This window comes from Salmo salar, chromosome 06 (genome assembly GCF_965601325.2).
Source record: "Salmo salar chromosome 06, fSalSal1, whole genome shotgun sequence".
In the NCBI taxonomy this organism is placed as follows: domain Eukaryota; kingdom Metazoa; phylum Chordata; class Actinopteri; order Salmoniformes; family Salmonidae; genus Salmo; species Salmo salar.
In genome coordinates, this window is record NC_138296.1 from 86,704,310 (window position 1) to 86,848,488 (window position 144,179).

Sequence of the window (144,179 nt, forward strand, 5' to 3'; positions counted from 1 at the left end):
GACATGTAACAGTCATGTGTGTAACAGTCATGTGTGTAACAGTCATTTTCTGCAATATCTTGGGGATGAATGATTAACTGGTGGAAGCAATTAAAACCACTGTTCTGAACTCATATTTATACCAAACGTTTTAGGGTCCATACCCAGATTGGCTAAATAGCTAGCGACATCCATAGGAATACAGGTATTTTTATAATCCACTACACAATAAGCAAGAAAATAGTTAGCTAGCTACGTTACTTCAACTGCATGCATGGCAAATATCAACAAGGCAAGTTTACAAAATTGTACATTTAATTTGCAGTAAATGCTTTCCTTACGAAAAATTATAGCAGTCAGAGTCCAAAATAACACACTTATTTTGAAGTGCATTTAGAGTGCAGTTTAACTGCAGTTCAACAGCAGTTTTTATTTATTTCACCTTTATTTAACCAGGTAGGCTAGTTGAGAACAAATACACTGCAGTTATTCTGAAATGCTTGTGTCCAAAATACCACCATCAACTGTAGTTACTGCACTTTTTGCTGCAGTTTAAAAACGGCAATCTTTTTTGTAAGGGTTTAGCTAGCTAGACTCTTTACAACCACTGTTTCACAAGACCACAGTCTGGTTTGCAGGTTTTGTCAGGAGTGCCGCCCCCTAGTGTACGTGGGCGGTGAGGCGATGGGCAAAAAAGCTGTCGCACCGCGCGACCACCTTGGCGGGATGCCGGCCTCCAGAGTGCCCATTGCTAATGGGGTTGTAGGCCCCTGGCGGGATGCTGGCCTCCAGAGTGCTCATTGCTAACGGGGTTGTAGGCCCCTGGCGGGATGCCGGCCTCCAGAGTGCCCATTGCTAACGGGGTTGTAGGCCCCTGGCGGGATGCCGGCCTCCAGAGTGCCCATTGCTAACGGGGTTGTAGGCCCCTGGCGGGATGCCGGCCTCCAGAGTGCCCATTGCTAACGGGGTTGTAGGCCCCTGGCGGGATGCCGGCCTCCAGAGTGCCCATTGCTAATGAGGTTTTAGGCCCCTGGCGGGATGCCGGCCTCCAGAGTGCCCATTGCTAACAGGGTTGTAGGCCCCTGGCATGATGTAGGCCTCCAGAATGCCCATTGCTTTCAGGGTTGAAGGCCCCTGGCATGATGTAGGCCTCCAGAGTGCCCATTGCTAACAGGGTTGTAGGCCAATGCAAGATGTATTGTTTTTAATTTCTCCATATTAACACATAAATCATGGTAAATAGTTTTTTGTCCGTAACTAGACAAAGTCCTTACATTTCAGAAGGATAGAAAAATGTTTTCGAAATCATGACATTTTTGATTCCTTGTCAATTTTAGGATTAATTGCGTCCTTTTTTATGGACTTTTAATGCGTACGGCAGGTGAAGTAACTATCATTCTACTAGGCACATATGATCGTGAGGTGCACACTGTACAGTTTATTCTCCCTAACTAATTCTGACCAAAGTCGTGTTTTTTTTCTTCATATTTATCCTATATATTGGCTTTGTATATACAGCTAAAATTAGTTCACTATTTGTGGAATAGGAAGTGAAGTTATCACATACTATTGAAAGACTAACACTGTCGCTCATGACCATTGATATGGTAAACAAATTGGCGCCGTGGAGTTGCCTGGGAGATGCTCAAACATCATGCGCAGTTACACTGCATTGATGCAAGCTGTCCCAACTCAGACGCGCTAAGTACGAACAACCAGCTAGACGAATAAAGACGATACGGGCTACGCTCATCTTGAACATCTTATGTGGGCAATAGAACAGGTATTTTAGAACCATTGCGTATTACGGGATTAATTCTTTTTTTTAAGACTTGGAAGCGGTGAGTAGACTTCTTAGACTGTTGAGTCCGATCCGATTGTCTAGAAACATTCATTGAATACTAAGTTCGCCAACAGTATCAGCGCACTCTTTGTGTGAGGTGTGTGTGTGTGTGTGTGTGTGTGTGTGTGTGTAATGACCATCTCGCGGTTGGTATTCTAACTTTTCTATTAAAGCAATCACATACACCAAAATCACAAGCCTACAACTGCATCAATTTAACTTATATCAAATTGTGCTGTATTTCACACGTTAAAGTTGATGTTTATCAAAATTGAAACAGTACAGGACAGATCTGCACTCCAATGTGAGCCTATATGTGTTGCAGTTCTGCTATCCATGTAAGGAGAACCTCTTGCTTCCAGTAGTAGCCCCACTATTTGAACATGTTGAATAGACATTTAATAATAGCTTTAGCCAGCAGTGAAAGCTCGGTTATCGAAGTAGCTCTAAGAATGACTTATTTTAACTATGAAAACATGGCTGTTCTTCAGTAGCCTAAATGAATTATTTAGATACATTTCTATGTATCTACATTTCAGAGGCCAAAGTTGAAACCTTTCCTTTTTCGGCACCCTTTTGACTCATGAGTCCACCTGACATTTAAAGCCATTTAAAACAGACTTAAACTATTGACTCTGGGGCATGAGTGATTAGTCACTCTGACAAGTAGCCTAGCCACCAGCTGTAAGGAACAGTATTTAATTAGCCACCAATTTGAACCTGTTTTCCCAAAGGGGCCCCTCTTATCAACGTCCTCCTCAATTAATCAGTTAACTAGGAGCTAGTGTAATTACAGCCACAGATGAGCCCTGAGCCATGCGGTCTAGTCTAGGGCCTACTGTTGGTGAACTCATTTTCTACACTTATAAATGATATGAGTGAAGATAATCAAATGTATGCCTACATTTAGTATAAAGTTACCCCCACAAAGGGTGTGGTGTGTATGCGCGCCTGTTTGTGTGCTTCCCTACATATGCATGTAAGTGGCTCTGGGGGGGGGGTGTGTGTGTGTGTGTGTGTGTGGTGTGTGTGTGTGTGTGTGTGTGTGTGTGTGTGTGTGTGTGTGTGTGTGTGTGTACGTTCAAAGAACCTATGCCAGCTCCCATGGTCTCTCCTCAGTGTCATGCTGCTGACAGAGCTGAAGCCTGGAGGACTACATTAGACCATAAGATTCTTCCTCCCCAGGCTTAACCAAACCCACAAGAGAGGAACAGATGGTGTTGGTGGCTCACTGTGGCTGTCTGTACTGTTTGTCAGCCTCGCTGTGCTCTAAACAGTGCTAAATGCCCAGATACGGGAGGGGGAGAAGAGAGCTAGGGTATTAGGGGGAGGAGGGGGAGAGAGTAGACCTGCCAGACATAATTAGCTGGTACCGGGGGTGAAGGGGTTAGGGTTGCCATGTGTGTTTGTCGTGGCTGGCTGCCTCTCTCTGACAGAAGGAACTTCAAAGGTGTCTGTCCAAGAAAAGCTGAGAACTGCCCCAAAAAATCTTGAATTATTACATTGATGACATGCTCATGTTATTTCCTGTTCAAGCCATTTTACTGAGTTTCCTTTGTCATTCATGTTAGTTCTAGACAATACTGTTTGCTTAATATTTTATGTTTTTCGGTTCCCCTGCAGCATCAGGTCTGACTGGGTCTTGATTGGGTTGGGTGGACATTTTGAGAGCCAGCTGATGTTTGTGTATTGAAACGCCCCATACACTCTCTGAGTAACATTCCTACCTTTTTGCTTCTCCATTCTACTGTCCCTAACCAGACAAAACTTCACCTTTGTGAGAACTTTTTCCTGGCATCTTGAAATGCATATAATCCTCACACAAAAAAGCGCTTGCTTCTCATCCGTTGTCTCTTTCTGAAGAAAAATAATTATACAATTTGGCCTTTTGAAAAAACTTGCAAGTTCAGTTGCCCTTGAGTATGGTATACACACCGGCTCACTTTATTTCCCTAGTGAACATCTAATAGTCATACAATCATATAGTTGGTTAATCCAGATTAATACTGGGTAACATCCTTAAAATAGATTGTAATCCACAGCAGCAATGGCAGATCAGGTTGGTTGTATACTCGTAATATACCGGTTCTGGTTGAATGGATTATTATGCACTTCCTGTCACATTTTATATCCCCATTATGGCTGTAGATTAATAAAATCAGCCTGGAGGACCCAGGGAGCAAAGATGAAAGTGGTGAGGGGATATTAGATGACAGAGAGATATTCAGGCAAGGCCAGGTGGGGACAGAGTGACAGACATAGGGGTGGATGGGCCTGCTGGACTCAAGGGATTGCAGCAGGAAAGTGAGGGCAGGCCAGGGAGGTTGCCATGTGAAGAGTTAGATTAGCTTTTCTGTTGATTGTAAACTAGGAGGGAGGATAAAATGGTGGTTAGGTATATAGTAGGTGGTTCTGGTAGTATTGTATGTACTAGGTGGTTCTGGTAGTATTGTATGTAGTAGGTGGTTCTGATAGTAATGTATATACTAGGTGGTTCTACTAGTAAGGTATATACTAGGTGCGATAGGTAATCAAAGATCAGGGTGAGGTAACCAGGTTGGTTATTACTGTCTGGACCTTTACGCATAAATATACTGGACTAAGGTACCATATGCAAAATTGAACATCAGAACACTGTATGAATAGTGTATATCAGGCGTCTCAAACTCATTTTGCCCAGGGGCCAAATTATGTGTTCACCGAGGTCCGGGGGGCTGTGGTGTGTTGCTGTGCCTTGGTTCTGGTAGTAAGGTCCGGAGGGCTGTGGTGTGTTGCTGTGCCTTGGTTCTGGTAGTAAGGTCTGGAGGGCTGTGGTGTGTTGCTGTGCCTTGGTTCTGGTAGTAAGGTCCGGAGGGCTGTGGTGTGTTGCTGTGCCTTGGTTCTGGTAGTAAGGTATGGAGGGCTGTGGTGTGTTGCTGTGCCTTGGTTCTGGTAGTAAGGTCCGGAGGGCTGTGGTGTGTTGCTGTGCCTTGGTTCTGGTAGTAAGGTGTGGAGGGCTGTGGTGTGTTGCTGTGCCTTGGTTCTGGTAGTAAGGTGTGGAGGGCTGTGGTGTGTTGCTGTGCCTTGGTTCTGGTAGTAAGGTATGAAGGGCTGTGGTGTGTTGCTGTGCCTTGGTTCTGGTAGTAAGGTATGGAGGGCTGTGGTGTGTTGCTGTGCCATGGTTCTGGTAGTAAGGTCCGGAGGGCTGTGGTGTGTTGCTGTGCCATGGTTCTGGTAGTAAGGTATGGAGGGCTGTGGTGTGTTGCTGTGCCTTGGTTCTGGTAGTAAGGTATGGAGGGCTGTGGTGTGTTGCTGTGCCATGGTTCTGGTAGTAAGGTCTGGAGGGCTGTGGTGTGTTGCTGTGCCTTGGTTCTGGTAGTAAGGTCCGGAGGGCTGTGGTGTGTTGCTGTGCCTTGGTTCTGGTAGTAAGGTATGGAGGGCTGTGGTGTGTTGCTGTGCCTTGGTTCTGGTAGTAAGGTCCGGAGGGCTGTGGTGTGTTGCTGTGCCTTGGTTCTGGTAGTAAGGTATGGAGGGCTGTGGTGTGTTGCTGTGCCATGGTTCTGGTAGTAAGGTGTGGAGGGCTGTGGTGTGTTGCTGTGCCTTGGTTCTGGTAGTAAGGTATGGAGGGCTGTGGTGTGTTGCTGTGCCATGGTTCTGGTAGTAAGGTCCGGAGGGCTGTGGTGTGTTGCTGTGCCATGGTTCTGGTAGTAAGGTATGGAGGGCTGTGGTGTGTTGCTGTGCCTTGGTTCTGGTAGTAAGGTATGGAGGGCTGTGGTGTGTTGCTGTGCCTTGGTTCTGGTAGTAAGGTCCGGAGGGCTGTGGTGTGTTGCTGTGCCATGGTTCTGGTAGTAAGGTGTGGAGGGCTGTGGTGTGTTGCTGTGCCATGGTTCTGGTAGTAAGGTATGGAGGGCTGTGGTGTGTTGCTGTGCCATGGTTCTGGTAGTAAGGTATGGAGGGCTGTGGTGTGTTGCTGTGCCATGGTTCTGGTAGTAAGGTATGGAGGGCTGTGGTGTGTTGCTGTGCCATGGTTCTGGTAGTAAGGTATGGAGGGCTGTGGTGTGTTGCTGTGCCATGGTTCTGGTAGTAAGGTCTGGAGGGCTGTGGTGTGTTGCTGTGCCTTGGTTCTGGTAGTAAGGTCCGGAGGGCTGTGGTGTGTTGCTGTGCCTTGGTTCTGGTAGTAAGGTATGAAGGGCTGTGGTGTGTTGCTGTGCCTTGGTTCTGGTAGTAAGGTATGGAGGGCTGTGGTGTGTTGCTGTGCCTTGGTTCTGGTAGTAAGGTATGGAGGGCTGTGGTGTGTTGCTGTGCCTTGGTTCTGGTAGTAACGTATGAAGGGCTGTGGTGTAACAGTTGACGATGCAGTACACAGCATTTACTATGACATCTGCGGCCCGCGACCACAGCTGTCATAGTAAATGCTGTGTACTGTATGCCACCAGTTTGAGAGCCCTGGAGTACATAACAAATATATTGTGGCTGTAATAATGAATAGTGTAAATTTGATAAGAAGGAGGTAAACGGTTGTAGTCTCTCATCAAATTTCATAAGGCTAGCTATCACAAGACTTCACATTATGGCTCACAAGACTAGAACAGTGGTAATGTTGCTGCTCCATCCTAACCCTGCTTATGCATTTCAGAACCTGCTCACCACCTGAAGACAACTGTCCCAGTTGAAGTGCTATGGCCCCTGCTGCAGTGAAGAGTCCTAGCCTCAGGCCTTCATAGTGGACATTGCCCTATCAACACACACAGGTGTAGGCCAGGGTCAGGCTCCCGGAGCAGGGATGATCACTTCTCACCAGAACGGAGGACCCGGATATGTAACAGAGGACCCAATGGGGCCTGAAAATGGCACGGAGGGTCCTGGGAGTGGAGCCAAGCTGCAGCAGAGAGAGAGGGCTGTGGATTTCCCGCCTGGGGACAGGGTGGTGGGGACTGTTAGCAGCATGGTGCAGGGTTCCCGCTGCAGCGCCCAGATGGAGAGGATGCAGCAGTACCAGGAAGAGTTGAGGAGGAAGCGGGAGGAGGACGCCAACAAAGGGAAGCATGAAATCGATCTCAACGCCTCGCTCAGGCTCAAGAAGTTGGCCCAGAACCCAGCCAAGACGGGTATTGACAACCCCACGTTCGAAGCGCCAGAGGCAGGCAAGGAGACCAAGGATGGGAGCCCCCTGCCTGGTGGGGACACGGCTGCGGGTGAGTAGAATCATGAAGGGAGGGGGAGGCGAAGGGGTAGGTGGAGGCGAGGGTGAGGGTGAGAGGGGATGGGGTAAAGAGGGGGAGGGGTACCTCTGTGAGAAGAACAATAGAGGTGTTGGGAACTCTCATAATGATTCTGTGAAACAAAGGAGTCAGAACAGTGTGCAAGCAAAGGGCTGAGCCAGGGTCATTGATGGAGTGAGGATTGGAGATTAAAAGTGAATGTCAATGGAAAGGCTCCCTCCATTTAGTCACATGGAAGTCACTCATTCCCCTCACCTCTGGTAAAGAGGATGGATCCATTTGGAGTGAAACACTTCTGTTTGGAAGTACATTTTTCAGAGGTATTCTCATTCTGGCATTGCACATGTAGGCCTGAAATATATCTGTTTCATTTGAGGGTGATTGTAAATAATATGAAGGTGGTATAAGATGGCGCCGATAGATATGGCGGCTCTGATTCTTGCTCCTAAGCAACTTTGCAGTATTTTATTTCTTTTTTTTTCTTACATTATTAGCACAGAATTGTTTTGTTCACCCGACCTAGAATACCTCACAATCAAATGCCGACCGTATTACCTCCCAAGAGAATTCTCTTCAGTTATAGTCACAGCCGTGTATATTCCCCCTCAAGCTGATAACATGACGGCCCTCAAAGAACTACACTGGACTTTATGCAAACTGGAAACCACATATACTGAGACCGCATTTATTGTAGTTGGGGATTTGAACAAAGCAAATTTGAGGAAAACGCTACCGAAGTTCTACCAACACATTGACTGTAGTACTCGCGCTGGTAAAACATTGGACCACTGCTACTCAACTTTTCAAAATACCTACTAGGCCGTCCCCCGCCCTGCCTTCAGCAAATCTGATCACGACTTCATTTTGCTCCTGCCTTCCTATAAGCAGAAACTCAAACTGGAAGTACCCGTGTTAAGGTTGACTAATCGGAACCACCTACTACATACAATACTACCAGAACCACGGACTGGGATATTTTCCAGGTAGCCTCTGAGAATAACATTGATGAATACACAGATAGGGTGACTGAATTCATCCGGAAGTGTATAGGAGATGTTGTACCCAATGTGACTATTAAAACCTACCCTAACCAGAAACTGTGGATTGATGGCAGCATTCGGATAAAACTGAAAGCGCAAACCATCGCATTTAACCATGGCAAGGTGACTGGGAATATGGCAGAATACAAACAGTGTAGTTATTCCCTCCGTAAGGCAATGAAACAGGCAAAACATCAGTATAGAGACAAAGTGGAGACGCAATTCAACGGCTCAGACACGAGACATATGTGGCAGGGTCTACAGACAATCACAGACTACAAAGGGAAAACCAGCCACGTCACAGACACCGATGTCTTACTTCCGGACAAGCTAAACACCTTCTTCACCCGCTTTAAGGATAACACAATGCCACCGATGCGGCCCGCTACCAAGTATTGTGGGTTCTCATTCTCCGTGGCTGACATGAGTAAGACATTTAAGCATGTTAATCCTCGCAAGGCTTCTGGCCCAGACAGCATCCCTAGCCGCGTCCTCAGAGCATGCACAGACCAGCTGGCTGAAGTGTTTACGGACATATTCAATCTCTCCCTATCCCTGTCTGCTGTCCTCACTTGCTTGAAGATGTCCACCATTGTTCCTGTAGCCAAGAAAGCAAAGGTACAGTGGTTCCTCCTTTAAAAATTGTGAGTTTATGCCACAGGACTTAGAGGTCATTTGTGGTTTAGTACGGTACCCTGCGTCACCACTTCATTGCTCCAGACCAGTGCAAGGGGGAGTTAGAGCACTGGTTATGCTTTTATGTCCTACTGTGTCTCTAACTGACAATGAATGGGTGACATAAACTTAAATAGAAACTGATAATTGTGCACGACTTCAGTATTACTTACTAAAACTGTTGTTACACTAAGGTTTTTATTATTTTCTTTTGTTAGGATTATTTTTTGTTGTTACAGATGCTGGTTCAATACCATGCTGTCCTCAACTGGGAGACCCATGAGATGATTGTAGGTTTTTGGTTTCTCTCCCTCTAAAAACAGAAATAAATGATTCTAAATAACAAACTGGCTTTATTTACAAATTAGTAACAATGTCTCACCCCATGTTCAAGAATGGCCTTTTTCCTCACTCATTTTACATTTCATTTTACAACAAAATCATCTCCAAAATAATTTTTTTGTACAAAGCGATTCTTCTTCTTCTTCATTATTATTTATTCAGAATTATATGAAAGCCTGGTGGATATTCTCACAGATGTATTATTAACCCTGTTATTAGCAGGACAATATATTTTCGTCATATTGTTCATGGCTCCCGAGTGGCGCACAATGGGATTGCCTTGCAGTTCTCCAGCTGTATCCACTGAAAGCGTGTGAGGTTCAAGGCACAAGGGCAGGGGGCACGGGATGGGCCGCATAGCCGCGCACAGAAGACCGACCTAGCCCATGGGGAAGGCGTGTAACGATGGTGACCGGTGTGCGCCATAACTGGCAGCCTGGTGACCTAGAGGCTGGAGAGGGAGCACACGTGACACTACCCCCTCCCCGACGTGTGGCTCCGGCCGCAGGACGCCAACCAAAATGACAATCCCGGGGATCAGGAGCGGACCGGTCACCCCTGCTGAGGCGCGTGAAACCTGTCAGTCTGGCCGAGACGCAGGAGCATGGTGACCTAGAGCGCTGGAGAGAGAGCATACATGACGGTACCTCCTCACCAGCGTGTTCGGCTCCAGCCGCAGGATGCCAACCAAAGGAACGATTCCGGGGATCAGGAGCGGACTAGTCACCCCTGCTGATAAGCGGGAACCTGTCGCCACTGGAGCGCGGGAGGCAGGGGAGCCCGGCGGTCCGGCAGAGGCAGGGGAGCCTGTAGCGACTCCCGGTCCCAACATCATTCCCACCGGAAAAAAACACACCCTGATGCTTCCCTTAGGTGAGGCATTATTCTGTAACGAGTGCGCTGAGAGTCGGGAAGCAAGTTCAGGGAGTGAGTGTTTTAATAAATAAACGTAACATAATACAAAACAAGAAAACATGAACAAAGCACAGACATGACACAGAAACAGAAACAATAACGCCTGGGGAAGGAACCAAAGGGAGTGACATATATAGGGAATGTAATCAGGGAAGTGGAGTCTGATGACGACAGGTGCGCGTAACAATGGTGACAGGTGTGCGCCATAACGACCAGCCTGGTGACCTAGAGGCCGGAGAGGGAGCACACATAACAATATGTAATTATTGGCGCAGTCACGTCATATTTTTCGATATACTGTAGGCCTTCCGTAGGCGACATGAGTCTCACTAGTGTTGAGTAAGGTGCTGTTAAAAGTGGTGTAGGTCTTATTTATTTAAAGAGCATATTGAAGTTAGAAGCAATAGCCTACAACTATTTTAGCACCGTTTCGCGCTGCTCTGAGACAAGCATGGGGACTGGTCTTGATAAATCAATGCGATTTTTATTTTCACTGACTCTCCGTTTGGGTATTGGTTAGACTAAAATTATAAAAATAGGGTGTCGAAATGTTATGCTCTTAGTGTAACCTTTTTGAACTAGGCAAGTCAATTTGGAACAAATTCTTATTTACAAGACAGCCTACTCCTTCCTCCCCGTCGGGGAATTGAACCCCGGTCTCCCGCGTACCCGCACGACACAGGGATTCTTTAGCTAAATAGCCCAGTTCTGTACTCCTGACAATCACGTTGTACAGCGTCATATTTTCCGTTCCATCCTAACGGAAACCCAGAGGGTTTTTCGTTTTTCTTGGAATAGAAACACCATAATTAAACAAGTACCGGTCAAAAGTTTGGCCACACCTACTCATTCCAGGGTTTTTCTTTATTTTTTACTATTTTCTACATTGTAGAATAATAGTGAAGACGTCACAGCTATGAAATAACACATATGGAATCAGTTAAGAACAAATTCTTATTTACAAGGACAGCCTACCCCTTCCTCACCGTCAGGGTATTGAACCCCGGTCTCCTGCGTGCCCGCATTTTCTAGTACAGCCATTATTGAAGGCTATCAAATGCTTCTCAAAAATGCCCTCTGGTGGTCAAACTAGCACTAACTAGCATTAACTGTACCAGTGGTTCACACTTAAATAACGTGCCATAGAATTCTGTGGCACCATGCAAGCTGCACCGCAGTACGCTGCAACTTTTAAAGGAGGAACCACTGTAACTGAAGTAAATGACTATCGCCCATAGCACTCACTTCTGTCATCATGAAGTGCTTTGACAAGCTAGTTAAGGATCATATCACCTCCACCTTACCTGACACCCTAGACCCACTCCAATTTGCTTACCGCCCCAATAGATCCACAGACGATGCAATCGCCATCGCACTGCACACTGCCCTATCCCATCTGGACAAGAGGAATACCTATGTAAGAATGCTGTTCATTGACTATAGCTCAGCATTCAACACCATAGTACCCTCCAAGCTCATCATTAAGCTCGGGGCCCTGGGTCTGAACCCCACCCTGTGCAACTGGGTAGGAAATAAGACCTCCAATTCACTGATCCTCACCACAGGGGCCCCACAAGGGTGCGTGCTCAGTCCACTCCTGTACTCACTGTTCACCCATTACTGCATGGCCACGCACGCCTCCAACTCAATCAAGTTTGCAGACGACACAACAGTAGTAGGCCAGATTACCAACAATGACGAGACAGCCTACAGGGAGGAGGTGAGGGCCCTGGGAGAGTGGTGCCAGGAAAGTACCTTCTCACTCAACATGAACAAAACAAAGGAGCTGATCGTGGACTTCAGGAAACAGTGGATGGAGCTCGCCCCTATCCACATCAATGTGACCGCAGTGGAGAAGGTGTAAAGTTTCAAGTTCCTCGGTGTATACATCACTGACGATCTGAAGTGGTCCACCCACACAGACAGTGTGGTGAACAAGGCGCAACAGCGCCTCTTCAACCTCAGGAGGCTGAAGAAATTTGGCTTCACCCCTAACCTTTACAGAAGCACAATTGAGAGCATTTTGTCAGGCTGTATCAACGCCTGGTATGGCAACTGCACCGCCCGCAACCGCAGGGCTCTCCAGAGGGTGGTGCAGTCTGCCCAACACGTCACTGGGGGCAAATTACCTGCCTTCCAGGACAACTACACCCCCCGATGTCACAGGAAGGCCAAAAAGATCATCAAGGACAGGAAGGCCACGGCATGTTCACCCTGCTATCATCTAGAAGGCGAGGTCAGTACAGGTGCATCAAAGCTGGGACCGAGAGACTAGGAAAACAGCTTCTATCTCAAGGCCATCAGACTGTTAAATAGCCATCACTAACTGGCTTCCACCCTGTCATGTAACCCTGCACCTTATATACATACTGGCCACTTTAATAATGGAACACTAGTCACTTTAATAATGTTTACGTACTGCTTTATTCATCTCAAATGTAAATACTGTATTCTATTCTACTGTATTTTAGTCAATGCCACTCTGACATTGCTCAATCTAATATTTATATATTTTTTAATTCCATTCTTTTATATTTGTGTGTATTGTTGTGAATCGTTTTTATATACTACTGCACTGTTGGAGCTAGGAACACAAGCATTTCACTACACCCGCAATAACATTTGCTAAATATGTGTATGTGACCAATAAAATTTCATTTGATTGGATTTTTGATTTGAAGTGAATTTAATATATTTTGTGAGGTGAAACAAAATTGTTCCTGAGAGAATTTGTTTTCATGTCAGTTGGCTAGCCTTAGAGAGACAGTAGGTTGTGGTTGTTGCTGCTGACCGGTTTTAGTGTGGGGGGGAGGGGGGGGGCATGCGCACACACACACACACACACACACACACACACACACACACACACACCCTCCCTGCTTCTTCTTATCTCAGGTAAACGCCCCTTTATGAGATCACTGTCTAGATAGCATTAATCAAGTAAGCTGTTGTAATCGGTGGTTTATATGAAATCCATGTGTTAATCCATGTACCTGGTCACTTAAACAGAACACCTGCTGGTTTAGAACAGTAGAGAGGGCCGTGTAAGCAATGCTTTAGCCTCCCTTTTACCTGGTGTCTCTGTGCTCCTCAGAGTTGCTATATGTAGGCGGTACCTTCAGGCCAAACTTGATGCAGATGCCAAATCCTGTCTGGGGTGCAGAATCCCACTGGTGCGCAACCTGAATTTACTTTGGCATGACAATATTAGCAACATGGCTTTAAAATTCCCACGCTGTCTCTGTGTGAGCAAGTGCTTGCTAGCACCAGAGAGGTTTGAAACCGAGAGACATGTGATTTTACTTTCTGAAAATTCCTTGTGGACAAATGTACCACTTTGGTCTGAATGTTAAAGGTCACAGGCATTACAGGAAGTAACAGCATGTTGAACCTCTCTCTCTGGCCCTAGTAAACAACTCCTCACACAGAGATGAATGATACTGGAAATTAGGCAGTTGAGCCTAATCTACCTCTTTTTCTAATTGTTTTATATTGTTTATTGACTTCTTTGTATTGCGCCTTTACCACTTATTGCATTATGGTGTTATTGTTGTGATTTAAATTTGGACTTCTTTTGATATTTTACTGCACTGTTGAGATGTAGTTCGCAAGTAAGCATTTCATTGCACCGTTTACACCCCGCTGTATCCTGTGAATATGACGAACACATTTTGATTTGGTCTCTTCCTTCTTTTCACTACTCAGAGCTGGAAGATCTGCTGGAGGCCCTACGACGGGTGCAGAGCTGCCTAGTGGACACCCAATCGCAGGCCGACGTGGCCCTGGTGTTGGGCATGCTGCACAAGGAGGACTTCCAGAGCGCCTTCACCATCCACAGTGCCGTGACCCAGCAGATGCAGCCGCGCGGCAGCCCGCCCTTGCCCCTCACCGCCCAGGCCCAGGGCCTCTGCCTGGAGGTAGAGTGAAATACTCCAGCACGCTAGTGATCTTGATTTGATCTAGAAATTAAATGGATCTTCTTTCACCGATGTATCGGTCAGAAGGTAGGGGGAGAAAAAATGAGGTAAGGTATTAGGAGGGAGGTGGAGGAGGGTTTGGAGAAGAGGATTTGGGGGATGAGAGAAGAATATGTGGGTTAAGGAGATATTTTGGGAAATGAAGAACAGCTGGGTAGGGAAGTTGAGAGATGGGAAGAAGGAGAATGAGGATGAGAGGATAGTGACAGAGAAACTACAAAGAAATAAGGGTAAAGGAAGCCAGGTACAAAATGGTTGATTAGAGATGCAGCCTCATATTGAGACTTGGAAATGATCCTTGGTGTGTTGGAACTAGATTCCCCCTCTCAGGTGTTGTTTCCTGCTTCCATGGCATCACCATTAAAGGGATAGTACATGCAAGCTGTCCAGTCATTGTGCTAACGCTAGCAATTGCTCTAGAAACTACCTTAAACTTCCTTTAAACTACACACAGGGACATAACAATGGTCTCTGAGAAGTGCTTGACTTGGGAAGGAGCTCACCAGAGCTGAGTACTGGCACATCAAATGTTCTACTGCTTGAGCTCCTGTTCCTCTTGTAGAATATTAGCTCAAAAGTATTGTGACGCTCATGCACCTAAATGTAAAGAAAATGAGTACCGGCACCTATTTCAGTCCAAGTCAAGCACTTTCTCTGAGTAAGTAGAAAAAAGGACTTCATCACCAAAATGTTGCACTATCCGGTTAAACACCTCACAGCATATCACAGCTGGGGGTAATGTTACTCACTGTACCAGGAGTGACAGAGTAACACAAAGTCATCACTGTGTGCATGTCTACATCTGTCTGACCATTCTCTACCTGACTCCTTCAGTGACAAAATATAAAAACACAACCAGCTGTGATTGACCTGTGGCTCCTGTGGGTCTATACATTGTCTATTCCATACATATTCATCATTCATTGGTCTGTACAGCCACATAGTCTGTCCGATAGCCTGTTATGCTGCAGTCCTGTAGATCTAGCTAAGCTCCCACCACGTACAGGTCATCAGGTCCTTAGGATTCCATATGACATGATGGAATTTATTACATGCTTGTCCAGGTAGAACAAACAGTGTGACTTCTATCAGACCGTGGTTCAAACAGTATTAGCTTTTCTTCCAAATGATTTCGCTGCACTTGACTGAGCTTGCCTGGCGCATTGGAACCAAAGTGTAAACCTCGTCCATTTGGCCCTCTGCAGCAGGCTCAATAAAATACTCAGGCATTTTAATGAAAAGAAATAGTATTTGGACCCAGGTCTGATTTCTATAGGAAAGCTGGCTGTAAAACAGTCAACATATGATAACTGACAAAGAGGCTGCTTTACAGGGTTCATTTGGACTGAGTATAGCACATCAGTACCATTGCTCTTGTGATGTGAAGATGACATTAAGGACAAGCGTGTAGGCTTCGGAGGAGGACCTCGGTCAGTGAGATACTGATCACAGACACACACAGACACACACACACACACACACACACACACACACACACACACAAACCATCTCTGTTCATACAGTAAATACATGCAGACACTCACCCAGAGCAGCTGGCACAGCGCCAGGAGATACTTAGCAAGGTGGTAATAGTTTGAGCCAGTGGACAGTGTGTCTAAACTAAGTGGCTGGTGGCGTGGGCCATCCTGATTGGCCCTCGGGGCCAGGTAATCTCCCAGCAGCTCCGGGGCCTGGAAGGCAGTGGCCGAGGATCTGATCTGCCACAGCCAGAAAAAGAAACTCCAGCAGCTTACAGGGTAGAGGGGCATGGGCTGGAGGGAGGTGGAGAGTAGAGGAGGTGGCGGGGGAAGGGGAAAGGGGGGAAGGAGGAGGGGGAAAGGGGAGGAGAAAGTGTGTCACCTCATTACATAGAACTTTGATTAGTGTAAAGGATGAGCTAAGCTAGAGCCAGGAAGTGGTAGGGAGGAGGGCTAGAGAGAGGGATAGAGGGGGAGGAGGATATAGGGAGGGGGGGATAGAGGTATAGAGGGAGGGAGACGGATAGATGAGGGGAAGGAGGGAGGGGAATGCAGGGGTGGTGGGATAGAGAGGATTGGGGATTCTCTTCTTGAAATGGGCTGGTTTTTTAATATTTTTCTATGATGATGATGACGAAGGAATTGTGGATCTGTCTGGATTGTGATAGTTCTGAGGACCATGAAGCTGTTAAAAGACAGACTGTAGAAACACTAACGTCATGACAGTAGAACCAACTCCTCATGCTTCTATTTGACCTCACATGTTGGGAGATTAATTCAGGGTCTTTCATTTCCAAGGCAACAGCCAGAAAGAAGAAGAAGAGTGTTCCAAATGGCAGTCTATTCCCTACATGCACTTCTTTTGACCAGAGGGTGCCATTTAGGGCGGAGACTAAGTCCCGTTACAGTAGAGTGACTTCCCTGTCTGGGATGGGAAACCCCACTGTGACTTATTAGAGAGCAGCCAACGTGTGTGTGTGTGTGTGTGTGTGTGTGTGTGTGTGTGTGTGTGTGTGTGTGTGTGTGTGTGTGTGTGTGTGTGTGGTGTGTGTGTGTGTGTGTGTGTGTGTGTGTGTGTGTGTGTGTGTGTGTGGTGTGTGTGTGTGTGTGTGAAGGAATCCAGTTGATCATCTCAACAACAGAATGGTATTTGACATGACCTTCACGTAAGAACAGAGTATTTACTGCTATGGTGTTCGTATTTGGACAAAATACCTCTGATAGCACATGAGAGCTCAGTCATAAAGCTGACACTGTCTTCTGCGCAATGACTTTCACGTTTTGTTTTACGGGATACGCATGGTATACATCGTCCAATGAAATGCTTACTTGCAGGTTCTCTTCAATGCAACAACAATAAGAAATTATAAAAGATAAGAATATGAACATAAAGTAAATAACTCAGTAGAATAGAATAATACATTTTAGCATCAGTATAATACAGGAAGGGACCATATAAAGTCCAATATTTACACGTGTACTGGGGAAGACAATGACAAGCATAGCAGATGTACCATCAGTGGTTTTAATAATTATGTACTGAGAAGTTGCTTCTGTGGAATGACTAAAGCCTTGGCTAGCTTGTTGACAACGTGTCGACTCATACAGTGGTCAGGAAGTTGTATAATTGAACTGTCAGGTTGAATCACACGTAGAGCCTCAAGAAGGAGTATTCAAGATGGCCGTGTGTCTACTGGTTCCTGGCTGGTGATGTTATTAAGTCATAAACACTTTGAACTGCATCACTATTCCAGATGACCAATGATGCTGATTTAGTGCTACTTATACAGTTTACCTTAATCTGACCCCTTTCTCTCTCTCTTTCTTACCATCTCTTCACCTCCTCTCTCTTTCCATCTCCTTTCCCCTCTCTCTCCCTCTCTCTGTCCAGGTGCAATACATCCTCCAGTCCAGTCAACATAAAGAGGGTGTAGAGCTCAGCAACCTACTCACCACTCCCCACCTCCAGGTAAGAGACCTGGGACGCACCAGAACTCAACCCTTAACCTTGTCAGTGTTCCTGAGCTTGCCACCTGAGAGGTACTATGGACCAAATCCCGATTTGGAATTTGTCAGTGTTACTCAGATATATGTGAATATGCTCCATATACCATAGGCTCCATATACTGTACCATAGGCTCCATATACTGTACCATAGGCTCCATATACCATAGGCTCCATATACTGTACCATAGGCTCCATAGTCCATAGGCTCCATATACTGTACCATAGGCTCCATATACTGTATCATAGGCTCCATATACCATAGTCTCCATATACCATAGGCTCCATATACTGTATCATAGGCTCCATATACCATAGGCTCTATATACTGTATCATAGGCTCCATATACCATAGGCTCCATATACCATAGGCTCCATATACTGTATCATGGGCTCCATATACCATAGGCTCCATATACTGTACCATAGGCTCCATATACTGTACCATAGGTTCTATAAACTGTACCATATGCTCCATATACCATCGGCTCCATATACCATAGGCTCCATATACTGTACCATAGGTTCCATATATTGTATCATAGGCTCCATATACCATAGGCTCCATATACTGTATCATAGGCTCCATATACCATAGGCTCCATATACCATAGGCTCCATATACTGTATCATGGGCTCCATATACCATAGGCTCCATATACTGTACCATAGGCTCCATATACTGTACCATAGGTTCTATAAACTGTACCATATGCTCCATATACCATCGGCTCCATATACCATAGGCTCCATATACTGTACCATAGGTTCCATATATTGTATCATAGGCTCCATATACCATAGGCTCCATATAGTGTACCATAGGCTCCATATAGTGTACCATAGGCTCCATATACCATAGGTTCCATATACAGTACTGTGCAAAAGATTTAGGCAGATGTGAAAAAATGCTGTAAAGTAAGAATGCTTTCAAAAATAGACATGTTAATAGATTATATTTATCAATTAACAAAATGCAAAGTGAGTGAACAGAAGAAAAATCTACATCAAATCAATATTTGGTGTGACCACCCTTATCCTTCAAAACAGCATCAATTATTGTAGGTACACTTGCACACAGTTTGAAGGAACTCGGCAGGTAGGTTGGCCCAAACATCTTGGAGAACTAACCACAGTTCTTCTGTGGATTTAGGCAGCCTCAGGTGCTTCTCTCTCTTCATGTAATCCCAGACAGACTCGATGATGTTGAGATCAGGGCTCTGTGGAGGCCATACCATCACCTCCAGGACTCATTGTTCTTCTTTACCCTGAAGATAGTTCTTAATGACTTTTGCTGTATGTTTGGTGTCGTTGTCATGCTGCAGAATAAATGTGGGGCCAATCAGCCTCCCTGATGGTATTGCATGATGGATAAGTATTTGCCTGTACTTCTCAGCATTGAGGAGACCATTAATTCTGACCAAATCCCCAACTCCATTTGCAGAAATGCAGCCCCAAACTTGCAAAGAACCTCCACCATGCTTCACTGTTGCCTGCAGACACTCATTCGTGTACCGCTCTCCAGCCCTTCGGCGAACAAACTGCCTTCTGCTACAGCCAAATATTTGACTTATCAGTCCAGAGCACCTGTTGCCATTTTTCTGCACCCCAGTTCCTGTGTTTTCATGCATAGTTGAGTCGCTTGGCCTTGTTTCCACGTCGAAGGTACGGCCTTTTGGCCGCAAGTCTTCCATGAAGGCTACTTCTGACCAGACTTCTCCAGACAGTAGATGGGTGTACCAGGGTCCCATGAAGGCCACTTCTGACCAGACTTCTCCAGACAGTAGATGGGTGTACCAGGGTCCCATGAAGGCCACTTCTGACCAGACTTCTCCAGACAGTAGATGGGTGTACCAGGGTCCCATGAAGGACACTTCTGACCAGACTTCTCCAGACAGTAGATGGGTGTACCAGGGTCCCACTGTTTTCTGACAGTTTTGAGCTGATGGCACTGCTGGACATCTTCCGATTGCGAAGGGAAGTAAGCATGATGTGTCTTTCATCTGCTGCAGGAAGTTTCCTTGGCCGACCACTGCGTCTACGGTCCTCAACGTTGCCCGTTTCTTTGTGCTTCTTCAAAAGAGCTTGGACAGCACATCTGGAAACCCCTGTCTGCCTTGAAATTTCTGCCTGGGAGAGACCTTGCTGATGCAGTATAACTACCTTGTGTCTTGTTGCTGTACTCAGTCTTGCCGTGGTGTATGCAAGTAAACTGTCTTCAGCAACCTCACCTTGTTAGCTGAGTTTGGCTGTTCCTCGCCCAGTTTTATTCCTCCTACACAGCTGTTTCTGTTTCAGTTAATGATTGTTTCAACCTACATATTGAATTGATGATCATTAGCACCTGTTTGGTGTAATTGTTTAATCATACACCTGACTATAGGCCTACAAAATCCCTGACTTGTGCAAGTGTACCTACAAGAATTGATGCTGTTTTGAAGGATAAGGGTGGTCACACCAAATATGGATTTGATGTAGATTTTTCTTCTGTTCGCTCACTTTGCATTTTGTTAATTGATAAATATAATCTATTAACATGTCTATTTTTTAAAGCATTCTTACTTTACAGCATTTTTTCACATCTGCCTAAATCTTTTGCACAGTACTGTACGTTCATGTGAAACCCTGAACCATCGTCATGTGTCGTCTGACTGTATCCAATCCTGACATCAGCCTCCTCCAGAGGAGCTCAGGGAAGTTACTGATCAGTGGGTTTTATATGACTCCGCTCTTTATGTGGCTTGACCTTTGCTCTGTGACTGAACTAAAGGGCATGGGAAACAGCCCTAACTCTATGGGTTGCCTTGTCATAGTCTTTAATAACCTCTTGTATAGGTGATATAACAGGGCATCGTGGGCTTTGGAGTTTGGATGGTTCACATGATGACAGTGTATCTAGCTTGCACACAGAAATACCTTTGTTTGTGCTTCCTGCTTGAGCATGTCATCGATTTGCGGAGTAGCCTAAGAGTTGCCTTTTGAAACTTGACCCTGTCTTGCTGGTCAGTGTCCAGCCCAACATGCATACAAACAGGTCACTCAGTATGGATGGCTTACGGCTGGCCTTTACATGAATGACCCCAGGTCCGTGTGCCAGCCTGGTGTTGACACCGCTCTCTAAGTAGCCACTCATAGTGCACTGTCATGCCGTTGAGGAAAGAGATTGGACATGTCATAGGCAGTGAGGAGGAGGGATGGGAAGATGGATGTGTGAGGATGAGGAAAGAAATAACATGCTACAGCTGGGCAACTGAGAGGCTCAACACCTACTGTGTACCACAGGTGGCTGGTGGCACCTTCATTGGGAGGAAAGGCTCATAATAATGGCTGGAACGAAATTAATGAAATGGTATCAAACACATGGTTTCCACTCACTTCATTCCAGACATTGTGAGCCATCCTCCCCTTACCAGCCTCCTGTGCTGTAGACCCTAGAGGGTGCAATCAGTAGAATATAGAGAGGATCCGGACCCTGGTCTTGCATGCTAGTCTCTCTAGACAGACGGGTTTCCTCCCACAACATACCAATGATCTGTTGCCCTAGGTCTGGGAAGTCCGAGACTAGTTGCATGCCGACACGTGACCATGACCACGTGACTGTGTGACCTGCCAACCCCACTGTTGCTCCATTGACTCCACTGGGCATCATGTCCAATTAAACACAGGCATTTGCCACACCGAAGCAACGGCAACCACACAGCAACCAACCGGGAGTGGATTATCCCTCCCTCCGGTTACGCTGCGGAACGTGACCCTTCCCACTATCTGACCCCGGTTAACGACCCTCACCCTAGCTACACACACACAGACACATACACACACACACAGGTAAACAGATCAAGAAACTCCCCTGTAAAATGGTAGTGAATAGGTAACCTGCTAGGAACACACTGCCTCCCTCTCTCTCCCTCTTCTCCATTTCCCTTCCTCCTCATCTTTCTCGAGATCGAGGTGTTTTTATGATTGATGGAGGCGAATCCGGCCTCCTAAATGCAAAACAGATTAAGAGGGATTGTTTGTACGCTGGAAGCTTAGCCAGCCCTCAGTCAGCCCTCCTTTCTGCCTTCTCAGGTCTCTCTTCTGCGAGATAAAGACACTAATTTGGCTCAACGGTTATTAATTGCGGCATACGGAGAGCCCGTCACCTTAAATGAAGTGAAGGGGAAATCTTTTTCTTGTTGGCTTAGAGGTGGAGTCTGCTGTCGGCTGGTGTTGAGGGAGGGAGGAAGAGAGAGACAGGGTGGGCTTGGGGAAAACATGCATGTTTAAGCATAAGGGATGGAAGCCGAGTTTCAGTTTCAATAACTGGTGAATATGAAAGTGTGTTGTGTGTGCACTGTGTATCAAAAAGCTCAAATTCATCCAAGTCACTACTACAACAATCAAATGGAGTAAACACCCAGTTTCCACGGCACACACACTCCTTGTCCCCCATGTACCTGTGCGTTGTGTCTCTCCCAGGCTCTGATACAGGCCCATGACAGGGTGGCGGAGCAGGAGTTGGAGCCGGACCCAGAAGAGAGTGTGATTCAGTACATGGGAGAGACCGTCAAACTGGTGCGACTGGAGAAGGCTGGTGACATGCCTCTGGTAAGCCACATACACACACTCATCTGTTTAAAACAATCAAGACTATCTGTGCAAATGGACCAATAAAGCAAATATTGTACTGTATTGTAATGTAATGATGGGGCGGCAGGTAGCCTAGTGGTTAGAGCATTGGGCCAGTAACCGGAAGGTTGCTGGATCGAATCCCCGAGTTGACAAGGTAAAAATCTGTCCTTCTGCCCCCTGAGCAAGGCAGTTTAACCCACTGTTCCCCGGTAGGCCATCATTGTAAATAAGAATTTGTTCTTAACTGACTTGCCCTTAGTTAAATAAAGGTTAACCTTAGTTAAATAAAGATTCAACTTAAAAAATATATATAATAAGAATAATGTATTTGTATTGTAAATTCCCTGATGTAGACTTGTCTTTCCAGTTGTCTTTATGTCAGGTTCATCTAGGTGGTTTGTACTGATAAGTCTATCTGACTGGTAGTGTATTTGTACTGATAAGTCTATCTGACTGGTAGTGTATTTGTACTGATAAGTCTATCTGACTGGTAGTGTATTTGTACTGATAAGTCTATCTGACTGGTAGTGTATTTGTACTGATAAGTCTATCTGACTGGTAGTGTATTTGTACTGATAAGTCTATCTGACTGGTAGTGTATTTGTACTGATAAGTCTATCTGACTGGTAGTGTATTTGTACTGATAAGTCTATCTGACTGGTAGTGTATTTGTACTGATAAGTCTATCTGACTGGTAGTGTATTTGTACTGATAAGTCTATCTGACTGGTAGTGTATTTGTACTGATAAGTCTATCTGACTGGTAGTGTATTTGTACTGATAAGTCTATCTGACTGGTAGTGTATTTGTACTGATAAGTCTATCTGACTGGTAGTGTATTTGTACTGATAAGTCTATCTGACTGGTAGTGTATTTGTACTGATAAGTCTATCTGACTGGTAGTGTATTTGTACTGATAAGTCTATCTGACTGGTAGTGTATTTGTACTGATAAGTCTATCTGACTGGTAGTGTATTTGTACTGATAAGTCTATCTGACTGGTAGTGTATTTGTACTGATAAGTCTATCTGACTGGTAGTGTATTTGTACTGATAAGTCTATCTGACTGGTAGTGTATTTGTACTGATAAGTCTATCTGACTGGTAGTGTATTTGTACTGATAAGTCTATCTGACTGGTAGTGTATTTGTACTGATAAGTCTATCTGACTGGTAGTGTATTTGTACTGATAAGTCTATCTGACTGGTAGTGTATTTGTACTGATAAGTCTATCTGACTGGTAGTGTATTTGTACTGATAAGTCTATCTGACTGGTAGTGTATTTGTACTGATAAGTCTATCTGACTGGTAGTGTATTTGTACTGATAAGTCTATCTGACTGGTAGTGTATTTGTACTGATAAGTCTATCTGACTGGTAGTGTATTTGTACTGATAAGTCTATCTGACTGGTAGTGTATTTGTACTGATAAGTCTATCTGACTGGTAGTGTATTTGTACTGATAAGTCTATCTGACTGGTAGTGTATTTGTACTGATAAGTCTATCTGACTGGTAGTGTATTTGTACTGATAAGTCTATCTGACTGGTAGTGTATTTGTACTGATAAGTCTATCTGACTGGTAGTGTATTTGTACTGATAAGTCTATCTGACTGGTAGTGTATTTGTACTGATAAGTCTATCTGACTGGTAGTGTATTTGTACTGATAAGTCTATCTGACTGGTAGTGTATTTGTACTGATAAGTCTATCTGACTGGTAGTGTATTTGTACTGATAAGTCTATCTGACTGGTAGTGTATTTGTACTGATAAGTCTATCTGACTGGTAGTGTATTTGTACTGATAAGTCTATCTGACTGGTAGTGTATTTGTACTGATAAGTCTATCTGACTGGTAGTGTATTTGTACTGATAAGTCTATCTGACTGGTAGTGTATTTGTACTGATAAGTCTATCTGACTGGTAGTGTATTTGTACTGATAAGTCTATCTGACTGGTAGTGTATTTGTACTGATAAGTCTATCTGACTGGTAGTGTATTTGTACTGATAAGTCTATCTGACTGGTAGTGTATTTGTACTGATAAGTCTATCTGACTGGTAGTGTATTTGTACTGATAAGTCTATCTGACTGGTAGTGTATTTGTACTGATAAGTCTATCTGACTGGTAGTGTATTTGTACTGATAAGTCTATCTGACTGGTAGTGTATTTGTACTGATAAGTCTATCTGACTGGTAGTGTATTTTTACTGATAAGTCTATCTGACTGGTAGTGTATTTGTACTGATAAGTCTATCTGACTGGTAGTGTATTTGTACTGATAAGTCTATCTGACTGGTAGTGTATTTGTACTGATAAGTCTATCTGACTGGTAGTGTATTTGTACTGATAAGTCTATCTGACTGGTAGTGTATTTGTACTGATAAGTCTATCTGACTGGTAGTGTATTTGTACTGATAAGTCTATCTGACTGGTAGTGTATTTGTACTGATAAGTCTATCTGACTGGTAGTGTATTTGTACTGATAAGTCTATCTGACTGGTAGTGTATTTGTACTGATAAGTCTATCTGACTGGTAGTGTATTTGTACTGATAAGTCTATCTGACTGGTAGTGTATTTGTACTGATAAGTCTATCTGACTGGTAGTGTATTTGTACTGATAAGTCTATCTGACTGGTAGTGTATTTGTACTGATAAGTCTATCTGACTGGTAGTGTATTTGCCTGTGTGTCTTGTCCCCAGGGAGCCACAGTTCGTAACGAGATGGACAGCGTGGTGGTGAGTCGCGTGGTGAAGGGCGGGACAGCCGAGCGGAGCGGACTACTGGCCGAGGGAGATGAGATCCTGCAGATCAACGGTGTGCCCGTCCGTGGGAAAAACGTCAATGAGGTCCATGACCTTCTGGTGAGGAATTGGTTATATGAGAATCGCTCACACTGGATATCACACACACCCCTGGGTCGCTTGTCTTTTCAGTTTGTTGCAGCTAGCAACTAGAACGAGCTGCAACAACCACTCAAACTGGACAGTTTTATCTTCATCTCTTCATTCAAAGACTCAATCATGGACACTCTTACTGACAGTTGTGGCTGCTTCGCGTGATGTATTGTTGTCTCTACCTTCTTGCCCTTTGTGTTGTTGTCTGTGCCCAATAATGTTTGTACCATGTTTTGTGCTGCTACCATGTGTTGTTGTCTTAGGTCTCTCTTTATGTAGTGTTGTGGTGTCCCTCTTGTCGAGATGCGTGTTTTGTCATATATCTTTTTTATTTTTAATCCTCCGTCCCCGTAAGAGGCTGTTTGCCTTTTGGTAGGTATTGCAAATAAGAATTTGTTCTTAACTGAGTTACCTAGTTAAATAAATCAAATAAAAAAACATGCACAGACACACACACACAATGTGCCCATTGACTGGTGTCAGTATGTCGCGTTGATGCCATCAAATCTAATGAATATAACATTTTATGTAGCTTCGGCTCGACCCCGTCTTTCCTCATTCTTGAAACCACAAAACATTACAGTACATGACACTACATTGTGTAATACTTAGTTCATTTGAATGAAGCTGATTCCATGTACTGTGGATTGGTCTCTCCTCAGACAGAGATGCTTAGTTAATTTGAATGAAGCTGATTCCATGTACTGTGGATTGGTCTCTCCTCAGACAGAGATGCTTAGTTAATTTGAATGAAGCTGATTCCATGTACTGTGGATTGGTCTCTCTCCTCAGACAGAGATGCTTAGTTCATTTGAATGAAGCTGATTCCATGTACTGTGGATTGGTCTCTCCTCAGACAGAGATGCTTAGTTAATTTGAATGAAGCTGATTCCATGTACTGTGGATTGGTCTCTCTCCTCAGACAGAGATGCTTAGTTCATTTGAATGAAGCTGATTCCATGTACTGTGGATTGGTCTCTCTCCTCAGACGGAGATGCATGGCACTTTGACCTTCCTTCTCATCCCCAGCTCTCAGAAGAAAACTCCCCCACACAGAGAGACGGTGGTAAGGCTCCTTCAGGGTGTGTGTGTGGTGTGTGTATGTGTGCGTGCATGCATGCACAACATGTGTGTTCAATTATTACATCATAATCAGTTACCAAACTCTTCTGAGAGATGATGATGAGGATTATGTCACCCATGTGTTCAGATGCACGTGAGGGCGTATTTTAACTACGACCCGTCTGATGACCCGTACGTGCCGTGCAGGGAGCTGGGCCTGTCCTTCCGGAAGGGAGACATCCTTCACATTATCAGCCAGGACGACCCCAACTGGTGGCAGGCCTACCGGGAGGGAGATGAGGACAACCAGCCCCTAGCCGGGCTAGTACCAGGTACCCAGCCCTAACCCCAACCCTAACAACCCCTACCCCATCATTTGTTTCCCCAAGTAAATATTTCTGTTGCCATTCCCCCTCTCCCAGGGAAGAGCTTCCAGCAGCAGAGAGAAGCTATGAAGAAAACCATTGTGGACAGGAATCCTGACAGCCCAGGTAAGGGGATTACTATATATACTGCCTGCTCAGTTACACACTCCAGGCACTATCACAAGTGTCTAAACACAAGTATGCACACACACACACACACACACACACACACACACACACACACACACACACACACACACACACACACACACACACACACACACACACACACACACACACACGATCATTATGATCTGATATGCTCTAAATCATCCGTTGATCATTTTCCACTTCTCATTTTCTCCAGGGAAGCTTTGGTGTTCAAAGAAGAACAAAAAGCAGAGGAAGAAAACCATTTACAACCCCAGCAGCAACGTTGGTAAGACTAGTTCTTTCTCCCACATCTTTTTTGTCCAATCCCAAAGTGACTGCTAGACCCCTATGTACTTGTGGATATTTGATTGGTGTGAGGAATATGGTGAAAATTTCACTTAGCCTATCAGAGGTGGAGCTACTACCATATTGCTCACACCTGTCAAGTCCTCTCCGATATCCACAACATAGGGGGGCATAGGTCATAGACACCCCATCGGTATAGGGGTCGATCTGGGACTTGGCCTCTCTCTCAATGTCTATGTACATTCTAATAGATTTTCACACAATTGTAAAGTGACTTCGGAAAGAATTCAGACCATTGACTTTTTGCACATTTAGTTACGTTACAGCCTTATTCTAAATTGGATTAAATAAATAAAAAATCCTCAGCAATCTACACACAGTACCCCATAATGACAAAGCGAAAATAGGTTTTTAAAAATGAAAAACTGAAATATTTTATTTACATAAGTATTCAGACCTTTTGCTATGAGACTCGAAATTGGGATCTGGTGCATCCTGTTTAAATGTATCATCCTTGATCTTTCTACCACCTGTTGTAAATTCAATTGATTGGACATGATTTGGAAAGGCACACACCTGTCTATATAAGGTCCCACAGTTGACAGTGCATGTCAGAGCAAAAACCAAGCCATGAGGTTGAAGGAATTGTCCGTAGAGCTCCGAGACAGGATTGTGTCGAGGCACAGATCTGTAGAAGGGTACCAAAACATTTCTGCAGCATTGAAGGTCCCCAAGGACACAGTGACTTCCATCATTCTTAAATGGAAGAAGTTTGGAACCACCAAGACTCTTCATAGAGCTGTCCGCCCGGCCAAACTGAGCAATCAGGGGAGAAGGGCCTTGGTCAGAGAGGTGACCAAGAACCCGATGGTCACTGTCAGAGCTCTAGAGTTCCTCTGTGGAGATGGGAGAACCTTCCAGAAGGACAACCATCTCTGCAGCACTCCAGCAATCATGACAGCCCACTTGGAGTTTGCCAAAAGGCACCTAAAGACTCTCATACCATGAGAAACAAGATTCTCTGGTCTGATGAAACCAAGATTGAACTCTTTGGCCTGAATGCCAAGCGTCACATCTGGAGGAAACCTGGCACCATCCCTATGGTGAAGCATGGTAGTGGCAGCATCATGCTGTGGGGATGTTTTTCAGTGGCAGGGACTGGGAGACTAGTCAGGATCGAGGCAAAGATGAACGGAGCAAAGTACAGAGAGATTCTTGATGAAAACCAGCTCCAGAGCGCTCAGAACCTCAGACTGGGGCGAAGGTTCACCTTCCAACAGCAAAAGAATCCTAAGCGCACAGCCAAGACAACGCAGGAGTGGCTTTGGGACAAGTCTCTGAATATCCTTGAGTGGACTTGAACCCGATTGAATATCTCTGGAGAGACCTGAAAATAGCTGTGCAGCGGCGCTCCCCATCCAACCTGACAGAGCTTGAGAGGATCTGCAGAGAAGTACAGGTGTACGTACCAAGCTTGTAGCGTCGTACCCAAGAAGACTCGAGGCTGTAATCGCTGCAAATGGTGCTTTAGCATATTTTTTATAAATTAGCAAAAAAAAAAAAAAAAAATGTGTCATTATGGGGTATTGTGTGTAGATTGATTAGATTAAAAAAATATATATAATTAAATCCATTTTAGAACAAGGCTGTAACCTAAACAAATGTGGTCTGAATACTTTCCGAAGGCATGTGCATGTAAAAATCGGTGCGAACTCGGTTCAGACATTACATTCAGAGGTGCTAAGTACTCTCGGCCAGCAAATGTTATTGGTGTGTATTAGAGTTAAAAGTATGAGTGTGGAATGTCCTCTCCTAGCAGGAAGTCTAAATACCTCAGTCTTGTTGGCACACAGGAGGCTGGACTCTGGGGCACATCCAGAAATAAATGGATTGGGTAGAACAGATATGCCTCTGACATGTAATCATGCCTGCTCTATTCATGAAATTTCTATCTGCCATTGTCACCCTCAGCTGAATGTTGTGGAATATTCTGATAGGTATATCTGTTCTACATAACATATTTCTATCTGGTATGTATATAGAGTAACATTTCTGTAACATTTCAATCTGCAACACCTTCAGTAAACCACAACCTCTCTACTTACCTCTGTTCCGCCCAGACTACTCCGCCGATGACATCCTGACCTATGATGAGATGGCGCTCTACCACCAGCCGGCCAATCGCAAGCGACCTATCGCCCTGATTGGTCCGCCCAACAGCGGGCAGGACGAGCTGCGGCGGAGGCTGCTGTCAATCCAGCCGGACAGATTCGCCACCGCCGTGCCACGTAAGTAGATCAATCAGAGCAGGGGATTGGGGGTTAGAGGGCGGGGCAAGACTTGAGATGGGAACAAGATCCACTTGTTCTTGTGGGAGGTTCAGTTCGTGGCCTGTTAGGTTTTTATATATTATTTAAGTGTTGTGATTATTAAACAGACTTTAAATAAAGTTTGATGGGGTTTGATAGCTTGAAGCATTGACAAATTACTACAGCAATTCAATCAGGTAGGGTAGACGTTACCAATACATACAGCTTAGCTTCTACCAAATTCTCATTTCTTTTTTGTGTTAACTGTTTATTACAATAGACCAGACAAAAACTTAATTATACATTTAATACTACATTTAATATACATTTAATATACCAAATTCTCATTTCAACAATCGTTATCACTCAGATACAACGAGAAGCCCACGGATACATGAGAAGAATGGGAGGGAGTACCACTTTGTGAACCGGCTGGCGTTTGAGACGGACGACGCCGCAGGGAAGTTCATCGAGTCTGGGGAGTATGACAGGAACTTGTACGGCACCAGCAGTGACTCGGTTCGACAGGTCATCAACTCAGGCAGGATCTGTCTGCTGTGCCTGCACACTAAGGTAGGAAACTAAATCTTCATAAGCCCTACATAGCACTTCATAAGCACTACATAGATGCTTCATAAATCATGTGTAAGTCATTCTACATAAAGGGTGATAGGTCCTTACACCTGATGCTTTGCCCTTGTGCCACACTTTATGTAGCATGCCATTTTAAGCATCTATACAGGCCTTATGAATGGTTTATAAAGACTTTTTAATCCTTAAAAGTTATGTTTAGTTTAAAGTGGGACTGTTAGCAGCTAGTTGAGAATATGTTGTGGAGGATATTTCATATCATGTTTTGAAAGCGTACTATCCATGCTGCTATTTTTCTATTCCCTTTTTTCAAATGTTCTCCCCTCCTCCTGCTGCTGTTTTCTTTGGTTCTCTCCATCAGTCACTGCGGGTGCTGTGGTCCTCCAACCTCAAGCCCTATGTGATCTTCATTGCTCCTCCCTCTCAGGAGCGATTGCGCACCCTGCTGGCCAAGGATGGCAAAAACCCAAAGGTACTTATCTCACAAAAAGCCCTTTATCAGCAAGTACCATAGATACATTAATACCCACAGTGAATGTATTACATGAATCACACTTATCATGTTGATAATATATACCTGTGAGAAGCTATAATGAACTATTTATCCTCTGCTGGTACAGTTATAGTTCCGCCTTGAGCTACATCTAGCCAGGATATCTCTAACGTCTGTCCTTCCCTCCTGTTTCCCTGCATCTTGCCAGGATATGTCTAACCCACCGTTTCCCAAACTCTGTCCTGGGGACCCCAAATGGGTGCACTTTTTGGTTTTTGCCCTAGCACTATACAGTTGATTCAAATAATCAAAGCTGTATAGTGCTACGGCAAAAAGCAAAACGTGCACCCCTTATAGTCCCCAGGACTGAGTTTGGGAAACCCTGCTCTAACCCCTATTTTTCCCTCCTGTTTCCCTACATCTAGCCAGGATCTCTAACCCCTATTTTTCCCTCCTGTTTCCCTACATCTAGCCAGGATCTCTAACCCCTATTTTTCACTCCTGTTTCCCTACATCTAGCCAGGATCTCTAACCCCTATTTTTCCCTCCTGTTTCCCTACATCTAGCCAGGATCTCTAACCCCTATTTTTCCCTCCTGTTTCCCTACATCTAGCCCGGATCTCTAACCCCTATTTTTCCCTCCTGTTTCCCTACATCTAGCCAGGATCTCTAACCCCTATTTTTCCCTCCTGTTTCCCTACATCTAGCCCGGATCTCTAACCCCTATTTTTCCCTCCTGTTTCCCTACATCTAGCCAGGATCTCTAACCCCTTTCCTTCACTCCTGTTTCCCTACATCTAGCTAGGATATCTTTAACCCCTGTTCTTCCCTCCTGTGTTTCCCTACATCTAGCCAGAGGAACTGAAGGAGCTGATGGAGAAGGCCTGGGAGATGGAGCAGGCCTATGGCCACCTGTTTGACACCGCCATCGTTAACAGCGAGCCAGAAACAGCCTTCCACGAGCTGCTGCGGCTCATTGACAAGTTGGACACGGAGCCCCAGTGGGTGCCCTCCTCCTGGTTGTGCTAGGGGTCAGGGTTCACCCTAGAGGTCCAACCCAGGGAGCCTCATGAATGAGAGTGTGGCCTGGGTCATGTTCATTAGGCACCAAACGGAAGAAAACAGATTGAAACAGGAAGGGACTACCTGGACTCGTCCAATAAGAACCACTTGTTTTCATTTTCAGAAAAAAGTAAACGTTTCACTACGGTGTACCCTAATGAACATGACCCACAGCTCTGGAGGAATGACCCTAAAAGGAAGAATGGACAATGATCGCTGAGGCCACCGTTAGACCATCGTGGACCCTCGCTGACACACAATACAGGGCCCATGCCTTCTCTGACCGAAAGGGTGACTTGTCCTTTAACTAGCCTTCTTATGGTAGGTGGACTTTACTACATTTGCAGGGATGGATACTGTCTTATATATGTGTGTTCTGTCTGTGTTTTGTCTTTGTGAATGTTCTTTTGGGTTTGTGTCAATGTCGTCAACATTCCAGTAGCCTATGCAAAGACATTTATCCGAAACTGTAGAAAACATATTTTCATTTCAATCTCAATAGTTATTTATGATTGTAAAATGTGTATTTTTAGAAGAGATGGTAAACAAATGTGGTTTACCATTACCTCAGACCCCAATGTAAGGTATACAACAAGAGCATGCAATGCACAGGAACAATATCTCTCAATTGAGGACCAATTTGCTACTATGTAACTTTCTCCTAGAAGTGAGAACCAAAGAGAAGCCGTTTGTATTGTAAATATGGTAAGGTACTTGCTGTGTATAAAGGATAGTACTATGTTGTGTTATCTTGAGTTGCTGCGCTTGTACCTCAAACAGACCTCAATCAATCATCATCGGTAAAGATCAGCTTAGTAGCTATTGTCTAGTCAGTGTATCGAGGGGCTTGATTCAGTCATTATCGCCGGAGATCTGCTCTATAGCGTGCTTGAAGGTCATTTCCCATTGAGCCGACATATGCAGTGTTTACTGGGAATCCAGTCTCCGCAAACACGGGAATGTTGCCTTTAAATTTCAATCGCACTATAGCACTGAACTTCAGCGTTACAGATTAAATCAAGCTCCTAGTTAGTCTGACCACAGACACTAACAGGTTGAATCAAGCTCCTAGTTAGTCTGACCACAGACACTAACAGGTTGAATCAAGCTCCTAGTTAGTCTGACCACAGACACTAACAGGTTGAACAATTAGGAGCTGTAGCCTACTTCAACATATCAATTCATCTGACAAACTTTTTTCATTGGTACTTTATAAGCAAAACTCAAGAAGCCATCTTCAATAAAATGAACATTTCTCTGGAGCACTGTTTCATAATGTTGGACATTAGATACTAGTTTCAGGTAAATGAATGCACTTCATAAATATTAATTGTGTATGAGTATGCTGAGTTACCAAAACATGTAAGTAAGATCGGAATTGGGCTGCATGTGGAAATGCAGCCTGATGCACAAATTGTGGCTAAAACATCAAACTCATTTGAGAAAGTGACACTTGGAAGAATATACAGAATCTTTATTTGGATGAAGTGCTCTGACAGGTGGGGTTGCCGTCAGGGTGCAACAGCAGATGGTTACAGGGGGATCAGGTACCTACATGTGAGCCATCCTCCTGTAAAGGGTCAATGCCATAGAAATAGAATGTAATTCTGCTATGTTCAATATAACCCCACTCATATGGGGCCAACATGGAAGGGACTAGCCTCCACAAAGCACACTCACACTTTGGGGAAAAAGAACGACCACCCTGTTATAACTGTACAGAATGACGGCATGCATTGACTTGAGTGTTCTGGTGAAACCGTGAACTTTACATAGCCATCTATGTCCTCACCCAATCAGATGGAATGTTCAATACAGTTCACATATGTAAACCATGTTACTTTACTTAATCTATATATTATTCGCTGCTTTAAGTATTCAAAAGATAACTAATGTCAGATTTAACATCGTCAGTGAACTGATGTGATTGCTGTCAGCAGCAAAGTTCTGACTTTAAAGTTTAAACCTCATAGTTCAATACAGGGATACATCTCCAATACTGAAAACGACAAAACATCACCGGTGTACACAAAGACGTAACTTTTTTTTTAGAACAATACAACATGAAGAAATAGGATGACTAATGGGAATGACGGCATGTCACTCGAACAGCAGGTCCTCGTCGGTTTCCTCCGTCAGCATGTTGGACGGCTCAGCGATGGGGCCCAGCTTGGCCAGACGGATGGCGATCTCCTTCTCAGTCCTCTCTCTCATCTGCTTCTTCTTCTCCTGGATCTTCTTCAGCCTGAGGAGATGGACACGCCATAGAGATAGTTTGAAGATATAACCCATTTTAGCATGGACATTGAGGGCTTCCACCATTTAAAGTAGTTAACTAGGTGGGGATTCCTATTGGTTGGGAGAAATCAGCCAATAATTAGAGCATTGTCTTTAAATAAATGGGCTATTGTTTGTAAATGGATTTAAGCTACTGTATGTCACCTTCATCTAGCAGCCACAATAAATTACAACATTTGGTTCAGGACTCCAGCACTGCAGGTGGCAGTAAATCACCAATATAGCGTGACACTTTTTTTTTTTTTCAAACAAAAGAAGAAAATTGACCAGTTTAAAATGAAAATAGGCAGCGCCATTGAGGCTATGTGGTCACAGATGCCATAATGGCACAGATACAAAGATGAGACCTCTTTCCATCTCTATGGACACACCATAGAAACTGAATTAGAACCCTTTATATATCTCTAGGAGATACAGACAGTGATACTCCGGTAAGATGGGGGTAGAGACAAGGATATGGAGTTGAGGGACACTTTTTTTTTTTAAAGGGAGATGGACAGAGGGAGTTGGTGTGGAAATATAACTTACCTGTAGAACTCTTCTCGTTCCCTCTCATCCAGCTCTGTGATGATGTAGCTGAGGGTACGCTCAATGCGGGGGATGATTACTGCGGACAGTTCAAATCACATTTTAATAATCTTGCTCTCTTCCTACAATCTCTTCTGACAGCCATTATTGATATGTGGCGCATGTTTTGTCATTGTGCGAAAGCAGGGCGGACTCACCATGCTCGATGGCATTCACACGGCGGTTGGTGATCTTGATGGCTTGATCCAGTGTGACGAAGGAAGTCTGTCGATCAAAGAAGTGAGACCATGAGACTTTGTTGTTTAGTGAGACATACATTGCATGTTTTACCACAGTCTTTACCAACAGACTTACTCCGTGGGATCATGGTCCTTAGTGCACCCACCAGAAAACGTTATCTTTTTGCAATGGGAAAACAAAAATAAGCTGTTCTTATTGGCCAAGGCCTGGAAAATCCCTTCCTGTTTCATTCTATTTTATTCCATCTGGCACCTAATGAACATTGACAGAGTGCCCCCTACCTGTAAGGAGGCCAACTCCACTAGCAGCTCCACTGCTTTAGCATAGTTCCTCTTCAGCCTGGAGAGCTGCTCTCCTCCCCTGGCCAGACCAGTCAGCTCATAACCTAACAAGGAGAGGATGGAAGGAATACCGTGAGTAGTGACACAAACACCACTACTTGTTCAATAGCAGGGCATAGACAAAGCTTCCTTTAAACCTGTAAAAAATAATAATAACATTTTTTTTTTTTTAAAAGAACATTTTCCCATAAATGCAGCCATGCCAATGTTTGAGATTATTTAATATGTTATGATAACAAAATTGCCATTTAGAAGGTTTATTCAAAAAGAGTCATGCGTTCGTACTCTACCAACTGAGCAACACAGGAGCAGATAAGACAACTTACTGTCCCCTCCTTCTTGGTAGAGCTCAAACACAGGTAGAGTGACACCTATGAGGGAGAGGAGAATCACACAGGTCAGACATTTAGGAGAGACATGATGTTGTTCTAAAAAAGGTACAGAGAAGATCATAGGAGCTAACACTGCCAGTTCTCTGACCTCCTCCCTATAGGCTGTACCTTTAAACAAAATTGGGATCCTTAACAAAATTATTATTTTCTGTGTTATAGCCTAACTAGACGATAGGCTATAAAGGCCTGAGGAAAGTCTGATGAGAAACATATACTGCCCTCCCGGGAACAGGCCCAAATCCCCGTCATTTGCGCGAAGAAAAGACGGAGGAAAAGAGGACGCAGATCAGGCTGCCTTTTGAGAATCTGTAGGCGAGAGAGTAAACTCTCACTGCCTTCCGTTCTACTTGCTAACATGCAATCATTGGAAAATAAACTGATGACCTACGATTATCCTAACAACAGGACACTAAGAACTGTAATATCTTATGTTTCACTGAGTCATGGCTGAACAAACGACACAGATAATATAGAGCTGGAGGGATTTTCAATGCACCGGCAGAACAGAGATGCTCCGTCTGGTAAGATGAGGGGTGGGGATGTGTGTCTTTTTGTCAATAACAGCTGGTGCACAATGTCTAATATTAAAGAAGTCTCGAGGTATTGATTGCCTGAGGTAGAGTACCTTATGATAAGCTGTAGACCACACTACCTACCAAGAGAGTTCTCATATTATTCGTAGCCGTCTATTTACCGCCACAGACCGATGCTGGCACTAAGACCGCTCTCAACCAACTCTATAAGGCCATAAGCAAACAAGAAAATGCTCACCCAGAAGCAGTGCTCCTAGTGGCCGGGGACTTTAATGCAGGGAAACTTAAATCAGTTATACAAATTTTTACCAGCATGTCACATGTGCAACCAGTACAGAGATGCATACAATGCTCTCCCTCGCCCTTCATTTGGCATATCTGACCATAATTCTATCCTCCTGATTCCTGCTTACAAGCAAAAACTAAAGCAGGAAGTACCAGTGATTCTCTCAATACATTAGTGGTCAAATGACATGGATGCTACGCTACAGGACTGTTTTGCTAGCACAGACTGAAATATGTTCCGGGATTCATCCAATGGCATTGAGGAGTATACCACCTCAGTCATCGGCTTCATCAATAAGAGCATCGACGACGTCGTCCCCACAGTGACCGTACGTACATATCCCAACCAGAAGCCATGGATTACAGGCAACATCCACATCGGACGCCTATAAGAAATCCCGCTATGCCCTCAGACGAACTAACAAACAAGCAAAGCGTCAATACAGGATAAAGCTGAATCCTACTACACCGGCTCTGACGCTCGTCGGATGTGGCAGGGCTTAAACTATTAAGGACTACAAAGGGAAACCCAGATGCGAGCTGCCTAGTGATGCGAGCCTACCAGACGAGCGAAATGCCTATTATGCTCGCTTTGAGGCAAGCAACACTGAAGCATGCACGAGAGCATCAGCTGTTCTGTGTGATAATGCTTTCGGTAGCCGATCTGAGCAAGACCTTTAAACAGGTCAACATTCACAAAGCCGCGGGTCCAGATGGATTACCAGGAAGTGTACTCAAAGCATGTGCGGACCAACTCTCCCTGACTGAGTCTGTAATACCCATGTTTCAAGCAGACCACCACAGTCCCTGTGCCCAAGGAAGAGAAGGTAACCTGACTACCACCCCGTAGCACTCACGCCTGTAGCCATGACATGCTTTGAAAGGCTGGTAATGGCTCACATCAACAGCATCCTCCCGGATAACCTAGACCCACTCCAATTCGCATACCGCCCCAACAGATCCACAGATGATGCAATCTCAATTGCACTCCACACTGCCCTTTCCCACCTTGACAAAAGGAACACCTATGTGAGAATGCTGTTCATTGACTACAGCTCAGCATTCAACACCATAGTGCCCTCAAAGCTCATCACTAAGCTAAGGACCCTGGGACTAAACACCTCCTTCTGCAACTGGATCCTGGACTTCCTGACTGTTGGTTAACTCTTCTTGAACTGCACTGTTGGTTAAGCGCTTGTAAGTAAGCATTTCACGGTAAGGTCTACACTTGTTGTATTCGGTGCATGTGACAAATAAAGTTTGATTTGACTGTGTGAGAAGTGTTGCGTCGGACTCATCTCAGTATCCTAGCCTCTTCATTGATGATAGGCTCTGCCTTACTGAAGTTGTGAGATACAGCATTCCATTGCGAGATACAACTTTTGATTGCCGATACATATGCCTAGTGTACGGTTCCGACTGTCTGCCTGGAGGCTGTCCTGCCTAGAATATGCCCCTCCCCTCTCTCTGTCTGTCCCTCGCTAGATCACTATGAAAGATGTGTGTTCTCGGAAGTACGGCAACCAATCAGTCTCCTCCGTTCCAAAAATTCTGAATCTTAGGAGACGATTCCTAGTGGACACTCAGAAATGGTAGTCGACGTGCAAGGAGTCGAGGAAACAATTATTTTGGAGCCGACTCTCCACTACGTCACTGTCGTCAGCAGAGAAAGGCAAGCGACAGCAGCGAGGTTCTGTATGACAATACTTTGAGAAGTTAAATGAGAAAGAAATGCAAACTTTGATGTGGAACTGAGATCCAGTAATGGTAGTACAGGTGCAACGCTGAACCGTCTGACTTTGAAAGGGACGCTCTGTGAGACCCAAACCGTTGCTGGCAGCTCCGCTGAATTCACATGGAATTTTATGAAAGAAAAATCGATTAAAAAAAAGGTATGTTTATAAAAAAAATTGGCCCATTTATAACATCCCTAGTGAGTCCAGAGCTGCTAACCTGCCACGTTGTCCTTCTTCGCCCGAACCTTCACCTTAGCCTTGTTAACATTCTGGATGACAGTGGTGCTGTGGGAACATTAGGAGAATGTTATGAGAGAACATTGACTAAACATTAGACAAACGGCCTAAATAAAAAGCATCAAATGCACATCCTCTCACCTGAAGTCGCCAGCAGCGAATTTCGCCTCAGCTAAAGAGAAGGCCGCCTCCCTCATCACTTCGCCCATCAAGGTCTTTGTCTAGAGATAGCGAGAGGAAACGAGAAGGACTGAAGTCAATGTGTCAGGCCCTGATGACATTAGGATCTGTTATACAAAACAAACTTACAGTATATTACTAAGAAACAGGGAATTAGACAATGTTTTAAACATAGAAATAGAACTACAAGAACAGATATTCCCATTTAAATCAATGGTTGGTGATGGGTAGGCCGGCAGCCATATTGAGTTTACCCTAGCCCTTAATCATGACTCTGAGGTCCATTACACATAAGAGTCATTGGACGAAGGCGTCTTCTCTCGGGAGAGCATTGTTCTGAACATGAATCGCTTGCGGTTAAATTGATACACACCTTTTATAGGGTTAGGGTTCCACATTGCCATATCTCTATGTTACAGCATGTGTTTACAGAAGACAGAGGGACAACCTGTGCTAATTAGCTATATAGCATGCACCGAACACCTGTGTGTAATGGAAGAAGCTCACAGAACGGGACCACATACTTTGAGAACTGATTCACGTTTAGATTGAGTATTGGGCTGTTTTGGCTGCCAGAGCCAGCGTACCTCTGAATAACTTTGGACCTTAAGGAGTAACGGCAGGCTCCTTAAGAGTACATCTTGGGCTAACGTGACTCATTAGTGTACCATCAAATGTCCATGGTTTTCCCCAGTCTAATATTTTTGTTTCTATGGTTTTAACCCCCCTTGAATTACCTCAATGATCTTGCGGAGGATCTGACGGAAGCGCATGGAAAGAGCATCAGCCTTCTTCTTCAGTAGGTTCCTGCCGGTCTGGGCCCCCTTCAGACGGGCCTTCATGATGGTCTGAGCCCTTCACAGACAAGTCATCAGATGTCAGATAGAGGACTTCCATAATAAATATGAACAGTCAGATTTGAATCATAGTAAGTAGGCCTAAGTAGTTTGACATGTCATAATCTGTGGAGAATATTTTTGGGGAAAGTACAGTAGTCCCAGACTACATGTAAGGCACATAAAAAGCTCTGTGGTTTGGAAATTATGGCCAGTCATCACATGACAGGGGGACATGTCCAATTTTAGATGTTCATCATGAAATGGCAAAGGATTAAAATGATTGACAATGCAAAACTCCCCAAAATAACCAATACCCTTGCAAATTGATGCAAAAAAATTCAGCGGTTTAGTTTATCATTAATTAAAGGCCTCACAATTGGCTGCACTCAACTAGCTAGCTAACAACTAGTTAACAACTCCCTTAGCTTACTGATCTGTCATTGCACCCATTTTATTCATTGAAAGCACTTTTACAAAATGGGCTCTGCCTAACAACTAGCTAGAACAGGGATGGGAAACTGATGGGAGTGGGGGCCACAAACAAATCTGAACTCATCATGAGGGGCTGCAGCTGCTCACAGGTCTGCGTACCCACGTGCATGCTCCCTTTATTTCGCCCCTCCTGGAGGACCTGAGGACTAAAACCATTCCTCAGGACTACCTGGTCTGATAACTCCTGGTAGTCCCCAGTCCACCTGGTCGTGCTGCTGATACAGTTTCTGCCGTTTTGCCTGTGGCTATGGAACCCTGACCTGTTCACCGGACATGCTACCTTGCCCAGGGCCTGCGGTATTCAAACCTCTTTTTCCCTCTACCGCACATGCTGTCTCGACTTCTGAATGCTCGGCTATGAAAAGCCAACTGACATTTATTCCTGAGGTGCTGACCTGTTGCACCCTCTACAACCACTGGGATTATTAATATTTGACCATGCTGGTCATCTATGAACATTTGAACATCTTGGCAATGTTCTGTTATAATCTCCACCCGGCACAGCCAGAAGAGGACAGGCCACCCCCCAGAGCCTGATTCCTCTCTAGGCTTCTTCCTAGGATCCTGCCTTTCTGGGGAGTTTTTCCTAACCACCATGCTTCTACATTGGCATTGCTTGCTGTTTGAGGTTTTAGGCTGGGTTTCTGTATAAGCCCTTTGTGACAACTGATGATGTAACAAAATGTTTAGAATTGCACAAAATTAACTCAAATTGCAGATTATCTCCTGCAATTCTACACATTTTGCTATAGGGTGAATAGGAAAATGTGCATTTTTACAGCTAATTAACTACAATTCTACACATTTTTCCAAAGGGTGGAGATAAATGCTTGCCGTTTTTAATGATATCTGAGTGAGACTGACAAACAAAATCAAATGAAGGCCCCGTCGGCCGGTAATTCGACTATGATTACAAAATTATGATAGCTGGCGCTGGACTAATTTACTAATCAGAAAAATGTTAGCTGACATGAGCTAATTGCGTGATTGACATAAGAAAAAAAATGCTGATTCACCACATTTCAAAATTGCACCTTATGTATTCTGCTATTCTAATTTACAACGGAGTTAAAAAATTATACATGACCAAAGGTATGTGGACACCTGCTTGTAGAACATCTCATTCCAAAATCCTGGAGTTGGTCCCCCCTTTGCTGCTATAACATCCTCCACTCTTCTGGGAAGGCTTTCCACTAGATGTTGGAACATTGCTGCGGGACTTGCTACAAAAGCATTAGTGAGTTCAGGCATTGATGGAGGTGAGCTTTACAACACTCCAGCAGACGCTTGGCATTGCACATGGTGATCTTAGGCTTGTGTGTAGCTGCTCAGCCATGGAAACCCATTTCACGAAGCTCTGAGGAACAGTTCTTGTGCTGACTTTGCTTCTTTTTACCTTTATTTAACTAGGCAAGTCAGTTAAGAACAAATTCTATTTTCAATCACGGCCTAGGAACAGTGAGTTAACAACAGATTTTTACCTTTGTCAACTCGGGCATTTGAACTTGCAACCTTTCAGTTACTAGTCCAACGCTCTAACCACTAGGCTACCTGCCGGAATTCGGTAGTGAGTGTTGGAACCGAGTTCAGACGACTTCGCGGCTGAGCCGTTGTTGCTTCTATAAGTTTCCACTTCACAATAACAGCACTTACAGCTGACCAGGGCAGAAATTTGACTTGTTGGAAAGGGCATCGTATGACAGTGCCAAGTTGTAAGTGTGAGCTCTTCAGTAAGGCCATTCTCCTGTCAACGTTTGTCTATGGAGATTGCATGGCTGTGTGCTCGATTGTATACACCTGTCAACAACGTGTGTGGCTGAAATAGCAGAATCCACTCATTTGAAGGGGTGTCGACATACGTATGTATGATATATATATATAGTATTTTTTTTTTTAATTGTTATTATTGATCCGAGAGTCTTCAAAAGGGGTTTGGTAATCTGAGCTAGAAGGCGATGTAGATTCATATAAAATTGGGGAGCATAAAATCGCAAACCTAGCTAGATTGCTTGGATTACTTAAAAATGTCAAACATGCTAACTAGCTACTTAGCTAGCTAACGTTACTTACATTCTAGAGGGGAATACGTCGATCCTCTCTTTTCCTGACATCTTGTTCTTTGTACTTCAATTCTTTGTACTTCAATTCCGTCTGGATGACTAGACGGCTAACAGATATCTCTAATAATAAAGAAAAGCTATTGCACAATTTTTATTACACCTTGAGTATGACAGGTTTGTAACCGATGTCGTGATCATGATTTTCTAGTGCGAAAATACATCAGCTGGTTAGAAGTCATGTGACTGTGTTGTTAACAGCTATTGCGCTTGCGCCTGTCTGCCCAGGCGCTTTCTCTTCCGGGTCTATAAACGAGCACACATGAATTTGAAGTTGTAGCAATTGGGCCCAATTCGCTAGCTAAGTATTTGAGAAAAACAAAATCAGGACATTACACCATATTGTTCCGTAACTATACGATACAGGTGAGACGTCTACTCCAGTCACCGCGAACAAACAGCTGTTTGCCGGGGTTGTGAAGAGTTCATTGGCTAGTTAGGTGCATGTGCCAATGTGTGCGCTAATGTAATCACGTTAAGCTGGGTTACTTTATGGCAATACAGTAAGAGGATATTTATCTGTCAACTCATTCTTGTCGGTGTAAAAATATGTGCTATGGCAATTGAGTGCAGTTAGAGATATCTGCTGTGAGAACATACAGGTGTGACCAATGTGGATTCGAGTTTTTTTGCACATGGAGGTATGATTAGTTAACGCTAGACTGAAATATCACAACAAAATGTAATCTCTGTCATGGAACTGTCCTTGTTGCGTACTAAACCACACGGGAAGGAAGTGTGGGAGGCATGTTGGGAGGCATGTTGAGACCAAGGTCTATTTTACAGATGACCTCTGAATTACAGAAAATATAAATATATTTAACAAAAATATAAACATGTAAAGTGTTTCATGAGAGGAAATAAAATATCCCAGAAATGTTCCATGTGCATGAAAAGCTTATTTCAAATGTTGTGGACAAATTTGTTTCCATCCCTGTTAGTGAGCGTTTCTCCTTTGCTAATACAATCCATCCACCTGACAGGTGTGGCATATCAAGAAGCTGATTAAACAGCATTATCATTACACAGGTGCACCTTGTGCTGGGGACAATAAAAGACCACACTAAAATGTGCAGTTTTGTCACACAACCCAATGCCACAGATGTCAAGTTTTGAGGGAGTGTGTAATTGGACTGCAGGAATGTCCACCAGAGCTGTTGAATGTTAATTTCTCTACCATAAGCCACCTCCAATGTCGTTTTAGAGAATTTGGCGGTACGTCCAACCGGCCTCACAACCGCAGACCATGTGTAACCACTCCAGCCCTGGACTTCAACATCCGGCTTCTTCACCTGCAGGATCGTCTGAGACCAGCAACCCAGACAGCTGATGAAACTGGGTTTCGCACAACCAAAGAATTTCTGCACAAACTGTCAGAAACGTCTCATGGAAGCTCATTTGCGTGCTTGTCGTCCTCACCAGGGTCTCGACCTGACTGCAGTTTGGCGTCGTAACCGACATCATTGGGCAAATGCTCACATTCGATGGCCACTGGCACGCTGGAGAAGTATGCCCTTTACGGATGAATCCCAGTTTCAGCATGTATGGCATCGTTTGGGCGAGCGGTTTGCTGACATCAACGTTGTGAACATGCCCCATGGTGATGGTATGGGCAGATAAAATCTCCAGACAACAAACACAATTGCATTTTATCAATGGTAATTTGAATGCACAGAGATACTGTGAGGAGATCCTAGGGTCCCATTGTCATGTCATTCATCCGCCGCCATCACCATGTTTTAGCGTGATGCATGGCCCAATGTCTGTACACAATTCCTGGAAGCTGAAAATGTCCCAGTTCTTCCAGGCCTGCATACTCAGACATGTCACCCATTGAGCATGTTTGGGATGTTCTGGATCAACGTGTAAGACAGTGTGTTCCACTTCCCGCCATTATCCAGCAACTTCATACAGCCATTGAATTTTTTTATTTAACTAGGCAAGTCAGTCAACAACAAATTCTTATTTAAAATGACAGCCTACCGGGGAACAGTGGGCTAACTGCCTTTTTTAGGGACAGAACAACAGATCTTTTTACCTTGTCAACTCGGGGATTCGATCCAGCAACCTTTCAGTTACTGGCCCAACGCTCTAACCACTAGGCTACCTGTGTGGGACTACATTCCCACAGGGCACAATCAACAGCCTGATCAACTCTATGCGAAGGAGATGTCACACTGCATGAGTCAAATGGTGGTCACACCAGATACTGACTGGTTTTCTGATCCACACCCCTACTTTTTTTGTTATCTGTGACCAACAGAAGCATATCTGTATTCCCAGTCATGTGAAATCCGTAGATTAAGGCCTAATTTATTTATTTCAATTGACTGATTTCCTCATATGAACTGTAACTCAGTAAAATCTTTAATTGTTGCATGTTGCGTTTTATAGTGTACTTCCAAGACTAAAGATCAGACTGAAGACATTTTTACACTTTTACTGTAACCAAGAATTATTGACAAAAGATCAATTATAATTAGTAAATAATAAGAATGTAGCTATTCCATGTATTGTGCTATCTGATGTGACGGTCCAACCAAATGTACGTCCCATTGATCTTTTATTCAGTTGCTAGAGTTTCATCAAAGCCTGTTTAAAAACCCATTGTAAGTAAATGGAATAGCATATCTCAACATTTAAAATGTCTCTGGTTTCATTATATTTACCTCAATGCTACTGTTTCCCTCCCAGCGATGCTGAACGTTAGCTGTAGGTTCTACCAGCACCGGTTCCCTGAGGTGGAGGATGTGCTGATGGGGAACGTGCGCTCCATCTCCGTCAGTCTGCTGGAGTACAACAACATTGAGGGCATGATCCTGCTGAGCGAGTTGCCACGTCAACGTATCCGCTCCATCAACAAGCTCATTAGGATCAGTCGCAATGAGTGTGTGGTGGTCATCCGAGTGGACAAAGAGAAGGGTGAGGTGGGGTTTGAGTGGGTCTGGTCGGTGAAATAAAGATTGTGTGTGTACACATCTTGTTAATTTTGGTAAGTCAAAAACATCTCTGATATTTGTCAATGTCAACTCTCCGCAGGGTAGAGTCATCAAAGAGAAGAGTTTCGCCAGAGGAGGCTATCAAATGTGGAGACAAATTCACCAAATGTAAAACCGTAAGTCAGGTTGACCGTCGGCACTCAGCCACATGCCGGAGGATGCTGTAATGTACAAACTCTATCATTCTGTTCCAACAATGTCATAAACTCTCAGACGATTGTGTAGCCTGGTCCCAGATATATTTGTGCAGTGTAGCCTACTGCTATGGTGGTTAGGATGTGTTGTGGAAATTCTAACCAGAAAGGAAGAGACTGTAGATTCTTCAAACAACAACTTTTTAATTATAAGATTTGCAAATCTGGAGCTGGTTAACAATCCACTCAACAACAGTGCAGAGTTAAGAGCCCTTCAAACAAGAGTTGGGTCTCAGCCTTTATAGGGAAATACAACCTCTGTCTACGTGTCAGTTTAGCAGGTGTGTGAGATCATGGTGGGATCATAGCGTGCAAACAAGTGATAATGCCAGTGTTGTTACTCCTTTCTGCTGATAAAATTGTTGTTGCTGCTCAAGCTAGCTGTTGTCTTCATATCTCCACACAGATGTGCCCTTGGAAAGATACGGAAAAACAGGATGGACCAAAAACTGGTCACTCAGAGGCTCTTTGTCTTTGGCCGTGTGACCAAGTTACTCAGAAACAGAGGAAAAACACTGGCTTCTTCTAACATGAAAGAAACAGACAGTGGAAATGTACAGCTTTAAGGTTTATACAGCACAGGTGTATAACAGAGTTTGTAATTTTTCCACGATAGATGACAATGACCAAAGGAGTCAGCAAGAACAGGGGCCCTATTCATAAAGTGTCTCAGAGTAGGAATGCTGAAATAGGATCAGTTTTGCCTTTTAAATCATAATGAATGGACAGGGGGGCACCTGTTCCTAAATCGGCACTCCTACTCTGAGTCGCTTTATGAAATCGGGCCTAGATCTGGGACCAGGCTAACATGAGTATTCCCCTCTTGACCAGAAGGGACATGGAGTGTAAATATCTTATGGCGTGGCAGGTGTACAGTATTCTTCGTCACGTGGCTGAGGTGCTGGAGTACACTAAAGACCTGCAGCTGGAGAGTCTGTTCACATGCACGGCCTGGGTGTTTGATGAGAAGGACAAGCGTCCGGGATTCGGTGCTTACGACGTCTTCAAACAGGCTGTATTGTATCGTGACTCTTCCTATAACCTTTTCACATGACTGAGCCAAACTGTACTAGGCTGGCCTGGTTGCACATCCACCATAGTAACTGGAACCAGGCTGGAAAGGACAATGTGAAAAGAGAATATGGGAGCCAGCAGAATATGTTTTTGGATCTGCCCTAGAGTGGGAAATCAGACAATGAGGTTTACAATGAGACTAAGATCTGTCATTCTTAGGGTGCGTTCATAAATTCCCAGAGACCCTGCCATTCTGGATGGGCTGGACCTGACAGACGAGGAGAGGGCCGTGGTCATCGACAACATTAACAGGCGACCACACAATCAACATTAAGATACACTACACACACGTTAGAGGATCAGAGGGGGAAGGAGGCCTGTACATGGCATGGATACTGTTTTTAAGTAAAGAAGGAAGCCTGTACGTGGCATGGATACTGTTTTTAAGTAAAGAAGGAAGCCTGTACATGGCATGGATACTGTTTTTAAGTAAAGAAGGAAGCCTGTACATGGCATGGATCCTGTTTTTAAGTAAAGAAGGAAGCCTGTACATGGCATGGATACTGTTTTTAAGTAAAGAAGGAAGCCTGTACGTGGCATGGATACTGTTTTTAAGTAAAGAAGGAAGCCTGTACGTGGCATGGATACTGTTTTTAAGTAAAGAAGGAAGCCTGTACGTGGCATGGATACTGTTTTTAAGTAAAGAAGGAAGCCTGTACATGGCATGGATACCGTTTTTAAGTAAAGAAGGAGGCCTGTACATGGCATGGATACTGTTTTTAAGTAAAGAAGGAGGCCTGTACATGGCATGGATCCTGTTTTTAAGTAAAGAAGGCCTGTACATTGCAGAGATAATAAAGTGAACTATATAAAATGATTCCAAGGTAAAAGCAGATAAGCATATTAAGGTTGCAGCAGGACTCATACTACAACGTGTTTCAACCCAACAGGTCTGCCTCAGGTAGTGCTCATTCCCTACCTTAGGAAGCCCTGTTGGGTTGGTATTTCCACATTTGATGTTTAAAATAACATTTTACTACACCAATATGGAAATTGATTTTAACTCCAGAGTGGCATGTTGAACTCGTCTGAAGTGTTGAACTGTAAACATGGTGGCATGGCACCATATTTATTTGAACAATACATTTGTACCATCTTCCTAGCAGACATTGAGGTGGCATGCTACGGGTATGAGGGCATCAACGCCGTAAAAGACGCCCTGAGGGTGGGGCTTAGCTGCTCGACAGAAACCATGCCAATCAAGGTAGATTGCATCAAGGAGCTCTCGTACCCTATCAAGCATGTGGCTGTGCCCGTGTCAACCCCATAGAAGTATCATCTATTTAATGATATATCTATTTTATGTCATTCTTTCTGTGGTCGACCCCAACTTTCTTGACGGTGTTCAATGACCGCTCGAGTGCTTTCTCCTCCTAGATGAATGTGATGGCGCCGCCACGCTACGTGATGACCACGACCACTCTGGAGCGCACTGAGGGCCTGTCGGTTCTCAACCAGGCCATGGCGGCCATCAAAGAAAGGATCGAGGAGAAGAGGTGCGTCTTTAACATCCAGATAGAGGTGAGACTGAGGATACCGTTACAGTAGATAGTTGGCTGGGAAAACGATGGAGACACGGGTGATCAGTTTGCCAGTAGTGTAGAATGCCAAAGTACTATGTGGAAGGTGGTTTCTCTCTCTGAGGCCACTTCTCATGAAGCAAATGTGTCATGTCCAACTATGTAAATAAAATACACTTGACTTTTGTACCGTCTTTTCTTACTAGCACTGATTTTACAGTTAGCGGCTTAAGGTTTTACTTACAATTATATGTTTGTTTTACCCACCTTAGTTGAATGCACTGATTATAAGTGGCTCTGGACAAGAGCATCTGCTAAATGTGGTGACGGACATGGACGAGATAGCTGGCCCGTCAGCTGGAAAGGCTAAAGCGGGAGAACGCAGAGGTGGATGGAGACGATGAGGATGGAGAGATGGAGGCTAAAGCAGAGGACTAGTCCGTCAGCCCTGAGAGAAGGGATGATGGGAAGACAATAGAGAGAAGGATGGGCAGACCTGGCCATAGTCACATTGTCCAACAGATGTGTAACTCTCATATTCCAAAAACAGGGGTATTCAATTGCAAATGTCCCTGTCAATTAAGAGGGGTTTCTCAGAAGATGGAAACGTGTATCACTATCCACTCAGGTCTAGAAATAGACAGAATGAAATGTTAAGACAAACTATACCAGTAAGTAACCATTTTACAGTACCAACACCTATTTGGATCAATTATACCCATATATGCAGAAAACTGTATACAAGCATTGGCCTTTTACTTTCTTCTTGCCCCAGTGTCTTCAGTATCCATGGTGATTGGTCTCTTGCTGGTCACAGGAAGTGATGCGTGTAGAGGGAAAAGGTATAATAGGTGTGTGTCTGGTTTGGGGGACTTGTGCTCTTCCAGTAATATGTATTTTGACTGGTAGGATTTTTCTTGTGTAGCTCACATGACATCAATAAAGTTCTGATCAATGACTTTGTTGGCAACTATGTGGAGTTTGGTATCGATTGCTAGCCTGGGTACCAGTCTGTTTAGCTAACATTCCAGTCTTTGTATTCCCTGTCATATACCAAATGTTTAGTTTGGCAAGGAGCGGAATGATAACCAGACTAATGAATTGCAGCCGTGGTCAGATTGTGTAGAATAGGGAATCATATTCACATTATACTGCATCAAATTGAACAAGCCCCCTAGTTTACTTTGATGTCAAACAAGTGTGTATATATATATATATATATATATATATATATATATACATACACACACACTCCAATCCTTACATATTTTATGGTTTGACAGGAAGATGAAGTAATAAACCATTCCTTCTCCCTTAATGTGATCTGACCTCGAGCCCCTTGATGTCTAATTCAAAGCTCTCCACCCGTATCACCTATAGCAATCCTGTCACTACCTTCTGTCCACCCAGCACATTCCAAAGCCATCTGTCTCCTACAGATAACCATTAACTTCTGATGTAACAACCATTCTCTATCACCCCTCAGATACTATAGTATTACTTCTGATGTAACAACCATTCTCTATCACCCCTCAGATACTATAGTATTACTTCTGATGTTTCATGTCTCTAGGATAGCAATGTTCCAAGTTTAACCCAGAATCCAACATTAACAATTACTTTCTATTCTATTGATTTCTGCACTTGGCCAGATCAAGACCTTTATTGACAAAACCAAGTACACAGAACTATAGAAAATCATCTTTATTCAAAACAAATTTCCACTGGTACAAAAAAAAAAAAAATGGAGACAATGTTTTCACAAATCACAATCATTTCAGCTTGTCTTCCAAATTAACCTTTCCTATACAGTGTTCTGTCAGGTGTTACAGTATGAGACCAACCAATCAATCACAAGTCAGGAAGTAAGACCTAACGTTCAGTATCTGGCCCATCATCCTCAAATAGCATTTTTAGAAAGTATTGTTTGTAATACAAAAACAAACCGACTCCACTTAAACAGAAGTTTCAGCAGATGCCAATGACTAAGCATCTGAGATGTTATAGAAGTTGTGGATGTTTCTACGTACTAATATCACAAAACTATAGACAAACTGAGACCAGTGAGATACCTTTCAGTGAACCTCCTTCCCACAGCTTGGTAGCCATGTTGTCTTCTTCAAACGTTAGCTGCTTATCTGCCAGCTCCATCCCAACCCTTGGGACAGCCAACTCAAGCCAAGAGACTGTAGTCAGGCCATTGTCCAAGTGGTTGCTTGCATGCATCTTCAATAAGCACTTAGTCAAAGTCATTCAAGCACATACACATGTAGGCTGTACAGTCAGCAGCTGCAGTAGAGGGACATGTACCAGAGTCTATTGGAATAATGAGAAACCGGGAGCTCAATATTGTCCGTAGGAGAAAGCCATTGTTGGGGTATTAGGATGAGCCCATTCTTTGATTTTAGGCTGCTTGAATGGAGAAGCAGTCTTTTTTGGTGACTAACAACACTAAAGTCGGATTACTCTATTAGAAAAAGTTGGATGTTCGTTCTGTGCTTTCTTGGGTTTCTTATTTCACCAGCCCAATCTTCTTGGCCTCTGTTTCATAGATCAGCAACCTCCACATCTTGACTATGAAGACTTCTGCTTCTTCATCCAGAACCTTGGTGTAAAGAAACAGCATTTCAGTTGAATCAATGAATTAGTACGTTTTAGGGCATCAAAAATGATCAAATGTAGTTTTAACAATAAGCTTAAACTGAACCGAGACCATTTTGAGAACGTTTGCAGTATCTTTGTTTGGGATACTCACCATGGCAACATCATCCAAGATACCCTGTGGTGTGCCATGAGCCATCACCTGGGGATAAGAGGTCAAAATGAATGAATCAGAATTAACTCCTATACCAAGAACACCCACTTCCCTCAGTAGATTGCATCACAATCAAGCTTACACACCTTTGAGCAGACAAAATCCACTAGCGTAGCCTCCTCTTCTCCAATGTACTCAATTATCTTTTTATTGATCCAGGGGCGTATGCGTCGATCCATCAGAGTCTGGGAAGGATAGACAGTCAGACATACAGTTCTTTAGTCACTGCACCAGAGACGTCTATCAGTATTGTAGGGAAACATTATCAAAATGTTTATGGTTTGTCAAAGTAGAAAAAAAGGCTATATCACCAATTCCCTTGGACTTATCAAACCCGCCAGTGTCATTTCTACTCTCTGGTCTCTCCACCACATCTCCTCTGGTTGCCCCACCACTCTAGCCTGGTCGCCCCACCACTCTAGCCTGGTTTCCTGTCCATTTCGGCCCTCTTGCCAACACCTTATGGAATCAGTTGGCAAGAGAGCAGCAAGCCTAGAAACCAGGGTACCGCCACATTCTATCCCTCATCCCAATCCCTTTGATCTTTACCGAGTCCACGGCGGACCAGTCCAGCGGGTAAGAGAACAACTCCGTCTTGCCCGTGGGGATCTTCTCGATCAGGCTCTTGATGTGCTTGCGCTTCTCCTCAGTGTTGGCGCCCTTGATGGCCGCCAGTCCTGAGGCACCGTCCACCACGCTCTGGAGGTTTTTGTCATCGTCACCGTAGTCCAGCGGCACCAGCTTGCGCTTGCGGGGAGCCTCGTCCGCCTCCTCGTCGTCGAATTTGTTGAAGACACTGTCGACAGTGAGCTTCTTGCGTTTGATGGCCACATTGGGCTGGCTGGGGCTGGTAACGTTAGGGGCTCCTGTAGAGAGAAAGATATTTTGCTCCATGAAGAAAGTCTTAAAAAAGGTCAAATGCAGCCATGTTTATCTCAATATCATTTCTGGGTAACAATTAAGTACCTTACTGCGATTTAATTAAAATGCTAAAACTGCTCTTTGCAAAGAGCAATTTCTCAAGCAAGAATTTAGCTAGGACTGTCTGAGTGGGGAGGAAAAAGTTAAACTAGCCATTATTGGCAGAGGTTTGGAACTCTTTCCTATTGGTCTATTAACTAATTTACCACCTGGTGACGTCACCAGACAGGCCAAAACTCCATCTCACCAAAACAGGCTGAAATTTCAGGCAGTCTTTTCTCACAGCTCTTACACTAAAATGGCATTATCATTTTCACAATTTCACTGTATTATTCTAATCTCAGTGTGGAAATGTAAAACACATTTTTGACTGCAACGGACCTTTAAAGTTTGACTGAAATAGGACGGTTACATTTAGTTGATATAGACAGCAACAGTAAGTGTCTTTTTGTAGGCACTAAATTCTGCCATGGTTCATTGGGGGAAATAATGTTTTTGTAGTTTTTGGTATTGTTGATAAAAGCCAAAAATAAGGTCAGAGGTTAACACAGGCTGAGGATATCTGATACGTTTTGTTCTATGACATAATTTTCCTTAGCTAACACCACTTTTTGTGAATTTTGAAGCGTTTATGTAATAATAATAAAAAGCACAGGGTTTATAATTCATGTTCACAAACTCACAGAACAGGACCGATGAAGCGCACAGCGTGTACAAATCATCTGTCCTTGGTTGCAACACTCACTACCGAGCTCCAAACTACCTCTGGAAGCAACGTCAGCACAAGACCTGTTCGTCGAGAGCTTCATGAAATGGGTTTCCATGGCGGAGCAGCCGCACACAAGCCATAAATGTGCAATACCAAGCGTCTGCTGGAGTGGTGTAAAGCTCGCCACCATTGGACTCTGGAGCAGTGGAAACGCGTTGTCTGGAGTGGTGTAAAGCTCGCCACCATTGGACTCTGGAGCAGTGGAAACGCGTTCTCTGGAGTGGTGTAAAGCTCGCCACCATTGGACTCTGGAGCAGTGGAAACGCGTTCTCTGGAGTGATGTAAAGCTCGCCACCATTGGACTCTGGAGCAGTGGAAACGCGTTCTCTGGAGTGGTGTAAAGCTCGCCACCATTGGACTCTGGAGCAGTGGAAACGCGTTCTCTGGAGTGGTGTAAAGCTCGCCACCATTGGACTCTGGAGCAGTGGAAACGCGTTCTCTGGAGTGGTGTAAAGCTCGCCACCATTGGACTCTGGAGCAGTGGAAACGCGTTGTCTGGAGTGATGAATCACGCTTCAGCATCTGGCAGTCTGCCGGACGAATCTGGGCTTGGTGGATGCCAGGAGAACGCTACCTGCCTCAATGCATAGTGCCAATTGTAAAGTTTAGTAGAGCAGAAATAATGGTCTGGGGCTGTTTTTCATGGTTCAGGCCCCTTAGTTCCAGGGAAGGGAAATCTTAACGCTACAGCATACAATGACATTCTATACCAGGTGTACTCAACTCTTACCCTATGAGGTCCAGAGCCTGCTGGTTTTCTGTTCTACCTGATAATTGTGTCCCAGGTCTAAATCAGTCCCTGATTAGAGGGGAACAATGAAAAAAATGCAGTGAAACTGACTTCAAGGTCCAGAGTTGAATTTGAGGGTTCTAGACGATTCTGTGCTTCAAACTTAGTGGTAACAGTTTGCGGAAGGCCCTTTCCTGTTTCAGCATGCCAATGCCCCCGTTCACAAAGTGAAATGGTTTGTGGAGATTGTTGTGGGTGAACTTGACTGCCCTGCACAGAGCCCTGACCTCAACCCCATCTAACACCTTTGGGATGATTTGAAACGCCGACTGCGAGCCAGGCATAATTCGCACAACATCAGTGCCCGACTTCACTAATACCATCGTGGCTGAAAGGAAGCAAGTCCCCGCAGCAATGTTCCAACTGCTAGTGGAAAGCCTTCCCAGAAGAGTGGAGGCTGTTACAGGAGCAAATGGGGGACCAACTCCATATTAATGCACATGATTTTGGAATGAGATGTTCGATGAGCAGATGCCCACGTACTTTTGGCCATGTCGTGTATCTGTCATCATTTCACGACAACGAGGCGTGGTCTGTGCTTGTGACGTGCTTGCATTCGAGGTAGGGTTAGGGAGATGATAGGTTGGTAGATTAGTTAAATTAAGCTAATGCATCGGGAGATTCTCTGAATGAGAAAAGGTTGTCAGGCAAACTAGCTATATGGCTCAATCTAAAATGAATGGTAAAGAGTCTTATTCCTGATTTGTTCCCATCTTTCCTATTCATTAGGGATTGAGACACTTCAGTGGACCTACACAACAGATATCATACATATCCTGGTAGTTAGTTAGCAATATAGTAGGTGTATAGTTATATCTCCAGATGATTCTGGACCGAGCTTCTCCCTCCAGTCTCACAGACAAAACTCACCCAGTTTGAGACTGAGGCCGATCTTGGGGCGGAACTCTTCCTGGGGCAGGGCCTCGTGAGGGGGCGGGGCCTCGTGAGGGGGAGAGTTCTCGTGAGGGATGATGATACCGCATGGTGACTCGTCCCCGGGCGTGTTGGGGGTGGCGCCGCCGCTGGCCGACGACACAGAGGGGGCCGCCGTGATTGGCCGCAGTGTGGGCTTCAGGCAGGGCTTGGACCCCGATTGGTCGTCGTCGTCAAACTCCTCCCCCTCTTCCACGTCGTCATCTGAGTGGAGGTGGGGATGGTGGTCCCCTCTGTCCCTCTCCCCTCGCTCCCTCTCCCTTTCCCTTTCTCTGTCCCGGTCTCCTCGCTCTCTCTCCCGGTCTCCTCGCTCTCTCTCCCGGTCTCCTCGCTCTCTGTCCCGGTCTCCTCGCTCTCTCTCCCTTTCTCTCTCCCGGTCTCCTCGCTCTCTCTCCCGGTCTCCTCGGCGGTCCCGGTCCTCCCGTGGGGCCTTGTGTACCCGCTCCTCCTCAGGATCCGGCTCCAGCTTCACCGGGGGCTGGCGCAGACGCTCTGCCTCCTCCTCCATCTGGACCAATCCGAGAAGAGAAGCAGTGATACAAGGGGCATACACGGTCAGGAATGTGGATACACACAGACACACACCTAATGTTTATGACCGCCAGATGAATAGAGGCCCGTTTACAACACAGACATATAGACAATGAGATCTTAGAAGTAAATGACCTTGAGGCATACACACAGTCAGACACACACTCTCTCTCCCTCACCCTGCGTATCTCGGCCTCGGGGTCGGGGTGTCCCTCGGCCAAAAGCCTCTGTCTGATCTCCTCCAGCTCCTCCTTCTCTCTCTTCCTGTCGCGCTCGTCCATCTCAGTCTCCTTCTCCCGGTCTCGCAGACGCTTCTGCAGCGCGCTGCCCCTAGGGGCGGCACACAGAACAACACCTTATATAACAGTGGCCCTGGCACATGTCTTCCAAATGTTGGAAGTAGGGCTGTTTATTTCTCTTCCTAAATGTCCTATAGAAAAACGTGTAATAATGTCGACGTTTCAGGCCTTTAACCACTATCAACTACATTAGATCTCCTTTTCAGATTTGTTTTCTATAGTATGTAAACCTAGGGGACCAGCATCCACTGTGTCACGTTCAACTTCATTATGGTCACCTGTAGAACTTAGGGTCATCCCTGTCGTCATCATAGTCCTCCAGGAACTCCTTCAGACGTTTGCCTTCTTTAGTCTGTAGAAGAAGACACCCGATGACGCCATTAGCCGATTCACTTTGGTCTATTTGATTTAACGTCGTAGCCCAAACATTAAAGGCTTTAACTTTCAAACCCACACGTGCATATGAATATGTCAATGGTAGGACCCATCAGGCCAGGCTCAGTGGTAAACCTGGGTGCTGTTCAGTAGGGCGCAGCGTAACAAAACGTTTTGCTACGGACAATGAACACTGGCGTTCCTATTAGACAAGTTCAGGTTGTACCCCCCTCCACCCGTTTAAAAAATGTTTTCTCCCAACAGAACACAACCCAGGAGAGCTGTGTGAGAACAGGGTTTGTTCTTACCATCTCTCTCCTACGCTCCTCCTCCCGCTCAGACTCCTTGGAGTAGTCTCGAGCCTTCTTCCTCTCGCGGATCTCCCAGTTCTTCAAGCGCTTCAAGACAGACACGAGACATTTAGCAACATTTCACAGCCAACACACACTATCATGCTCACACTCAACTGTAAGCACCAGGGATGCAAACTGCTGAGGGCCCAAACAGGTGACACTTTTTTAGTTGCACTGAAACATGCAATAAATCCCTGCTAGGTGGAAATGCAGGTTAACTAATTAAACAACAAAGAATATGATCTACATGATCAGTCTCTGTGTGTAAATTAAAAAGTGGTTAATGTGAACCTAACTCACAGCTAAAAAATGTCAAGAAAGCAATCCAATGTTATTTGTTGTCTAGACTTTCCTGCTAGACTTTTCTTAAGTCTTGAGAAAAAACAATACACTACAGTTAACTATGACACTTTATAATAAAACGCTTGTTACCAGACAGCCTTTATAATAGAAAGCTTGTTACCATGACAGTCTTTATAATAGAACACTTGTTACCATGACAGCCTTTATAATAGACCGCTTGTTACCATGACAGTCTTTAAAATAAAACGCTTGTTACCATGACAGCCTTTTGTTACCACACACATCTAAATATTGCACTTGGGGGAAAAAACATCTTAAAGTAGAAATAGAATGAAACAAACAGGCATATTTTTGCTCTATTATAGTGGCCACTATAGTAGACATCGATCAAGTGCACAAGGCTACATTGGAGCAAAAATAACGTTGAGTAAAAAATGAAATAACTCCCCCTCACTCACACGCACCACTGTCAAGTTCAACACAACAAAAGCAATATCTTTGGGCTACACATTATTACATTGTACACTTTCTGCCTGTGGACATCTGTTCTACAACGTGCCAGCAGAGAAAGATACCCTTTGTTGGCATAATTGATCTCTTTCAGGCAGAGAGTACACCTGGCATACCCCTTTTATCCACTGACTGAAAAAGTGAGAAAGAGGGAGTGTGTGGTGTTCCTTTCACCTCTATAGTGGCATCAAGCTTAAGCCAGGCCCAGCTCCACTTCATCCCTAAATCCACTTGTTTAACAAGCAATGCTTCATTTTCACCTAATTCTCTCATTCTGAAAATTAACCACATACTGTAGAGGGAAAACATTATTAACAGACAGTAGTTAGTTCGTTAGCTAGTTAACATTTCACACAGATTGCCAGGATCCAGTAAGCAACTAACGCGTTATAACGGCAATGAGTTGTATAACAGTTAATACTATAGCGAGTTGGTTAGGTTACTAATGTTAGCTCATCTGATGTTGTAACGTTAGCTAGCTAACGTTAGCTGTCTGACTTTATTAGCAAGCTACTGTAATTTTCACACCATAAAATCAATTATTTGATCAGTTAAGTTGGCTAATGTTGCTCAACATTTACCTGGCTAGCTAACGGAGAATTCAATCCATCTAGCAAGATACTTCCTCCCTCACCTAACTTTCCAAATGCCAGTTGTTTTTCGGTTACGGCTCATGAAGTACGCTTCATCACCTTCTCACCCCGTGGTCAGGCTTCTCACCTACCTCTTCGTTATCATTCAGGGGACGTGCAAACTGCCTTTCCACTCTCCCACTGTCCATCCCCCGCCCCAAATTCTCATCGGATCTACACAAATCACGTAGGTCACTAGTTTACAACCCTGAAGCACTACTAGGTGTGTGTACCTACTTCTTGGTAGGCTGCCTCCTTGTCTCTGAGCTTTCTCTCCAGCCTTCTCCTCTCATAGACCTCCTCCTCATCCTCCTGGTCACGCTTCTTGTCCTTGTCGCGACTCACCTCTCTGCAACATCACCAACCTAGTTACATACCAATCATTCCTTTACAAGGTGATTTACGACTTTATTAAAACACCCACCTGGAGTGGCTGCGGTCTTTGCTCCTGTCGCGGCTCCTCTCCCTCTCCCGTTCTCTCTCTTTCGTCCGGTTGCGGTCACGATCTCTGTCTCTTTCACTTCTTTCCCGTTCTCTCTCGCGCTCCCTCTCCCTCTCCTTCTCACGCTCCTTCTCCCGCTCGCGGTCCCGTCGCTCCCTCTCACGCTCCCTCTCCTTGTCCCGCTCCCGTCGCTCACGCTCAAACTCTGCACGCTCCTTCTCCTTCTTGTCCTTCTCCTCCTCCAGTTTCTGCAAAAAGAACAGAGGAGGTTGATAAGTTGGAGGCTCCGGGAGTACAGCCATGCCAACAGATCAGGAGCACAGTGAGGCTGGCTCACACGTCTCTATAAATGCACAGAAGTGGATCTAAAAGTGGCTTCCAGGCTCGGGGACAGAGGGGATTACTGTAACAATGTGGATTCCTATTATCTAAGGATGAAGTAGTTGATAGATAGTGTGACGTTTTGGCACAACAGGTGCTGTATGGCAGGGCTAAGAGTTTATGGGAAAACAGGCGCTCTATGGAGGGCAAAGCATTTCTATGGGAAAACAACAACAAGCTGTCCCTTGTCGCAAGACCCAGCACTTCTTTGTCCTTGTCTAATTATTTTAGTTCTTTCCCCCAGACTACCTTGTGGGCCAAATCAAAAATCTGTCTTGGGGCCAGATGCAGACCTCTGATAGTATCAATATAGTAGAATAATATAGTAGAATAATATAGTAGAATAATTGTTAAGCAGGGTGACTTACAAGCTAACCAGAGACACTGGAAACCACTGAGGTGAAAGAAGACATCTTGTTGGCCATGTGTAACATCACAGGCATTCACAACTACAAAAAGGCCCTGCTTGATAGACAATGCTTTTTCTCCGCAAAGTCAAGTGTCCTTATTACAGGAGAAACAGAAAGAACAAGCGTCAATCCTTTTGTTAAACTAGTTGTTGGTGACTTACAGGTGTGGAACTACGGATTTCAGCTCTTCGCTGCCCCTACAAGCCTATACCAGTTAGGCCTGGGAGGAAAAGCAGGTCAAACGATCCACAAACGAAACATCATGAGATTCTCTCACTTCTTTCTCAAGCAAATCATTAAAAAAAACAACCATTAACTTCAAAATGGGGTACATTGCTAAAAACAAAGCTGTGAAAAATCCAGGTACATCTTTTTACATACTGTAGTTTTATCACATTTTTTGTACAGGTAAATTAAATTGTAGAGACTCTTACCCCTGCTTCAGTCTTCGGTAGTTCTCCCGTGACTCACTTTCCCAGACACACTCAGAGACATCTTTCCCTCCTAGCAGCTACACCCATGGCTCCCCATGTACTCTGAAGTGATTTACAGCTACAATTATAAGCCACACATTCTGAATGCATTGTGTTTGTCATGTATGTGTCGGGTTGAGACCACAGGATTCCGATAGCTGTCTGCTCTTGACATAAAAGCAGTCCATTGGTCCATAATGAACAACAGATGGTTGTCCTGACCAGAACTACAGAGCCATGGGTCTAGTGCAGCTTAAGACCAAAACAATAGGCAGAAGAGAGAGATGGGGGGGGGCAGGAGAGAGAGATGGGGGGGGGGACGGAGGCAGCAGAGAGAGATGGGGGGGACGGAGGCAGCAGAGAGAGATGGGGGGGGGGGGGAACGGAGGCAGCAGAGAGAGATGGGGGGGGGACGGAGGCAGCAGAGAGAGATGGGGGGGACGGAGGCAGCAGAGAGAGATGGGGGGGACGGAGGCAGCAGAGAGAGATGGGGGGGACGGAGGCAGCAGAGAGAGATGGGGGGGACGGAGGCAGCAGAGAGAGATGGGGGGGACGGAGGCAGCAGAGAGAGATGGGGGGGACGGAGGCAGCAGAGAGAGATGGGGGGGGACGGAGGCAGCAGAGAGAGATGGGGGGGGACGGAGGCAGCAGAGAGAGATGGGGGGGACGGAGGCAGCAGAGAGAGATGGGGGGGGACGGAGGCAGCAGAGAGAGATGGGGGGGACGGAGGCAGCAGAGAGAGATGGGGGGGGACGGAGGCAGCAGAGAGAGATGGGGGGGGGGACGGAGGCAGCAGAGAGAGATGGGGGGGGGGACGGAGGCAGCAGAGAGAGATGGGGGGGGGACGGAGGCAGCAGAGAGAGATGGGGGGGGACGGAGGCAGGAGAGAGAGAGATGGGGGGGACGGAGGCAGGAGAGAGAGAGATGGGGGGACGGAGGCAGGAGAGAGAGGTGGGGGGGGGACGGAGGCAGGAGAGAGAGGTGGGGGGGGACGGAGGCAGGAGAGAGAGGTGGGGGGGGACGGAGGCAGGAGAGAGAGGTGGGGGGGACGGAGGCAGGAGAGAGAGATGGGGGGGGACGGAGGCAGCAGAGAGAGATGGGGGGGACGGAGGCAGCAGAGAGAGATGGGGGGACGGAGGCAGCAGAGAGAGATGGGGGGGGACGGAGGCAGGAGAGAGAGATGGGGGGACGGAGGCAGCAGAGAGAGATGGGGGGGGACGGAGGCAGCAGAGAGAGATGGGGGGGACGGAGGCAGGAGAGAGAGATGGGGGGGGACGGAGGCAGCAGAGAGAGATGGGGGGGACGGAGGCAGGAGAGAGAGATGGGGGGACGGAGGCAGCAGAGAGAGATGGGGGGGGGACGGAGGCAGCAGAGAGAGAGATGGGGGGGACGGAGGCAGGAGAGAGATGGGGGGACGGAGGCAGGAGAGAGATGGGGGGGACGGAGGCAGGAGAGAGATGGGGGGGACGGAGGCAGGAGAGAGAGGTGGGGGGGACGGAGGCAGGAGAGAGAGGTGGGGGGGACGGAGGCAGGAGAGAGAGGTGGGGGGGGACGGAGGCAGGAGAGAGAGGTGGGGGGACGGAGGCAGGAGAGAGAGGTGGGGGGGGACGGAGGCAGGAGAGAGAGGTGGGGGGGGACGGAGGCAGGAGAGAGAGGTGGGGGGGGACGGAGGCAGGAGAGAGAGAGGTGGGGGGGACGGAGGCAGGAGAGAGAGAGGTGGGGGGGACGGAGGCAGGAGGGGGACGGAGAAGAGAGGGGTGGGGGAGGGGACGGAGAAGAGAGGGGTGGGGACGGAAAAGAGAGGGGTGGGGACGGAAAAGAGAGGGGTGGGGACGGAAAAGAGAGGGGTGGGGACGGAAAAGAGAGGGGTGGGGACGGAAAAGACAGAGCACAGGTACTATGGGCATGGCTGGAAGTGAGATGAGTCTTAATCAATCTTGTTCCTGGATCTAATTGGTTAGTCTGTCTTCCTACTTCAACTTACCTTGCTCTGTGTTCTACCGGTGACAGCTTGGGCATAGAGTCACTAATTAACTGCATGTAGGCCATAGGTACATTACTCTCCCCTCTTATATATTAACCATAGGCCTTACCATTCACACTGGAGACATCTCATTGTGTATTAGGAGCTCCTTTACTGCAAGTCTACTGCTGTAAATAATGAACTTTGAAAACAACTCAAATAATGGGCACATGTAAATGAAGAGGGTGAATGGCAACTGGAATCAGGTGGAAAAGGAGACAGACAAGTTAAACAAGGGAGAAAGAAAGAGCTAAAGTAACGGACAGAAAAAACAACGAGAGAGAGAGAGAAAAGCCCTAACACACACACACTCATCGACAGGGTGGATTGGGACTTACCCAACTGGTCTTCAGAACACAGAGTGCTGTGGAGGGGCGCCCCCCCCTCCCTGCTATAACAGTGGTTATTGAGTCTCAGTGACTTTCACACACATTATGTAGAATAAACAATTTACAGAGGACTCACACAGGTTCACTGGCCTCTACGGCTTGGGGATAACATGATAAAATGTTGGAAATCGAATCAGCATGTTTCTGTCCCCATATGGTAAATAGGAGCAAGACCAATGTCATGTTGACATGTATCTAATGGAAACGGTTGGCTGTGTATTGTTTAGAGGTTCTCCTAAGGTTCCAGTCACAAACGTACGCCAGAGTGCCTGTGCAGTTGCCCCTATGCGAGTCTTCGAGAGGGGGGCGTCCAGTATATGTACAAAATAAAGGAAAGCTCATACTTACATCCTATCCTCGACAACTTTTTCCAAAGCTCTGAGATTCATCTTGCTTTAGTCACCATATGATGTCTATCATAATGGTTGGGTTTAATGAATAGATTAGCTTTAAGGTAACTTTACATTGTCGCCATGCATTTTGTTTGTGTGTGATGAATGACTTATGGATCTAACCATCTGTACTGTCACACCTAAATACCCTAATATACACAAATAAGTGTTCCGCCATCACACGAGTCAAATTAGGTTTGAAAACGGTGACAATACTAGAAATCGGACAACTATTCGTGTTGGAACAGACTGTAGATAACATTGAAATGACATGGTAAAAATCCAGATATTTCTAAATTTCTGACATTGCCAATCAAAATCTGATTTTAGAGCAATGTATACAATATTTTGGTATAAAAATGTTACTATTCTCCCATCCTATATTTAGAGTACAATCATGAAAGGGTCTTTGTGCAAGTGTCCACTAGCAGTAAGTGTGAAAACTAAAAGGAGTGTACTACTAGCATGTGTAGCTTCTTTTCCCAAACCTGCAATGTGAGTGAGAGAGATGAATACGCTACTGTACCTTGTGGGTGTCGCGGAATTTACTGATCTCTCTGGAAATCAGGTCTCTCTTGTCATCCTCCAACCCGTCAATTGCGTTGATATCCTCCTAAGGGACAATGGGATGCAGGCAAATGGGACATTGTTCAGGGTCATGCCGTCAACTGGGGACCATTTCTTACACGGAACCCAAACCAGCTGTGCGCATGCGCCATCGTGCATAAATGTATTTTGTCCCCCCACACCAAACGCGATGACGGCACGCAGGTTAAAATATCAAAACAAACTGAACCAATTACATTCATTTGGGGACAGGTCGAAAAGCATTAAACATTTATGGCAATTTAGCTAGCTAGCTTGCTGTTGCTAGCTAATTTGTCCTGGGATATAAACATTAAGTTGTTATTTTACCTGAAATGCACAAGGTCCTCTACTCCACCAATTAATCCACACATAAAACTGTCAACCGAATCGTTTCTCGTCATCTCTCCTCCTTCTAGGCCTTTTCTTCTCTTGACTTTATATTGTGATGGGCAACTTTCATAAATTAGGTCATTACCACCACTGACCTCGTTTGTCTTTCAGTCACCCACGTGGGTATAACCAATGAGGAGATGGGAGAGCCAGGACTTGCAGCGCGAGCTGCATCACAAATAGAGCTGACTTCTATTTTAGCGCCTGGCAACGCAGATGCTTGTTGGCGCACGCGAGCAGTGTGGGTGCAATAAATGAATCATTTAGATTTCTACATTTATTTTGCATTTTGCGCACGCGACGCGAGCGGTGTCGTCAGCATGTTAGCGTAGTGTTGCCATTTACACAGATCACACAACCTGAAGAAACACCTAGAGCTGTGGGCCAGTTTCCCAGACACAGATTATGCTTATTCTTGGTCTAAAAAGCATACTCCAGGTAGAATCTACATTGAAAAAGCTTTTAAGTCCAGGACTAGACTTAAGCCCTGTCCAAGAGCTTTGTGTATCAGTAAATGTATAATGTGCCCAAAATACAATATCACAACCCCAACCAATGCATATCAGGTTACAGAGAACGGACCCCCCCCCCCCCCCAGAGTGATAAGAGAAAGGACCCCCCCCCCAGAGTGATAACAGAGAACGGATCTCCCCCCCCCCCCCCCCCCCAGAGTGATAAGAGAAAGGACCCCCCCCGCCCAGAGTGATAACAGAGAAAGGATCCCCCCCCCCCCCAGAGTGATAACAGAGAAAGGATTCCCCCCCCAGAGTGATAACAGAGAAAGGATCGCCCCCAGAGTGATAACAGAGAAAGGATCCCCCCCAGAGTGATAACAGAGAAAGGATCCCCCCCCCAGAGTGATAACAGAGAAAGGATCCCCCCCCCCCAGAGTGATAACAGAGAAAGGATCCCCCCCCCCAGAGTGATAACAGAGAAAGGATCCCCTCCCCCCAGAGTGATAACAGAGAAAGGATCCCCCCCCAGAGTGATAACAGAGAAAGGATCCCCCCCAGAGTGATAACAGAGAAAGGATTCCCCCCCCCCCAGAGTGATAACAGAGAAAGGATCCCCCCCCCCAGAGTGATAACAGAGAAAGGATCCCCCCCCCCCCAGAGTGATAACAGAGAAAGGATTCCCCCCCCAGAGTGATAACAGAGAAAGGATCCCCCCCCCAGAGTGATAACAGAGAAAGGATCCCTCCCCCCCCAGAGTGATAACAGAGAAAGGATCCCCCCCCCCCAGAGTGATAACAGAGAAAGGATCCCCCCCCCAGAGTGATAACAGAGAAAGGATCCCCCCCCCCCAGAGTGATAACAGAGAAAGGATCCCCCCCCAGAGTGATAACAGAGAAAGGATCCCCCCAGAGTGATAACAGAGAAAGGATCCCCCCCAGAGTGATAACAGAGAAAGGATCCCCCCCCCCAGAGTGATAACAGAGAAAGGATCCCCCCCCCCCAGAGTGATAACAGAGAAAGGATCCCCCCCAGAGTGATAACAGAGAAAGGATCCCCCCCCCCAGAGTGATAACAGAGAAAGGATCCCCCCCCCCAGAGTGATAACAGAGAAAGGATCCCCCCCAGAGTGATAACAGAGAAAGGATCCCCCCCCCCCCAGAGTGATAACAGAGAAAGGATTCCCCCCAGAGTGATAACAGAGAAAGGATCCCCCCAGAGTGATAACAGAGAAAGGACCCCCCCCAGAGTGATAACAGAGAAAGGATCCCCCCCAGAGGACCCCCCCAGAGTGATAACAGAGAAAGGATCCCCCCAGAGTGATAACAGAGAAAGGATCCCCCCAGAGTGATAACAGAGAAAGGATCCCCCCCAGAGTGATAACAGAGAAAGGATCCCCCCCCCCAGAGTGATAACAGAGAAAGGATCCCCCCCCCCAGAGTGATAACAGAGAAAGGATCCCCCCCCCCCAGAGTGATAACAGAGAAAGGATCCCCCCCAGAGTGATAACAGAGAAAGGACCCCCCCCCCCAGAGTGATAACAGAGAAAGGATCCCCCCCCCCCAGAGTGATAACAGAGAAAGGATCCCCCCCAGAGTGATAACAGAGAAAGGACCCCCCCCCAGAGTGATAACAGAGAAAGGATCCCCCCCAGAGTGATAACAGAGAAAGGATCCCCCCCAGAGTGATAACAGAGAAAGGATCCCCCCCCCCAGAGTGATAACAGAGAAAGGATCCCCCCCCCCCAGAGTGATAACAGAGAAAGGATCCCCCCCCCCCAGAGTGATAACAGAGAAAGGATCCCCCCCCCCCAGAGTGATAACAGAGAAAGGATCCCCCCCCAGAGTGATAACAGAGAAAGGATCCCCCCCAGAGTGATAACAGAGAAAGGATCCCCCCCCCCAGAGTGATAACAGAGAAAGGATCCCCCCCCCCAGAGTGATAACAGAGAAAGGATTCCCCCCCAGAGTGATAACAGAGAAAGGATCCCCCCCAGAGTGATAACAGAGAAAGGATCCCCCCCCCCCAGAGTGATAACAGAGAAAGGATCCCCCCCCCCAGAGTGATAACAGAGAAAGGATCCCCCCCCCCAGAGTGATAACAGAGAAAGGATTCCCCCCCCAGAGTGATAACAGAGAAAGGATCCCCCCCAGAGTGATAACAGAGAAAGGATCCCCCCCAGAGTGATAACAGAGAAAGGATCCCCCCAGAGTGATAACAGAGAAAGGATCCCCCCCAGAGTGATAACAGAGAAAGGATCCCCCCCCAGAGTGATAACAGAGAAAGGATCCCCCCCAGAGTGATAACAGAGAAAGGATCTCCACGTACCTCCTCTTTTTTCTCTTTCCTTTTCCTGCGTTGCTGAGATTCATCATCATTCAAGGGAGCTTTGAGATCGCTGGCGTACTCTCGGATCAGCCCGTCGATGGTGCCCTTGACGATCTGGTCCCGCATCTGGGTGTCCTTGTCGATCACCTCCTCCTCTTCCTCCTCTTTTCCATCCTCTGCTTCCGCCTTCTATCACAAACACAGAGAGAGCGAGAGGAGAAAGAAAGAGAAGGCAAAGAGAGGGAAAGAGGGAGAGAGGTGGCAGGCAGGTTAGTATTATAATAAGTATTATAAGTCGACTCAGCCTAACTAGTCGAAATTGAATGATAAGGGGCTGTTTTGTTCCAGGCCTTTCGGGACAGAGTTGCCCATTTGTTTAGGCAGCCCTGCTTCCTAGTGCTTGGTCCATCTTAGCCTCCACTAGATTACATTGTCATTCAGATTGCAAGAAACGTTCCCCTCTCCCATCTGCATGTGTTAATTCGTTGTTGATATCATAGAAATAGAATGAATGGGGAAGCCCGTTCTATCCACTCTATTTTGATGGTCGATATATTTGACCTGTCGATTCTGTTTACTGTGGCAGCACCATTTCACCAAATCTAATTCCAGTTCTATGTAAATGTACTTTGCGTATAAAGGTGATCCTGATTGCAGCGTGTCCCCACTCCCCACCCCATTGCCGTTGGTGCTACTCTTCTTCTTGGCCTTCCACTCGTCCAGCTGGGCCTTGGTCTTGGCGTCCACCTTCACCAGCAGCTTCTTCTCCCCGATCTGCAGCTCGTGGAGCAGTCGCAGGGCCCGCAGCGTCGACTCTGGTTCCTTGTACTCACAGAATCCAAAAGCTATAGAGAATAGAGGAGACAGGAGGGATGGCACAGTGTTTATCACACACCAGCGCAGATTCACCACCAGGAATCAGTGACGGCAGTGTAGTAGGCTGGGCCTACCCTGTAAAAATGAAAAAAATAACAAATGAAAAATAAATTGTCAATCATTTAGTCATCTTTTCTACATGCTAAAATTGATTTCTGAACTAGTACTTACTTCCCAAATTGGCAGCCTTGCTGTGTGCCTTTCTCCCGCCCTTCAAACTCAATGCAAGGCATTGACAGGACTTGTGCATGCATGTTTCTACCATACACACTGAAAGGCAGGCCGAGAGCTTTGCTGCTTTTCATGTGTCAGTATGTCCCATTCATTTTCATTGCACTAAAACAACAAAATGTGCATTGGTGTGAAAAAAGTAATGGGATAGGCAGGGCTCGCTCCTGCCTGTGGACGTCACATGTCAACTGCCGCCTTTTGGCGGTTACGTTCGTTTTACTGCTAGCTAAAACAAGCTGATCAGGGCGGCTAACGTATTGCATCTGAAACAGTTTAAAGTTGGATTTTCTAGCGAAACAGGGTGATAAGGGATGGAAGACTAGCACCTGAGCTGAGGGACCTACATCAAAAGGGACAGAAAATAACACGAGTGGTATCAGAATGACTGGCTCTGTGGCTGCACCGCTAGCAGCCGACTCTACTGCTTCCAATGCCTGCTATTCTCCACTCTTCATTGAACATCAATATGCACAATGCAAAGTTAAAGAGAACCAGATTTTGAAAGACCTAGCTAATTAATGCTACCAGGGTAAACAGGAGATGGCATTTCGTGGCAACGATGACAGTGCCAGCTCATCAAACAGGCCCAGGGACAACTATGTGGAACTATTACAGGCCTTTGCTGAAAAACATTTAACAGGTAGCAGCCCATTTAAAGATGGCCATCATGTTTGCTTTTTGCTCATGACCTATGATAGAATTTTCAATAAAACTGATGCGCTGCTCCAGGTTCTGCAGAACAAAGTGATGGATGTGTGTCTGCCGTACCCATAGAAACGACACAATGAAAGAACTAGAACAGCAGTGACAAGATGTTCATAGTTTATATGAGCGATTCGAGCATAAATGCAATGAACTGTGCCTGGCAGAAACTCGTAGTAAACACCTGATCAGAGTAGAGGGCGAATCTACTCCAACATACTGGACAATATCAATGTTCAGATGAGAGCCAGGTTTGACCACTTTGGTGAACTTCATTTCCTTGGCTTAGTGAACTACACTAAATAAAATGCTCATCAAAATACTGCAAGTACTTTGACTTCGTTAGACTTGAGGCTGATCTTGTCAGATTGTACAGTTCACAAATTATAGGAGACAAATGAACTGGACAGCTCCTTTTTGTTCCAGCATGACCTGACACAGAAGGTCCCCGAGGCGACAAAGTTACTGCAGCTGGTCCTCACTATAACAGCCACAATAGCGTTCATTGAGAGGTCATTTTCTGCACTGAAACGGATAAAGACATAGTCGAAACCGGACCGATCAAGGATGACTCATCCCTTGCCATCATCTCTTTTTAAAACTGACGGCCAACAGTGAGGAGATAGACGGACGGGCTGTTGCACCATCTACTATGATTACATGTCTGTTGTGTTAGTACACATCTCAGATCAGTAATGCTGACTACTGGGCATGCTGGGTCGCTGTCTGCGGTGCTGAAAGTCACATGTTCATCCAGGGCAGCCAGTTGCGTGGGGCACAAGCTATTAGGGCCTGTGAATGTACCTAATGGTTGGCCACCTACCTGCTGCTGTTTGGTTGTTATCTTTGTGATCGTGTCATACCGACAAACACTGTAGCAAAAATACGCTTTGTGTGTGTGTGTGTGTGTGTGTGTGTGTGTGAGAGATGAGGACCGGGGGAATTAAGGAATAGCTTTGTCAGAGTCGTGTTCATTAAAATCAAAAATTCAAATGAGTGTTTCTTATCGGGAAAGTCCACGTAGTCACACCCTGTTTCAGTCTGTTTCCATATATATATATATATATATATTTTTTTTTTTTTTTTTTTTGGGGGGGGGGGGGTATATATATATAATTAGTGCCTATGGACCAGGAGCATGCTAAATAGTTGTTGCTTCAGATTGAGAAAGCATGCCTGGGGGAGGGACATTGGACTTACATGGTGGTAGAATATTTCACAAATGTTGTACCTGTTCTGTTTTTACCTTGAAGTTTTCCAGAGGCTCCTTGGACTCGCTTCCAGCTTAGGACCAGACCACATTTCTGAAGAGAGAAACATTTCTTTATGACATGGACCTACTAAAGAAGATGGTTTACATTTATATCATAGAGTATCAGGTGCAGTGGTGTAAAGTACTTAAGTAAACATACTTTAAAGTACTCCTTAAATTTGTTTTTTGGGGTATCTGTACTTTACTATGAATATTTTTCCCTACTTTTGTTTTCTTTAGGTATGTAGTAAAGTAATGTACTTTTTACTCCATACATTTTCTCTGACACCCAAAAGTAAGTTACATTTTGACAGGAAAATGGTCCAATTCACACACTTATCAAGAGAACATCCCTGGTCATCCCTACTGCCTCTGATCTGGCAGACTCATTAAACACAAATGCTTTGTTTGTAAATTATGTCTGAGTGTTGGAGTGTGCCCCTGGCTATCCGTCAACAATAAATACAAGAAAATTGTGCCATCTGGTTTGCTTAATATAAGAAATTGGAAACTGATTTATACTTTCGATACTTAAGTACATTTGAGAAATTCCATTTACTTTTAATACTCAAGTATATTTAAAACCAAATACTTAGACTTTTACTCAAGTAGGATTTTACTGGGTGACTTTCACTTGAGTCATTTTCTACTAAGAGATCTTTACTTTTACTCAAGTTTGACAATTGAGTACTTTTTTCACCATTGATCAGGTGAAAACCAGAAAAAAATTGAAATAAAATATTTGGCCAAAAGATAAACATCTTTTACAAATCAGTTGAACCCCAAAGGCTAACTGAACCTTCATACACATACCGAAAACAGAAAACCTCTCAAAACAACTATCCTGATTTGAATTGTCTATTTGAAAGCTGCATTGTACTAATATGATGTGTGACTAAAGACATTGGCCGTATCCGAATACCCATAACAGCGTCCTAAATAGTAGGCTGAGGAGTATATATATATTGTTTTAAATAACGTTTTATAGTATGTGACAATTCGAAAATGTAGTATGCTTTAAATGCGTAGGTGTCATACTAATTTCGGCTTTTCATATAGTATGAATGAACTGTAAACTTTTGGGGAATTTCTCACTCACAATGCATTCAAACTGAATAAAAGGACGGCTTTGAGATTTGATATTTCTTTGAAAGTAAAAAATATAAACATACACATACATACATATAAACAAACACACACACACATAATAAACGAATTGAAGATGCAAAAAGAGTTTCCTGCAGTTCTGTCCTTAATAGGATCACGACTATTTAATCGTACATCTTTGAAAACAGATTGTTATTTGCAGCCTGCAGTGCCTTTACTTTAGCTAAATAGCTAACATTAGCTATGCGCTTTAGCAGGACTTGAAGTTAGCTGGATACCTGAAAATCTTGCTGTTGTTGAATGACAACTTCATATTTAACCTAGCTAGCCAGTTAGACTATCCTTTCCGGTTTAAACCCTGAGTGTACAAAACATTATTAAGGACTCCTGCTCGTTCCATGACAGACTGACCAGGTGAAAGCTATGATCCCTTATTGATATCACTGGTTAAATCCTCTTCAGTCAGCGTAGATGAAGGGAAGGAGACAAGTTAAAGAAAGATTTTTAAGCCTTGAGAAGTGGATTGTGTATGCGTGCCATTCAGAGGGTGAATGGGCAAGACAAAATATTTAAGTGCCTTTGAACGAGGTATTGTAGTAGGTGCCAGGTACACCACTTTGTGTCAAGAACTGCTATGCTGCTGGGTTTTTCATGTTCAACAGTTTCCTGTGTGTATCAAGTATTGTCCACCACCGAAAGGATATCCAGCCAACTTGACACAACTGTGGGAAGCATTGGAGTCAACGTGGGCCAGCATCCCTGTAGAACGCTTGACACCTCGTAGAGTCCATGTCCTGACGATTTGAGGCTTCTAAACTCACTTTTTAAAAACTTGTTACAGATTCTATTTTTGGAAACAGAAAACTGTATGGAAATCAAATGTTTCATCGATGAGAAAATGTGCAGAACGCTGAACAAAATCCATCCCGGTCCATCTTTTCCCACTGGGCTTCCTCATCACCATATTTGGTAGTGAGTGGAAACGCCAACCGGATGCTTCACATTTATACATCTGGTGAAATATCTGGCTCATTTTTCTAGCTGTGGTAGTATGCCAAGGCTGTGGCATACTTCTTACTAAACATTTTCATAAATAGTATGTAGTGCGCTCGTTTGGTTATTGGGACATGGTCACCGTCTGTAGCCTAAATAAAAGGTTGCTGTCTCTTTCCAATATGACTACATGCAAGTTCCACTTCCTCACCGCCAGCAACTTCCGAATCAGCATGTCCGAGGCCTTCTCCGAGATGTTTCCTACAAACACTGTGGTGGTGGGGCCGCTGTTCTCGTCCGGGGGAGCTTCCTTCCTGGGGGCCGCGGGCTTACTGACCACGGGCATGGAGGTGGGTACCAGGACTGTGGGGTTCTGGGTCATTATGCCCATGTGGACTGGTATCATTGGGGTACCTAGAAAAGTGATAACCCGGATTAATGTATACAAAATATATTTGGATTAAAGGAAAATTAAAATCAAAAACAATCTGTAGGTATTTGTTTCTTTAGTCCACTGTTGATACACTCCTGAAATGTTTTGCATGTCAGCAATCAAGTTTCCAAGATATATAACTTTCAAAATACAGGAAGTGTCACAGTATTGGTGCATTCGTAATCAAGTGGGAAGTGGGACTTTACCACCATAGAGTTAGATAGAGAACTATAGATGGACAAAACCTGTTTTGGTATGGACATTACCAAAGGGCTTCATCATTTTAAGGTAGTCAACTGGGTGGGACTTCCTATGGGTGAAGGAAGGATCACATGATTCTATCCGGGTCATCAGCCAATGAATTACAGTGCCTTCAGAAAGTATTCACACCTTCACCTTTTATACATTTTGTTGTGTTACAAAGTTGGATTGAAATGGATGACATGTTTTTTTTTGTCCATGATCTACACACAAAACTCTAATGTCAAAGTGGAAGAAAAATTCTAACATTTGTAAACAATTCATGAAAAATGCAATGCTAAAACACAATCCCCTGAGTCAATACATGTTACAAATCACCTTTGGCTGCGATTACAGCTGTGAGTCTTTCTGGGTAAGTCTCGAAGAGCTTTCCACACCTGGATTGTGCAACATTTGCCAATCATTCTTTTCAAAATTCTTCAAGCTCTGTCAAATTGGTTGTTGATAATTGCTAGACAACCATTTCCAGGTCTTGCCATAGATTTTCAAACAGATTTAAGTCAAAACTGTAACTCGGCCACTCAGGAACATTCACTGTTTTCTAGGTAAGCAACTCCAGTGTAGATTTGGCCTTGTGTTTTAGGTTCTTGTCCTGCTGAAAGGTGAATTAATCTCCCAGTGTCTGGTGGAAATCAGACTGAACGAGGTTTCCTCTAAGATTTTGCCTATACTTAACTCCATTCTGTTTATTTCTATCCTGAAAAATACCCATTCCGTAACAATTACAAGCATACCCACATAACATGATGCAGCCATGACTATGTTTGAAAATATGGAAAGTGGTACTCAGTAATGTGTTGTATTGGATTTGCCCCAAACATAATACTTTGTATTTAGGACAAAAAGTGAACTGCCTTGCCACATTTTTTGCAGTATTACTTAAGTGCCTTGTGGCAAACAGGATGCATGTTTTGGAATGTTTTACTCTGTACAGCCTTCCTTCTTTTCACTCTGTCAATTAAGTTAGTATTGTGGAGTAACTACAATGTTGTTGATCCATCCTCAGTGTTATCCTATCACAGCCATTAACCTCTGTTTTAAAGTCACCATTGGCCTCATGGTGAAATCCTTGAGTGGTTTCCTTCCGCTACGGCAACTGAGTTAGGAAGGACGCCTGTATCTTTGTAGTGACTGGGTGTATTGATACACCATCTAAAGTGTAATTAATAACTTCACCATGCTCAAAGGGATATTCAATATCTGTTTTTTTTAGGTGCCCTTCTTTGCGAGGCATTGGAAAACCTCCCTGGTCTTTGTGGTTGAATCTGTGTTTGAAATTCACTGCTCAACTGAGGAACCTTACAGATAATTGTATGTGTTGGGTACAGAGATGAGGTAGTCATTCAAAAATCATGTTAAACCCTATTATTGCACACAGAGTGAGTCCATGCAACTTATTATGTGACTTGTTAAGCACATTTTCAGGCCTGAACTTGGTAAGGCTTGCCATAACAAAGGGGTTGAATACTTACAGTGGGGGAAAAAAGTATTTGATCCCCTGCTGATTTTGTACGTTTGCCCACTGACAAAGAAAGGATCAGTCTATAATTTTAATGGTAGGTTTATTTGAACAGTGAGAGACAGAATAACAACAAAATATCCAGAAAAACGCATGCCAGAAATGTTATAAATTGATTTGCATTTTAATGAGGGAAATAAGTATTTGACCCCCTCTCAATCAGAAAGATTTCTGGCTCCCGGGTGTCTTTTATACAGGTAACGAGCTGAGATTAGGAGCACACTCTTAAAGGGAGTGCTCCTAACCGCAGCTTGTTACCTATAAAAAAAGACACCTGTCCACAGAAGCAATCAATCAGATTCCAAACTCTCCACCATGGCCAAGACCAAAGAGCTCTCCAAGGATGTCAGGAACAAGATTGTAGACCTACACAAGGCTGGAATGGGCTACAAGACCATCGCCAAGCAGCTTGGTGAGAAGGTAACAACAGTTGGTGCGATTATTCGCAAATGGAAGAAACACAAAAGAACTGTCAATATCCCTCGGCCTGGGGCGCCATGCAAGATCTCACCTCGTGGAGTTGCAATGATCATGAGAACAGTGAGGAATCAGCCCAGAACTACACGGGAGGATCTTGTCAATGATCTCAAGGCAGCTGGGACCATAGTCACCAAGAAAACAATTGGTAACACACTACGCCGTGAAGGACTGAAATCCTGCAGCGCCCGCAAGGTCCCCCTGCTCAAGAATATATATACATGCCCGTCTGAAGTTTGCCAATGAACATCTGAATGACTCAGAGGACAACTGGTGAAAGTGTTGGAGGGAGAAATCTGTGGAGGGAGCTGAAGGTTCGAGTTGCCAAACGTCAGCCTTGAAACCTTAATGACTTGGAGAAGATCTGCAAAGAGGAGTGGGACAAAATCCCTCCTGAGATGTGTGCAAACCTGGTGGCCAACTACAAGAAACGTCTGACCTCTGATTGCCAACAAGGGTTTTGCCACCAAGTTCTAAGTCATGTTTTGCAGAGGTGTCAAATACTTATTGCCCTCATTAAAATGTAATTCATTTTATAACATTTTTGACATGCGTTTTTCTGGATTTTTGTTGTTGTTATTCTGTTTCTAACTGTTCAAATAAACCTACTATTAAAATTATAGACTGATCATTTCTTTGTAAGTGGGCAAACGTACAAAATCAGCAGGGGATCAAATACTTTCCCCCCCACTTTATTACCTTAAGACATTTCAGCTTTTCATTTAATTAATTAGTAAACATTTCTCAATACATAAACTTTGACATTATGGCCATTGCGTGCAGGCCAGCGACAAATCTCAATTTAATCAATTTTAAATTCAGGCTGTAACACAACAAAATGTGGAAAAAGACAAGGGATGTTAAAACTTTCTGAAGGCACTGTATACTTGTGAGCAAACATTCCATAACTGTAGTTAGCAGTAAATTGCCATACTTGGCTTTATACCTGTTCAAACAACACACTCTAGATGGCAGAAGGCAACCTTTCAGTTTGTTTGCCAACTCAGAAGTAGTAGAAGAAAATGTACTACTTCAAAATGGAGATGGCTTCGATGGCGCTGGCCGTGCACTCAGACACCATACTGGGACATAGCGATATCATTGGTATATATGTTTACCACATACGACTGGGAAAAATCCATTTGAACGGCTCTCCAACTTGTAATTACTAGTGGGAAACTCATCCATTATATTAATGTTTCTCTATCAATACAAAGTTTGCAGAGTATTATATATCCTTTACAAATCAAAGGCATGTTCACAATTGACTAACTACCTGTATAATTTACATAGACAGGTCCATAGGACAGGACCTCTGTCTATGACGACTCACCTGAAGGAAAACCAGAGAACTGTGGAGGGGGGATTCCCGGTGGCAACAGGGGTCGGTTGAGATGAGGGAACGACATCTTGTGGAAATCACCCACATAAAACATTGGACCAAAGTACACAGTCAGAACAGTCATAAGAGAACAGTGGACACAACAGTAAACAACTCTCCAGTCCAAACAGGATGACTGGTATAGCGAGTGATTTCAGGCCTAAAAAAAGCCTAATTAAGTTACTGATACCTCTCACCAAGTCACCTAACGTCTTCCAAGCGCCATAAGATACCGTCATGAATTAACATGGACTGTCAACGGAGACACGGGTATTTTTCTAAGGCATTGAACTGTCAACGCGTTCACGTCACGCACAAGTCATGTAGACATAGTGTTTATGTATACGTCACACGTTAGATTATTATGAAATATCTCACCATGAACACCTACGAGTGAGTTTATTATGAAATATCTCACCATGAACACCTACGAGTGAGTTTATTATGAAATATCTCACCATGAACACCTACGAGTCAGTTTATTATGAAATATCTCACCAGGAACACCTACGAGTCAGTTTATTATGAAATATCTCACCATGAACACCTACATGTATACGATGCTTTATAAATATTATTAAATTGGAAGAGCAATCTAATCAATTGAATTTGTCAATTTAGCTAAAATAGGCCTATCACCTCTAAAAATATAGATTAGGCTGGATGGTTTGCAGCCTGCCACCATTACTGTGTAGATACTGTATAGGACTCTTTCTGAAATCAACATGGACATGAGGGCTTTAATGGAGCCCTATTCAGGTTCACCCGTTTCACCTGTTTCACAGATTCAATCACTGTCACCATGCACTCCTTAGGCTATATGCTAGCTATCAATTTCTGTGGAGGGTTTGATGTGTTATGGTTAAAAACATGGCTTGAATTGAGGGGGTATGTGAGAATTTAACAATTGTTATAGAGAAGGGCAAAAAACACATAGGCTACCCCTTGTTCACTTATACACTGAGTATACAAAACATTAAGGACCTCTGCCCATGACAGACTGACCAGGTGAAAGTTATGATCCCTTATTGATGTCACTTGTTAGATCCACTTCAAATCAGTGTAGATGAAGGGGAGGCGACAGCTTAAAAATCTCTTTGAACGAAAACAACCACTCCCGGTCGGAATATTATCGCTTTTTTACGAGAAAAATAGCATAAAAATTGATTTTAAACAGCGGTTGACATGCTTCGAAGTACGGTAATGGAATATTTTGAATTTTTTTGTCACGAAACGCGTCGGGCGCGTCACCCTTCTTTACCCATCGGATAGTGTCTTGAACGCACGAACAAAACGCCGCTATTTGGATATAACTATGGATTATTTTGAACCAAACCAACATTTGTTATTGAAGTAGAACTCCTGGGAGTGCATTCTGACGAAGACAGCAAAAGGTAATCAAACTTTTCTAATAGTAAATCGGAGTTTGGTGAGTACCACACTTGGTGGGTGTCAAAATAGCTAGCCTGTGATGGCCAGGCTATCTACCCAGAATATTGCAAAATGTGCTTTCACCGAAAAGCTATTTTAAAATCGGACATAGCGAGTGCATAAAGGAGTTCTGTATCTATAATTCTTAAAATAATTGTTATGTTTTTTGTGAACGTTTATCGTGAGTAATTTAGTAAATTCACCGGAAGTGTTCGGTGGGAATGCTAGTCACATGCTAGTCACATGCTAATGTAAAAAGCTGGTTTTTGATATAAATATGAACTTGATTGAACAAAACATGCATGTATTGTATAACATAATGTCCTAGGATTGTCATCTGATGAAGATCATCAAAGGTTAGTGCTGCATTTAGCTGTGGTTTGGGTTTATGTGACATTATATGCTAGCTTGAAAAATGGGTGTCTGATTATTTCTGGCTGGGTACTCTGCTGACATAATCGAATGTTTTGCTTTCGTTGTAAAGCCTTTTTGAAATCGGACAGTGTGGTTAGATTAACGAGAGTCTTGTCTTTAAAATGGTGTAAAGAAATTGAATGGTGTAAGAGAAATTGAAGTAATAGCATTTCTAAGGTATTAGCCCATAGAGGTTAAATGCTCCGGAATTGAGAAGATTAGTGGTCGCCTATGCCTATATACAAAATACCAAAAGTATTGGTCTATCCATAGACAAAACATCTTAACAAATTAACGTTTTATTTTCAGGAGGGGGATACTCATTGAATCTGGCTATTCATTTCAGTGCAGTTGCATTCTTACGCATAACCTATAGGCTAAACGGAACCGAAAACATCCCAGCCCATTGTGATCACGTCATGACAAATCCTGAACATTTTGGCTTTATTGAGCCTTGCTTTTTAGAAATAAACAGGCATCGGCTACAATAACAATTGGTTTAGATATGCTCCACATGTGGTATTTTGGCCATACATCACAAACCCCTGAGGTGCCTTATTGCTATTATAAACAGAGCAGTAAAAATAACTTTTGTCATACCCATGGTATACGGTCTGATATACCATGGCTGTCAGCCAATCAGCATTCAGGGCTTGAACCACCCAGTTTATAAAGAACTTTATAAAACCATGCTTTATTTCATATGTGTATGGAGCCTACCCTACTGTGTGAGAGATGCATGGAAGAATTCCAATGCCCATGTTAGAAATGGCAAAGAGAGATGTTTCTTCTCCTTTTCGCTGCCACAAATGTGGTCTTAAGCCTATATAAAAACACAATTCATGCCATTTCTAGCCTACTACATTTTAAATGACTGGAGACATTAGCAGAAGATGTCTTTATACAACAAAAAATACAAGGTAGCCTGCCACTGACAGTCTGCGTACTGCCACCTACAGGTCTGTGGGCTCATTGTATGAATTAATACATTTCTCTGTGCATGTTTTGCAATGCATCAGTGCAGCAATGTATCAATTTAGCCAATGTGATCACATCAACTATATCGCTGTTCATTGTCTATATATAGCCTAGACTACTCTTTGAAGAGCTAGATTTTAGGCTATCCTTATCAATATGTGGTTGCACAGATATAAATAAAGCCCTCAGTCAAATTAAACTGTAGGCCTAGAGTCAAAATAACCACCCATTACTTCACTAAAATGTATCAATGGCTGATAGGCTATGGACAGGGTGATCAGCAGGCTATGGACAGGGTGATCAGCAGGCTATGGACAGGGTGATCAGCAGGCTATGGACAGGGTGATCAGCAGGCTATGGACAGGGTGATCAGCAGGCTATAGACAGGGTGATCAGCAGGCTATAGACAGGGTGATCAGCAGGCTATAGACAGGGTGATCAGCAGGCTATAGACAGGGTGATCAGCAGGCTATAGACAGGGTGATCAGCAGGCTATAGACAGGGTGATCAGCAGGCTATGGACAGGGTGATCAGCAGGCTATGGACAGGGTGATCAACAGGCTATGGACAGGGTGATCAGCAGGCTATGGACAGGGTGATCAGCAGGCTATGGACAGGGTGATCAGCAGGCTATGGACAGGGTGATCAGCAGGCTATGGACAGGGTGATCAGCAGGCTATAGACAGGGTGATCAGCAGGCTATAGACAGGGTGATCAGCAGGCTATAGACAGGGTGATCAGCAGGCTATAGACAGGGTGATCAGCAGGCTATAGACAGGGTGATCAGCAGGCTATAGACAGGGTGATCAGCAGGCTATGGACAGGGTGATCAGCAGGCTATAGACAGGGTGATCAGCAGGCTATAGACAGGGTGATCAGCAGGCTATAGACAGGGTGATCAGCAGGCTATAGACAGGGTGATCAGCAGGCTATAGACAGGGTGATCAGCAGGCTATAGACAGGGTGATCAGCAGGCTATAGACAGGGTGATCAGCAGGCTCCCCTTAACTTTCCTTGTCAATTGATATGATAGCCTACATTGATTTAGCATTGTCTTATAATGTAGACTAGTTTTAGATATCCTACAGAAAGGATTTGAAGCTAAGGTAAAGTATTTAATCTGTTTCTTGGGGGAAAGGAGAAATTTGATTGGGTGGGATGCGCTGCAGATGGCTTTCATTGATGGGTCCTTTTAGGTGGGTGGGTGTGTGTGTATTCAGAAAGTTTCCTAAAATAGGCCTAGCCTGTCTGGACTTCATCTCTTCAATCAGATAGAAAGAAAACTGTAGGCAGCAAGCGTCATGGTGGTCGGTATGTGCGATCGAGAAATGACGACAGGTGTCCGTTTGGCATTTCCTCTTATTAAAATGGGTGAAAATAATGCAAAGTGGCCAAGCTCCTTTCACGATTCATATTTTCAGTAGCATATTATTTTTCCTGACGGCCTATTTGATCTCTCTCTCTTTACTGTGTCCTCTAGCCACTGAACGAGAATGGCCGCAGCAGCCTATAGCCTACTTTGCAAGTGGCTGAACGCTGACACATTAGATTTATTTAAATTGTATTTTAGGGCTGGCGAACTCCGAACTTGCGGGGGTCCAGAGAAACTACGCTATGCCGGTGATGCTGGGGTAACATTTACATAACAACGACGGGTAGGCCGTCATTGTAAATAAGGATTTGTTCTTAACGGACTTGCCTTAAATAAGAAAACATACTAAATGTTCTAGTAACAGTCCGTTCTGAATAGGGCTTATGACATGACTTTCTATCAGGTAGGCTATAACCACTTGATCGATCGATTCAACTTGGAATTTCAGCAATATAATAGACTAATGAAGACATTGATGTGAGAAAGATTACAGCTATATATAGGCTACAGTGGATTGATGGATTTGCATATAATTACTATTGGAGTGCATAATTGCCATTGTGTTTATCATATCCAACGGGTGACGAATATAGGCTACAATTGCCAGCAGTAGGCCTACCATGTAAGAGGAAGACGAGTTTCTTTAAACGGAAAATAAAGAAAATCTAATCCAAATTGTATGAGTTGACCCTCCTGCAGTTCAGAGGCTTTGGGTATTATAATAGCCTGGAGATGAACAATATAGTTCAAAGCTATTTTTTAAGAAGCAGGTGCCACGCACACATTAGTCAGGCATTGTTATCACGACATGTCAGTCAGACGTTTAACGGTTGGCGACAGTAGATCAGTCGGCTTATTTTTGGCTCTTTTCACCCAGTTATCGCTGAAAACGTGGTAATCAACTACAATGACCATAAGCCATTGCGCGCCTACTTGTCCGGTCTGTTTCTTTTACGCCTGCTATGTTAGGTTAGTGTGGGAATAGAAAATAGTTGATTGTCAAGGCATCACTACCTTGAAAATACATGATCTAAGTGACTGATAGTTGACTCTGAATGCCAACTATGCCTTATTATAACTACTGATGATTGTGTCAGACAACAGCTCTATAGAGATGACATGGCTTGGAATTAAATAATAAAGTCATCAAATAAAACTAATGTAATATGCACAACAACTGAAATATTTTATTAAAGTAATGTTAATAAATTATAGTTAAGTGAACCAGTAATGGACAGTCGTGGGACTTTAGTTGTTTTATTATGTGTTGCTACAGCATTCAACCCACAATGTAGTGCATTTAATGTTTTTTTAAAACCAGTGATTATTGTTTTATAATCGAACCGACCTCAAAAAGCACTAATCGTTAAACACTATTGGCTGTATAATGTGTCAGCTGACAACTATTCATATCTAAAATTCCAACCGTGTCGTGTGTGTGGTTGAAAAGCCAGGCCTGGTGCTAGCTAGCTAGCTGGCTAACTACTTATAAAAATACAAATAACCTTCACGTTGGCATTGGTTATATTGTCGTTAGGGACAACTATAGCCAACCTACCCTAATTATTCTCGCTAGTTAGGCAAGTAATGTTAGAGGTTTTGCCCTCCACAACGGAACAAGCTTGACAAGGTTAGCTGCGGCTGCTGTAGTTAGCGGATACGCTGGCTAACTACCGGGAAACCATTCGCAATGTTTTGAGTTATCTAGCTACCTACCGTTGTTAAAACTCAGACAATGTGGTGAAAAAGTAGCTACTGAATCAGATTTGACATACCCCAACACGTCGGTTTATCGATTATTACGGGCGACTCTTCACGTCTGTGTAGCTACCTCCGGTAAGATGCTCCGAGGTATGGTTATGTGGCTAGCTAACTGCGATACATCAAATCCGCAAAAAGTCAGCTCACGCGCGGAGGGTCGTCACTAGTTACCACAGCCACAAAGTCATAAACCCCGCCTAGTTTTACAATGTATCTTCTTTATCGGTGGAGTTTATCGGAGATTGGCGTTCAATGTTATGGTTCTTCTTGTTGTTGTTGTTGTTGTTTTACAATGTATATTCTTAAAATGTGATTTTAGACCTAACCTTAATCACATTGCTAACCTTAAATTAAGACCAAAAAGCAAATGTTTGTTTCCAACTTTGTGGCTGTGCTATCTAGTGGAAACAACAACAGAGACGTACATTTTTTAGCAAAGGAATATTTGATTTGTCGATTCCGAAGCCATGTTTTCAACGTCCAGTTCACAGACATTTCACCGGATGATTACATTTGAAGCACCCTCTTGGCGTTTCCACTCACTAGCAAATGTGGTAGCGAGAGGAAGCCCAGTGGCCGGCAGTAGAATAAAATGGAACGAGATACATTTTGGCGACATTCTGCTAATTTTCTCATCAATGAGAAAACATTTAATCTCAAAACATTTGATCTCAATACAGTTTTCTGTTCTCAAAACTATAATGTGTTATGAACAGAGCGGACTAGGTTTTGTAGACTTTACCCTTTGCCAACGTTTTTAAAAATCGCGTTGTTTAGGAGTGCGAAGGCGAATTTAGTTATTGCACACTGTGATTAATTTGTTTACGGACAAGTGTTGGAGTAACTACTGGATGAGAAATGGCTTGTGAGTCTTAATGACGGCTGGGGAGCCAGGATTGACCCAGTAACTGGAAATGAATCTGCTCTGGATTATACTTTGATCTCAAATTTAATGGCAGGCAGATGTAGTTGGGAGGTTTTGGAGGAATCTATAATGGGTAGTGATCACTATCATCCTATCATGAGGGAGGAAGAATCAGTAGGAGATGGATATTTGGGAAAGTGGAGTGGTGTCAGTTTCAGGAGTTGAGTGAACAGGAGTTGTCTCAGGTAGATCTTCATTCAGATATAGAAACAGTCAATGAGGGAATAAGAGGAGCAATAGTAGGGGCCTCAAGGCAGGTGATTCCTATGGGTACAGGGGGAAGAAAGAGTAACGCAGTCCCCTGGTAGAGTGAAGGGTGTAGAGAAGCAGTGAAGAGTAGGAACAGCGCTTTCAGAATGTTGAAAAGGTCCCATAATTACCAGCACCTGATTCAGTATAAACAAGCACAAGGAGGATCATTAGGACAGCTAGGAGGGAGTATTGGTACTAGTTCTGTGGAAACATAGGCAGCACCACTCCTGTGGGAGAGGTATGGGAGATGATTAAGAGGATGTAACAGTATAGCTTCCATCCCTCTCCTCACCCCAACCTGGGCTTGATCCAGGGACCCTCTGCACACATCAACAACTGACACCCCACGAAGCATCGTTACCCATCGCGCCACAAAAGCCACGGCTCTTGCAAAGCAAGGGGAACAACTACTTCAGGTCTCAGAGCGAGTGACGTCACCGATTGAAACGCTATTAGCGCGCACCACTGCTAACTAACTAGCCATTTCACATCGGTTACATGGGGACAGAAGAGATTGGGATCTCTCTGTGCTGAAAACTGTGGGGATTGTTGCAGTGAGAGATATGGAGAAGGCAGAGATGTTAGCCCAGGTATTTGTGAAGGTGCACAGCTCAAATAATCTGACAGAAGAGGGGCAGCGTGGGGGGGGAGAGACAGGGTCAGATAAGAACATCTGGGGTTCCTGGATCAGAAAGAGATGGTGGGGGATACATTGAATGGCCCTTTTACGTTGGCTGAGATGAAGAGTGCATTAGCTAAAGCTGGGGTAACATTTTATTTTTCCTTTATTTAACTAGGCAAGCCAGTTAAGAACAAAGTCTTATTTTCATTGACGGCCTAGGAACAGTGGGTTAACTGTCTTGTTTAGGAGCAGAAAGACAGATTTTTACCTTGTCGGCTCAGGGATTCAATCTTGCAACCTTTTGGTTACTAGTCCAATGCTCTAACCACTAGGGTACCTGCCACCCCAATCTCCTGGTAAGGATGAGATGTGTTACATCATGATTGCAATAGGGAAATTATTGGGCCTTTATAATAAGGTGAAGTAGGAAGGGAAACTGCCTGGAAGTTGGAAGCAGGCAGTAGTTGCGCCAATACAGAAACCTGGGAAAGACCCTACTAGTCCTTCAAGCTATAGGCCTATACCATTGACATCTCACGTATGTAAACTTATGGAAAGGATGATAACGGAAAGGCTGACTTGCTTTCTGGAGAGTAAAGGACTAATGTTACCAGATCAGAGTGGGTTCAGGAAAGGCAGGGGTATGATGGATCCTGTACTGTGCCTTGAGTCAGTCATACGGAAGGCACAGGCAAATAACCAGGTTGTGGTAGCCGTTTTCTTTGATGTAGAAAAAGCTTATGATATGATGCAGAAGGAAGGCCTAATTATCAAGCTGGATAAAATTAGGGTTGGATGAAGGGTTTTTAACTGGATAAAGGATTTTATTTTCAGGCGATCAATACAAGTGAGGGTGGGGAGCTCTATGTCAGAAAGCTATGAGGTGGATAATGGTATCCCCCAGGGAAGTGTCATTAGTCCTTTGTTGTTCTCTATTATGATTGATGATGTATTCTCTCAGGTGAGACCTGATATTGGGAGGTCATTGTTTGCGGATGATGGAGTGCTGTGGAAGAGAGGGAGAAATATTACCCATACAGCCAGAAGATTTCAAGAATCGATTAGGGAAGTAGAGCAGTGGTCCCTCAGGTGGGGCTTCAAGTTTGCAGTTGAGAAAACACAGACTGTGTTTTTTTTCTAGAAGGAAGGTTGAGGAGGAAATATACCTGAAGCTGTATGGAAGGAATCTGTAGAGGGTGGGAGGGGTTTAGGTTCTTGGGGGTCTGGTTTGACACTCGAATGATATGGGTGGAGCATATTAACAGAGTAGTTGTCAAAGGAAAGAAAATATTGGATGTGATGTGTTGCTTGTCAGGAATATATAGGGGGATAGATAGAATGGTGTTTAAAATGATATATATAGCGCTGTTAAAGTCATCAATGGATTATGGAAGTATAGCATATTGATCAAAAAGCTAGATGTTATCCAGTCCCAAACACTAAGAATATGTTGTGGAGCACTCAGGACCTCTCCGCTGGAAGCGGTGCAGGTAGTGTTGGGAGAGATGCCGGTAAACGTTAATGGTGAAAGAGATGGGGTTCTTTGGGAGGGAGTTTAGTCCCTCTGTGCTTCTTCCTGCTGTCCCACCTTTGTTTCTCCCTCAACCACTGATAGATCTATGGTTGCTTGAGAGGGTAAGGGATGTTGAGGAAGGAGTAGATTCAGTTGTAAGTGAACATTTAAGAACACAATGCTCTCTTTAATAAATTCACAGATGGATTTAAGGACCCCAAAACAGGGAGGGCAGGAGCAGATTTTAGTGTTCCTGAGTTTAAGGTGGCAGTGACGAAAAGAGCTACAGATCATGTATCTATTTACCCAATGGAGTTGTTGGCCATACTATTGACTGCAGTGTGTGTGGAGGAGGTGAGTCCAGACAAGGTATTCATCTGCTCTGACTCCTGTGCAGCACTGATGAACAAATTCATTTGTGTCTCAGAGCAGACAGAATGTATTGTATGAGGTTTTGCAGTACTTGTATAGGGTGAAACAGATGGGGGTATTTGTAATGTTCCTCTGGGTACCAGCTCATGTGGGAGTAGAGGGGAATGAGGAAGTGGATATTATTGCCAAGCAGGCTCTTAGACAATTCCATCTCAACATTAGGATGTTTATCAGTAAAGCAGAAGCCAAGAGATTAGTAAGAACAGTGGTTCAAAATAAGTGGCAAGAGTTGTGGAACAGGCAGAGTAAGGGAAGACTATCACCCCGTAGCACTCACCTCTGTCATCACAAAGTGCTTTGAGAGACTAGTCAAGGATCATATCACCTCTGCCTTACCTGCCACCCTAGACCCACTTCAATTTGCTTAACGCCCCAATAGATCCACAGACGATGCAATCGCCATCACGCTGCACACTGCTCTATCCCATCTGGACAAGAGGAATACCTATGTAAGAATGCTGTTTATTGACTATAGCTCAGCATTCAACACCATAGTACCCTCCAAGCTCATCATTAAGCTCAAGGCCGTGGGTCTGAAGCTCGAGGACCTGGGTCTGAACCCCGCCCGGTGCAACTGGGTCCTGGACTTCCTGACAGGAATCCCCCAGGTGGTGAAGGTCGGAAACATCACCTCCACTCCGCTGATCCTCAACACTGGGGCCCCACAAGGGTGCGTGCTCAGCCCCCTCCTGTACTCCCTGTTCCACCATGACTGCGTGGCCAAGCTCGCCTCCAACTCAATCATCAAGTTTGCAGATGACACAACAGTAGTAGGATGGATTTTCCAACGATGACGAGACAGCCTACAGGGAGGAGGTGAGGGCTCTGGGAGTGTGGTGCCTGGAAAACAAACTCTCACTCAACGTCAACAAAACAAAGGAAATGATCGTGGACTTCAGGAAACAGCAGAGGGTGCACCCCCCTATCTACATCAATGGGAAGGTGGAAAGCTTCAAGTTCCTTGGTGTACACATCACTGACAAACTGAAATGGACCCCCCACACAGACAGTGTGGTGAAGAAGGCGCAACAGAGCCTCTTCAACTTCAAGAGGCTGAAGAAATTTGGCTTGTCACCTACAACCCTCACAATCTTACAGATGCACAATTGAAAACATCCTGTCGGGCTGTATCACCGCCTGGTACGGCAACTGCACCGCAAGGCTCTCCAGAGGGTGGTGCGGTCTGCCCAACGCATTACCGGGCAAACTACCTGCCCTCCAGGACACCTACAGCACCCGATGTCACAGGAAGGCCAAAAAGATCATCAAGGACATCAACCACCCGAGCCACTGCCTGTTTACCCCACTATCAAATCAAATGTATTTATATAGCCCTTGTTACATCAGCTGATATCACAAAGTGCTGTACAGAAACCCAGCCTAAAACCCCAAACAGCACGCAATGCAGGTGTAGAAACACGGTGGCTAGGAAAAACTCCCTAGAAAGGCCAAAACCTAGGAAGAAACCTAGAGAGGAACCAGGCTATGAGGGGTGGCCAGTCCTCTTCTGGCTGTGCCGGGTGGAGATTATAACAGCACATGGCCTAGATGTTCAAATGTTCATAAATGACCAGCATTGTCAAATAATAATAATCATAGTAGTTGTCGAGGGTGCAACAAGTCAGTAACACAAGAGTAAGTGTCAGTTGGCTTTTTCATAGCCGATCTTTGAGAGTATCTCTACTGCTCCTGCTGTCTCTAGAGAGTTGAAAACAGCAGGTCTGGGACAGGTAGCACGTCCGGTGAATAGGTCAGGGTTCCAGCAGGTCTGGGACAACAGGTCTGGGACAGGTAGCACGTCCGGTGAACAGGTCAGGGTTCCATAGCTGCAGGCAGAACAGTTGGAACTGGAGCAGCAGCATGGCCAGGTGAACTGGGGACAGCAAGGAGTCATCAAGCCAGGTAGTCCTGAGGCATGGTCCTAGGGCTCAGGTCCTCCGAGAGAGAGAAAGAAAGAGAAAGAGAGAATTAGAGAGAGCATATTTAAATTCACACAGGACACCGGAAAAGACAAGAGAAATTCTTCAGATGTGACAGACTGACCCTAGCCCCCCGACACATAAACTACTGCAGCATAAATACTGGAGGCTGAGACAGGAGGGGTCAGGAGACACTGTGGCCCCATCCAATGAAACCCCTGGACAGGGCCAAACAGGTAGGATATAACCCCACCCACTTTGCCAAAGCACAGCCTCCACACCACTGGAGGGATATCTCCAACCACCAACATACCATCCCGGGACAAGGCCGAGTATAGCCCTCAAAGATCTCCGCCACGGCACAGCCCAAGGGGGGGCGCCAACCCAGACAGGAAGACCACGTCAGTGACTCAACCCACTCAAGTGATGCACCCCTCCCAGGGACGGCATGGAAGAACACCAGTAAGCCAGTGACTCAGCCCCCGTAATAGGGGTAGAGGCAGAGAATCCCAGTGGAAAGAGGGGAAACCGGCCAGGCAGAGACAGCAAGGGCGGTTCGTTGCTCCAGCCTTTCCGTTCACCTTCACACCCTAAATCATAGGACCTGCTGAAGAGATATGTCTTCAGTAAAGACTTAAAGGTTGAGACTGAGTCTGCGTCTCTCACATGGGTAGGCAGACTATTCCATAAAAATGGAGCTCTATAGGAGAAAGCCCTGCCTCCAGCTGTGTGCTTAGAAATTCTAGGAACAATTAGGAGGCCCGCGTCTTGTGACCGTAGCGTATGTGTAGGTATGTACGGCAGGACCAAATCGGAAAGATAGGGAGGAGCAAGCCCATGTAATGCTTTGTAGGTTAGCAGTAAAACCTTGAAATCAACCCTTGCCTTAACAGGAAGCCAGTGTAGGGAGGCTAGCACTGGAGTAATATGATCAAATTTTTTGGTTCTAGTCAGGATTCTAGCAGCCGTATTTAGCACTAACTGAAGTTTATTTAGTGCTTTATCCGGGTAGCCGGAAAGTAGAGCATTGCAGTAGTCCAACCTAGAAGTAACAAAGGCATGGATACATTTTTCTGCGTCATTTTTGGACAGAAAGTTTCTGATTTTTGCAATGTTACGTAGATGGAAAAAAGCTGTCCTTGAAACAGTCTTGATATGTTCTTCAAAAGAGAGATCAGGGTCCAGAGTAACGCCGAGGTCCTTCACAGTTTTATTTGAGACGACTGTACAACCATCCAGATTAATTGTCAGATTCAACAGAAGATCTCTTTGTTTCTTGGGACCTAGAACAAGCATCTCTGTTTTGTCCGAGTTTAAGAGTAGAAAGTTTGCAGCCATCCACTTCCTTATGTCTGAGACACAGGCTTCTAGCGAGGGCAATTTTGGGGCTTCACCATGTTTCATTGAAATGTACAGCTGTGTGTCATCCGCATAGCAGTGAAATTTAACATTATGTTTTCGAATGACGTCCCCAAGAGGTAAAATATATAGTGAAAACAATAGTGGTCCTAAAACGGAACCTTGAGGAACACCGAAATTTACAGTTGATTTGTCAGAGGACAAACCATTCACAGGGACAAACTGATATCTTTCCGACAGATAAGACCTAAACCAGGCCAGAACTTGTCCATGTAGACCAAATTGGGTTTCCAATCTCTCCAAAAGAATGTGGTGATCGATGGTATCAAAAGCAGCACTAAGATCTAGGAGCACGAGGACAGACGCAGAACCTCGGTCTGACGTCATTAAAAGGTCATTTACCACCTTCACAAGTGCAGTCTCAGTGCTATGATGGGGTCTAAAACCAGACTGAAGCGTTTCGTGTACATTGTTTGTCTTCAGGAAGGCAGTGAGTTGCTGCGCAACAGCTTTTTCAAAAAATGTTGAGAGGAATGGAAGATTCGATATAGGCCGATAGTTTTTTTATAATTTCTGGGTCAAGAGAGGCTTTATTACTGCCACTTTTAGTGAGTTTGGTACACATCCGGTGGATAGAGAGCCGTTTATTATGTTCAACATAGGAGGGCCAAGCACAGAAAGCAGCTCTTTCAGTAGTTTAGTTGGAATAGGGTCCAGTATGCAGCACGAAGGTTTAGAGGCCATGATTATTTTCATCATTGTGTCAAGAGATATAGCACTAAAACACTTTAGTGTCTCCCTTGATCCTAGGTCCTGGCAGGGTTGTGCAGACTCAGGACAACGGAGCTTTGGAGGAATACGCAGATTTAAAGAGGAGTCCGTAATTTGCTTTCTAATGATCATGATCTTTTCCTCAAAGAAGTTCATGAATTCATCACTGCTAAAGTGAGAGCCATCCTCTCCTGGGGAATGCTGCTTTTTAGTTAACTTTACGACAGTATCAAAAAGAAATTTCGGATTGTTCTTATTTTCCTCAATTAAGTTGGAAAAATCCAGAAGGCTTAGGTCATCCAGAAGGCTTAGGTCAGTACAGGTGCATCAAAGCTGGGACCGAGAGACTGAAACAGCTTCTATCTCAAGGCCATTAGACTGTTAAACAGCAATCACAAGCACATTAGAGGCTGCTGCCTGTAGGCATAGACTAGAAATCACTGGCCACTTTAAGGAATGGAACACTAGTCACTTTAATAATGTTTACATATCTGGCATTACTCATCTGATATGTATATACTGTATTCTGTACTATTCTACGGTATCTTAGTCACTTAATAATGTTTACGTATCTTGCATTACTCATCTCATATGTATATACTGTTTCTATGCTATTCTATGGTATCTCATTCACTTAATAATGTTTACATATCTTGCATCACTCATATATGTATATACTGTATTCTGCACTATTCTACTGTATCTTAGTCCGTTCCGCTCTGACATTGCTCGTCCATATGTATATAGTCTTAATTCATTCCTACTTAGATTTGTGTGTATTGGGTATATGTTGTGTCATTATTTTGATATTACTTGTTAGATATTACTGCACTGTCGGAGCTAGAGGCACAAGCATTTCGCTACACCCGCAGTAACATCTGCTAATCATGTGTATGTGACCAATTAAAATTTGATTTGATTTGTTTTGACACCTGTATAAGATCAAGGAAAAGGTGGGGGCAGGGAGGTCCTCAGGCCGAGAGAGAAAGGAGGAAAGTGTAGTCACAAGGCTGAGACTGTTACACACAAGGCTAAATAGCACATTGAAAGTGGTGGGGAAACATCCGGCTGGGAGGTGTGATCATTGTCAGAAGGAGATGGAGACAGTGGCTGTTCTATTTCAGTGCCAGAAATATGTGAGAGAAAAGTAGCGATTGTTATTAGATTTGAGGAGTAATGGGGTTGAAGAGCCAGGATTAAGTGAACTGCTGGGACATCTTCAGAGGATGTAGTATTTAATTATGTATTTCGTTTCGTTGGGGAGACTAGATTATTGGGTAGAATAAAACCTTCACTGTCTCTGGTCCACAATCCAGACCGGTTGGTGGCGGTAATGCACCTTAAAGTTGGTTGCCAACCGCCATATAAAATCCACAGAAGAAGACTAAATACTTCCCATTAGAAACGACAGGCTGTGGTCTATCTTGGGTCAGTTATAAAAATCGTTGTCCAGTTTCTGCTCTGTTTTAGCTATTTAGCTAACTAACAATCTAGTTAGTTGTTTAGCCGTCTTTGTTTATATTGATAAAACACTCTTATTTTGACACAGTTTAGGTCGCCAACCTATCATCAGTAATTTAATAAGTGCAAGCTCGCGAAAAGAAAGAAAGCAACCACGAAGAATATGGAGGTTGATTTCCCAGAGCAAGACGCTAGTAGCACGGACGAAGAAGACACTGTCAGCTCTTCTGTATCTGACGATGGAGACAGCTCGGGTAAGGAATACAATAAATGTAACTAGCTAGATTTAACTTGGCCAAATGCAGCTTGCTGTTATGCAGTTTCAAAATGTTTTACGTGTGTTTTAGTACAGTATTCATGGCGATTTTGATGATGGTCTCCTTTATGACGAAAGTGATGCTGCGTGGCCATGTTGCTATAGTTGCTAGCTAGCTGCTTCTACTGTGTTTACTGTGTTGGAGTTGTCTGACAGTTGACATGTTCATTTTGTCAACAGAGATGAACGATGAGGACTGCGAGAGAAGACGAGTGGAATGCATGGACGAGATGACCACCCTGGAGAAGCAATTCGGCGACTTGAAAGAACAGTAAAGACATTGAATTGAATCACTCTTACCAGATTGATTGATTTCTGGTCCATGTTTACGTGCATGTTTTAGCCAAGTTAACTAGCTACTGATGATGCTGCTATATTGGCTCACCCCTGTCTATCCCGTTATGACCAGGCTGTACAAGGAGAGGCTCTGTCAGGTGGATATAAAGCTACAGGAGGTTATAGCAGCCTGTGCCCAAGAGTATCTGGAACCACTTGCCAACCTACAGGAGAATATGCAAATCAGAACTAAAGTGGGCGGTGAGTTTCCATGTCACATTGCCTACACTAGATTGGAAACTAACGTCCGACTTTGCATTTAACTTTAGTTGTGACAGGCGGCTGATGTCAACGTCAGAAAGATCAGTGGTTTTCTAACATTTTAGTTGTGTGTTCCCTAGATGACCGGGTTCCTGGGTAGGCTTCCTCCAAATATAACTAACAAACATCTGCTTATATAAGTTGTCTATAGTCTCAGAAGGCTGGATCTATCATCGGCACTCACCAGGACAGTCTAGAGCCCATCCTGGATAAGCGGATCCTCAGAAAGCTTAGGAGTATAGAAGCCAACACTGGCCACCTCCTCCACAGTACCTGGAGCATCACAGTGCCACCTCCTCCACAGTCCCTGGAGCATCACAGTGCTATGGCCAAGACTAGACACCCCCTCCACAGTACCTGCCTGGAGCATCACAGTGCTATGGCCAAGACTAGACACCCCCTCCACAGTACCTGCCTGGAGCATCACAGTGCTATGGCCAAGACTAGACACCCCCTCCACAGTACCTGCCTGGAGCATCACAGTGCTATGGCCAAGACTAGACACCCCCTCCACAGTACCTGCCTGGAGCATCACAGTGCTATGGCCAAGACTAGACACCCCCTCCACATTACCTGGAGCATCACAGTGCTATGGCCAAGACTAGACACCCCCTCCACAGTACCTGGAGCATCACAGTGCCACCCACTCCACATTACCTGGAGCATCACAGTGCTATGGCCAAGACTAGACACCCCCTCCACAGTACCTGGAGCATCACAGTGCTATGGCCAAGACTAGACACCCCCTCCACAGTCCCTGCCTGGAGCATCACAGTGCTATAGCCAAGACTAGACACCCCCTCCACAGTCCCTGGAGCATCACAGTGCTATGGCCAAGACTAGACATCCCCTCCACAGTACCTGCCTGGAGCATCACAGTGCTATGGCCAAGACTAGACACCCCCTCTACAGTACCTGGAGCATCACAGTGCTATGGCCAAGACTAGACACCCCCTCCACAGTACCTGGAGCATCACAGTGCTATGGCCAAGACTAGACACCCCCTCTACAGTACCTGGAGCATCACAGTGCTATGGCCAAGACTAGACACCCCCTCCACAGTCCCTGCCTGGAGCATCACAGTGCTATGGCCAAGACTAGACACCCCCTCCACAGTCCCTGCCTGGAGCATCACAGTGCTATGGCCAAGACTAGACACCCCCTCCACAGTACCTGGAGCATCACAGTGCTATAGCCAAGATTAGACACCCCCTCCACAGTACCTGCCTGGAGCATCACAGTGCTATGGCCAAGACTAGACACCCCCTCCACAGTCCCTGGAGCATCACAGTGCTATGGCCAAGACTAGACACCCCCTCCACAGTACCTGCCTGGAGCATCACAGTGCTATGGCCAAGACTAGACACCCCCTCCACAGTCCCTACCTGGAGCATCACAGTGCTATGGCCAAGACTAGACACCCCCTCCACAGTCCCTGCCTGGAGCATCACAGTGCTATGGCCAAGACTAGACACCCCCTCCACAGTCCCTGCCTGGAGCATCACAGTGCTATGGCCAAGACTAGACACCCCCTCCACAGTACCTGGAGCATCACAGTGCTATGGCCAAGACTAGACACCCCCTCCACAGTCCCTGCCTGGAGCATCACAGTGCTATGGCCAAGACTAGACACCCCCTCCACAGTCCCTGACTGGAGCATCACAGTGCTATGGCCAAGACTAGACACCCCCTCCACAGTCCCTGCCTGGAGCATCACAGTGCTATGGCCAAGACTAGACACCCCCTCCACAGTACCTGGAGCATCACAGTGCTATGGCCAAGACTAGACACCCCCTCCACAGTACCTGCCTGGAGCATCACAGTGCTATGGCCAAGACTAGACACCCCCTCCACAGTCCCTGCCTGGAGCATCACAGTGCTATGGCCAAGACTAGACACCCCCTCCACAGTCCCCTGCCTGGAGCATCACAGTGCTATGGCCAAGACTAGACACCCCCTCCACAGTCCCTGGAGCATCACAGTGCTATGGCCAAGACTAGACACCCCCTCCACAGTACCTGCCTGGAGCATCACAGTGCTATGGCCAAGACTAGACACCCCCTCCACAGTACCTGGAGCATCACAGTGCTATGGCCAAGACTAGACACCCCCTCCACAGTACCTGCCTGGAGCATCACAGTGCTATGGCCAAGACTAGACACCCCCTCCACAGTCCCTGGAGCATCACAGTGCTATGGCCAAGACTAGACACCCCCTCCACAGTCCCTGGAGCATCACAGTGCTATGGCCAAGACTAGACACCCCCTCCACAGTACCTGCCTGGAGCATCACAGTGCTATGGCCAAGACCAGACACCCCCTCCACAGTACCTGGAGCATCACAGTGCTATGGCCAAGACTAGACACCCCCTCCACAGTCCCTGGAGCATCACAGTGCTATGGCCAAGACTAGACACCCCCTCCACAGTACCTGGAGCATCACAGTGCTATGGCCAAGACTAGACACCCCCTCCACAGTACCTGGAGCATCACAGTGCTATGGCCAAGACTCGACACCCCCTCCACAGTACCTGGAGCATCACAGTGCTATGGCCAAGACTATACACCCCCTCCACAGTCCCTGGAGCATCACAGTGCTATGGCCAAGACTAGACACCCCCTCCACAGTACCTGGAGCATCACAGTGCTATGGCCAAGACTATACACCCCCTCCACAGTACCTGGAGCATCACAGTGCTATGGCAGATTTATTTTAGCCAGGTCTAAAACATAACGTTTCCGCTTATCCTTTTTAACACAAACACTTTTTATATTCATTGATGTGATGCTTTGAATGTCTGTTTGTCCTTTTAATGGTGTATTTATTGGTAATGTATGTGTTGGCTGGTGCAATAAAATGTCCCCCCTGTGAAATGAATGAAGTACTATCGTATCTTAAATACAATGTACTGTTACACTGTAGATGTATGGCTCTGTTCTCAGTGACGTCAAACCTTCTGAAGGGTGCCAAGAGTAAAGAGATGTTTTCCTTGTCTTGTATTTTCTCTAGGGATCTACCAAGAGCTGTGTCTTGAGTCTGTGAAGAACAAGTACGACTGTGAGATCCAGGCTGCCTGCCAACACTGGGAGGTCGGGGTCAATTAATACCATACTACTTTATTGATCCCCAAGGGCCAATTGTTGGGCCAGTGAATAATGTGACAGTGCTCAAATGTGGAATTAAATCATTGTTTGTCTCTGGCCCTGTCTGAGGTTTCGGGCTGTAGAAAGCAGTTGGTTTGAATCCTTGCTTTAACTTGTCTAGTTACTAATGAAGGTTGCATGGCAAACTACTGGAAAATAATGTAGAATGCTTTGTAGTTATGCAATCAGCAAAGGTGCATTTTTGTATGTATTGGACCAGGGTCTCTCTCCGTGGCTTTGGTAGTACTACAGTACTCATCCATGTTCTGTGTCTCCTCCCAGAGTGAGAAGCTGTTGCTGTTTGACACGGTGCACAGTGACTTAGAGGAGAAGATCAGACGCCTGGAGGAGGACCGACACAGTATCGACATCACCTCAGGTACAGGAGGCGTTGTGGAGGCTATAGCCCTGGGCTATATGCAGTACTGTGATCCTGTTAACTATATACAGAGGACCTTGAGGAAGGGCTATTACTGTAAAGTCAATATTAGTTGGAAATGACTTTAAGGCCTGTTAATCTAAGTAAATGCTTTTACTGGCACTCCTGAATGAAGGTAATGGAGGGTAGTTGATGGGTTGAATTAGGTGTTTAAATGCAGGGCTGAATTAGGTGTTTAAATGCAGGGCTGGAGAGAAAAAAACCTGCATACCCTACAATCTTAGGTATACCAGCTCGGATTGAAAGTGCCTTCACAAAGTATTCATACCCTTTGACTTATTCCACATTTTGATGTGAATACTTATGAAATGCACATTGTTATATTTGGTAACACTTGCTTATTTTCCCTCGACTCCAACCCCATTCGATTATCATTGAATCGATGAGGGTGGCGCTATGTCTACATAAGGGTGCAAATTATAAACGCACACAAAAGCTCTGACAAAGGCCTTGAGGTCGATACGTAAAGCTTATTAAAGAGCAGTGATCCTATCAAGAGCAGTGTGTTTCTTCTTTTCTCATCTTGTGTTAGACTGAATTCAAAATGTATTCAATTTATATTTTTTTCTCTCACCATCTACAAACGGTATCCCATAATGACAAAGTAAAAATATATATATATATTTTTTTACATTTTTGCAAATTAATTGAAAATGAAATACAGAAATATCTAATTTACAATAGTATTCACACCCCTGAGTCAGTACTTTTGTAGAAACACCTTTGGTAGTGATTACAGCTGTGAGTCTTTCTGGGTAAGTCTCTCAGAGCTTTTCTCTCTTGGATTGTGCAACATTTGCCCATTTCTTTTAATTATTTTCAAAATTCTTCAAGCTCTGTTTAATTGGTTGTTGATCATCGCTAGACAACCATTTTCAGGCCTTGCCATAGATTTTCAAGTAGATTTAAGTCAAAACTAACTAAGCAACTCCAGTGTATATTTGGCCTTGTGTTTTAGGTTCTTGTCCTGCTGAAAGGTGAATTAATCTCCCAGTGTCTGGTGGAAATCAGACTGAACCAGGTTTCCTCTAGGATTTTGCCTGTGCTTAGCTCCATTCTGTTTCTTTTTTTAATCCTGTCCTTAATGATTAAAATTATACCCATAATATGATGCAGCCACCAGTATGCTTGAAAATATGGAGAGTGGTACTCAGTAATTTGTTGTATTGGATTTGCCCCAAACTTAACATTTATTTATTCAGGACAAAAAGTAATTTGCTTTGCCACATTTTTTGCAGTTTTACTTTAGTGCCTTGTTGCAAACAGCATGCATGTTTTAGAATATTTGTATTGTGTACAGGCGTCCTTTTCACTCGGTCAGTTAGGTTAGTATTGTGGCGTAACTAGAGGTGTCACTACAGACCTGTGTTCGATTTCGACCTGTATCACAACTGGCCATGATCGTGAGTCCGATAGGGCGGTGCACAATTGGCCCAGCGTCGTCCGGGTTTGGCCGGGGTAGCCTGTCATTGTAAATAAGAATTTGTCCTTAACTGACTTTCCTAGTTAAATAAAAATCAAACTGTTTTAAAGTCACCATTGGCCTCATGGTGAAATCCCGGAGCATTTTCCTTCCTCTCCTGTAATTGAGTTAGGAAGGACGCCTGTATCTTTGTAGTGACTGGGTTTATCAATACACCCAAAGTGTAATTAATAACTTCACCATGCTCAAAAGGATATTAAATGTCTGCTTTTTATTTTTACCCATCTACCAATAGGGGCCATTCTTTGAGTCATTGGTTAACCTCCCTGGTCTTTGTGGTTGAATCAGGGCTTGAAATTCACTTCTCAACTGAGGGACCTTACAATAATCTGTGTGTGGGGTACAGAGATGAGGTCATTCAAAAATCATGTTAAACATTATTGCACACAGAGTGAGTCCAAGCAACTTATTATGTGACTTGTTAAGCAGATTTGTACTCTGGAACTTATTTTGTCTTGCCAATAACCAAGGGGTTGAATACTTATTACCTTAAGACATTTCAGCTTTTCATTTTTAATTGATTTGTAAAAATGTCTAAACATAATTCCACTTTGACATTATGGGGTATTGTGTGTGTGTGTGGGCCAGTGACCAAAAATCCCAATTTTTTTAATTCCTGTTGTAACATAATGTAGAAAAAGTCAAGGGGTGGGAACACTTTCTGAAGGCACTAACTGTCTTGAGTGGCTTTGCACTCTTTTTGCTCTGTCTCTGCATTCCAGAACTGTGGAACGATGGTTTACATTCACGGAAGAACAAGAAGAAGGATCCCTTCTGCCCTGTCAAGAAAAAGAAGCCTGTTGTCTCTGATATCCTTTCTTTCTACCCGTCTTACTCTATCAATGCTGTATTAGATACGGTCAGTGCTAATATCAATAAAGAACTTTACTTTTTTACCTAACCCCTTCTCACGTCCATATATTGTTTATATGTTGCAAGACCTTGATGTACTTGAAGACTGGACAGCAATACGAAAGGTATTTGAGTTAACCAAATGTAAGTCTTTGTTGTAATTTTGTTAGGGTTGGAATTTAACTTTTCAATCTTGTTCTGTATGCACCACAGGCGGAGGCGACGTTGGGGTCGCACAGGGTCAAGGTTGATGGTAAGAATCTCAGATTTATGTCTTTCGTTTGTTACAGTATCTGGCCCCACATTATATTAAGAGCAGGGATGAAAGTAGATAAAACAAATTCACCTGTACCTTCTATGTTTACATTATTTTAATTTTTTTTTATTTTTTTGGGGGGGGGGGGCTAGACATAGAATGACATATAGAATCCTTATTCATTTAATAGAATGATGTGCAGCGTCCCCATTCAGTTAATAGGATGACGTGCAGCGTCCCCATTCAGTTAATAGGATGACGTGCAGCGTCCCCATTCAGTTAATAGGATGACGTGCAGCGTCCCCATTCAGTTAATAGGATGACGTGCAGCGTCCCCATTCAGTTAATAGGATCTCTGTGGGCCCAATAGTAAAGATTTGCCATTTATCTTTTAAAATGTATTATTTTGATGTGCCATTAACATAACTAGTCATGATGTTTTCATCTGATTGTCAATCACCTGCGTATATTCGTCCACTCTAAAATAATTCCTGCTTCCATACTGTGCACCTGCCAGTTGATGAATGGAAAGTCATTTGTTAAAAAAAATAATTATATATATGCATGCATGCATGCAGTGCCTTGCGAAAGTATTCGGCCCCCTTGAACTTTTCGACCTTTTGCCACATTTCAGGCTTCAAACATGAAGATATAAAACTGTAATTTTTTGTGAAGAATCAACAACAAGTGGGACACAATCATGAAGTGGAACGAAATTTATTGGATATTTCAAACTTTTTTAACAAATAAAAAAACTGAAAAATTGGGCGTGCAAAATTATTCAGCCCCTTTACTTTCAGTGCAGCAAACTCTCTCCAGAAGTTCAGTGAGGATCTCTGAATGATCCAATGTTGACCTAAATGACTAATGATGATAAATAGAATCCACCTGTGTGTAATCAAGTCTCCGTATAAATGCACCTGCTCTGTGATAGTCTCAGAGGTCCGTTTAAAGCGCAGAGAGCATCATGAAGAACAAGGAACACACCAGGCAGGTCCGAGATACTGTTGTGGAGAAGTTTAAAGCCGGATTTGGATACAAAAAGATTTCCCAAGCTTTAAACATCCCAAGGAGCACTGTGCAAGCGATAATATTGAAATGGAAGGAGTATCAGACCACTGCAAATCTACGAAGACCTGGCCGACCCTCTAAACTTTCAGCTCATACAAGGAGAAGACTGATCAGAGATGCAGCCAAGAGGCCCATGATCACTCTGGATGAACTGCAAAGATCTACAGCTGAGGTGGGAGACTCTGTCCATAGGACAACAATCAGTCGTATACTGCACAAATCTGGCCTTTATGGAAGAGTGGCAAGAAGAAAGCCATCCATAAAAAGTGTAGTTTAAAGTTTGCCACTAGCCACCTGGGAGACACACCAAACATGTGGTAGAAGGTGCTCTGGTCAGATGAAATCAAAATCGAACATTTTGGCAACAATGCAAAACGTTATGTTTGGCGTAAAAGCAACACAGCTCATCACCCTGAACACACCATCCCCACTGTCAAACATGGTGGTGGCAGCATCATGGTTTGGGCCTGCTTTTCTTCAGCAGGGGCAGGGAAGATGGTTAAAATTGATGGGAAGATGGATGGAGCCAAATAAAGGACCATTCTGGAAGAAAACCTGATGGAGTCTGCAAAAGACCTGAGACTGGGACGGAGATTTGTCTTCCAACAAGACAATGATCCAAAACATAAAGCAAAATCTACAATGGAATGGTTTACAAATAAACATATCCAGGTGTTAGAATGGCCAAGTCAAAGTCCAGACCTGAATCCAATCGAGAATCTGTGGAAAGAACTGAAAACTGCTGTTCACAAACGCTCTCCATCCAACCTCACTGAGCTCGAGCTGTTTTGCAAGGAGGAATGGGCAAAAATTTCAGTCTCTCGATGTGCAAAACTGATAGACACCCCAAGCGACTTACAGCTGTAATCGCAGCAAAAGGTGGCGCTACAAAGTATTAACTTAAGGGGGCTGAATAATTTAGCATGCCCAATTTTTCAGTTTTTTATTTGTTAAAAAAGTTTGAAATATCCAATAAATTTCGTTCCACTTCATAATTGTGTCCCACTTGTTGTTGATTCTTCACAAAAAATTACAGTTTTATATCTTTGTTTGAAGCCTGAAATGTGGCAAAAGGTCGAAAAGTTCAAGGGGGCCGAATACTTTCGCAAGGCACTGTATATACATACACACACACGCACACAGTTTTAAGTCGGAAGTTTACATACACCTTAGCCAAATATATTTAAACTCAGTTTTTCACAATTCCTGACATTTAATCCTATCAAAAATTCCCTGTTTTAGGTAAATTAGGATCACCACTTTATTTTAAGAATGTGAAATGTCAGAATAATAGTTGAGAGAACTATTTATTTCAGCTTTTATTTCTTTCATCACATTCCCAGTGGGTCAGAAGTTTACATGCACTCAATTAGTATTTGGTAGCATTGCCTTTAAATTGTTTAACTTGGGTCAAATGTTTTGGCCCATTCCTCCTGACAGAGCTGGTGTAACTGAGTCAGGTTTGTAGGCCTCCTTGCTCGCACATGCTTTTTCAGTTCTGCCCACAAATCTTCTATAGGATGAGGTCAGGGCTTTGTGATGGCCACTCCATTACCTTGACTTTGTTGCCATTTTGCCACAACTTTGGAGGTATGCTTGGGGTCATTGTCCATTTGGAAGACCCATTTGCGACCAAGCTTTAACTTCCTGACTGATGTCGTGAGATGTTGCTTCAATATATCCACATAATTTCCATCCTCATGATGCCATCTATTTTGTGAAGTGCACCACCTAAGTGTATGTAAACTTCTGACTTCGTGTGTGTGTATATATTTTTGGTAACCTGAATTGATGGATCTGCGCACGTCTCGGCCACTCATCTCTGCCTTCGCAAAAATTAACTTATCAAAATCAGTTTGGAGAGTATTCTCCAGGTTTTAAGTCCATTTGCCAGTGTTTCATGTAGGTGACATGCTGTAATGCTAATTAATAGTGTAGCAGCCTACAGTTTCCTTGGCATATTTGTGTTAATTATTGTGATAGGCTCTTGTTCAACCGGTATGGCACAGCCCCCCGTCCCGGATCGTACCAGCTTAGTTTCACCCCTTAAGACTTTCTGAATGTATCTATTTAGATAGTGTGGGTATATGTTAATACATAGTGCTTACAACTGTTGTACCTTCATTATGACGTGTGTGTAGTCCCTACCAAGGCTGACAGACACCACCATCTGGCGAGGTCTGAGGAGGGCAGACTGTTCTATGACAGCCAGTGGTAGTGCAGAGGACAGGCCTTGTGTATCAACAAGAAGGACCAACACCCTACCAGGTGTGTGTCTTGGCGTCTGTGTAGGAAATGTATGATTTCAAATGGTGTGTGCATATGCGGATGTCTTTGAGGTAAGTGTGTGTGTGTGTATTTCTGTATGTATATTTGCATGTGACACATTTGAGTGTGGGAGCATGATCTTGTGTGGATAAACTGTTTACATTCATACACTAGATTCAAGTGTTGTAAGTGAATTGGTGTAAGGAGGCATATAGGTGTATGTAATGTAAATTCATATATTTTATTATCCAATCCTCTTCCGTCTCTCCGCACAGTGCCATAACCACCATAAACCATGATGTGGTGTGGTTCAAACGGCTTGACAGCAGCAAGTCCAAACTCTACATCTCTCAGCTGCAGAAAGGCAAATACACTATCAAACACTCCTAATGTCCCTCACAGCCTGCTGTACTTTTTCACCCTGGATAACAGATGATGACTTGACCAAGCCTGGTCCTGGAGAGCTACAGGTCAGGGTGTGTAGGGTCGGTGACTGACTAATGCTCTTTGTATGTTAATATAATCTGCGAGGCCAACAAGTGTCATTCCTTCTCTGAACTGGAAACGAGAGGAGAAAATTCTGGTTGTGAGGAGGAGTGGTGTTGTACTGGGTCTTCTTTAGTGTGTTTTACCCCCACTTTTTCTCCCTAATTATGATCTTGTATCATCGCTGCAACTCCCTTACGGGCTCAGGAGAGGCGAAGGTGGAGTCCGAAACATGACCCGCCAAGCCACGCTCCTTAACACCCGCCAGCTTAACCCGAAAGCCAGCCGCACCAATGTGTCGGAGGAAACACTGTTCAACTGGCGACCAGGGTCAGCCTGCAGTCACCTGGCCAGCCACAAGGAGTCGCTAGAGCGCAATGAGCCAAGTAAAGCACGCCCCCGGCCAAACCCTCCTAAGCCAGACAACACTGGGCCAATTGTGCGCCGTCCTATGGGACTCCCGGCCACAGCCAGTTGTGGCACAGCCCGGGAATGAACCGCGATGCAGTGCCTTAGACCGCTGCGCCACTCGGGAGGACCCGTAGTGTGCCTTTTTTTTTAACAAGATGATGCCTACAGTCTTGAACTAACTCCGCTCTTCTGGCCGGTGAGAACAGGACGAGGATCAAGTCAAGCGGGTCCATTGGTTATGACTGGATGGATGGCTAAACCCTGGCCCTAATGATGTTTCCTTCACTCTGAGACCCCCACCTCTTGTAGTATTCCATGTATAGTCTCATCTTTCATCTCTGTTACTATTTTGACAAGGATACACCGCTCTCGCTTTTTCTGTCTTCCCTTTCTTCCTTCCCTCCTCAAGGAGACATGATACCATTTTCACCTAACCAATGCTGTCAGATGTGTTATCGATTCAAGGAAGGAAGGAAGGAACGGTGGATGTTAACTATATTTTAGCATGGCCAAGGTCAGTAGCGATGGGTCAAAATGTCTGGTTGTTGTGCAATCATGTCCATGCAATCCCACTCTTTTGCACATTATTGGATATTGTGGGAAAACATTTGTCTGTGTATAAAGTACCACCTGCCAACAGTTTTGCATCTTAAGGATTCAACATATTATGAATTGTGTAGATGTTACATGCTGTATATATTGGGAGCATCTGCTGGGTTTTTTTCGCAGCTTATGAAGAATTCTACTTATGTCTGTCTGAGTACGATCAGACCAAATTTTTCACTGCCATCAATTCAACAGTAGTCCTGTTGTCTTGAGTTTTTATTTGTAAAGTTTGGATTTTTCTGTGTATTTTTTAAATTTAACGCTCAGTCTACACTACATTTTCATGTCATGCGGGAGGAAAATCTGAATGAAATGTCAGTCACAATTCATGTACAGCAAATAAAATATTTAATTTTGTAGTAAACATGTAATTTGCCTTAGTTTGTAAAGATTGTAGAACCTTGAAGCAATCCTATAGAAAGAACTTGATTTACAGCCATTGATTAAAGCAAAACAGTCTGGGTGGAATAGAAGGCCATATCATAATTCCTTTTTACGTTGTCCGTCAGTAAAGCTGACAGCATGTCTAGTGATAGCTAAATCAACTTGCTCAGCACAAGCCATTCCTTCCTGCTCTCTTTCGAGTCCTAGAACAAATTATGTGAAATGAAACGGCGTATTACCTCTCATTGCTAAGCAGGTTCCATATTGGATTTAAACTGTATACACAGCCCAACCCCAAATCACTAGATATAATCTATATATCTCTGTTATAGAGGCAAAACTGCCTGTCAATGCTGAACCCAAAGTCAATCTCAAGGTTTAGGCCCCCCCCCCCCCCTTCATATGCTCAGCGTGGTTTTATAATGGCCAACGTCTGTTCTGCTGTTTCACTGTTTAGCCAGGGGGAACTCACTAGATTAACACACTATTGTGTTTAGCCAGGGTTTTCTGCCAGGGGGAACTCACTAGATTAACACACTGTATTGTGTTTAGCCAGGGTTTTCTGCCAGGGGGAACTCACTAGATTAACACACTGTATTGTGTTTAGCCAGGGTTTTCTGCCAGAGGGGAACTCACTAGATTAACACACTGTATTGGGATCGATGCAGGATCCACTCAAATATCTCACTTATCCCCCTCTGTCCATTCTCTACCTAACTCCTATACTGAGCAAAAACTAACTAATTCATTAAGTAGCCTTCTGGGTAGAAGTTTACCTTCAGCACAGATCTAGGATCAGTTTATCCTAGCCCCAATCCTACCTCAACCATTGGAGGTATGAAAGATATCTGACCCTGTATCAGTGGGTAAGGGCAACTTAAATCAAAGCACTCCAAAAAGCACTTTCTGTATATAAATCCCCATTTAGTCTATTGATGCACCAGTGCGTCAACATAAGAAACGTAATAAAAACATCCCCATCAAAATCTGTCGGTTTAAGCTAGAACTGTCTGTCTCAGTCTACCGCATCCACCTGTGGCGGTCTACCGCATCCACCTGTCTCAGTCTACCGCATCCACCTGTGGCGGTCTACCGCATCCACCTGTCTCAGTCTACCGCATCCACCTGTGGCGGTCTTCCACATCTGCGGTGGAAGGTGGCTGAGCTACAGCGGCGTTTGTCAGACTGAGCCATCCCGAAAATCGTTCTATTCATGAAAATGGCTGTAGCTTCCGAACAATTTGGCCTCCCGTTTTGCTCTCAATGGTAGGCCTGATAACCGACAACGACGAGACAGCCTATAGGGAGTAGGTCTGAGACCTGGCCGGGTGGTGCCAGAATAACAACCTATCCCTCGACGTAACCAAGACTAAGATGATTGTGGACTACAGGAAAAGGAGGACCGAGCACGCCACCATTCTCATCAACGGGGCTGTAGTGGAGCAGGTTGAGAGCTTCAAGTTCCTTGGTGTCCACATCACCAACAAACTAGAATGGTCCAAACACACCAAGACAGTTGTGAAGAGGGCACGACAAAGCCTATTCCCCCTCATGAGTCTTCAGATCCTCAAAAGGTTCTACAGCTGCAACATCGAGAGCATCCTGACTGGTTGCATCACTGCCTGGTACGGCAATTGCTCGGCCTCCGACCGCAAGGCACTACAGAGAGTAGTGCGTACGGCACAGTACATCACTGGGGCTAAGCTGCCTGCCATCCAGGACCTCTACACCAGGCGGTGTCAGAGGAAGGTCCTAAAAATTGTCAAAGACCCCAGCCACCCCAGTCATAGACTGTTCTCTCTACTACCGCATGGCAAGCGGTACCGGAGTGCCAAGTCTAGGACTCCTGAACAGGTAATCAAATGGCTACCCGGACTATTTTCATTGTGTGACCCCCCCCCCCCCCAACCCCTCTTTTACGCTGCTGCTACTCTCTGGTTATCATATGCATAGTCACTTTAACCATACATTCATGTACATATAGTATCTCACAAAACTGACTACACCCCTCACATTTTTGTAAATATTTGAGTATATCTTTTCATGTGACACACTGAAGAAATGACACTTTGCTACAATGTAAAGTACTGAGTGTACAGCTTGTATAACAGTGTACATTTGCTGTCCCCTCAAAATAACACAACACACAGCCATTAATGTCTAAACCGCTGGCAACAAAAGTGAGTACACCCCTAAGTGAAAATATCCAAATTGGGCCCAAAGTGTCAATATTTTGTGTGGCCACCATCATTTTCCAGCACTGCCTTAACCCTCTTGAGCATGGAGTTCACCAGAGCTTCACAGGTTGCCACTGGAGTCCTCTTCCACTCCTCCATGACGACATCATGGAGCTGGTGGATGTTAGAGACCTTGCACTCCTCCACCTTCCGTTTGAGGATGACCCACAGATGCTCAATAGGGTTTAGGTCTGGAGACGTGCTTGGACAGTCCATCACCTTTACCCTCAGCTTCTTTAGCAAGGCAGTGGTCGTCTTGGAGGTGTGTTTGGGGTCGTGATCATGTTGGAATACTGCCCTGCGGCCCAGTCTCCGAAGAGAGGGGGATCATGCTCTGCTTCAGTATGTCACAGTACATGTTGGCATTCATGGTTCCCTCAATGAACTGTAGCTCCCCAGTGCCGGCAGCACTCATGCAGCCCCAGACCATGACACTCCCACCACCATGCTGGACTGTAGGCAAGACACGCTTGTCTTTGTACTCCTCACCTGGTTGCCACCACACACGCTTGACACCATCTGAACCAAATAAGTTTATCTTGGTCTCATCAGACCACAGGACATGGTTCCAGTAATCCATGTCCTTAGTCTGCCTGTCTTCAGCAAACTGTTTGCGGGCTTTCTTGTGCATCATCTTTAGAAGAGGCTTCCTTCTGGGACGACAGCCATGCAGACCAATTTGATGCAGTGTACGGCGTATGGTCTGAGCACTGACAGGCTGACTCCCCACCCCTTCAACCTCTGCAGCAATGCTGGCGGCACTCATACGTCTATTTCCCAAAGACAACCTCTGGATATGACGCTGAGCACGTGCACTCAACTTCTTTGGTCGACCATGGCGAGGCCTGTTCTGAGTGGAACCTGTCCTGTTAAACCACTGTATGGTCTTGGCCACCCTGCTGCAGCTCAGTTTCAGGGTCTTTCTTGGCAATCTTCTTATAGCCCAGGCCATCTTCATGTAGAGCAACAATTATTTTTTTCAGATCCTCAGAGAGTTCTTTGCCATGAGGTGCCATGTTGAACTTCCAGTGGCCAGTCAGTATGAGGGAGTGTGAGAGCGATGACACCAAATTTAACACACCTGCTCCCCATTCAGACCTGAGACCTTGTAACACTAACGAGTCACATGACACCGGGGAGGGAAAATGGCTAATTTGGATATTTTCACTTAGGGGTGTACTCACTTTTGTTGCCAGCGGTTTAGACATTAATGGCTGTGTGTTGTGTTATTTTGAGGGGAGAGCAAATTTACTCTGTTATACAAACTGTACACTCACTACATTGTAGCAAAGTGTCATTTCCTCAGTGTTGTCACATGAAAATATATACTCAAATATTTACAAAAATATGAGGGGTGTACTGACTTTTGTGAGATACTGTATGTACATACTACCTCAATTGGCCCGACCAACCAGTGCTCCCGCCCATTGTCTAACCAGGCAATCTGCATTGTGTCCCACCACCCGCCAACCCCTCTTTACGCTACTGCTACTCTCTGTTCATCATATATGCATAGTCACTTTAACCATATCTACATGTACATACTACCTCAATCAGCCTGACTAACCTGTGTCTGTATGTAGCCTCGCTACTTTTATAGCCTCGCTACTGTATATAGCCTCGCTACTGTTTTTCACTGTCTTTTTACTGTTGTTTTATTTCTTTACTTACCTATTGTTCACCTAATACCTTTTTTGCACTATTGGTTAGAGCATGTAAGTAAGCATTTCACTGTAAGGTCTACACCTGTTGTATTCGGCACACTTGACAAACTTTGATTTGAGATCCTCTCAAGCTCCTTCAGGTTGGATGGGGAATGTCGCTGCACAGCTATTTCCAGGTCTATCCAGAGATATTCGATCAGGTTCAAGTCTGGGCTCTGGCTGGGCCACTACAGGACATTGAGCTGTGTCCAAAAGCCACTCCTGCATTGTCTTGGCAGTGTGCTTAGGGTCATTGTCCTGTTGGAAGGTGAACCTTTGCCCTAGAGCAGGTTTTTATCAAGGATCTCTCTCTACTTTGCTCTGTTCATCTTTCCCTCGATCCCGACAAGTCTCAGTCCCTGCCGCTGAAAAACATCCCCACAGCATGACGCTGCCACCACCATGCTTCACTGTAAGGATGGTGTCAGGTTTCCTCCATACGTGACGCTTGGCATTCAGTCCAAAAAGTTAAACTTGGTTTCATCAGAACAGAGAATCTTGTTTCTAATGGGCTGAGAGTCCTTTAGGTGCCTTTTGGCAAACTCCAAGTGGGTTGTCATGTGCTTTTTACTGAGAAGTGGCTTCCGTCTGGCCACTCTACCATAAAGGCCTGATTGGTGGAGGGCTGCAGAGATCGTTGTCCTTCTGGAAGGTTCTCCCATCTCCACAGAGGAACTCTGGAGTTCTGTCAGAGTGACCATTGGGTTCTTGGTCACCTCCCTGACCAAGACCCTTCTTTCCCATTTGGCCAGGGGGGCCAGATCTAGGAAGAGTCTTGGTGGTTTATACTTCCATTTAAGAAGGCTTGACGCCACTGTGTTCTTGGGGACCTTCAATGCTGCAGACATTTTTTAGTACCCTTCCCCAGATTTGCGCCTCGACACAACCCTGTCTAGGAGCTCAACGGACAATTCCTTCAACCTCATGGCTTGGTTTTTGCTCTGACATTCACTATCAACTGTGGGACCTTTTTATATAGACAGGTGTGTGCCTTTCCAAATAATGTCCACTCAATTGAATTCACCACAGGTGGACTCCAATCAAGTAGTGGAGAAATCTCAAGGATGATCAATGGAAACAGAATGCACCTGAGCTCAATTTCGAGTCTCATAGGAAAGGGGCTGAGTACACCTGTGTTTTATTTATAATACATTTGTGAAAATGGCTAAACCTGTTTTCGCTTTGTCATTATGGGGTATTGTGATGTCATTATGGGGTATTGTGTGAGGAATGATGAGGAAAAATAAATAATTGTATCCATTTTAGAATATGGCTGTAATGTAACAAAAAGTCCAGGGTCTGAGAATTTTACGAATGGATTGTATGTATAAATAAGTGTGTGTGTTTGTATGTATATATCCTGAACAGTCTTATATATCCTAGATATAAGACAGACACTTCAAAACATTATTCCTTATGATTTTTTTTGTTACATTTTTGCCATTTTATGAATGACCATCTTAAAACAATTCCATATGTCAGCTTATAACAGGTAGCCTAGTCGTTAGGACGTTGGGCCAGTAACTGAAAGGTTGCTGGATTGAATCCCTGAGCTGATAAGGTAAAAATCTGTCGTTCTGCCCCTGAACAAAGCATGGCACTGTTCCCTTGTAGGCAATCATTGTAAATAAGAATTTGTTCTTAACTGACTAGCCTAGTGAAATAAACATATTTTTAAATAAACCCCCCACATCTTAGACTAGAGAAATAATATTGCAGTAATACAAAAATCACATTTCTGAGTGCAGTACTCAATTCTGACCAGTTGGTGTTGGCAAAGCTCCATTGTGGTGCACTAGATCAAATCAAATATTGTTTGCCTATGGCTGACCCTATAAAATAACACATTTCACTGTGCCTATCTGGTATATGTGACAAAACAGTTTTGTTCAACAATGCAGAGAGAACAATTTGAAATAATAGAAAAATAATAACACAAGGAATAAATGCACAATGAGTAAGGATAACTTGGCTATGTATGCAGGGTACTGAGTCCATGTGCAGGGGTATGAAGTAATTGAGGTAGATATGTATACTGAATAAAAATAAACGCAACAATCTAATCTATGGATTTCACATGACTGGGCAGGGGTGCAGCCATGGTTTTGCCTGGGAGTGCATAGGTCCAGCCACTTGGAATGAGTTTTTCCCCACAAAAGAGCTTTATTAAAGACAGAAATACTCCTCAGTTTCATCAGCTGTCCGGGTGCATGGTCTCAGACGATCCTGCAGGTGAAGAAGCCGGATGTGGAGGTCCTGGGCTGGCGGGGTTACATGTGGTCTGCGGTTGTGAAGCCCGTTGGATGTAATGCCAAATTCACTAAACTGACGTTGGTGGTAGCTTTTGATAGAGAAATTAACATTAAGTGATCTGGCAATCGCACTAGTGGACATTCCTGAAGTCAGCATGCCAATTGTCTCAAAACTTGAGACATCTGTGGCATCGCTGCACATTTTAGAGTGGCCTTTTATTGTCCCCAGCACAAGGTGCACCTGTGTAATGATCATGCTGTTTAATCTGCTTCTTGATATGCCACACCAGTCACTTGGATAGATTATCTTGGCAAAGGAGAAATGCTCACGAACAGGGATATAAACAAATTTGTGCAAAACATTTGAGAGGAAGAAGCTTTTTGTGCGTATGGAACATTTCTAGGATCTTTCAGCTCATGAAACATGGGACCAAAACTTTTTATTTTTGTTCAGTATACATATAGCAGTGGAGGCTGCTGAGGGGAGGACAGCTCATGGTAATGGATGGAACGGAATAAATGGAATGGTTTCAAACACGTGGTTTCCATGTGTTTGATAACATTCTATGCACTCCATTCCAGCCATTATTATGAGCCGTCCTCCCCTCAGCAGCCTCCACTGACATGTACTCTAAGTGGGGTAAAGTGACAAGGCAACAGGATAGATAAACAGTTGCAGCACCGTATGTAATGAGTCAAAAGTGTTCAAAGGGTCAATGCAGATAGTCCAGGTAGCTATTGGTTAACTATTTAACTAACTATTTAGCAAGCTTGGGGGTAGAAGCTGTTCAGGTTCCTGTTGGTTCCAGAATTGGTGCATCGGTACCGCTTGCCGTGCAGTAGCAGAGAGAACAGTCTGACTGGGGTGGCTGTAGTCTTTGACCTTTTTTAAGGCCTTACTCTGACACGGCCTGGTTTAGGGGTCCTGGATGGCAGGGAGCTCGGCCCCAGTGATGTATTGGGCCGTACGCACTACCCTCTGTAGTGCCTTGCGGTCAGATGCCAAGCAGTTGCCATTCCAAGAGGTAATGCAGACAGTCAAGATGCTCTCAATGGTACAGCTGTAGAACTTTTTGAGGATGTGAGGACCCGTGCTGAATCTTTTCAGCCTCCTGAGGGGGAAGAGGTGTTGTCGTGCCTTCTTCACGACTGTGTTGGTGCGTGTGGACCATGTCAATTCCTTAGTGATGTGGACACCGAGGAACTTGAAGCTCTCCACTACAGCCCTGTCAATGTGGATGGGGGCGTTCTCACCCCCCATAGAAGATGAGGGAAGTGGTCCCTGAAACTGATGATGGTTGGGACAGAGGGAGGGAGGGACGCAGGCTGCGCCTGCTGTGGAGGCACGCTTTCATCACATCACAGCTCGCCGGTCATGTCTGCTGCTGCCAGAGAGAGAGGGAGGGAGAGAGAATTAGAAAGAGAGAGAACAAGAACCAGAGAGAGAGAGAGAAATCCCCATTACCGTGTCAAAGGCAGGTCCTGTGACTGCAGAGCTATTATGGATGAGAGCGAGGCAGGGGCCACCAGGCTCAGGTTTACAGCAACACAGGAGATAATTAGACCGTGAAAGTGTGACACTCCGCTAAATTACTGATAGTATCCTGTCCCTGTATGTCAAATAAAACCAAATCAAATCTTATTTGTCACACGCGCCGAATACAACAGGTTACAGTGAAATGCTTACTTACAAGCCCTTAACCAACGATGCAATTTTAAGAAAATACCTACAAAAAAAAAGTTACAAAAAAGATAAGAAAGACATATAATTAAAGAGCAGCAGTAAATAACAATAGCAGGGCTATATACAAGGAGTACAGTGTCAATGTGTCAATGTGCGGGGGCACCGGTGTCGAGGTAATTGAGATGCAAATAGTCCGGGTAGGCATTTGATTAGCTGTTCAGGAGTCCTATGGCTTGGGGGTAGAAGCTGTTTAGAAGCCTCTTGAACCTAGACTTGGCGCTCCGGTACCGCTTGCCGTGCGGTAGCAGAGAGAACAGTCTATGCCTAGGGTGGCTGGAGTCTTTGAAGATTTTTAGGGCATTCCTCTGACACCGCCTGGTATCGAGGTCCTGGATGGCAGGAAGCTTGGCCCCGGTGATGTACTGGGCCGTTCGCACTACCCTCTGTAGTGCCTTGCGGTCGGAGACCGAGCAGTTGCCATACCAGGCGGTGATGCAACCCGTCAGGATGCTCTCAATGGTGCAGCTGTAAAATCTTTTGAGGATCTGAGGACCCATGCCAAATCTTTCAGTCTCCTGAGGGAGAATAGGTTTTGTCGTGTCCTCTTCACGACTGTCTTGGTGTGTTTGGACCGTTCTAGTTTGTTGGTGATGTGGACACCAAGGAACTTGAAGCTCTCAACCTGCTCCACTGCAGTGTGTGTGTGTGCGTTTGTACGTGTGTGCGCGAGTGTTCTTCTGTTTCTGTGTGTGTGTGTGTGTGTGTGCGTGTGTGTGCGCGAGTGTTCTTCTGTTTCTGTGTGTGTGTGTGTGTGTGTGTGTGTGTTTGAATGCGGATGTGATTGTATAAGACAATGTAAAATGTAATAGTTAACACGTACAGCGTGCTGGGCTTCATCAACAGGGGAAGGATTCACCACAATGACTGCACCCTCAAGGGTGATTTATTTTCAGCATGGTAGAGCACAGACTGCACCCTACCAACCAAATGAGTCTCCTGTGTCTATATCACTGGCACTGCCCCAGAGTCCACTCACCCACCGCATTGGCACTCACACCTTTCTGTCTTTCTCATCCAGGATTACCTTTCACCTTAATGCTACATTGGAACGAAGGCACTCTCTCAGGTATCTGCCTCACTGTCTGTGTGATACAGAAACCAGGTGTTCCCTGCCCTGCCTGCCCAGTGCAGCCAAGAGTCATCATCACCCTGTCACATTCGCTAGGCTAGGGCACACAACAGAAAACGGTTTAAATTATTTACAAATGGAAAACTAAAATGACTGAGAGTTTCTTATTGGATAAGTCCAGTAGTCCCTCCCTGTTTCAGCCTGTATTCTTATGTTTGGTGCCTAATGAATACAACCCTGGCCTGGTTAAAGATGAACTGTCATGGCGTCTGTGTCAATAAGCTCCGTTGTTCCTGTCTCTCTTAAGCGAGGTGAAGAGAAGCTTCTGTCTATACTCCACGTTGTATGCATATACAATACTGTAGGTCGTGTGTTTATACTGTACCTTAAGTCGTATGTTTATACTGTAAACTGTATGTTTATACTGTAAGCCGTATGTGTATGCTGTAAATATTATGTGTATGCTGTAAGCCGTATGCTTATACTTTTAAGGGCAAAGTGGCATACAATAATAGAATGTAAAAAATGTGATAGGGAAAGCAGCCCCTATAACCACCCTATGAAGACAGCCAGGGCAGGGCTGTAGGGTGGCAGTAGTATGGGTACTGTAGACAGGGTTTACATAGCAAAGGTTTCAAGTTGAACATCGTCCCCACAGCACAGTAGTACAGAAGCACAGAAATATGGAAAAGTAGTCAAATGTTCTACTGGCTTTGGTCGCCCATTGAGAGACTGCGGAGGCAGTCACGAAGTACTGAGTTCATTTGTTTTTTCGTTTTTTTTAGAGGTGTGCGTGTATTGTGTGCGTATGTGCTGTTTGTGTGTTTGCGTGCATGCATACTGGACAGTACAACACAGACTAGTCCTAGTTGGTTGAGTTGACAGGATGCTGACAGTACAACACAGACTCTAGTCCTAGTTGGTTGAGTTGACAGGATGCTGACAGTACAACACAGACTAGTCCGAGTTGGTTGAGTTGACAGGATGCTGACAGTACAACACAGACTCTAGTCCTAGTTGGTTGAGTTGACAGGATGCTGACAGTACAACACAGACTCTAGTCCTAGTTGGTTGAGTTGACAGGATGCTGACAGTACAACACAGACTCTAGTCCTAGTTGGTTGAGTTGACAGGATGCTGACAGTACAACACAGACTCTAGTCCTAGTTGGTTGAGTTGACAGGATGCTGACAGTACAACACAGACAGCTAACTACTCTGTTCTGTTTCTCTGTTTTAGTCTCTCTGATCTGTGTGTGTGTGTGTGTGTGTGTGTGTTTGCGTGTGTTTGCGTGCATGCGTACTGGACAGTACAACACAGACTAGTCCTAGTTGGTTGAATTGACAGGATGCTGACAGTACAACACAGACTCTAGTCCTAGTTGGTTGAGTTGACAGGATGCTGACAGTACAACACAGACTAGTCCTAGTTGGTTGAGTTGACAGGATGCTGACAGTACAACACAGACTCTAGTCCTAGTTGGTTGAGTTGACAGGATGCTGACAGTACAACACAGACTAGTCCTAGTTGGTTGAGTTGACAGGATGCTGACAGTACAACACAGACTCTAGTCCTAGTTGGTTGAGTTGACAGGATGCTGACAGTACAACACAGACTAGTCCTAGTTGGTTGAGTTGACAGGATGCTGACAGTACAACACAGACTCTAGTCCTAGTTGGTTGAGTTGACAGGATGCTGACAGTACAACACAGACTCTAGTCCTAGTTGGTTGAGTTGACAGGATGCTGACAGTACAACACAGACTCTAGTCCTAGTTGGTTGAGTTGACAGGATGCTGACAGTACAACACAGACTCTAGTCCTAGTTGGTTGAGTTGACAGGATGCTGACAGTACAACACAGACTCTAGTCCTAGTTGGTTGAGTTGACAGGATGCTGACAGTACAACACAGACTCTAGTCCTAGTTGGTTGAGTTGACAGGATGCTGACAGTACAACACAGACTCTAGTCCTAGTTGGTTGAGTTGACAGGATGCTGACAGTACAACACAGACTCTAGTCCTAGTTGGTTGAGTTGACAGGATGCTGACAGTACAACACAGACTCTAGTCCTAGTTGGTTGAGTTGACAGGATGCTGACAGTACAACACAGACTCTAGTCCTAGTTGGTTGAGTTGACAGGATGCTGACAGTACAACACAGACTCTAGTCCTAGTTGGTTGAGTTGACAGGATGCTGACAGTACAACACAGACTCTAGTCCTAGTTGGTTGAGTTGACAGGATGCTGACAGTACAACACAGACTCTGGTCTTCCCTCCAACCAGGAGTTCCCTACCGTTCTCATTTTCAACATAACAATGCAGCAGCAGCAGGCTTAGAAAAGTACTGCTTTGTGTTTCTCAGTTTATCAGGCAGTGGGTTATACTGCATGGTGCCCCACCCAGCCTGGACACACACACACACACACACACACATACATACATACATACATGTACACACACAGACACACACATACATGTACACACACACACACACACACCCACATACATGTAAACACACAGACACACACAGACACACACATATATGTACACACACACACACACGTACAAACACACATACATGTACAAACACAAACACACATACATGTACACACACTCACACTCACACATACATGTACACACACACACACACACACACACACGTACACACACATTCATGTACACACACACATACATGTACACACATGCATACACATACATGTAAACACACACACACACACACACACACACACACATACATGTAAACACACAGACACACACAGACACACACATATATGTACACACACACACACGTACAAACACACACACACATACATGTACAAACACACATACATGTACACACACACACACGTACATGTACACACACACACACACACACATTCATGTACACACACATTCATGTACACACACACATACATGTACACACATGCATACACATACATGTACACACACACACACACACACACACACACATGTACACATACATGTGCTCACACACATACATGTAAACACACAGACACACACATATATGTACACACACACACACGTACAAACACACACACACATACATGTACAAACACAAACACACATACATGTACACACACACACACGTACACACACACACACACACACACACACGTACACACACACACACACACACACACACACACACACACACACAAACTCAGCAAAAAAAGAAACATCCTCTCACTGTTAACTGCGTTTATTTTCAGCAAACTTAACATGTGTAAATATTTGTATGAACATAACAAGATTCAACAACTGAGACATGAACTGAACAAGTTCCACAGACATGTGACCAACAGAAATGGAATAATGTGTCCCTGAACAAAGGGGGGGTCAAAATCAAAAGTAACAGTCAGTATCTGGTGTGGCCACCAGCTGCATTAAGTACTGCAGTGCATCTCCTCCTCATGGACTGCACCAGATTTGCCAGTTCTTGCTGTAAGACGTTACCCCACTCTTCCACCAAGGCACCTGCAAGTTCCCAGACATTTCTGGGGGGAATTGCCCTAGCCCTCACCCTCCGATCCAACAGGTCCCAGATGTGCTCAATGGGATTGAGATCCGGGCTCTTCGCTGGCCATGGCAGAACACTGACATTCCTGTCTTGTAGGAAATCATGCACAGAACGAGCAGTATGGCTGGTGGCATTGTCATGCTGGAGGGTCATGTCAGGATGAGCCTGCAGGAAGGGTACCACATGAGGGAGGAGGATGTATTCCCTGTACTGCACAGCATTGAGATTGCCTGCAATGACAACAAGCTCAGTCCAATGATGCTGTGACACACCGCCCCTACCATGATGGACCCTCCACCTCCAAATCGATCCCGCTCCAGACTACAGGCGTCGGTGTAAAGCTCGTTCCTTCGACGAATAAATGGTCCCGTGTGGCTCAGTTGGTAGAGCATGGTGTTTGCAACGCCAGGGTTGTGGGTTCAATTCCCATGGGGGACCAGTATGGAAAAACTTTTTATGAAATGTATGCATTCACTACTGTAAGTCGCTCTGGATAAGAGCGTCTGCTAAATGACTAAAATGTAAAAAAAATGTAAACGCGAATCCGACCATCACCCCTGGTGAGACAAAACCGCGAGTCGTCAGTGAAGAGCACTTTTTGCCAGTCCTGTTTGGTCCAGCGACAGTGGGTTTGTGCCGATAAGCGACGCAGTTGCCGCTGATGTCTGGAGAGGACCTGCCTTACAACAGGCCTACAAGCCCTCAGTCCAGCCTCTCAGCCTATTGCAGACAGTCTGAGCACTGATGGAGGGATTGTGCGTTCCTGGTGTAACTCGGGCAGTTGTTATTGCCATCCTGTACCTGTCCAGCAGGTGTGATGTTAGGATGTACCGATCCTGTGCAGGTGTTGTTACACGTGGTCTGCCACTGCGAGGACAATCAGCTGTCCATCCTATCTCCCTGTAGCGTTGTCTTAGCCGTCTCACAGTACAGACTGCAATTTATTGCCCTGGCCACATCTGCAGTCCTCATGCCTCCTTGCAGCATGCCTAAGGCACGTTCACGCAGATGAGCAGGGACCCTGGGCATCTTTCTTTTGGTGTTTTTCAGAGTCAGTAGAAAGGCCTCTTTAGTGTCCTAAGTTTTCATAACTGTGACCTTTAATTGCCTACCGTCTGTAAGCTGTTAGTGTCTTAACAACCGTTCCACAGGTGCATGTTCATTAATTGTTTATGGTTCATTGAACAAGCATGGGAAACAGTGTTTAAACCCTTTACAATGAAGATCTGTGAAGTTATTTGGATTTTTATGAATTATCTTTGAAAGACAGGGTCCTGAAAAAGGGATGTTTCTTTTTTTGCTGTTTACATGTACACACACACACACACACACAGACACAGACACACACACACACACATACATACACGTACACACACACACACGTACACACACACACACGTACACACACACACACGTACACACACATGTACACACACACGTACACACACACACACACACGTACACACACATGTACACACACACACATTAATGTACATACACATACATGTACACACACACACCCCCCCACACACACACACACACACGCACATACATGTACACACACATACACATTAATGTACACACTTATACATGTACACACACACACACACATACATACATACATACATGTACACACACACACATACATACATGTACACACACACACAGTGGCTTGTGAAAGTATTCACCCCCCTTAAAGTAAAATTGATTTTTTGGGGGGGTTTGTATCATTTGATTTACACAACATGCCAACCACTTTGAAGATGCAAAATATTTTTTATTGTTAAACAAACACGAAATATGACAACAACAAAAAAAACAGAAAGCTTGAGCATGCATAACTATTCACCCCATTCTTCAAGGCAAAACTGCTCCAGCTCCTTTAAGTTGGATGGGTTCCACTGATTTACAGCAATCTTTAAGTCATACCACAGATTCTCAATTGGATTGAGGTCTGGGCTTTGACTAGGCCATTCCAAGACATTTAAATGTTTCCCCTTAAACCACTCAAGTGTTGATTTAGCGGTATGCTTAAGGTCATTGTCCTGCTGGAAGGTGAACCTCCGTCCCATTCTCAAATCTCTGGAAGACTGAAACAGGTTTCCCTTAAGAATTTCCCTGTATTTAGCGCCATCCATCATTCCTTCAATTCTGATCAGTTTCCCAGTCCCTGCCGATGGAAAAACATCCCCACAGCATGATGCTGCCACCACCATGCTTCACTGTGGGGATGTGTTCTCGGGGTGATGAGAGGTGCTGGGTTTGCTCCAGACATAGCGTTTTCCTTGATGGCCAAAAAGCTCAATTTTAGTCTCATCTGACCAGAGTTCCTTCTTCCATATGTTTGGGGAGTCTCCCACATGCCTTTTGGCAAACACCAAATATGTTTGCTTATTTTTTTCTGGCCACTCTTCCATAAAGCCCAGCTCTGTGGAGTGTATTGTTTAAAGTGGTCCTATGGACAGATACTCCAATCTCCGCTGTGGAGCTTTGCAGCTCCTTTAGTGTTATCTTTTGTCTCTTTGTTGCCTCTCTGATTAATGCCCTCCTTGCCTGGTCCATGAGTTTTGGTGGGCAGCTCTCTCTTGGAAGGTTTGTTGTGGTGTCATATTCTTTAAAAAATGTATAATGGATTTAATGGTGCTCTGTGGGAGGTTAAAAGTTTCTGATATTTTTTTATAACCCAACCCTGATCTGTACTTCTCCACAACTTTGTCCCTGACCTGTTTGGAGAGCTCCTTGGTCTTCATGGTGCCGCTTGCTTGGTGGTGTTGCAGACTCTGGGGCCTTTCAGAACACACACACACATACAAGTACACACACACACACACACATACATACAAGTACACACACACAAGTACACACACACACACATACACAGAGTTAGCCTGGTACTTAATACAAATTGAGCCAGACATCCTAGGCATGTATAACCAGACTCCTACACACAGTTGGGAAATATCCAGACATGACTGCTTCCCACTGTTTTTATCCAACATTATGTAGATGATCAGATGACATCCATACATACAGACTAGTTCCCTTTCTGTCTGTTCACCTGATGAAACACACACTGCAGTTATGGGAATAAACTGCATCATGGATTTAATGTGTCTAGTTTGTGGAAATCTGTCTTTGTTTTGGGGTTGGGGGGGTGTCGTAATTTGAGCCAGCTTGCTAAACCATGAAAAATATTCCTGCAGCAATAGGATATGTGAATTATCTGGATTATAATTAATTGCCATTAATGTAAGGGTTGATACATTTTTCATTAGGGCAAATCAAGTTTGACATTTTTAAGTGGAAATTATAAACTTTAGAAGCCTTTTAACTTAAGATACACTACAAGTTTGCATTTCCTGCTGTGCACGAAAATTCTCAGCAACAAAAGAGTGATCAAATTAAGATCCACATGTGGAGCACCAGCCCCAGAGCTCTTTTTGAATAAATAAGTACACAAAATAGCTCGCCAACCAACCAGCCCCCATTTAATTTATCTCTTCTCTGTTCTGTTCATTCATTCACATGGCTATATCTCACCACTGCACTGTAAAACAATACAGCTCTAACACCCCTTCAGCTTAACATCCCTGTTTTCACCCCCAGGCTCCATCAGCACCGCCTGGACTCCCTGCATCCACCTCTTATGTAAGCAAGATATATAGAGAAAGAGAGAGAGAATCCATATATAAAGACATGTTTAAAGATCCATATATACAAATGTTTGAAGCGAAACATTGGAAGGAGGGAGGGATGTGGTCCACGTGGCTTTAAAGCGAGACGTTGTGTTCCCTTTATCTGTCAGGGACCAAATGCACAGAGCTGGGGTGTTATGTGTGGTGAAAAGCCTTTAGTGTGAAATGGACAATGATGTAATTGGTTTGGGTACAGACAGAGACAGACTGACCACAGTGAGCAGACAGACTGACCACAGTGAGCAGACAGACTGACCACAGTGAGCAGACAGACTGACCACAGCGATCAGACAGACTGACCACAGCGATCAGGCAGACTGACCACAGCGATCAGGCAGACTGACCACAGCGATCAGACAGACTGACCACAGCGATCAGACAGACTGACCACAGCGAGCAGACTGACTGACCACAGCGAGCAGACTGACTGACCACAGCGAGCAGACTGACTGACCACAGCGAGCAGACTGACTGACCACAGCGATCAGACAGACTGACCACAGCGAGCAGACAGACTGACCACAGCGAGCAGACTGACTGCCCACAGCGATCAGACAGACTGACCACAGCGAGCAGGCAGACGGACCACAGCGAGCAGACAGAGTGACCACAGCGAGCAGACTGACTGACCACAGCGTAGTATGTAGGATACTGGGACTTTGCTCTGTAGACATTGGGACCATGCTCTGTATTACTGACCTCAGCCCTAGCTAGTTCCACTCACAAGACTGGTCATGATGTCCAATGGCCTTTCAATGCTCACTCCATGGTCCTAACCCTCTTCTAGCGCTCCATGGTCCTAACCCTTTATGGTCCTAACCCTCTCCTACCCCTCTGGTCCTAAACCTCTCCTAACTCTCCATGGTCCTGACCCTCCATGGTCCTAACCCTCTTCTAGCGCTCCATGGTCCTAACCCTTTATGGTCCTAACCCTCTCCTAACCCTGCATGGTCCTAACCCTCTCCTAACCCTGCATGGTCCTAACCCTCTCCTAACTCTCCATGGTCACAACCCTCTCCTAACCCTCCATGGTCCTAACCCTCTTCTAGCTCTCCATGGTCCTAACCCTGCATGGTCCTAACCCTCTCCTAACTCTGCATGGTCCTAACCCTCTCCTAACTCTCCATGGTCACAACCCTTTCCTAACTCTCCATGGTCCTAACCCTCCATGGTCCTAACCCTCTCCTAACCCTGCATGGTCCTAACCCTCTCCTAACTCTCCATGGTCACAACCCTCTCCTAACCCTCCATGGTCCTAACCCTCTTCTAACCCTCCATGGTCCTAACACTCTCCTTCCCCTCCTTGGTCCTAACCCTCTCCTAACTCTCCATGGTCCTAACCCTCCATGGTCCTAACCCTCTTCTAGCTCTACATGGTCCTAACCCTCTCCTAACCCTGCATGGTCCTAACCCTCTCATAACTCTCCATGGTCCTAACCCTCTCATAACTCTCCATGGTCCTAACCCTCTCATAACTCTCCATGGTCCTAACCCTCTCATAACTCTCCATGGTCCTAACCCTGTTCTAACTCTCCATGGTCTTAACCCTCTCTTAACTCTCCATGGTCCTAACCCTGTCCTAACACTTTCCTAACTCTCCATGGTCCTAACTCTGTCCTAATACTTTCTTAACTCTCCATGGTTCCAACCCTCTCCTAACTCTCCATGGTCCTAACCCTGTCCTAACTCTCCATAGTCCTAACCCTCTCCTAACCCTCCATGGTCCTAACCCTCTCATAACTCTCCATGGTCCTAACCCTTTCCTAACTCTCCATGGTCCTAACACTCTCCTACCCCTCCTTGGTCCTAACCCTCTCCTAACTCTCCATGGTCCTAACCCTCCATGGTCCTAACCCTCTTCTAGCTCTACATGGTCCTAACCCTCCATGGTCCTAACACTCTCCTTCCCCTCCTTGGTCCTAACCCTCTCCTAACCCTGCATGGTCCTAACCCTCTCCTAACTCTGCATGGGCCTAACCCTCTCCTAACTCTCCATGGTCCTAACCCTCTCATAACTCTCCATGGTCCTGACCCTCCATGGTCCTAACCCTCTTCTAGCGCTCCATGGTCCTAACCCTTTATGGTCCTAACCCTCTCCTAACCCTGCATGGTCCTAACCCTCTCCTAACTCTGCATGGTCCTAACCCTCTCCTAACTCTCCATGGTCACAACCCTTTCCTAACTCTCCATGGTCCTAAATATCTCCTAAACCTCCATGGTCCTAACCCTCTTCTAGCTCTCCATGGTCCTAACCCTCCATGGTCCTAACACTCTCCTTCCCCTCCATGGTCCTAACCCTCTCCTAAACCTCCATGGTCCTAACCCTCTTCTAGCTCTCCATGGTCCTAACCCTCCATGGTCCTAACACTCTCCTTCCCCTCCTTGGTCCTAACCCTCTCCTAACTCTCCATGGTCCTAACCCTCCATGGTCCTAACCCTCTTCTAGCTCTACATGGTTCTAACCCTCTCCTAACCCTGCATGGTCCTAACCCTCTCATAACTCTCCATGGTCCTAACCCTCTCATAACCCTCCATGGTCCTAACCCTGTTCTAACTCTCCATGGTCCTAACCCTGTTCTAACTCTCCATGGTCTTAACCCTCTCTTAACTCTCCATGGTCTTAACCCTCTCTTAACTCTCCATGGTCTTAACCCTCTCTTAACTCTCCATGGTCCTAACCCTGTCCTAACACTTTCCTAACTCTCCATGGTCCTAACTCTGTCCTAATACTTTCTTAACTCTCCATGGTCCTAACCCTGTCCTAACCCTCCATGGTCCTAACCCTGTCCTAACCCTCCATGGTCCTAACACTTTCTTAACTCTCCATGGTCCTAACACTTTCTTAACTCTCCATGGTACTAACCCTGTTCTAACTCTCCATGGTACTAACCCTGTTCTAACTCGCCATGGTCCTAACACTCTCCTACCCCTCCTTGGTCCTAACCCTCTCCTAACTCTCCATGGTCCTAACCCTCCACCCCCCTGGTCCTAACCCTCTTCTAGCTCTACATGGTCCTAACCCTCTCCTAACCCTGCATGGTCCTAACCCTCTCATAACTCTCCATGGTCCTAACCCTCTCATAACTCTCCATGGTTCTAACCCTCTCATAACTCTCCATGGTCCTAACCCTCTCCTAACTCTCCATGGTCCTAACCCTCTCATAACTCTCCATGGTCCTAACCCTCTCATAACTCTCCATGGTCCTAACCCTCTCCTAACTCTCCATGGTCCTAACCCTCTCCTAACTCTCCATGGTCCTAACCCTCTCATAACCCTGCATGGTCCTAACCCTCTCATAACTCTCCATGGTCCTAACCCTCTCATAACTCTCCATGGTCCTAACCCTCTCCTAACTCTCCATGGTCCTAACCCTCTCCTAACCCTCCATGGTCCTAACCCTCTCATAACCCTCCATGGTCCTAACCCTCTCATAACTCTCCATGGTCCTAACCCTCTCATAACTCTCCATGGTCCTAACACTCTCCTAACCCTTCATGGTCCTAACCCTCTCATAACTCTCCATGGTCCTAACCCTCTCCTAACTCTCCATGGTCCTAACCCTCTCCTAACTCTCCATGGTTCTAACCCTCTCATAACTCTCCATGGTCCTAACCCTCTCTTAACTCTCCATGGTCCTAACCCTGTCCTAACACTTTCCTAACTCTCCATGGTCCTATCTCTGTCCTAACACTTTCTTAACTCTCCATTGTTCTAACCCTCTCCTAACTCTCCATGGTCCTAACTCTGTCCTAACACTTTCTTAACTCTCCATGGTTCTAACCATCTCCTAAGCCTCCATGGTGCTAACCCTCTCCTAACTCTCCATGGTCCTAACCCTCCATGGTCCTAACCATGTCCTAACACTTTCCTAACACTCCATGGTCCTAACCCTGTTCTAACACTCCATGGTCCTAACCCTCTCCTAAGCACTCCATGGTCCTAACCATCTCCTAAGCCTCCATGGTCCTAACCCTCTCCTAAGCTCTCCATGGTCCTAACCCTCTCCTAACCCTCCGTGGTCCTAACCCTGTCCTAACACTTTCCTAACTCTCCATGGTCCTAACCCTCTCCTAACTCTCCATGGTCCTAACCCTCTCCTAACGTTCCATGGTCCTAACACTTTCCTAACTCTCCATGGTCCTAACCCTCTCCTAACTCTCCATGGTCCTAACCCTCTCCTAACTCTCCATGGTCCTAACCCTCTCCTAACGTTCCATGGTCCTAACCCTGTCCTAACTCTCCATGGTCCTAACCCTCTCCCAACTCTCCATGGTCCTAACCCTCTCCCAACTCTCCATGGTCCTAACCCTCTCCTAACTCCCCATGGTCCTAACCCTCTCATAACTCTCCATGGTCCTAACCCTGTCCTAACAGTTTCCTGACTCTCCATGGTGCTAACCCTGTCCTAACACTTTCCTAACTGTCCATGGTCCTAACCCTCTCCTAACTCTCCATGGTCCTAACCCTGTCCTAACAGTTTCCTGACTCTCCATGGTGCTAACCCTGTCCTAACACTTTCCTAACTGTCCATGGTCCTAACCCTCTCCTAACTCTCCATGGTCCTAACCCTGTCCTAACACTTTCCTAACTCTCCATGGTCCTAATCCTGTCCTAAAACTTTCCTAACTGTCCATGGTCCTAACCCTGTCCTAACCCTCTCCTGGCCATGCCTTCCTGGTGCTCCAGCAGCGCTGAGCTCTGACTCTGACCCCAGTCAACCGGCCATAGCCCTCCATTATTAAAGAGACGTCTCGTCTTACATGGCAGCTGATAAACACTCTGTTATCATGTAGGATCCAGTGTCTCATTACCACACCAGGGTTAAGGAGTTATTACCTCCATGACTTTAGCTCAGCCCTGCTTGTATCTGACCTGGGTTCAAATACTGTTTGAAATCATTCCAAATACATTATCTGGGTTTGATTGAGCTTGCCTGGAGTAATAAAACAAATTGGTTGCTAATTGGGCAAACCCCGCCCCTTTGGCACTCCAGGCAGGCTAAAGCAAATGCTCCAAGTATTTGAAAGATTTGAAATAGTAGGTCTGATAGCCTGCCCATTTGTCATCCAGGAAGTGGCAGGGAGCAGACTGATTGGGCCCGGGCAGGGAGAGATCTGACAAGCTCCAATCCAGCGGAAACTGAAGCCAGGTTGGTTAGGCGGTGGTGAGTTTCCATGTAGTGCTCTGCTCTGCGTCCCTGCGCTTCTCAGGTTCTTTATCCATGTTGAGTCCCTGCTATGTCCCCGTGGCAACGCTGAAAAGGCCTTCTTTTATTTATCTGTCTGCTTTGGTGCTCACTCAACGACACAGAGAAAGAAAAGAAGTCTGTCTGTCTGTCTGTCTGTCTGTCTGTCTGTCTGTCTGTCTGTCTGTCTGTCTGTCTGTCTGTCAAAGAAAGAGGTGTAGTCAGATGGATCTAAGCGGCACTTCATAGCCTGAACATACACTGAGTGTACAAAACTTTAAGAACACCTGTTCTGATTCAGAGGGGTTGGGTTAAATGTGGAAGACACATTTCAGTTGAATATATTCAGTTGGACAACTGACTAGGTATCCCCCTTTCCTTCCGTGACATAGACGTACCAGGCAGAGAAAGGTTAAAGAAGGATTTTTAAGCCTTTAAACAATTGAGACATGGATTGTGTGTGTGAATGGGCAAGACAAAAGATTGAAGTGCCTTTGAAATGGGTATGGCAGTAGGTGCCAAACTCACCGGTTTGTGTCAAGAACTGCAAAGCTGCTGGGTTTTTCATTCGCAACAGTTTCCCGTGTGTATCAAGAATGATCCACCACCCAAAGGACATCCAGCCAACTTGAGACAACTGTGGGAAGCATTCCTGCGGAACGCTTTCGACACCTTTTAGAGTCCTTGCCCTGATGAATTGAGTCTGTTCTGAGGGCAAAAGGGGTTGCAACTCAATATTAGGAATGTGTTCCTAATGTTTGGTATACATTTTACATTTAAGTCATTTAGCAGACGCTCTTATCCAGAGCAATTTACAGGAGCAATTAGAGTTAAGTGCCTTGCTCAAGGGCTCATTGACAGATTTTTCACCTAGACGGCTCGGGGATTCGAACCAGCAACCTTTCAGTTACTGGCCCAATGCTTAGTGTATATTGAACGGGGAAAGTCTTCTCTCTTGGTCTGACACTCCATACATCTCTCACAGGGTTCGGTAGGTTACTTTCTAAATGTAATCCGTTACAGTTACTAGTTATCTGTCCAAAATTGTAAGAAGTAATGTAACTTTTGGATTACCCAAACTCAGTAATGTAATCTGATCACATTCTGTTACTTTTAGATTACTTTCCCCTTAAGAGGCATTAGAAGAAGACAAAAATGTATGTTACCAATTGCAGGATAAATCAATGTTAAAGTTTACATAGCTGGCCATATATGGATGTTAAATGTTACTTTATGGGTTGGTTATTTAGGCTTCTTCTAACCCATCACTTTCTACTACATATAATAATACAATTAAATTATATCTTTACATTAGAAACCAAAGTTATCAGAATTCCAGTCATTCCAATAAATGTTATACCCCTTGATCTTCAAGAATAGGACTTTGAAATATGGAGGTATAGATTAGCCAAATTTATATGCCAGCCCTACTCTGTTGTTTATGATTTTGTTGTCATGGAGGACTGATTGGGTTCATTGATTTGAGTTGGAAAATAAATGCTGTGCTCATGGAATGGCATGCTTTGAGCACTACTGAAAAGTGCTATTTACATGTGAAAAATGAATGTCGTATGCTGCATTTGCTATCGGCCTGTTGTTTACCTTTTTGTTGGTGACACTTCGATATCTTGATAATATGCATCTGTTTAAAAGGCAAATCCACAGATGAAACAATAACAAAATGGTTGCCCTGCCTCTGTTTTGGTAAAAAGCTGAGGGATGGGCCTGGAGAAATGTAACCACTCCCAGATTAATAGACAGAGCTATGATTGCAAGGACTGACCATCCATTATGTAAAACATATGGTTTTAACCATGTTATGAGGCTATACAGTGTTTGTTTACGTTTACATTTGCAATGTTTACAAAAATTTTAATAAAAAAAACGTATATTTTAGGTTCTCATGGAGTGTGACAGTTGAACTAAGCTCATGAGACATTTATAAGTTTTATTCTTCAAGAATCAGTGGATATATATATAATATATATATATATATCATTTATAAGTCCAAACATGGATGTAGCAACTACAGATTGTCACTTTAAGTCTATGAAAAGTGTGCCAGTTTGAGCATGTGTCCATTAGGCCTATGTATTATATTGAGCAATAAAAGCCCCACTTTTAATCCCTAGGCTGGGATCCACACTATGCAGCTGTTGCAAGAGTGCATTTTTCACTGACTGTCTACTGGTTTCAAAACCAATGATTGATAGGCAGCTTAAACTTCTTGAATTCAACCATTATTGGGTTGAAATACACATTTAGATTTGTGAACAGCCATCCACAACAACCACAATGTGTAAGGCGCAAAAAGCTAAATGAGAGAGCAGCAGTGTGATCCACATCAATAATAAGTGATATCCGTATCACCGTAGACTACACCACTGCTGTCATCCTTACCTCCAAGCCTTTATTCAAGTTGGATAATCTTTGGATGCTGACAGCAGTCGCACCACTGGAAGACATAGTTTGGACTGTAGCCTACAAAAGCCTATTCCTGCTCTTTTCCAGCGATCCATCAAACACATTTGGTGTGTCATCATAGTGGTCTCTGACTTGTGGTCAGACTCGCTCAGGTGGAACCTTGCGCCTATTCAATGCTGATTTGAATGTAATTGAGAAAACAGAGAAGTGTCAAATATATATTTTTTGCAAACATCCTTTCTGAATTTAAAAGTAATCCTCTAAGTAATCATTTAGGTTTTCAAAAGTATCTGTAATCTGATTACAATATTTTTGCTGGTAACATAACGGATGACAGTTAACGTTTTTTGTAATCCCTTACATGTAACAGATTATATGAAATCCGTTACTCCCCAACCCTGATCTCTCACACTATAAGGTTAGATGTTGACCCCCACTTCCACTAAACAGACTCCAGCTCTTTAGCTCTGTACCTTCTTAAATCAGGCTCAGGCTTTACTTTTACTATAGAAGTTAACATTGGCCTGCATGATCCCTCTATTTCAAAGACTTATTTTAAAAGTCTGAAGTTCTAATTAAGCAATAAGACCTGAGGAGGTGTGGTATATGGCCAATATACCAAGGCTAAGGGCTGTTCTTATGCACGACGCAATGCGGAATGCCTGGATACAGCCCTTAGCTGTTGCATATTGGCCATATACCACAAACCCCCGAGGTGCCTTATTGATAGTATAAACTGGTTACCAACGTAATTAGAACAGTAAAAATAAATGTTTTGTCATACCCATGGTATACGGTCTCATATACCATGGCTTTCAGCCAATCAGCATTCAGGGCTTGAGCTACCCAGTTTATATCATGTCTGATATACCACGGCTTTTAGCCAATCAGCACCCAGGACCCAAATTACCTGGTTTATAATGCTTTATAACTTATAAGCATGTATGAGCCTTTATAATGTCTTATAATATGTCTTTATATGCTTGCTCTTTGCTCTATGTTTTCAAAAACAAGTGAAAGCCTGTTAAAGGCCAGGCTGGTGTTTGTAGTTAACGACTGATTCCTCCTCATTCGATAGAAGTCAGTTATTAGAGAGTAACAGCACTTATTGTAATCCTGACTCTTCACTCTTCACTCAGACTCCCGGCTGGCCCTATAGTGGTAGATATCTGCTTCTCACTCAGGACTGATGATAATATGGTTTTAATTAATAGATGCTGTAGCAGATGCATTTATCCAAATTGAGTCAACTGTATTTCCTAAAGTATATGTTGAGAATAGGTGGCCCACTCATACCCACAACACGTGGTTTTGTACACACCGTGCTTCGTCATCGATATGAGTAATCTCACATTATCTGTTGCTAATAATTGAATGATGGCACCGGAGGAGATGGCTGCTGTTTTACGGGCTCCTAACCAATTGTGGTATTGTGTGTGTTTTTCCGTGTTATTTGTAGCTTATTTTGTACATAATGTTTCTGCCACCGCCTCTTATGACCGAAAAGAGCTTCTAGATATTTGGGCAGTGATTACTCACCTCGTACTGGACCAAGATTTTTACTTCAACGAGTCTGACGCAAAGGATTTACTTCAGACACCCGACAAGGCCCAAATCCCATCATTCACATGAAGAAGAGACGGGGACGTAGTTTGGGGTGCCTTGTAAGAATCTGATGGCAAGTGAGTAATCCCCCTCTACCATTAATCCTATTAGCCAACGTGCAATCATTGGATAATAAACTGGATGAGCTCCGATCAAGATTATCCTACCAACGGGATAATAAAAACTGTAATATCTTATGTTTCACAGAGTCGTGGCTGAACGAAGACATGGATAACATACAGCTGGTGGGTTTAACGCTGCATCGGCAAGATAGAACAGCTGCCTCTGGTAAGACAAGGGGGTGGTGGTCTGTGTATATTTGTAAATAACAGCGGGTGCACAAAATCTAATATTAAGGAAGTCTCAAGGTTTTGCTCGCAGTACACTGTTGACAACACTATCTACCAAGAGAGTTTATTTATATTTTTCGTAGCTGTCTATTTACCACCACAAACCGATGCTGGCACTAAGACTGCACTCAATGAGCTGTATAAGGCAATAAGCAAACAAGAAAATGCTCATCCGGAGGCGGCGCTCCTAGTGGCTGGGGACTTTAATGCAGGGAAACTTAAATCCATGTTACCTCATTTCTATCAGCATGTTACATGTGCAACCAGAGGGAAAAAAACTCTAGACCACCTTTACTCCACACACAGAGACGCATACTAAGCTCTCCCTCGCCCTCCATTTGGCAAATCTGACCATAATTCTATCCTCCTGATTCCTGCTTACAAGCAAAAATTAAAGCAGGAAGCAACAGTGACTCAATAGTCAGATGAAGCAGATGCTAAGCTACAGGACTGTTTTGCCATACCATCATAGTGCCCTCAAAACTCATCAATAAGCTAAGGACCCTCAGACTAAACACCTCCCTACGCAACTGGATCCTGGACTTCCTGACGGGCCGCCCCCAGGTGGTGCAGGTAGGTAACAACACATATGCCACGCTGATCTTTAACACGGGGGCCCCTCAGGGGTGCATGCTCAGTCCCCTCCTGTACTCCCTGTTCACCCATGACTGCATGGCCAAGCACGACTCCAACACCATCTTTAAGGTTGCCGACAACACAACAGAGATGCAGTCACTTTACGTCTACCTACTGTCAATTACCTCGACTAACCCGTGCCCGTGCACATTGACTCTGTACCGTACCCCCTGTATATAGCCTTTAGCATTTCACTGTAAGGTCTACTACACCTGTTGTATTCGGCGCATGTGACAAATACAATTTGATTTGATTTGATCGTCTTTTAGTTCATATTGTTAAGGTAGAATGGCTCAGCCTCAGTCACTCATGAATGTCTTATGGCAAAGTGAGCGTACGTCAATGTTGCCTCTCACATCTTTCATTCTAAATCGGTCCAACTAATCTCTCCAGCGTGTGTGTGTGCACGGGTGTGTGTGTGTGTTCATCATAGATGGAACCTGCCTTTCTTTGGATCAGAAAGTGATCTTATCTGCATTTCCCTTGCTGCAAGCCTAGCTCGATTAGCCAATCAGACTGAACTGTGAGCCACCCACCTGGTGACTGGGGTGTGTGTGTGGGTGGGTGGGTGGGTGGGTGGACGTGGCCAGTGTACACCTGCTGCTCATCAACCTGTTTGATCACACAGGCAGCACTCTGATGACAGCACTAGCAACACATCCATTCCCCATAGACTATCTTACCATGTGATTCCATGCGATGGATTGATTTGTCATTGATTTCACACTGACAGTCTTTCAAATAAACTATTATATGCTTTCTACCTATTGTCTTCTGTAGCTTGCTCCTTTGTTTGGCTTGACAACAGCTATACTGCACAAACAGATCTGGGACCAGGCTAACTGCTAACTGTAGTGTCAACATTTGACCGGTTTCTGTTCTATTTGAACTGCTATGTCCCTGTGCCTCAAGACAGGGCTTCCAGCATCGGGGAACATCCGGGGTGTTACATCCCTCCCAGCATCGGGGAACATCCGGGGTGTTACATCCCTCCCAGCATCGGGGAACATCCGGGGTGTTACATCCCTCCCAGCATCGGGGAACATCCGGGGTGTTACATCCCGCGCCTCATCTATTTCTATAGGATACAGAATACACCAGTCAGTCTGTCCAAACCACACTCCTCTGACCTGGGGGGGGGGGGGGGTGTGTGTGTGTGTGTGTGTGTGTGTGTGTGTGTGTGTGTGTGTGTGTGTGTGTGTGTGTGTGTGTGTGTGTGTGTGTGTGTGTGTGTGTGTGTGTGTGTGTGTGTGTGTGTGCGCGCGCGCGTGTAGCTCTCTTCTCTTTTTTTCCATAGCAGAGATAAAATGTCACTGGACCTCAGCATGTCCGTCACTGTAAAAGCCACTGTGTCGACTGGTTATTGTTGCCAGATTCGTCAATCCGCAACTGTAAATGCAGAATCGGAGGGAAAACACGACGTCAAGCACTAGAACAACACAAGCTTAAACAACACTGTTAAAGCACATTGTGTAACTATCTAAATCTCTTCTGAAAGCCAGAGAGAACAGATCACTTTAAATTGAGTTTTATTCAATTATTTAATCGGAAGAGAACATTAACATTTAACAAGAACATTATGTAGACTTGTTCAGAAAGAAAGGAGAGTCGTGGTGCATCCTGCCAGACAAAGACATACAAGATCTGTTCTGAATTTTACAAATTGCTTACCTTTTGTTTTGCGGTACTATGACGAGATTACTGAAATCTAGAATATCTTAGTAAAAGACTGCTGTCTCTTTAGTTTTCAGTGGAGTTGGTCTAGTTATTATTTTTGATGGTGAAAATGTTAGTGTTGATGAAGACGTTCCGAAGGCTGGCATTGGTTGCTTCTTGTGTGTGTCAAGGCCCAGTGCTCCTACTGATAATTGACCTGTGGGGTTACTAGATGGGTGTAGTAGTGTTTTGGAGTCAAAAATTTAATAAAATGTCCCCTCAAATTCACTCAACAAATCCCATAAGGTCCATAGAGTGTGTTATAATTGTCTTGAAGGACAGACATTCAAGTATGTTTGATTGTTTAATTATGTTATACAGCACTGCGTAGGCCCTTGACACAGCTGCATAACAGATACATTCTAATCATCATCGCTGAGGAAGTCAAATCAGATATTCCCAGAACATCCTTGATGCTGTATCACATCAGTCCTCTCCTCCCCTGTCCTCTGCTCTCCCCTCCTGTCCTGTCTTCTCCCTTCCTGTCCTCTCCTCTCCTGTCATGTCATGTCATATCATGTCCTGTCCTGTCCTGTCCTCTCCTCTGGTACTGTATTATAATTGTCTCTACAAGACTGGTCCATTCATTCCATACCTCCTTCCCTCCATCCTCTGCCTCACTGCAAGGTCTTCTCCAGTCTGCAATGGGCAGCAGCTGGTGCGCTCCTCTCTCTCTCTGTGTGTGTGTTGTGTGTGTGTGTGTGTGTGTGTGTGTGTGTGTGTGTAAGAGAGAGAGAGAATATCCCTGGATACTGTGCGGTAAAAAAAGGAGGGAAATCCCTGGCAGAAGGATTCCAGCTCAGCACCTTCTCTGACCGCATACAGAGACATACACGAACACATAAACAGACACACACACATAGACGAACACATAAACACACACACTGCCTCTCTGTAATGCTGCCTGAGGTTTATCCCCAGGAAGAGCTGCTGACGCTGCTGCAATACTCTTCCCCCTCTCACTGTGTGTGTATTTGGTCGATTGTATTACATAAGGGACATAGGGAGTGTGTGATGGGGGAAAGGGGAGGGGGGACTAGAGGGTTTTAGTTGCACTTCAGACTGTTGATGTTAACATCACCATAGCTCCATGATATATATAACCTATCAAAGTGATGGAAGGCCCCATGGTTGGGGTAGTCCCTGTGGTGCAAACTTGAACACAGTGGTGCTGGTAGGCCCCATGGTGTAGATGGGCCCCATGGCGCAGGTAATCCGTGTGTTGCAGATAAGCCCTGTGGTGGTGGTGGGCCCTACGGTGCAGGTTATCCCCATAGTGCAGACGTACTTAACAATGTATGAGCTCTACAGAACTGGTGATCTATACGCCACTAGGCATAGATGGTCGGATAACACTGCTGGTACATGCACGCACGCACGCACGCACACGGAGGGAGTAGATTGTTCCTGTTCTGACTGTCTGGCCATTATTAAAAGCTGTTTTGTATTGCCTCAGCCTGGCGTTTTGCTTTTTCATTAGAGGGAAAGTTATATCATCTCCTGTGAATATTGCATGAGTTCAGAGGCGCTGTTGTCGTGACAGTGTAGCAATATCTCACAACGATCAAAGATGAGTGTAGTCTCATAGGTACATGGAAGAAGAGACAATAATGAAACAAGGAAAAACCCCAAAGGCGACGTGTACCAGCAAGGAAAAATTAAGAGAAATAAAAAGAAATGCACGGTAAGACAAACAGAACTTACGGAGCGAGGGAGAGGGGGGAGATGGGGAGAGCAATAGACAAATAGAACAGGCAGAAGAGGGGGGAGATGGGGAGAGCAATAGACAAATAGAACAGGCAGAAGAGGGGGGAGATGGGGGAGAGCAATAGACAAATAGAACAGGCAGAAGAGGGGGAGATGGGGGAGAGCAATAGACAAATAGAACAGGCAGAAGAGGGGGGAGATGGGGGAGAGCAATAGAGAGATATGGAGAAAGAGTGAGATGGAGAGAGAGAGGGATGCCCTAGTGATGAAGGGAGCTCTGCATGGTCATAAGTCACCCCAGAGAGAGAGAGAGAGACCTTTATGGTTGTGAAGTCTGGGGTCCGCTCACCAACCAAGAATTTACAAAATGGGACAAAATTCAGAAAAGAGCCATTAAATTCTACAACTACCTAAAAGGAAGCGATTCCCAAACCTTCCATAACAAAGCCATCACCTACAGAGAGATGAACCGAGAAAAGAGTCCACTAATCAAGCTGGTTCTGGGGCTCTTCACAAACACAAACAGACCCCACAGAGCCCAAGGACAGCATCACAAGTAGACCCAACCAAATCATGAGAAAACAAGAAGATAATTACTTGGCACATTGGAAAGAATTTACCAAAAAACAGAGCAAACTGGAGTACACAGTGGCAGAATACCTGACCACTGTGACTGACCCAAACTTAAGGAAAGCTTTGACTATGTAAAAACTCAGTGAGCATAGCCTTGCTATTGAGAAAGGCCGCCGTAGGCAGACATGGCTCTCAAGAGAAGACAGGGTATGTGCACACTGCCCACAACTTTAGGTGGAAACTGAGATGCAGTTCCTAACCTCCTGCCCAATGTATGACCATGTTAGAGACACATTTTTCCATCAGATTACACAGATCCACAAAGAATTGAAAACAAATCCAATTTTGATAAACTCCCATATCTACTGGGTGAAATACCACAGTGTGCCATCACAACAGCAAGATGTGTGACGTGTTGCCACAAGAAAAGGGCAACCAGTGAAGAACAAACAGCATTGTAAATACAACCCATATTTATGTTTATTTCCCCTTTTGTATTTTAACTATTTGCACATCATTATAACACTGTAATATAGACATATGACATTTGAAATGTCTTTATTCTTTTTGTTTATTATTTATTTCACTTGCTTTGGCAATGTAAACATATGTTTCACATACAAATAAAGCCATTTGAATTGACTTGAGAGAGAGAAAATATGTATTTTATTTTTCCAGGTAAGTTGACTGAGAACATATTCTCATGTACAGCAACAACCTGGGGAATAGTTACAGGGGAGAGGAAGGGATGAAAGAGCCAATTGTAAGCTTGGGATGATTAGATGGCCGTGATTGTATGAGGGCCAGATTGGGAATTTAGCCAGGACACCGGGGTTAACACCCCTACTCTTACAATAAGTGCAATGGGATCTTTAATGACCTCAGAGAGTCAGGACACCCGTTTTAACATCCCATCTGAAAGACAGGCCCTACACAGGGCAGTGTCCCCAATCACTGCCCTGGGGCATTGGGATATTTTTTTAGACCAGAGGAAAGAGTGCCTCCTACTGGCCCTCCAACACCACTTCCAGCAGCATCTGGTCTCCCATCCAGGGACTGACAAGGACCAACCCTGCTTAGCTTTAGAAGCAAGCCAGCAGTGGGATGCAGGGTGGTAAGCAAATATAGATTTAGAGTTGGATAAACACCTCTAGACCGCTACGCCACTCGGAAGGCCTATATAGTGGTTATAAGTTGATATGGGATAACTAGTGAATAGAGATGTTATAGGTTGATATGGGATAACTAGTGAATAGAGATGTTATAGGTTGATATGGGATAACTAGTGAATAGAGATGTTATAGGTTGATTTGGGATAACTAGTGAATAGAGATGTTATAGGTTGATATGGGATAACTAGTGAATAGAGATGTTATAGGTTGATATGGGATGACTAGTGAATAGAGATGTTATAGGTTGATTTGGGATAACTAGGGAATAGAGATGTTATAGGTTGATATGGCATAACTAGTGAATAGAGATGTTATAGGTTGATATGGGATAACTAGTGAATAGAGATGTTATAGGTTGATATAAGTTGACAAGGGATCAGAGGTGCTGCACTGTAAGGTGGTAGATTACTGGAGAACCCTGCAGGACTCAGCTCTGTGAGACTACCCCAATACTTGACAGTAATCATTATAGGGCTGTTGTTTTTCCATTCTTCCTGGTACTGATCAGGACCCTATATGAAGAAAAGCGTGTCCAATTGATTCTAGAGCCCAGAAAAAGAGAAGTGACACACACACACACACACACACACACACACACACACACACACACACACACACACACACACACACACACACACACACACACACACACACACACACACACACACACACACACACACACACACACACACACACAGAGGCCTGTCTCGTCAGTGTGTCTAGTTCTTTCTAGCAGTAGCAGCTGTGATACGTGATATCTGCCCTGCTCCATCTCTCTCTCTGGTCAGTGCTTCTCCCCTTACTGCCAGCGCCACTGCACTGTGTTGCTTCATTTACACCTGAAAAATTGATGTTCTTAATTTAACCCCTGGGGAGCTCAGGATGTCACAGCAGAGAAGGGTGTGTGTGTGTGTGTGTGTGTGTGTGTGTGTGTGTGTGTGTGTGTGTGTGTGTGTGTGTGTGTGTGTGTGTGTGTGTGTGTGTGTGTGTGTGTGTGTGTGTCACTTCTCTTTTAAATAGGCTATTTTCTTATGTCTATTTACTTTGCAGCATGTTTGGCTATTAAATGAACGATGGATAAATGGCTAATATTTGTTGTGTAGCGGGAAGAAGTGGTGCAGCACGTAGCCTAGCACAGGGTTTCCCAAAGTTGGCCCTGGGGCCCCCTCTGGGTGCACATATATGTTTCTACCCTAGCACTACACAGCTGACTCAAATAACCAATTCATCATCAAGCTTTGATGATTTGAATCAGCTGTGTAGTGCTAGGGAAAAAAAACTAAATGTGCCCAGGACTGACCGACTTTGAGAAACCCTGGCCTAGCGGTTAAGAGTGTTGGCCCAGTAACCAAAAGGCTGCTGGTTCGAATCCCCGAGCAGCCAAGGTGGAAAAATCTGTCATTCCCCGAAAAATGTTCTGTCCTTGAACAAGGAAGTTAACCCCCAAAAATGTTCTGCCCTTGAACAAGGCAGTTAACCCCCCCAAAACAAGGCAGTTAACCCCCCAAAAACATTCTGTCCTTGAACAAAGCAGTTAACCTCCAAAAAATGTTCTGTCCTTGAACAAGGAAATCAACTCCCAAAAACAACTACTCCCCAGCACTGATGACGTTGACATCGGGCAGCCCCCCACAGCACTGATTCAGAGGGATTGGGATAAATGCGGGAAACACATTTCCATTGAATGCATTCAGTTGAACTGACTTGGTGTCCCCTTCCCCCTAAACCAGCCATGTCAGAAAAGGAGAGACATGCTCTGCAATATAATTATGATTTAGGCCTATAAACACATTAGTCTCCATGCTGCCTTGCGATCTCCCTACCAACAGCAAACGCATCTGTTTTATCATCATGCCTACTTTATGTTTTTATTAGCCAACCATTATAAATAATACCTGTGCATCAAACAACTCAATTTCCTTCAAAATAACAATATTTGCTTGCAATTCAATTGATCAACCACTAGAAGTTGTGCATACGTATGGTCTGAGATTTGCGTGGCTATGCACATTTTCCAGTCAAATACGAACCAACCAAATATAACCAAAACTGGTGCATGCAAGGTTAGGATTGTTTAGTGCACACGCGCCTTTGATGAATGAGGCCCTTTGTCATAGCTGCGGGATGTAGGAGTGCTGCATCACCACCTGATAAATCACAATGAAAAAATAATAAATATAAAAATATATATATATTTTCCCACTAAAGTTATTACTCCCCAGTCCCTGCCCTGTCTCACTGGCTGGTTGTCAGGAGTAGGGAATTGTTCATTGTCACGTCCACTGGTTTTGTTCATGGTATAATCAGTACCTCCATCTGTCCACAATCAGTACTGGAATTTAGAGTAGTGTAACAGCTCTCTGGGACTGTCAGTGACAGGTCTCACCACTAGCATCAAGCTAACCAGGGGAGGCTCATAGGCTGCACCACACAAACATGAAATGGAGCCTTTAGTTAACTGGTCCCTATGGGGTGAAGGTGGTGTCACGTCTGCTCCAGCTCCCCCTCTCTGGTGCTCGAGGGCGCCAGGCTCCCCTTCATTACGCACACCTGTCACCATCATTACGCAGATCAGCGCTCATTGGACTCATCCTGGACTCCTTCACGTTGTTGATCTGTCTGTTCCTCAGTTTTGTTCTCTGCGTCAGCATTATTGTTGTAATGTCGTTTTGTTCCCTTCATCCAGACGCTGTTCTTGTTTTGTCTTCCATTAAATGTTCACTCCCTGTACTTGCTTCTCGTTTCCAGAGTTGGTCCTTTCAGGTGGGTTGTCATGGAGCCTTTAGTCAACTGGTCCATATGGGGTGAAGGTGGGTTGTCATGGAGCCTTTAGTCAACTGGTCCAACTGGTGTCTCCTGACCCCTCCTGTCTCAGCCTCCAGTATTTATGCTGCAGTAGTTTATGTGTCGGGGGGCTAGGGTCAGTCTGTCACATCTGGAGTATTTCTCTTGTCTTTTCCGCTGTCCTGTGTGAATTTAAATATGCTCTCTCTAATTCTCTCTTTCTCTCTCTCTCGGAGGACCTGAGCCCTAGGACCATGCCTCAGGACTACCTGGCCTGATGACTCCTTGCTGTCCCCAGGTCACCTGGCCGTGCTGCTGCTCCAGTTCCAACTGTTCTGCCTGCGGCTATGGAACCCTGACCTGTTCACCGGATGTTCTACCTGTCCCAGACCTGCTGTCCCAGACCTGCTGGAACCCTGACCTGTTCACCGGACGTGCTACCTGTCCCAGACCTGCTGTTTTCAACTCTCTAGAGACAGCAGGAGCGGTAGTGATACTCTCAAAGATCAGCTATGAAAAAGCCAACTGACACTTACTCTTGTGTTACTGACTTGTTACACCCTCGACAACTACTATGATTATTATTATTTGACCATGCTGGTCATTTATGAACATTTGAACATCTTGGCCATGTGTGTTATAATCTCCACCCGGCACAGCCAGAAGAGGACTGGCCACCCCTCATAGCCTGGTTCCTCTCTAGGTTTCTTCCTAGGTTTTGGCCTTTCTAGGGAGTTTTTCCTAGCCACTGTGCTTCTACACCTGCATTGCTTGCTGTTTGGGGTTTTAGGCTGGGTTTCTGTACAGCACTTTGAGATATCAGCTATATAAATACATTTGATTTGATATGGGTTGAAGATGGGTTGTCATGGAGCCTTTAGTTAACTGGTCCCTAAGGGGTGAAGATGGGTTGTCATGGAGCCTTTAGTTATCTGATCCCTAAGGGGTGAAGGTGGGTTGTCATGGAGCCTTTAGTTAACTGGTCCCTAAGGGGTGAAGATGGGTTGTCATGGAGCCTTTAGTTATCTGGTCCCTAAGGGGTGAAGGTGGGTTGTCATGGAGCCTTTAGTTAACTGGTCCCTAAGGGGTGATGGTGGGTTGTCGACCTCAATTTATTTCTCTGCTGGTGCTCCAGTGGTGCCAGCTGTGCCAGTGTGAGTCATTGTGTCTTGTGGGTCCTCTACATGGTTCTTAGAACACATTTTCATCACAGATGGCTGTGTATATTACCAGAGATGTGTGTGTGTTTTTATTACTAGGAGATTTGTTTTATATTCAACACAAACCACAAACATGATGTAAAAATCCTATAGGCCTCATCTAAACAGAACAGAAAATGTGTGGATCTGGAATCCACATGAAATTAATGTGCACATTCTATAGCCTATTGAGATTTGACCTGTATGGTAAAGAATGATGCATGCTAGCCCTTTCACAGACAGAAGCAGAGCCACTCCACTGTATGGAGAAAACATGTGCTCATGGGGGGGGGGGGGGTGGACAGACAGCCGAACTGTAATCATGGCCCAAATATGGTTAAACAAAGTGGTTACGTCTTTGACTTGTAGGTAATGTTGTAGCATGGCGAACCGACCCCTTGTCTCTATTACTGTGGAGTTTGAAACATTAACAGGTCAGCCTGGGTTTGCCTTGCCTTACTAGGACAAGGTTGCTACAGCACAGAAGCTTCTCTCTCCAGTTGAGGCTTATTAAACCTCCCACTTGCCTTTTTCAAAACCCCAACAGCATGCGGCTGTTGCCTAGCAACTCCCTCTGATCTAGAGCGAGAGAAAGATGAAGCACAGCCTGTAGATGTATGTATATCTAGGGCTCAGTGAGAAAGAAAACAGTGTTTTTTCCTTTTACTGCAAGGCTCAAATGTTGCTGTGAGTGGTTATGCTAAATTTAACGCTGTCACATGACACTTTAGCCTACAAAGGATAAACACAGTGATCTTAAATAATTGAATTTGCTAGGACTATTATTGAAATATGCCTTATTGATCTTTATCAGGTATAATCCAATATCAGTTGATATTTCGCAATAGATAAAAACCTGCCATGTGTGGTCAAACACATTTTATCATGCCCCTAAAATAACCACACGAGAAACCCAGTCAAAGTCCATGGTCTTTTTTTATTTAAAAAAAAGAAAATGAAGACTAGCATGTACAACTTGGAATGAATGTAAAGTGAACTCAGATGAACAGTAAGACTCGTGCTGAAACTCCTACCTACAGAATGAATACTACACAACAACCTCGCCACACTCCTGTCCAAGTTGAGAAAACGGAAGAAAGTAAAAGGCCAGTGAATCTCCCTTAGTGCCAGAAAGATGAAAAAACATAAAGCTCCACCATAAGACTTCTTATATCCCTCCTATTCAGAGCAGGTACACACACATACCTAACATGGACCTCCAAATAACAAACATGCCAAACATTTTGAAAATGTCATATATTTTTTAAAATATATATTTTAATCTAGCATACAAGTAAGTTCCATTCAGCTTTCAGCTTGAATAAGAACCATATTTCCTTTCATATACCATATCACTAGGGTTCCTCTCCAAATACAAAAAAACTGTACCAGACCAACGATGCCCCTGTGGAATCAGCACGCTCTGATTGGCTGCAGGGAGTGCTCCAGTCACAAGCTGCATGCATGAAGACCAGAAAACCGAGAAGAGAGAAAGAGAGATGGCCAGCCCAAACATTACCACTAGCAGATAGATGGAACCTGGAAGGGGTTCCAAGGTTCCATGGGATCCGAATGCCTTGCTTTGGTTTGAAGGTAGTTGTTACAGGGTTTGTATTTGCATCTTTAAAGTACCGATGCTGAACTCATTTTTTGGGGGACAGGGTCACTAACCATATCATGCAGACACTTTTTGTATACGTTTTATGTTTTTTTTTTTTCTCAGTGTGGAAAGAGATTTTATTTCAACATTTTATTATTTTCTATAGAGAAACAGTATGAATAAATGAACAGTTTTTTTCCCCAAGAGGTAAGTAAAACAGATTTTTTTTTTCTCTCTAAAGAGGGAACAGGGCAAGTCGGGCGAGGTTCACTTTGCAGTCATCATCTGTACAAACTCTGTAAGAGAGAGAGAGAGAGAGAGACAGAGAGAGAGACAGAGAGAACACAAAGAGGAAGATTAGGAACGTACAGTAGCTCATTGGGCCCCATTAGCCCAGGACTAGGCAGGGCAGTCACCTGCTAAATTGTTTTATTCATTTTGTTTTTACATCAAGCAGTGTAGGAACAGAACACACATTCTAATTAATGTCCCGTTTCCAAACAGCTTCCATCTTCATCTCATTAAGCTTATTTAATTAAAAAGTTACTGCACTGTGAATACAACACAACGACGTCCAACCAAAATAAAGAAAAGTCTTTCAAACGCTTATAGAGTACATACTGTATGGTGTTTAATGGCACATTGAGGGAGGAAGTAAGGAAGCCAAGATGTATGGACTGTTTATTTTGTCAACAGCTCCTTCTAGAATATTAGAACAGTGTAATGCTCTGTGGGAATAAGAGTGAAAGAGGAAGAGAGAGGAGAGAGAAAATGACAGAGAGAGAGAGCACAAGAAAAAGAGTGCCTTCTAGCATGGTGACTATGATTCATTCATATGGCATCTCCATCTTGGAACGGTTCTATCTAATAAGGGGTGAGAAGGGGGTGCTGTGGGATTAGTAAAGATACTCTTTGAAGAGGTAGGGTTTCATGTGCTTTCGGGAGATGGGCAGGGACTCTGCTGTCCTAGCAGAGGAGACAGAGGAGAGCTTGGACTGGGCTGAGTGGGTGAAGACCAAAAGGTGGCTCGGGTTGGGGTGTAGGGTTTGAGCAGAACCTGAAGTTAGGGAGGGGCAGTTCTTGCTGCTCTGTAGGCAAGTATCATGTTCTTTTAGTGGATGCGAGCTTCAACTGGAAGCCAGTTGAGTGTGTGGAGGAGTGGGACGGCATGGGAAAATATGGGTTGAAGGTTGAACACCAGGCAGGCTGCGGCATTCTGGATGAGTTGCAGTGGTTTGATGGCACAAGCGGGGAGCCCAGCCAACAGCGAGTTGCAGTAGTCCAGATGGGAGATGACAAGTGCCTGGATTAGGACCTGTGCCACTTCCTGTGTGAGGTAGGGTCGTACTCTACGGATATTGTAGAGCATGAACCTGCAGTCACTGCTTTGATGTTTGCAGAAAACACCCGACAGGGTGTTGTCCAGGGTCACACAAAGGTTCTTTGCACTCAGAGGGGGACACCGTGGAGTTGTCAACCATGACAGAGAGGTCTTGGAGCGGGCAGGCCTTCCCCGAGAAGAAGATCAGCTCCATCTTGTCGAGGTTTAGCTTGAGGTGGTGGGCCAACATCCAAGCTGAGATAGCTGCCAGGGACACAGAGATGCGTGTCGCCACCTGAGTGTTAGAAGTGGGAAGGAGAAAAATAGTTGAGTGTCATCCGCATACCAATGATAGGAGACCATGTGAGGATATGACGGAGCCGAGTGACTTCGTGTAAAAAGAATAGAGGAGAGGGCCTATAGAACCGAGCCCTGGGGGACAACAACAGTAGTGAGAGCACGTGGTGCAGACACAGATCCTCTCCACACCACCTGGTAGGAGTGGCCTGCCAGGTAGGATGCAATCCAGGAGTGTGCAGAGACAGACTCCCAGCCCTGAGAGGGTGGAGAGGAGGATCTGATGGTTCACAGTGTTGAAGGCAGTGGATAGATCTAGGAGGATGAGAACAGAGGAGAGAGAGTCAGCTTTGGCAGAGCGGAGAGCCTCCGTGACACAGAGAAGAGCGGTCTCGGTTGAGTGACCTGTCCTGAAGCCTGACTAGTTAGGGTCAACAAGATCGTTCTGCGAGAGAGTTGGTCAGAGACAGCACGGTCAAGTATTTTGGAAAGAAAAGAATGGATACCAGTCAGTAGTTTGACGTCAGTGGGGTCGAATGTTGGTTTCTCGAGTAGGGGAGCGACTCAGGCCATTTTGAAGTTAGGTGTGAGGCAGCCAGTGGTAAAAGATGAATTACATGCCCGCTCCAGGGCTGGCACTGACCGTTACATGTAGCTGGTTACAGATGAAAACGGACTGAAACAGAGAAATATTACCTGGATTTATAATATAGAAACAGATGTTTTGTATACCATTTCAAAGCGATTTGAAACTTTCTGTTGTGAGCCCTAATGAACACTACACAGAGCTAGTCTGGCTCAACTACTGTCCTTCATAGCTGACCTGTCTGTCTCCCATCGAATAACCACTGCTACATGTGGCTGGTTAGGTGTAGACAAGAGGGAAATATAGTATTCTTTCAACCAAAGATATCTACAGTGCCTTTAGAAAGTATTCATAACCCTTGACCCATTTTGTTATTTCATTTTGAATTTTAAAAATTGAGATATCATTATTTTTGCCTACCTTGTAATGTCAAAGTGGAATTATGTTTTTCAATTATTATGAAAAGCTGAAATGTCTTGAGTCAATAAGTATTCAACCCCTTTGTTATGACAAGTCTAAATAAAACATTTCTTAAAAAGTCGCATGTTGCATGGACTCACTCCGATTATAATAATAAATGTTTAACATGATTTTTGAATGACTCTCTCATCTCTGTACCCCACACATACAATTATCTGTAAGGTCCCTCAGTCGTGCAGGGAATTTCAAACACAGATTCATCCACAAAGACCGGGGAGGTTTTCCAATGACTCTCAAAGAAGGGCACCTATTGGTAGATGGGTAAAAATAAAAAGCAGACATTTAATATCCTTTTGAGCATGGTGAAGTTATTAATTACACTTTGTATCAATACACCCTGTCACTACAAAGACACAGGCGTCCTTCCTAACTCAATTGCCGGAGAGGAAGGAAACTGCTCCGGGATTTCACCATGAGGCCAATGGTGACTTTAAAACTGTTAACCTGTCAAGGTATAGGGGGCAGTATTTTCGATTTCGGATGAAAAGCATGCCCAGAGTAAACGGCCTAATACTCAGGCCCAGAGTCAAATATTTGCATATTATTAGTAGATTTGGATAGAAAACACTCTGAAGTTTCTAAAACTGTTTGAATGGTGTCTGTGAGTATAACAGAACTCATATGGCAGGCAAAAACCTGAGAAAAATATAACCCGGAAATGAAAATCTGGTGCCTGTAGTTCTCAAGTCATTGCCAATCGAACACACAGTGAGTTAGGGTTAATTTTGCACTTCCTAAGGCTTCCACTAGATGTCAACAGTCGTTAGAAAGTTGTTTGAGGCATCTATGATGAACAGAGACCGAACAAGAAGGCTGGGAAGTTGGTGACCCAGGGAAGGACATCAGTTCATTGGCGCGCATTCACGAGAGAGGTAGCTCTGTTCCAAAATGTTTTTCAAGACAATGGAATCGTCCGGTTGGAATATTACTGAATTTTCACGTTCTAAAGGCCCTAAAGATTGATGCTTTACAACGTTTGACATGTTTGAACAAACGTAAACAGAACTTTTTTTGACTTTTCGTCGTGACATTTTCCTTGTGCGTCCTACATTTTGAGTAACTTACTGAACGCGCAAACATGGAGTTATTTGGACATAAATTATGAACTTTATCGAACAAAACAACATTTATTGTGGACCTGGGATTCCTGGAAGTGCCTTCTGATGAAGATTATTAAAAGGTAAGTGAATATTTCTAATGCTATTTATGCATTTAGGTGACTCCAAAATGGCGGGTATCTGTAATTGCCTGATGTATTTTTCTGAGCGCAGTACTCAGATTATTGCAAAATGTGCTTTCCCAGTAAAGTTATTTTGAAATCTGTCAATGCGGTTGCATTCAAGAGATGTTACTCTATAATTCTTTGAATATCAGTTTAATATCTTATCAACGTTTATAATGAGTATTTTTGTAAATTGTTGTGCTGATTCACCGGCAGTTTTGGGGGAAATACATTTTCTGAACGTCACGCGCCAATGTAAAATGCTGTTTTTGGATATAAATATGAACTTGATAGACAATACATGCATTTTTTGTTCTAACATAATGTCCTAGGAGTGTCATCTGATGAAGATTGTCAAAGGTTAGTGCATAATTGTAGCTGGTTTTCTGCTTTTGGTGACGCTTGTCCTTGCATTGAAAATGACTGTGTAATTTTTTGTCTATGTACTGTCCTAACATAATCTAACTTTATGCTTTCGCCGTAAAGCCTTTTTGAAATCGGACAACGTGGTTGGATTAAGGAGATATTTATCTATAAAATGGTGTAAAATAGTTGTATGTTTGAGAAATTTGAATTATGACATTTTGTTGTTTTTGAATTTGCTGCTCTGATTTTTCACTGGCTGCACGGTGGGTGGGACGCTAGCGTCCCACTAGCCTCAAAAAGTTAAATGGCTGTGATAGGAGAAAACTGAGGATGGAACAACATTGTAGTAACAACATCTCCACCTCGCTGATCCTCAACACTGGGGCCCCACAAGGGTGCGTTCTCAGCCCTCTCCTGTACTCCCTGTTTACCCACGACTGCGTGGCCATGCACGCCTCCAACTCAATCATCAAGTTTGCAGACGACACTACAGTGGTAGGCTTGATTACCAAAAACAACGAGACGGCCTACAGGGAGGAGGTGAGGGCCCTCGGAGTGTGGTGTCAGGAAAATAACCTCACACTCAATGTCAACAAAACTAAGGAGATGATCGTGGACTTCAGGAAACAGCAGAGGGAGCAGCTCCCTATCCACATCGACGGGACAGTAGTGGAGAAGGTGGAAAGTTTTAAAGTTCCTCGGCGTACACATCACGGACAAACTGAAATGGTCCACCCACACAGACAGCGTGGTGAAGAAGGCGCAGCAATGCCTCTTCTACCCCAGGAGGCTGAAGAAATTCGGCTTGTCACCAAAAACAAACTTTTACAGATGCACAATCGGGAGCATCCTGTCGGGCTGTATCACCGCCTTGTACGGCAACTGCTCCGCCCACAACCGTAAGGCTCTCCAGAGGGTAGTGAGGTCTGCACAACGCATCACCGGGGGCAAACTACCTGCCCTCCAGGACACCTACACCACCCGATGTCACAGGAAGGCCAAAAAGATCATCAAGGACAACAACCACCCGAGCCACTGCCTGTTCACCCCGCTATCATCCAGAAGGCGAGGTCAGTACAGGTACATCAAAGCGGGGACCGAGAGACTGAAAAACAGCTTCTATCTCAAGGCCAT

General features: G+C 44.7%; 6 protein-coding genes across 14 annotated transcripts in view; 3 read left to right on the forward strand and 3 right to left on the reverse strand.

The window, feature by feature from the left end:
- Positions 1-6,442: 6,442 nt before the first annotated feature.
- On the forward strand, positions 6,443-32,565 carry LOC106608214 (protein PALS1). Its single transcript, XM_014206043.3, has 13 exons — positions 6,443-6,996; positions 13,701-13,912; positions 17,342-17,419; positions 21,916-22,044; positions 24,767-24,928; positions 25,950-26,027; positions 26,172-26,355; positions 26,446-26,514; positions 26,756-26,827; positions 28,968-29,135; positions 29,527-29,729; positions 30,109-30,219; positions 31,093-32,565. The coding sequence occupies exons 1-13, from the start codon at positions 6,585-6,587 to the stop codon at positions 31,267-31,269; spliced, it is 2,055 nt and encodes a 684-aa protein (XP_014061518.1). The 5' UTR covers positions 6,443-6,584; the 3' UTR covers positions 31,270-32,565.
- Positions 32,566-32,759: 194 nt separating this feature from the next.
- Positions 32,760-41,700, reverse strand: LOC106608215 (V-type proton ATPase subunit D). The gene is made up of 9 exons (XM_014206046.3): positions 41,474-41,700; positions 38,810-38,927; positions 38,034-38,113; positions 37,873-37,940; positions 35,036-35,080; positions 34,650-34,753; positions 34,326-34,392; positions 34,129-34,207; positions 32,760-33,547 (listed from the first exon to the last, which is right to left on the reverse strand). Exons 1-9 carry the CDS (start codon positions 41,512-41,514, stop codon positions 33,403-33,405), a joined length of 747 nt encoding a protein of 248 aa, XP_014061521.1. The 5' UTR covers positions 41,515-41,700; the 3' UTR covers positions 32,760-33,402.
- A 47-nt stretch (positions 41,701-41,747) lies between these two features.
- LOC145850211 (eukaryotic translation initiation factor 2 subunit 1) lies at positions 41,748-48,265 on the forward strand. 6 transcript variants are annotated; one of them, XM_082977047.1, is made up of 6 exons: positions 41,750-41,886; positions 44,215-44,442; positions 44,560-46,611; positions 46,891-46,991; positions 47,165-47,308; positions 47,580-48,265. In XM_082977047.1, the coding sequence occupies exons 4-6, from the start codon at positions 46,980-46,982 to the stop codon at positions 47,709-47,711; spliced, it is 288 nt and encodes a 95-aa protein (XP_082833173.1). In that variant the 5' UTR covers positions 41,750-41,886; positions 44,215-44,442; positions 44,560-46,611; positions 46,891-46,979; the 3' UTR covers positions 47,712-48,265. The 6 variants fall into 6 exon arrangements, 5 of the variants coding, with proteins under 5 accessions (XP_082833172.1, XP_082833171.1, XP_082833173.1 ...); XM_082977048.1 differs by having other exon boundaries at positions 46,894-46,991; XM_082977049.1 differs by having other exon boundaries at positions 44,560-44,635; positions 46,894-46,991.
- Positions 48,266-48,996: 731 nt separating this feature from the next.
- LOC106608217 (RNA-binding protein 25) lies at positions 48,997-80,159 on the reverse strand. Of its 4 annotated transcripts, none has more exons than XM_045721090.2 (17): positions 80,009-80,159; positions 73,991-74,066; positions 70,179-70,381; positions 67,862-67,919; positions 65,482-65,651; positions 64,807-64,992; positions 61,575-61,661; positions 56,963-57,228; positions 56,776-56,887; positions 55,049-55,138; positions 54,644-54,717; positions 54,246-54,396; positions 53,473-54,043; positions 50,672-50,988; positions 50,209-50,307; positions 50,063-50,110; positions 48,997-49,912 (listed from the first exon to the last, which is right to left on the reverse strand). In XM_045721090.2, the coding sequence occupies exons 2-17, from the start codon at positions 74,064-74,066 to the stop codon at positions 49,820-49,822; spliced, it is 2,601 nt and encodes an 866-aa protein (XP_045577046.1). In that variant the 5' UTR covers positions 80,009-80,159; the 3' UTR covers positions 48,997-49,819. The 4 variants fall into 4 exon arrangements, with proteins under 4 accessions (XP_045577046.1, XP_045577045.1, XP_045577044.1 ...); XM_045721089.2 differs by having other exon boundaries at positions 64,807-64,995; XM_045721088.2 differs by having other exon boundaries at positions 67,847-67,919.
- A 9,009-nt stretch (positions 80,160-89,168) lies between these two features.
- On the forward strand, positions 89,169-101,540 carry LOC106608221 (breast cancer metastasis-suppressor 1-like protein). The gene is made up of 10 exons (XM_014206053.2): positions 89,169-89,502; positions 89,745-89,835; positions 89,974-90,101; positions 93,171-93,250; positions 93,587-93,683; positions 95,949-96,035; positions 96,139-96,203; positions 96,292-96,331; positions 99,547-99,673; positions 99,949-101,540. The coding sequence occupies exons 1-9, from the start codon at positions 89,412-89,414 to the stop codon at positions 99,621-99,623; spliced, it is 756 nt and encodes a 251-aa protein (XP_014061528.1). The 5' UTR covers positions 89,169-89,411; the 3' UTR covers positions 99,624-99,673; positions 99,949-101,540.
- A 36,550-nt stretch (positions 101,541-138,090) lies between these two features.
- LOC106608223 (calmodulin-1) overlaps positions 138,091-144,179 on the reverse strand; it is a 26,088-nt gene continuing 19,999 nt past the window's right edge. The window contains exon 7 of the mRNA XM_014206055.3: positions 138,091-139,069. Coding sequence (XP_014061530.1) covers positions 139,041-139,069 — 29 coding nt within the window. The 3' untranslated portion in view covers positions 138,091-139,040. The remainder of the gene's footprint in view (positions 139,070-144,179) is intronic.

Excerpts from the sequence above, each read along its gene's own strand:
- LOC106608217 (XM_014206048.3), bottom strand. The coding sequence starts at position 74,066 with ATGTCGTTCCCTCATCTCAACCGACCCCTGTTGCCACCGGGAATCCCC. Across the intron at positions 67,920-70,178 it reads TGATTCGGAAGTTGCTGGCG|AAATGTGGTCTGGTCCTAAG; the intron begins GTGAGGAAGTGG and ends TTCTCTCTTCAG. Across the intron at positions 50,989-53,472 it reads CGGCCTCAGTCTCAAACTGG|GAGCCCCTAACGTTACCAGC; the intron begins GTGAGTTTTGTC and ends TTCTCTCTACAG.
- LOC106608221 (XM_014206053.2), top strand. The coding sequence starts at position 89,412 with ATGGAGGTTGATTTCCCAGAGCAAGACGCTAGTAGCACGGACGAAGAA. Across the intron at positions 89,503-89,744 it reads TGACGATGGAGACAGCTCGG|AGATGAACGATGAGGACTGC; the intron begins GTAAGGAATACA and ends TTTTGTCAACAG. Across the intron at positions 96,036-96,138 it reads AAAGAAGCCTGTTGTCTCTG|GTCCATATATTGTTTATATG; the intron begins ATATCCTTTCTT and ends ACCCCTTCTCAC.
- LOC106608214 (XM_014206043.3), top strand. The coding sequence starts at position 6,585 with ATGATCACTTCTCACCAGAACGGAGGACCCGGATATGTAACAGAGGAC. Across the intron at positions 22,045-24,766 it reads AGGCTGGTGACATGCCTCTG|GGAGCCACAGTTCGTAACGA; the intron begins GTAAGCCACATA and ends TCTTGTCCCCAG. Across the intron at positions 26,356-26,445 it reads CCTAGCCGGGCTAGTACCAG|GGAAGAGCTTCCAGCAGCAG; the intron begins GTACCCAGCCCT and ends CCCCTCTCCCAG.
- LOC106608215 (XM_014206046.3), bottom strand. The coding sequence starts at position 41,514 with ATGTCAGGAAAAGAGAGGATCGACGTATTCCCCTCTAGAAT. Across the intron at positions 34,754-35,035 it reads CTACCAAGAAGGAGGGGACA|GTTATGAGCTGACTGGTCTG; the intron begins GTAAGTTGTCTT and ends TCTCCTTGTTAG. Across the intron at positions 33,548-34,128 it reads GAACGAGAAGAGTTCTACAG|GCTGAAGAAGATCCAGGAGA; the intron begins GTAAGTTATATT and ends CCATCTCCTCAG.
- LOC145850211 (XM_082977045.1), top strand. The coding sequence starts at position 46,803 with ATGTTGAACTCGTCTGAAGTGTTGAACTGTAAACATGGTGGCATGGCA. Across the intron at positions 46,992-47,164 it reads CAGAAACCATGCCAATCAAG|ATGAATGTGATGGCGCCGCC; the intron begins GTAGATTGCATC and ends TTCTCCTCCTAG. Across the intron at positions 47,309-47,579 it reads TCTTTAACATCCAGATAGAG|TTGAATGCACTGATTATAAG; the intron begins GTGAGACTGAGG and ends TACCCACCTTAG.